We start from the raw sequence: 118,464 nt of genomic DNA, 5'->3' as shown, positions 1-118,464 counted from the left end.
CTTTAAATGGGCGAGAAGTGGAAATTATACGATCTAACCGAAAGTTTGTTGTATTTCGTTGTCAGATTAAACCACCTTATTTTATTTATGTATGTAAGCAAGCCGAAAACTGTCCTGAAACTACCTAACAGAAAAGCCAAGCATTTCAAAACTTTACAAAATCCTTCGGGGCATGACGGAAAATGCCTACTAAAACGACCCGTGCACTAACCGAATTCCAAGAAAAATTATGTCTCATTTGACTCCCTGAAGTCAAATTCAAAGTAAAAATCCGTGCCCCAAATTATGCTGGATCTCAACTATCAATTGGATTTTTATTTGAGTACTCCACAAAGTTTTATTAGCACGATTAAAAATACTAATGTACTTTTATGAGTTACGAGGACCAAATTAGTTCATTAGCGTCTCAATTCCCTTAAAGCTTTTGCAGACATTCTGTCAGAACCTTTATTTGTACTGTTTAATGAAATTACCTCTACTGGTAAGTTCCCTTTATGTTGGAAATTAAGTTTTATTACTCCCACAAAAAAGAAGGGTAGCAAACAAGATTTTTCTGGTGTCAGGCCCATTACTCTTACTCTATTTTTTTCCAAGTTATATGAAAGCTTTTTAAGTGATTGGTTGAAAGTAAAAATAATACTGAATGTTGACCAAAGGCAATTCGGAAATATAAGCTCTACTTCTACCACACACTATTTTGTTCATCTTTTAGGCACTATATGTAACAACTTGAAAAATCCTATACCTGGCTCAATGTTATCGCAGTTGACTTACAAAAAGCTTTTGATTTAATTAACCGTAATACATTAGTAAAAAAAAAACAACTAATCAATGACTTTCTAGTTGACCCCTATTGAATAAGAAAAATTTCACCTTTCCTTTCTAATCCAGTGCAAGTCGTCAAATACCTGAATGTATATTCTGATCCCCTCCCAATTTATAATGGTGTGCCCAAGGGAACCTTCTTAGGCCCAATTTTATTTCTTACCATGATAAACAGTCTTGGTGTCAATTTCCCGGATAGATGGAAATTTGTTGACAATCTGTCTTAGAAACATATTTCAAAAATCTAAAAAGTAGCCTAATGATATTGCTAGTGATATGAGAGTCAGCCCTTTAAAGTTAACAGTTTTAACAATTATTTTCCTTAAAACTCCACCTTCTTCCTCCTGTCCAATCCCCCCTGAAATGTCTGTTAAACCTATGAAATTACTGGTTGTTACCATTTCAAGCGACTTAAAATGGGATTACTGGGTTAATGATTTCTTTAAACATACAAATACTACATTTTCCCTCCTCAAACCTCTTAATAAATTTAAATGTCCTAAATCGCATTGTTTGAAGATTTTCTCTCTTTTTTACGTCCTACCTTCGAATACACTTGTCCTGTTTGGTATCCTGGCATCTCCAATGAATTGTCGGACAGAATAGAGGCAGTTGAAAAAACGTGCCCAAGAATTATCTTCAAACATGGTAAAATTCCCTTCTTCGGAGAGCAAATCTATTCACCCTTAAGGAAATGAAAGCATCAATTTCCTTGCATTTTGCCAACTATGCCAGGCATAACCCTTGTACTACTTCTCTTTTCCCTAGTGAATATTTACCCACCCCCACGTAAGGGGCAGATCCAGGATTTTTTTTTTTGGGGGGGGGGGGGCATGATAGGTTACTCTGATAAACTCGTGAACAAAGAAATACCAGTAATTCAAAGGATACCGCAAACATTTTAAGTCGTAGGTAGGTAGCGGACATGGACTTTAATTTAACTAAATAAAAAAAACAAGTTTTTTTAAAAGAAAGTAAGGAGCGACATTAAAACTTAAAACGAACAGAAATTACTCCGTACATGAAAGGGGCTTTTCCTCCTCAACGCCTCGCTCTTTACGCTAAAGTTTGACTCCTTCTCTTAACTCTATTTTTAAAACAGTAAGAAACTTTAGCGTAAAGAGCGGGGCGTTGAGGAGGAAAAGCCCCTTTCATATACGGAGTAATTTCTGTTCGCTTTAAGTTTAAATATTGCTCCTTACTTTCATTTAAAAAAACTAGTTTTTTTTATTTAATTTCTGGACATTTTTGAATTAATGCATGTTTTGATCTTGGCTCTCCGCACATAAATAATTAAAACGAAATTTGCATATTAATTAATTGCAATTAATCGGAACATTTTGAGAAAAATGAGTGAGGAAGGAGGCCTAGTTGCCCTCCAATTTTTGATTACTTAAAAAAGCAACTAGAACTTTTAATTTTTTACAAACTTTTTCATTGGTAAAAAATATACGTAACTTACGAATTAACTTACGTAACGAACTTCTATATTCGTATATTTTTATTGCGTATATGAGGGGGTTCAACCCTCGTCGATACCTCGCTCTTTACGCTAAAGCTTAAATTTTGCCCCAATTCCTTAAGAATGACCTCTGAATCACAAATGCCGTAGAATAAATAATTGAAATTACTAAAAATACTTTACCGTAAAGAGTGAGGTATAATGAGGAGGTAAACCTCTCATATGCGTAATAATTTATGTTTGTTTTAAGTTTTAATGCTACTTAGAAAAAACTTTTCATATTCATTTTTTCATTGTTTTTTCAAATAATGCTAGAAAACCCAGCGCCCCCTTCATTGAAATTCTCTTCCCCCGTGAGAAGTTTCTCCATGGGAATATCCTCCCACGTAGCCCCTCCCCTTAACTCTCCCCCTAAACCAAAAAAATCCCTCTGAAAACGTCTGTACACTTCCCAGTAACCATTACTACGTGTAAACACAGGTCAAAGTTTGTAACTTGCAGCCCCTCCCACGGGAAATGCGGAGGAGTAAGTCGTCCCTAAAGACATAGTTATTAGGTTTTTCGATTATGATGAATAAAATGGCTATCTCAGAATTTTGATTTGGTGACCTTTGGGAAAAAATGAGCGTGGGGGGGCCTAGGTGCCCTCCAATTTTTTGGTCACTTAAAAAGAGCACTTGAACTTTTAATTTCCGTTATAATGAGCCTTCTTGTGATATTCTAGGACCACCCAGTCGATCCGATCACTCCTGGGAAAAAAAAAAAAACTAATTAACCCGCATCCGTGATCTGTCTTCTGGCAAAAAATGCGAAATTCCACATTTTTGTACATAGGAGCTTGAAACTTCTACAGTAGGGTTCTCTAATACGCTGAATCTGATGGTGCGATTTTCGTTAAGATTGTATGACCTTTAGGGTGTATTTCTCCCCTATTTTCTAAAATGGGGCAAATTATCTCAGGCTCGTAACTTTTGACGGGTATAACTGATCTTGATGAAACTTATATATTTAAAATCATCATTTAAATGCAATTCTTTTGATGTAACTATTGGTATCAAAATTTCATTCTTTTAGAGTTACTATTGAGCCGGGTCGCTCCTTGCTGCAGTTCGTTACCACAAACTGTTTGATATAAAATCTAACGAGTTTTAATGAATTTAAAGTAAAGTAAAATATTGATACAAAAAAAAGCTTATTCGAACCACCTTGCCATAAAAACAATTAAAAAGCTGTTCACCCTCTACAAAGAAATTGTATATTTAATATGTTTTGCATAATTTGTAGCCTTTGCACTTCTGGTGACTATAGCGAGTTAGTTAAACTTTGTATTGTGAAAAAGAAAGTTAGTCTTGAACCACTTTTTGGTATCATACATTCTTAGCACCTAATTGTTGATTAAACATTAAATAATACTTCGTGTGATGGTCTAACAGGAAAAATAGAACAAAGAAATAGAAATAGAATGCTTTCTTAATGTCGCTATTAGCAGCGGATCAAGTTAGGATTTTATATTTCCCCTTCTTTTTATTACGAAATGATGATTTTTGCCTCCCAGTTGGCATTTGTGGTAACACGGACAGTTTCCCTTGATAAGCCTAAATTTAACTAAATACTTTTTGGAGATATGTGTCATTAATAAAATCTAACAGAGAATGCAAAAAGTAACTGAAACCTTGTTTCAAACTTGTTTGAAACAGCTTGAAATTCTTTTCATTTCCCTAAATTCTGAAACAGTCATTTTTGACTTAATTGAAAATCTTCTTTGTCTTCTTAACTCAGTTTCCTGCCTTTCACCAGATTTGTTAAGTATAGGATAATTTATTTGGTATGAACTGAGTTTTAGAGAGAGAGAGGAAATTATGCTACGTATTTATTACTTATAATTGATTAGAAACAGACAAAACGAAACCGGACTGCGCATCAATACATAATTAGTTAATAAAACAATACTTCAGAAAACAATAGTTAAATTGGATAACACTTACTATACCAATCATACACAATCAGAAAAATCCAATTAATAAAAAGTCTCAAATGTTATAACCCTTATCTCCCCCAAGCAGGGTATATAAAGGGTGCGTCTTGACCATAATTCCTGCCTTAAGAAGGAAATTCGTTATTTCAAAATTATGGTCAGCCTCACTGCAGCAAGGGACGTCTCCTAATTAGTTTTGGCTTCCTCACCATTACAAGGCTACCTATAGTTTTTAACTCAATAACCACTGGAGTAGGCTACAGTCAATCTAAATTTAATTTTTGGGGTTACCTCGGATAAATTGCAATGATTTAGATTTTGGCATCATTCGAGTCAGAAAAAAATTTTCTACCAGAAATAAGAAAAAGGTTGAGGCAAAATTGACGCTTTTTGTCTTTTTTTCTAAAATAAACTTTTTAAGAAAAAGTAAACTAGCACTTTCAAATAGCCGGTGAAAGAAAAATCTGGTATATACATCACGAATATGGATAGTTCGGTGTTTTGACAATCCCAGAGTGTACCCCCCCCCAAAAAAAAACAGACACAAATACACACACATGTGCGCAAGACAAACCTTGCATTAATATACCTTGGATGTTGTACAAAGCCAGACCCACGGAGAGAAAATTTAGACTTCCTATGCCGAAATACCAGGAACAAAATCAGTAGTGACACCATAATGACTTTAAGTACGCCCATAGGGGCACACCTTCAGTTTCTACCCCGTCAAAGCGCCATATTATTGATCATTGATCTATTGTGCACGCTTGTTTGATGCGTAATACTATAGGGAATGTTATTGTTTACCTATGCAAATATATTGAGGATGACGTATTTTCTCGTGCCAACGACACTTCTTTAAATAGAGCTTACGCGAGATTTGGTCCACTTATCTCAGTATCGAAAAAGAGTTCAGAATTTTGACTGAAAATGGAATAGTTGTGGGCATCAAATCATGCTTAATTATAGAAAAGCCAAGACAGGTAGTCCAATTGAGTGAGAAAAAAAACCTGGCATTAATTCCTCCCTTATTTGGATTGTATAAAAGGAATTTAAAATGGTCAAATGGTCTTAATTTCAAATGGTCCCAACAACTCCTTTGATTCTGCTCTAGGTTGGCATATATTTAATAATCCGTCCTACATGATACTTTTTGAAAACTCTTCACTCATTAGTAATGATTTGGGAATAAAACAGGTGGTTCGAGAATCAATTGAAATTAATCTCAAAATAAATAAAAATATTTCTTTGAACAGGGACTTGGTGGAATACTCACTAAATTCTTTATACTCAAATTTAATTAAAAATGATCTAACAAAATATTTTACTAAACCAATTTATAATAGCACTGAATCAACTACGAAAAGGCCTTTGAAACAGGCTGCTAAACAAGCAAGATTAGCTTTAAGAAATTGCATCTAATCATTTTATTCTCTTTAGTTTGAATGAGTTTATATTTCTTCATTTCATTCTTTTCGCCAGTCCTGGTTGAACTTCGCTGAAGTAAGGATGCTAGGGCTATATTTTTTTTTTTAAATGTTTTAATAAGTGTTTTTAACTAATCAGTTTTAATTCTCACAATTTGATGTAAGCTCTTTTATATAAATATATAGTATTGTATTGTGGTGAAGACGGCCCTTGGACATAGGGTCGAAATATCTACATAAATAATTTCCATTGTCTTGAAAAAATTGTCCCTATTGTTTCTACGTTGTATTTGTTTGTTATGGAAAGGCAGTGTGGTCTTCGTCGCTATTTTCGTCTAGCTTATGGGGAGCAGTTGACCTATGATATCTTTTATTTTATTAGTCTAGGTAAAAAACATGCTAATATTATCAATCAACAAAAATTTTTAGAATCCTGTAGAAAGGAAAACCTTATTCCCAAGTCTTTAAGATATAAATTACATTTAAATACTCGAAAAGAAGCGCAATTTGCCCATACACTACAGTTAAAAACCCTAGTCCATATTATTAAGGAAAAAAACAGAAACGACATTTTATTTCTTCAGAGAGAAAATCGTTGGAAACTTCTTTTACAAGAATGTCTTTTTATTCTACGGCTAATTATTTTATTTACAAAAGGAATGGGGTATCCATTACCAAAAAGAATATCTCTGATAAAATTTATTTCTGCATTTATATATGAATGGGAGCAAATATTTAGGACACGATCAATGAGGGAAATTACAACTGCTCTTTTAACTTGTGGGGGGTGATTTGAATTAAGGTGAAGATATCTATTGTTTTGTGTTGGCTTTTGATATATAGTAAAATCCAGTTCATCAGCATTACGAATAATTAATACATCTAAAAACGGTAATTTATTTTCAAATTCAACTTCAAGGGTGAACTGCAAATTTCGGTCATAAGTGACAAGATGATCTAAGAAGCCCCGAAGTTCAGCTTCCCCATAATTCCAAAGTGAAATTACGTCATCCATATAACAACCCCAATAGACATGTTTTAGAAAATAAGAATTCAATGCCCAATTCTCAAGATTCTCGACGTAGATATTTGCTAGTAGCCCGGATAAAGGTGCCCCCATGGGTAACCCATTTTTTTGCTGATAAAAAGAATCGCGAAATCGAAAATACATAGAAAACTTATTACAAATTTTAACAAGAGTCATTAAAACTTCACAATCAATTCCTGTCTCTGAAGTCTGGATTAAGTGGTAATTTTCTTTTATTTTGTTTTTTAATAATTCCTCTAAAATAGTTACATCTATATTTGTATTCATGGAAACAATGTTGAAACTACTAACTATTGTGTTTTCTGAAATACTTGTGTTGCTAAGTTTTTTAACCAAATCTGCCGAGTTATGAATATAGGAATTTTGAGAATACAATAAAGGTTTGAAAGCTACACAAAGCCATTTTCCAATATTGGCAGCGAGAGCTTTAGTACAAGCTACAATAGGTCTTAAGGGAATACCCTGTTTATGTATTTTTGGTAAACCGTAGAGTTTAGGACAGAAACTACCACGGGGAAAAAATTTATTGTATAGTTGTGGGGTGATTTTACCATTTTGTTTTAGCTGCTTTAATTCATTTATAATATTATTAGTGAACTGATCAGTAGGATTATTAGTTATTGTTTGATATGTAATTGTGTCATTTAAATGCGAAAGAATTTTGTTGTCATAGTCTGTTGTATTCATGACAACATGTGAATTGCTTTTGTCTGCTTTAGTTATTATAATAGAAGGATCTTTTCGGAGATTAGATAGTATTTTTATGTCATGCAAATTTTCCGGTGTGGAATTGGTAGGAGGCTTAAACTTTTTTTGGCTATTATAGAGGATATTTACACTAAATTCTTTATACTCAAATTTAATTAAAAATGATCTAACAAAATATTTTACTAAACCAATTCATAATAGCACTGAATCAACTACGAAAAGGCCTTTGAAACAGGCTGCTAAACAAGCAAGATTAGCTTTAAGAAATTGCATCTAATCATTTTATTCTCTTTAGTTTGAATGAGTTTATATTTCTTCATTTCATTCTTTTCGCCAGTCCTGGTTGAACTTCGCTGAAGTAAGGATGCTAGGGCTATATTTTTTTAAAAAAATGTTTTAATAAGTGTTTTTAACTAATCAGTTTTAATTCTCACAATTTGATGTAAGCTCTTTTATATATATATATAGTGTTGTATTGTGCTGAAAACGGCCCTTGGACATAGGGCCGAAATATATACATAAATAATTTCCACTGTCTTGAAAAAATTGTCCCTATTGTCTCTACGGTGTATTTGTTTGTTATGGAAAGGCAGTGTGGTCTTCGTCGTTATTTTCGTCTAGCTTATGGGGAGCAGTTGACCTATGATATCTTTTATTTTATTAGTCTAAGTAAAAAACATGCTAATATTATCAATCAACAAAAATTTTTAGAATCCTGTAGAAAGGAAAACCTTATTCCCAAGTCTTTAAGATATAAATTACATTTAAATACCCAAAAAGAAGCGCAATTTGCCCATACACTACAGTTAAAAACCCTAGTCCATATTATTAAGGACAAAAAACAGAAACGACATTTTATTTCTTCAGAGAGAAAATCGTTGGAAACTTTTTTGCTGGAAAACCTGTCCACCGCTGATTTTGCTCAAGTTGTTAGATTAGAAAGGAATTTGTTTAGCCACGATTTTCGCTTGTCCAAGGAACGCCTCTATAAAAAATTAGAAGGCTTACGAAATGAATCTTCGATGAGAAACCGTATTTATTCTCCAAGATTCACTCCTGGGCCTGCTATCGTTAACCTCTCTTCTAAAACATTGGAACCCCAGGAAATCGAAACACTAGAAAAAGGTCCACAATTTTCTTTTCTACCGAAACAGGTTCCTGTGGCAGATATAGTTTCCTCTCTAGAGTCCACTTTGCATAAACACTATCCTTCTGTCTCTAACCCGGATGAAGTTAGACCTGGTCTAATAAATATCCTCTATAATAGCCAAAAAAAGTTTAAGCCTCCTACCAATTCCACACCAGAAAATTTGCATGACATAAAAATATTATCTAATCTCCGAAAAGATCCTTCTATTATAATAACTAAAGCAGACAAAAGCAATTCACTTGTTGTCATGAATACAACAGACTATGACAACAAAATTCTTTCGCATTTAAATGACACAATTACATATCAAACAATAACTAATAATCCTACTGATCAGTTCACTAATAATATTATAAATGAATTAAAGCAGCTAAAACAAAATGGTAAAATCACCCCACAACTATACAATAAATTTTTTCCCCGTGGTAGTTTCTGTCCTAAACTCTACGGTATACCAAAAATACATAAACAGGGTATTCCCTTAAGACCTATTGTAGCTTGTACTAAAGCTCTCGCTGCCAATATTGGAAAATGGCTTTGTGTAGCTTTCAAACCTTTATTGTATTCTCAAAATTCCTATATTCATAACTCGGCAGATTTGGTTAAAAAACTTAGCAACACAAGTATTTCAGAAAACACAATAGTTAGTAGTTTCGACATTGTTTCCATGTATACAAATATAGATGTAACTATTTTAGAGGAATTATTAAAAAACAAAATAAAAGAAAATTACCACTTAATCCAGACTTCAGAGACAGGAATTGATTGTGAAGTTTTAATGACTCTTGTTAAAATTTGTAATAAGTTTTCTATGTATTTTCGATTTCGCGATTCTTTTTATCAGCAAAAAAATGGGTTACCCATGGGGGCACCTTTATCCGGGCTACTAGCAAATATTTACGTCGAGAATCTTGAGAATTGGGCATTGAATTCTTATTTTCTAAAACATGTCTATTGGGGTTGTTATATGGATGACGTAATTTCACTTTGGAATTATGGGGAAGCTGAACTTCGGGGCTTCTTAGATCATCTTGTCACTTATGACCGAAAATTGCAGTTCACCCTTGAAGTTGAATTTGAAAATAAATTACCGTTTTTAGATGTATTAATTATTCGTAATGCTGATGAACTGGATTTTACTATATATCAAAAGCCAACACAAAACAATAGATATCTTCACCTTAATTCAAATCACCCCCCACAAGTTAAAAGAGCAGTTGTAATTTCCCTCATTGATCGTGTCCTAAATATTTGCTCCCATTCATATATAAATGCAGAAATAAATTTTATCAGAGATATTCTTTTTGGTAATGGATACCCCATTCCTTTTGTAAATAAAATAATTAGCCGTAGAATAAAAAGACATTCTTGTAAAAGAAGTTTCCAACGATTTTCTCTCTGAAGAAATAAAATGTCGTTTCTGTTTTTTTCCTTAATAATATGGACTAGGGATTTTAACTGTAGTGTATGGACAAATTGCGCTTCTTTTCGGGTATTTAAATGTAATTTATATCTTAAAGACTTGGGAATAAGGTTTTCCTTTCTACAGGATTCTAAAAATTTTTGTTGATTGATAATATTAGCATGTTTTTTACCTAGACTAATAAAATGAAAGATATCATAGGTCAACGGCTCCCCATAAGCTAGACGAAAATAGCGACGAAGACCACACTGCCTTTCCATAACAAACAAATACAACGTAGAAACAATAGGGACAATTTTTTCAAGACAATGGAAATTATTTATGTAGATATTTCGACCCTATGTCCAAGAGCCGTCTTCACCACAATACAATACTATATATTTATATAAAAGAGCTTACATCAAATTGTGAGAATTAAAACTGATTAGTTAAAAACACTTATTAAAACATTTTAAAAAAAAATATAGCCCTAGCATCCTTACTTCAACGAAGTTCAACCAGGACTGGCGAAAAGAATGAAATGAAGAAATATAAACTCATTCAAACTAAAGAGAATAAAATGATTAGATGCAATTTCTTAAAGCTAACCTTGCTTGTTTAGCAGCCTGTTTCAAAGGCCTTTTCGTAGTTGATTCAGTGCTATTATAAATTGGTTTAGTAAAATATTTTGTTAGATCATTTTTAATTAAATTTGAGTATAAAGAATTTAGTGAGTATTCCACCAAGTCCCTGTTCAAAGAAATATTTTTATTTATTTTGAGATTAATTTCAATTGATTCTCGAACCACCTGTTTTATTCCCAAATCATTACTAATGAGTGAAGAGTTTTCAAAAAGTATCATGTAGGACGGATTATTAAATATATGCCAACCTAGAGCAGAATCAAAGGAGTTGTTGGGACCATTTGAAATTAAGACCATTTGACCATTTTAAATTCCTTTTATACAATCCAAATAAGGGAGGAATTAATGCCAGGTTTTTTTTCTCACTCAATTGGACTACCTGTCTTGGCTTTTCTATAATTAAGCATGATTTGATGCCCACAACTATTCCATTTTCAGTCAAAATTCTGAACTCTTTTTCGATACTGAGATAAGTGGACCAAATCTCGCGTAAGCTCTATTTAAAGAAGTGTCGTTGGCACGAGAAAATACGTCATCCTCAATATATTTGCATAGGTAAACAATAACATTCCCTATAGTATTACGCATCAAACAAGCGTGCACAATAGATCAATGATCAATAATATGGCGCTTTGACGGGGTAGAAACTGAAGGTGTGCCCCTATGGGCGTACTTAAAGTCATTATGGTGTCACTACTGATTTTGTTCCTGGTATTTCGGCATAGGAAGTCTAAATTTTCTCTCCGTGGGTCTGGCTTTGTACAACATCCAAGGTATATTAATGCAAGGTTTGTCTTGCGCACATGTGTGTGTATTTGTGTCTGTTTTTTTTTTGGGGGGGGGGGTACACTCTGGGATTGTCAAAACACCGAACTATCCATATTCGTGATGTATATACCAGATTTTTCTTTCACCGGCTATTTGAAAGTGCTAGTTTACTTTTTCTTAAAAAGTTTATTTTAGAAAAAAAGACAAAAAGCGTCAATTTTGCCTCAACCTTTTTCTTATTTCTGGTAGAAAATTTTTTTCTGACTCGAATGATGCCAAAATCTAAATCATTGCAATTTATCCGAGGTAACCCCAAAAATTAAATTTAGATTGACTGTAGCCTACTCCAGTGGTTATTGAGTTAAAAACTATAGGTAGCCTCGTAATGGTGAGGAAGCCAAAACTAATTAGGAGACGTCCCTTGCTGCAGTGAGGCTGACCATAATTTTGAAATAACCAATTTCCTTCTTAAGGCAGGAATTATAGTCAAGACGCACCCTTTATATACCCTGCTTGGGGGAGATAAGGGTTATAACATTTGAGACCTTTTATTAATTGGATTTTTCTGATAGTGTATGATTGGTATAGTAAGTGTTATCCAATTTAACTATTGTTTTCTGAAGTATTGTTTTATTAACTAATTATGTATTGATGCGCAGTCCGGTTTCGTTTTGTCTGTTTCTAATCAATTATGAGTAATAAATACGTAGCATAATTTCCTCTCTCTCTCTAAAACTCAGTTCATACCAAATAAATTATCCTATACTTAACAAATCTGGTGAAAGGCAGGAAACTGAGTTAAGAAGACAAAGAAGATTTTCAATTAAGTCAAAAATGACTTTTTCAGAATTTAGGGAAATGAAAAGAATTTCAAGCTGTTTCAAACAAGTTTGAAACAAGGTTTCAGTTACTTTTTGCATTCTCTGTTAGATTTTATTAATGACACATATCACCAAAAAGTATTTAGTTAAATTTAGGCTTATCAAGGGAAACTGTCAGTATTACCACAAATGCCAACTGGGAGGCAAAAATCATCATTTCGTAATAACAAAGAGGGGAAATTTAAAATCCTAACTTGATCCACTACTATTAGCAACATTAAGAAAGCATTCTATTTCTATTTATTTGTTCTATTTTTCCTGTTACACCATCACACGAAGTATTATTTAATGTTTAATCAACAATTAGGTGCTAAGAATGTATGATACCAAAAAGTGGTTCAAGACTAACTTTCTTTTTCACAATACAAAGTTTAACTAACTCGCTATAGTCACCAGAAGTGCAAAGGCTACAAATTATGCAAAACATATTAAATATACAATTTCTTTGTAGAGGGTGAACAGCTTTTTAATTGTTTTTATGGCAAGGTGGTTCGAATAAGCTTTTTTTTGTATCAATATTTTACTTTACTTTAAATTCATTAAAACTCGTTAGATTTTATATCAAACAGTTTGTGGTAACGAACTGCAGCAAGGAGCGACCCGGCTCAATAGTAACTCTAAAAAAATGAAATTTTGATACCAATAGTTACATCAAAAGAATTGCATTTAAATGATGATTTTAAATATATAAGTTTCATCAAGATCAGTTATACCCGTCAAAAGTTACGAGCCTGAGATAATTTGCCCCATTTTAGAAAATAGGGGAGAAATACACCCTAAAGGTCATACAATCTTAACGAAAATCGCACCATCAGATTCAGCGTATTAGAGAACCCTACTGTAGAAGTTTCAAGCTCCTATGTACAAAAATGTGGAATTTCGCATTTTTTGCCAGAAGACAGATCACGGATGCGGGTTAATTAGTTTTTTTTTTTTTCCCAGGAGTGATCGTATCGACTGGGTGGTCCTAGAATATCACAAGAAGGCTCATTATAACGGAAATTAAAAGTTCAAGTGCTCTTTTTAAGTGACCAAAAAATTGGAGGGCACCTAGGCCCCCCCACGCTCATTTTTTCCCAAAGGTCACCAAATCAAAATTCTGAGATAGCCATTTTATTCATCATAATCGAAAAACCTAATAACTATGTCTTTAGGGACGACTTAATCCTCCGTATTTCCCGTGGGAGGGGCTGCAAGTTACAAACTTTGACCTGTGTTTACACGTAGTAATGGTTACTGGGAAGTGTACAGACGTTTTCAGCGGGATTTTTTTGGTTTAGGGGGAGAGTTAAGGGGAGGGGCTACGTGGGAGGATATTCCCATGGAGAAACTTCTCACGGGGGAAGAGAATTTCAATGAAGGGGGCGCTGGGTTTTCTAGCATTATTTGAAAAAACAATGAAAAAATGAATATGAAAAGTTTTTTCTAAGTAGCATTAAAACTTAAAACAAACATAAATTATTACGCATATGAGAGGTTTACCTCCTCATTATACCTCACTCTTTACGGTAAAGTATTTTTAGTAATTTCAATTATTTATTTTACGGCCTTTGTGATTCAGAGGTCATTCTTAAGGAATTGGGGCAAAATTTAAGCTTTAGCGTAAAGAGCGAGGTATCGACGAGGGTTAAACCCCCTCATATACGCAATAAAAATATACGAATATAGAAGTTCATTACGTAAGTTAATTCGTAAGTTACGTATATTTTTTATCAATGAAAAAGTTTGTAAAAAATTAAAAGTTCTAGTTGCTTTTTTAAGTAATCAAAAATTGGAGGGCAACTAGGCCTCCTTCCTCACTCATTTTTCTCAAAATGTTCCGATTAATTGCAATTAATTAATATGCAAATTTCGTTTTAATTATTTATGTGCGGAGAGCCAAGATCAAAACATGCATTAATTCAAAAATGTCCAGAAATTAAATAAAAACAACTAGTTTTTTTAAATGGAAGTAAGGAGCAATATTTAAACTTAAAGCGAACAGAAATTACTCCGTATATGAAAGGGGCTTTTCCTCCTCAACGCCCCGCTCTTTACGCTAAAGTTTCTTACTGTTTTAAAAATAGAGTTAAGAGAAAGAGTCAAACTTTAGCGTAAAGAGCGAGGCGTTGAGGAGGAAAAGCCCCTTTCATGTACGGAGTAATTTCTGTTCGTTTTAAGTTTTAATGTCGCTCCTTACTTTCATTTAAAAAAACTTGTTTTTTTTATTTAGTTAAATTAAATTCCATGTCCGCTACCTACCTACGACTTAAAATGTTTGCGGTATCCTTTAAATTACTGGTATTTCTTTGTTCACGAGTTTATCAGAGTAACCTATCATGCCCCCCCCCAAAAAAAAATCCTGGATCTGCCCCTTACGTGGGGGGTGGGTAAATATTCACTAGGGAAAAGAGAAGTAGTACAAGGGTTATGCCTGGCATAGTTGGCAAAATGCAAGGAAATTGATGCTTTCATTTCCTTAAGGGTGAATAGATTTGCTCTCCGAAGAAGGGAATTTTACCATGTTTGAAGATAATTCTTGGGCACGTTTTTTCAACTGCCTCTATTCTGTCCGACAATTCATTGGAGATGCCAGGATACCAAACAGGACAAGTGTATTCGAAGGTAGGACGTAAAAAAGAGAGAAAATCTTCAAACAATGCGATTTAGGACATTTAAATTTATTAAGAGGTTTGAGGAGGGAAAATGTAGTATTTGTATGCTTAAAGAAATCATTAACCCAGTAATCCCATTTTAAGTCGCTTGAAATGGTAACAACCAGTAATTTCATAGGTTTAACAGACATTTCAGGGGGGATTGGACAGGAGGAAGAAGGTGGAGTTTTAAGGAAAATAATTGTTAAAACTGTTAACTTTAAAGGGCTGACTCTCATATCACTAGCAATATCATTAGGCTACTTTTTAGATTTTTGAAATATGTTTCTAAGACAGATTGTCAACAAATTTCCATCTATCCGGGAAATTGACACCAAGACTGTTTATCATGGTAAGAAATAAAATTGGGCCTAAGAAGGTTCCCTTGGGCACACCATTATAAATTGGGAGGGGATCAGAATATACATTCAGGTATTTGACGACTTGCACTGGATTAGAAAGGAAAGGTGAAATTTTTCTTATTCAATAGGGGTCAACTAGAAAGTCATTGATTAGTTGTTTTTTTTTTACTAATGTATTACGGTTAATTAAATCAAAAGCTTTTTGTAAGTCAACTGCGATAACATTGAGCCAGGTATAGGATTTTTCAAGTTGTTACATATAGTGCCTAAAAGATGAACAAAATAGTGTGTGGTAGAAGTAGAGCTTATATTTCCGAATTGCCTTTGGTCAACATTCAGTATTATTTTTACTTTCAACCAATCACTTAAAAAGCTTTCATATAACTTGGAAAAAAATAGAGTAAGAGTAATGGGCCTGACACCAGAAAAATCTTGTTTGCTACCCTTCTTTTTTTTGGGAGTAATAAAACTTAATTTCCAACATAAAGGGAACTTACCAGTAGAGGTAATTTCATTAAACAGTACAAATAAAGGTTCTGACAGAATGTCTGCAAAAGCTTTAAGGGAATTGAGACGCTAATGAACTAATTTGGTCCTCGTAACTCATAAAAGCACATTAGTATTTTTAATCGTGCTAATAAAACTTTGTGGAGTACTCAAATAAAAATCCAATTGATAGTTGAGATCCAGCATAATTTGGGGCACGGATTTTTACTTTGAATTTGACTTCAGGGAGTCAAATGAGACATAATTTTTCTTGGAATTCGGTTAGTGCACGGGTCGTTTTAGTAGGCATTTTCCGTCATGCCCCGAAGGATTTTGTAAAGTTTTGAAATGCTTGGCTTTTCTGTTAGGTAGTTTCAGGACAGTTTTCGGCTTGCTTACATACATAAATAAAATAAGGTGGTTTAATCTGACAACGAAATAACACAAACTTTCGGTTAGGTCGTATAATTTCCACTTCTCGCCCATTTAAAGTTTGCCTTGTTGGCACCTATACGATGTTTTTAGCCAATTTGAGCCCAATTTTCATTTGATGAATCAGCCCAATTTGGAGGAGTTCCTAGTCTACGTTGAATTACTCATATTTCAATTATTCTGCATCGCTCACTTTACTATTTTTCTTCCTCACAACCAATTAGCTTTTTATTTACAGGTGCCATGACATCAATTAGGTTTCGAATATGATATTTCTGAAGAACATAGAGCTATATTGCGCTCAAGACTCATCTTCAAATGCGAATCATGTCATGAGGAAGCCACAATTCACACAGAAAAGCCCCTTTCACATCAAAGACTTAAAAAAAGATAGACTCAATAGAAACCAAAGTAAAAAAAACAGAAAAGGACTGATTTTGATAGTGTGACTACTATCAGAAGGAAACACGGATCGAAAACAGGAACAGTAAGTGTCAACAAAGAGGTAGTGATTGGTGCAATAAATGGTGGAATGACTCACGCCCAGGTTCAAGAATTTTTTTCTACGATTGGAACAAATACTCCGTCTCAAAAGGCCTATACGAGACTTGAAAAAGAAATTTGGGTAGAATTGGAAAAAGTTCTCTATTACTATCTTATCAAAATGGAAAAACCGAGCGAAGAATGGCACTGGAAGCGGGTGAAAAAATTCACCCAAATGGAGTTGTAGAGATATGTGTTATAGTTGATGGAATGTTGTGTAGACGAAGTTATGGGAATAGGTATCGTACACTCTCTGACTGTGAAGTGGTCATATGCATCTATTCCAAGAAACTCCTAAATCTAGGAATTAGAAACAAATATTCCAGTACTTGCGTGAAATACAGTTATAAAGTAAATAGATTTGTTCCTGACCATACATGTTTTATGAACTGGCAGGGGCCTAGTACAAATATGGAGTTACATATATTAGTTGACACATTCCGAATAGCAACAACCATGCACCATCTAAGATATGTTCGATTTGTTGCCGACGGCGATTTGAGAACCCATTCTGAAACTATAGCAAGAGTAGCATATGGTAGAAATTCAGAAAAAATTGAGTGTGCTAATCATGCGCGCAAATGCTTGAAAAACAGACTATATAAGAATCCGAATGTCGAATGCAGAAGATTTACTAGTGCCGCAATAATAAAGAAAATGTATGATTTTGCCAACAATACAATTGCATGTGCCACCACAGAGAAAAAAGTGTAAAGGATCTCGTCAGTGCGCTGAAGGCAATTCCTCTGGATTTTTTCCGTGGCGACTATAGATTTTCTCCCACACGCTGCTCGTTCTCCGGGAAAGCTCTACAGGTTAATCCTGAAGACGCCCCGAGCAACATCTTTCTCAGCCATGTGTATTCATCCTTTGATACTTTGACCAGAAGGGCTCGTCTACTTATAGGAAATAACACGAGCAGCCTGGCAGAATATTTTATGAGGATAGTTGCCATAGGTTGTAGCTATGTAGGCTTATAGGTGGCAAAAACATTAGGGTCAGCCAAATTGCTTGATATACCACTCGTGCTAAAGTGGCAGGAATCCAATTTATGAAAGATCACTCAGCTCGCCTTGATATATTTCGAAGAACTGTAGGATCTACACCAAGTAGGCTGTTCAAAAAACTTGCACAGCAGCGGGCCATCACTGATGCTCGACGTAAAAAACTGTCGGCTAGAAAGCGCTTCTTCACTAATGCTTCCAAAAAACTCCCTTCGAAAAGAATTAGGAAGCCAACCAGAGCAGACAAAAACTACGTCTCGAACGCAAGCACTCCAGATCTTGATTGCAATGCACTCGAAATTGCAAAAATAGATTTTTCGTCCGTCTTCAATGTACTGCAATGGAAATCCACAGTATCGAAAAAGCGACCAGGCTTCAGGGAAATTCTATCGAGAATAACTAGATAGAATACAGAAAAAACAGAATTACCGCTTCTGTAGCTGGTGCTGTTTTTAAAAGGCGGGTGAAGACTGTAGGTTCATTAGTTCGGCAGCTGCTGTATCCCAGAAACCACCAGACAAAGGCAATGGAGCATGGTCATGTGTATGAGCCTGCAGCTATTGCAGCTTTTGCAAGAAAACAGGTTGCATTATGAACTCTGCTGGGCTTTTCATTCACAAGGAATATGGGTTTCTAGGAGCCAGTCCGGACGGGATAGCAATTTTTCCATCGGGTGAGAAAGCTCTTTTGGAAATAAAGTGCCCTTTGGGCACTATCGGCTTTTTTGGATAAAGGGCTTACAATGGAAGAGTGGATAACGCTTAAAAACAATACATGTCTTGAAAAGAAAGTTAATAGTGAAATAAAGCTGAAAAGAACATGACTATTATTACCAAATTCAAATGCAATTGGAATGTTGTGACATTGATTTTACATACTTTGCAATATTTTTAGGAGAAGGGGAATTATATTATGAAAAGATTGGTCGTGATTGAGAATTCTGGTCTAACAAAATATTGCCAAATCTACAAAAATTTATTTTGAGGCGTTGTTACCAGAAATTGTCGACGAAAGGTTGCCAAGAAGTATGGAGATATGGTAACCGTTTATATGAATCTGATTATGCTAGGTGTAGGTAGTCGTCATGTGTACTTGCTGTCTTAGCCGAATACAAATTCAGATATACAAATACACAAGCAGCACTCAAGCTTTAGAATTTTCTTATGGACCCGTATAAATAAATAAAATAAAGTAAATTGGTCACTTCGCTACAAGCAATGATTTTGATTTTATTTACGTAAATAGGTCCGCATGATGTAAAAACCCGAAAACATGTACTTTTATTTGTAATTTCCACAAGTTTATACTGGACCCTTGCAAATAATGGTGACCAGACCACAGGTACGTACATAGGGGAGGGATTTGCCTCCCCCAAACTTTGCAAAATACTTAATTTTCCCTGCGAAATGTTTAATCTTCCCATGTCTTCCTGGAATTTCTTGGGTAAGAGTTGAACCCCCCTCCCCCCATAAAAATTTCTCCTCGAATAATAATGTCTGTAATTTTTTTCACGAATAATAGTTGTTTTGCAAATAAAACGTCCTATTTACTTGCCAAATTACGAAGAATGACAATATAACAATCGTAATTTTGAGTGAGAAACCCTTAAGTTCAACCTTCTCATATCTGTTTAGTTGAAGCGACGAAGAAAACTGAGAACTTTATCTTTGACCAAGTTGCCGTATCTGAAAAATAATTGACTAGGGAGTAAAATGTTTGGACTTCCCCTAGGCCTTAAGATAGTGCCTCTTATGCAGACTCTTTGCATACGGTGTCCTCTCAAACCTCCCAAAGGGTGCCTGAAGAAGCAACCCCACCACCTACAAAGTACTTGTCATTTTGAAACCGGAGTACAAATTCCACATCAACAAACCGAGCATCATCAGAAGTAGATTGAAGTGTGGCTGAATACTTCAAAAATAGAAAAGTTAAACTCAGCCCAAACGAGACAGAGACTACGTCCGGGAAAATTGACAAGCATTAGAGTCTCAAAATGTTTTTTCTTAGCTTAATACCAGATTTAGAACACCTCAATGACACTCAAATTAAGGTGTTCAACGACGAGTTTTGTCACTTATTGACGAGATAGCAACCACACCACTGTGCCAACCACCATTGTCTACATACCACACAATAGTCTCACCGCAGTCTAATTCATCTCATTTGTCACAAATGTCATCACCTTCGCAGGCAACCATGTTTTATCAACGTTTTTCTCAAAATATGCTAAATCCAGACAATTTTTATGATCAAAATAATGAAATTTCTGGTCGACAATTTTTTTTTATTCGATAAAATTAGATTTACTTTAACTTAGTTAGAAACAAATGTTTGTAAAATCAAAAATATAATAAAAATCTGCTTACCTCAAAGTGATCAATATTCTGTCTGCTGCAGGTAAACATTCCCTCATATTTGTACCCAATTTTTTGAAGAACTGACGTACAATCCTTGTCAACTCCAGGTAAGATTGCTTCGACATTCTGTAAGATGTGATAAATTTTCTATCTGTTTGAGAGAGTTCTTTCGCTAATTTGAACAAGTGAGCCTTTGCATTCTTTTCCAAAAAGGGATGGACCCAATAGTCCCTCTGAACCCTACGAAATCTGCGATGCTCATAGTAATCAATTAAGTATTTTTCGTCAGAACTTAACATAGTTAACCACACTGCACCGCTCAAACATATAAACACAACTGATCCACAGCCACTAACGTCCTTGGGCGGAGCCAGTTTCATTTTGGTTGTAAACTGGTCGCAAACCAGTTGCAGATAAGACTAATTTCCAGCTGTTGTTTTGAAACAGATGCCCCGTAGCCACTGGGCCTTGCAATTAATAAAGACACTTTAACCCACACCTTTGTGCGCTATGCTCTGGACCTCTGATTGAATGGCAGAGTCGAAATTCAATTTACCCAGCATTCTTTGCAGATGTATGAATCATAGCCTTCTACACTTTTTGGCTTGAATTAATTAGCGGATTCTTTCAGGATATTACGTGGTAATAGACCGGTCCAAAATTTAAACATTGAAGATAAAATAAGTTATATAACACAAAAAAGGGTATTATTCTGACTAATGGACCAAAGACTCCAATAGACTGTTGTTTGAAATGCCATACTGTTAGAGCCGGTATAGTCAAGATGGCGTTCATTATACAGCAACTTCTATTCAATAAGAAATTTTCTTTGTCCAACCGACTGAAAAAATAAATGCTATGATAATACAGAAGGAATATGTTTATCACCAATAGTTGCACCATCTTAGATAGGCTATGACATGTTTTCAAAAGGTTTCGTTGCTTGTTATCTTTTCCTATGTGACAACGGAATCGCAGTTTGTAATTAATGGATGACAATGTCATGGAATATTCCTAAAGAGACTTGGAAATTTTTTAAAATGAATCAATCTAATCAACAATTGATAAGAAAGGACTGCATTCACTAAAAATATAAAAATCAGATGTCCGCTATTAGTTTGTTTTTCTAGTTCAAAATGCTGCAAATCATTTTACACTCTTTTCTCATAGCATCAGTTCTGTCCGATGAACTCACGATATGCGATACCTTTGAAAACATTGATGAATCCAAAAATAACTGGGATGACAATGGTGACTGGTATCTTACAGATGACGGATTTCCAGAAGGACTTGAAGGAAAATCGCAGGGTTTAAAATTTCTCGATACAATACCCAACAATGTTTCTCGGTACTTGTGTACTCAACAAACATTTAGTGGATCTGTTGAATTATCGTTGAATTTAGTGTTTTATATACAAGGCAGCTTCGGAGCATATGATGACAGACTCGGCTTGGAGGTTTATGACACAGTGACTGGAGAGAGGGAAAATCTATATTATTTTAATGCAAAAATAGAATGGCAAAATGAAAGTATTAGGACAACATCGCAAAATGGCATCACTTCTACGTTATCTGTAAGTTTTGCTTTTATTAAAGGAAAATATTGTCTGGTGCAAACTTACGTAAAACTAATTTAGTCTTAATAGGAGATTTTGTCACAGTGCAGATTTTAAATTTTAGTCTCAGATAAACAATCTATATTTTCTGAGGTTACAGGAAAAGAATCCTAGTTCTATCTTAACAGTATTTCTGAAATAAATTATTAATTTTGAAGATTGAGATAGAATTCTATGGAGAAAATTGATTCTGGACTTACAATTAATCATTTCTAACCTTCAGTTGCAAACTTCCAATCCTTTGGTAGTCCTCTTCTTTTTCCTTTTTTTCTTCTTTTTTATGATTGATAGCGGGCTTATTAAAGAAAATACACAACAAAATACATTAAGAAAATACTAAAAAAACAACAACAACACAATAAAACAATTAGCCCTTCGTAAGCTCTCGCTTGCTTGGAGTAACCTCTTAAAAATAGAAATTAAATTTAGAAAATAGAAAAAGAGAAAAGAAATAAAAAAAAGAAGGAGAAGAAAAATCTGCATTTGCCCTACTCCAGGTCGCACAACCCTTCCAAACAAAAATTTATTCGACCAACCAACACACTTAAAAACCATTGTTTCCATCCAACAATTAAACAAAATAATTGCATTAAATATTGTTTCTTTTTTGGTTGAGTTTGGCAGAGAAAATATTTTTTTTAAGTTATAGATTAATTTTAGAATGCAAAGGCTAGTTTAAGGTTTTTTATGAATTTTGGGCTAGGCTATCTATAAAATGATTGAATACATACTAAGGTCTAAGAGTAAAGTATGTCACGGTGAGGTATTTTTTGCCCAAGTCAAGTGGTTTTTGCAAAATTTGTAGTTGAAATCACAACAACAATTTAGAGTATATTTTGTCCAACAACTATTCAAAAAAAGGCTTTGTCGAAAAAAAGTAAAATGCAGCACTAAACCACAAAACAAACTTAAAGTAATTTGAGAAATACAGCATCTCTAAAACCAAAGCTCTTAACAACAAAGTCTTAATAGTACTCTGCTGAAAATATTTAGCACAGCCAGCTGGTATTGAATATTTTATTCCCTGATTACATTCAAAACCTTGATTTTGAAAATTAAACTTTCAAAAGAAAATGTATATAAGCAATTCGCCCAGTTATCAATGCATGGAGAACCGAACTTATGCACTTTTTATCACATTAATTTTGGGTTTGACCATTCATTACTGAAGTATTAGAGAGAAAAGATAACACTCTAGAGTAAAAATTAGAACTTTGATGGGGTAGAAAACTCCCTTCCTACAAACTTAATTTATGTTCGATTTAAGTTATCTATCAAAATTTGATTCCCCCTCATTATATTTCAGTTTGTCTGCTAATTTTAGTAACATATTCAAAGGATGACTGGTGTTTAACCCTAGAACTCTCAATTTCTGATCTAATGAGCAAACTCCAAAGTTTATGGGACCCTTAGTTGGAGATATGGATGAGGAAGGGGCAGTCCCCCCCCTATGCAGAATAAATTCTGCTCATTTTGTGGTTTAATGTTGCTTTTTAATTTCATAATAACAGCATTGACTAGAAATATTCCCAGAAACAATAAGGGAGTAGATATCGATTTCGAATTTTTATATGTATTTTTCAAAGTTTCTTTTTTTGATCCCCTCCCCCAAATAAAGGAATAAAAATTGCTTGAAAATATCCTTTATCGGACTTTTTGCTGCTAAGCTTTTCCACGGAGAAGGGGATTACTGGTATGATTTTAAAAACATTCAGAAATTAGACTGTTTTTCATTTGAAAGTGCGCTATGAAAAAAATATACCCAACTCAATCCGCGAGAAATTTCCTGGTTGGAATTTTCAGCTATAATGAAATTGTCTGGTGGTAATTTTCCCAATGGAGGAGGAGGGGAGGGGGTATTTTACGTGCAAAGAACTTTCCACGCGGGAATTTTCTTTAGGGGAAGGAATTTTTCATCGAGGGGAGCTGTATTTTCTGGTATTATTTAAAAACGATCAGACCTTTTTTCCACTGAAAGAAGCACCATCAAAATTTAAAACGAATATAAATTATTAAGTATATAAAAGAAGCTACCCCCTCTCCAGGACTCTATGGCTATTTTAAAAATGGATAAATGGTCCTTTTTTGTGCACACACTAAATATAATATAAAAATGCACCGAAACGCCAGTGAAGCCTCTGAAATGAAAACCTATTCAAATAGTATTCCATATTTTTCAAACCAACTTACTGTTTCATTTTTTTTTTTGATAGATGATGTTTTAGCCCTGTATTTTTATCCGAACAAATCTGTTCTTGATAGTTTACCACAATTGAATTAGTAAGATATGACGGATGAAGAACTTACGCAGTTGTTCGAGATTCAGATGGTTTGAAACTGCAGTGGGTTTTAAGTAGTAATGGTAGTAGTAATATTAAATGTGAAATTTAAAATCCACTTTATCTCAATTCCCCACTCAGCATCCTCTTAAAGTTTTGACTGAATCTCTTAAGCCATTTATTATTATGAAAAAAAAATAGCAGATACAGATACATGTCTATTCAAAAACCAGTAGCCATGTACACAGAAAAAGGAATAACACTAACACGTTAGGTTGCTGCCCTCTGAGCATTGATGCATTCTCTACAATATATCCTAAGACCGGCGGTATATCCGCTTAAAATAATTTGTTCATCAGTCATGTTTATTAAGCTTTTCGACGGCATTGATACAAAATACCAATCTTAGAATTCTAACTAGATGTCTTTAGGGCTATAGGAAAGGTTTTAGGAAAAAGACACTGGAAAGGGGCTGGCGCCACTAGCTAACTGCTGACTACTACAAACAGCCCTGGAGCATTAAGTTTCCCATTTTGATAGCTCATTTCCGTTTCCAGGGTATTTCGGCAAAAAAATCCGCCTTTAATGATGTACAAGTCTGTAACGTCAAAATCAGTGAGCAATCCATTCACACCTTGAAGAGTTCGGGGAAGTAAAACCTTAATTGAAAATAGTTCAAATGGTAATTCTTCCTCACTTGACAATTTTTTTTAAAAGCAATTTTAAATTTTAGTTATTATGGGCTAGATTTCGTTACTTGCTGGACAACAAGTCCTATGTTCATAAACACTATGTTGCGTTATCAATAAAAATTTAGTACAATTGCTAATAAGACATGTCAATGAAATTATTCGTTTAACACAATCAATATTAAGTGAACTAAAAATTTAAACGCTACAAGAAACTATAACTTCATTAAAATAAAAACTAGAATTTTAAATTTCAACCGATTATAAATTAGCTTACAAAAGACATTCAACTTAAATTGAATAGAACCTAAATTATATTATGAAATTAGATACAAAGAGAACTTAAATACTCCCCCCTCCCTTGAAAAAATAGAAATGACTGTCCTAATAAGTTTCTCTTTTAAGTTACATTAATGACTGCTAATCCAAAGTAATTAGCACGGTAGAAAGTTGTACTGGTGCTTTTTTTGTAGATTTCGTGACGGGTTGATATTCAACTCTTTTTTTCCCTTGACTATTAAAATGTCCTTACGACAATAACTAGGTTATAAAATAAATTCACGTATTAAATTTTTAGTTGTGCTTGTCAGCAGATTATGTGGATAGTTCAAACAACAAAGCCGGTATTTATCTCGCACGATTTGAGGCTATAATTTACACTGAAGGTACATTAGCCACAGAGCAGACATCAACGAAAACGACTACAATGAATATTACTGATGAGTCTACGTCAATGGCAACAAAAGATGAAATGACATCAACAAATACAACTGATGAAGCTACAACTCTCTCTTCAACACAAAGCACATCGTCATCGTCAATGGCAACAAAAGATGAAATGACACCAACAACGACAACTGATGAGTCTATAACACAAAGGACGTCCAATACTCAAAGTACGACAATAGAACAAACAACAGAAATAGGACCTTCCGGAACAACAAGTTCATCGACTGAAATAACAGGTAAGCTGCCTTTTTGTAAAACTAAATAAAAAGTTTTTCAACTGAGAGCAGGGAGTAACATTAAAATTTAAAACGAACAGAAATCATTACGTATTTGATAGGGGGCTGTCCACTCCTCAATACCTCGCTCTTTCCGCTAAAGTTTTTTAGTACCTTTAAAAAGGTATCTTGTGGTTCTAATTAAACGACCCTTGTGTTTCAACAATCGTTCTTAAAGAATTGAGACAGATTTCTTAGATATCCCGGAAATTAAAACACTCAGAAAAAAGCCCCAGGATAATCTACACATGATAGCTGGATAATCAGACATCTACACATGAAGAATTTGGCAAAGAGAATATAAGCCAATTAAAAAAAATTTTGTGTAGTAATTCTGTCAAATCCCTCCAATGTAACCCTTGTGTTTCAAGAATCGTTTTTAAAGAATTGAGACAGATTTCTTTGATATCCCGGAAATTAAAACACTCCGAAAAAAGCCCCAGGATAATCTACACATGATAACTGGATAATCGGACATCTACACATGAAGAATTTGGGAAAGGGAATGTAAGATAATTATAAAGAATTTTGTATAGTAATTCTGTCAAATCCCTCCAATGTAAGATTTTCTCTGGATTATTCACCCCCAGAAATTTCTCTCCCCAAGGAAGGTTCTCCCTAGAGAAATCCACCGCAAGCACAACACCTCCCCCCAAAATCCAATGGAATAATTTTATAACTTATAGGCCTATCCCCGCTGACTGTGGAGGGGGGGGGGGGGTCATTTTACACCTAAAGACATAATCATTTGATCTTTCAACTATACTGAAAAAAAACCCTATTTCAAAGTTTGACAAGATAATTTTGGGGGAAAATATTCATTGTGGGGGGCCCAGTTGCCCTCCGATCTTTTCACATACATTCGATCAAATGCATTCGTGATCTGTCTTCTGGCAAAAATAGAAAAACATTCACATTTTTGCACACATGAGCTTGAAACTTCTACAGTAGGGTTTTCTTGTACGCTGAAGCTGATGATTTGATTTTCATTAAGATTCATCTAATTTCAGATGTTTTTTCTTCCCTGTTTCAAAAATCCGGCAAATTCTCTCAGGCTCGTAATTTTTGATGGGTAACACTAATCTTGATGAATGTTACATATTTGAAATCAGCACAAAATGTTGACTCTTTCACCCAAATGTTGATATTAAAATCCTGTTTTAGAGTTTTGGTAGCTATTGAGCCGAGTGTCTCCTTACTTACAGTTTGTTACCACGAACTGTTTATTACTTAAATACAAACTAACAGTGCAAAAATCTAGATTACGGCAGAAAAGAAAATTTTGTTTTCAAAATTCCTATTGATCTTTTTACTCATATCCAGAACGAACAGGCCATAGATTTGAGGAGGAAGGAGGGGAAAATTCAAATTGGTAGAGTCCTTTGTGAATAGAAATCGATCGGTTTCAACATTCGCAACTTTGTCTTTATATAAGTGGAAAACTTTGACTTACAACTTATAAGCAAAAAACACATCCTTTTCAGATATACTCCTCAGTTTACAGTTTTCAAACAATTCGTGGTAATGAACTGTAAGTAAGGAGCGACCCGGCTCAGTAACAACCGAAACTATAAAAAACCGAACTTTGATACCAACTGTTACATCATATGAATAGGCTTATTATGTTGATTTCAAACATATAAGTTTCATTAATTTTAGTCTTGCCTATTAACGACTATGAACCTGAGAAAGTTTACCTGATTTTCGGAAAAAGGGAGAATCCCCCCTTAACAGTCATAAAATCTTAATGAATATTACGCCCACAAATTCAGCGTATCAGAAAACTCTACTGTAGAGGTTTCAAGCTCCTATCTGCAAAAATGTGGAATTTTTGTATTTTTCTTTTTGCCAAAAAAAGATACGGATGTTTTTTTCCTTTTTTTTCCAGGGGTGATTCTGTCAACCCAGTGGTCCTGGAATATCTTGAGAGGGCTTACTTCAAAGCTCATTCGCGCTAATTCGAGCTCTAGTGCCAAAAAGACCACTTCTTAAGTGACCAAAAAACTACACCCCTCCCCTGCCCCTTCCCCCGAAAAATCATTCTCAAGCTCCCTTAAAGAAAGGTTATCGATCCTTATTAAAATTAATAAAAATTTATGATCATTGTATCAAAATTTGGTAGTGCATTGGTTTTTTGGACGCTAACGGCGTATTTTACGTTAGATCAACGTCGAACACCATTCAATTACTTGCAGAGACTCCATTACCCATCAATTATCTCTGCTGAAAACACTCAAGGTTGGGGCGTCATGCATTACGGGACAGATAACTCAGTCCTACTTTCTTTACTTTGCTTGAATTTTTTTTTATTGAATATGAGGTTAACTTACATTTTTTTCGCAATGTTTCGATATTAAAGAACCATCACCTTTGATTCAGTATGCATATTCATTTCTTAGTCCAGATTTATTCACCAAAATAATAGGAGGTCAGACAGGTACGATTCCACAGTCAAGCTTTTATAGGATGGAAACAAGTGTACGAATTTGGGTGACTACTGTCCCTTCCCCTAGACTTTGAAAGGTACCTACCTCTCATAGCTATTTTCTATTTTATTTTAGCTGTGCGCTATGTTAAAGTAGCGAGACTGGTTAACTGGTTGTTTTTATTTGTCACCCCTGTCCTTTATTTTTTCAAAGCTATTAAACAGAATATTACTCCTAAGACTCCCTAAAAGAGTGTCGGATCGAAACACAAAGTGTGCCATTAGAACCACCTAGTTTGAAAACCCTATAGAGAAAATATATTATCCCTTGACTTGAACAACAAGGAAAAATTCGATGTCCAGGAATCGAAATCCCCACAATCTAAAACCGTGATCGAAGCAAAAGAAGTTAAGACATCTCTATTCGTCTCAGAAACTTTCCTTCAACCTCAAAAAGTGGTAAACAACAGTTGGTCAGCCAGTTCAATCAGACTCCGGTAAACTTCTGTACTTCGAGGTTATAGATTGTTTTATGAGTGAGATGGACCGACGTCCGATGCAAAATATGCCTCTGCTCGACGCTTTATCTGCTTTTGACCCCCCTCAAGTTCCGATTTTCTCGAATTCTCGAAAGTGGGCCTGATGTCGGTGACTATACCGTAGAATCCCAGCTTTCTCTTGCAAAACTGCATCTTTCAAAAAGTAATGTTTAAAAAATTGATTTTTTGCGAGCCATCTAAATTTTATCCGACCTCCCAATAGCCTATTCTGCAGTTCTAAAACTGATAAGGCTTGTTACTTCTTTGCCTGTGACCAGTGCCAGCAATGAACAATTCCTCTCGGCATTATGGCATGTGAAGGATTATCCGCGATCGACGATGTGAAATGACAGACTCAGTAACGTGACCTTTGGAAAAGTGGAGGTAAAGAAACTGAATTTGGATAGTTTAGTCGACGAATTTTCTTAACAGTGAAGTCACCGCTACCCCCCGTTTTAAGTATATTTGCTCAATGTTGTTCTGTTGTTTTGTTTTTTTCTTCATTAAATAAAACTTGAAAAATATCCTTACCGCTTTTCCTCCGCCTTAAATTTTTGTGAATCGCTGCCACTGTATCGAACCTTCCTCAAGGATAACCTTTTTATGGCCAGGCAGTTCAAGTATTCCTATTCGTATTAAACATAAGGAATTTACACCTATAAATGTATGTTTTGAGGCCTTACGTACCCAGCCCCTTCAGGTTTCTGTTTGTAACTACAGCCTACTCTATTTAGACATTAACTTTTTGCTAATGTTACTTCTTTTTAAGGTTGCTACATTATGATGCTTGCGATTGCGTTTCTAACGTTCAGAAATGTAATGGATTTTGAGATACTCAAGATCAATGGTTTCCACCAGTATCTTTAAATTGGTTTTATAATTTAAATGAGTGGATCCACCAGGATGGAATTCTTTATTTTTGTTAATTATGTAATGTTCCATTTGTGTGTGTGTGTGTCTGTGTTTAACATTTTTCAAGTATAAGTACATATTTCTTGCAATCCGAATAAATTTTGCAATATCAAAACAATACGTGCAGGCTTTTATTAAAAAATATAATTCTATAATTTTATGTATAATTTTATGTATAATTCTTTAATTTTTATGTATGTATAATTCTACAATCCTATGTAATTTAGTCCCTTCAAACCCTCCCTTTCGATGAATACCAAAACTAAAAACAGGATTCCACTCTTCCAAATTACACCAGTTGTGATCGTATAGTTTTTGCCACCTTGGTCACAAAATAGGGTAAAAAGTACACTAGACAGATCAAAGAAAAGACACTCTTGTATTCTGGTCGCGATATGTTACAAAACTAACGCATAACATCACCATTTGTTTTTCAACTAAGGCAGGGGTCTCCAAACTTTTCAATGTAAGGGCCATGTTATATATTTCCCATATTTATGCGGGCCGAAGGGATAAAAACTGAGAGAAAAAAACAAAACAAATCAGTGCCAGTAAATAAATAATTTTATTCCTCACCTCTCAATACAAAATCTCCACATAACTGATACCTTATTAAAAGAAAAATGTTATGGCAGGGTGAAGAGCGGATCGACTGCGGCACGATTGCCATTTAAAGTCGTCCTACGTTGAAAGTCTCGAGATATGGTATGTTTATGTTTACGCTATTGGAGAAGGCTTCCAGTGATTTAATCGTTTCGACTGGGAATGGTAGTTTGTTCCAGATCCTGATGACCCTGGGTATGAACGAATAATGGTAAGAATTAGATCTTGCAATCTTCATCTTCACAGGCTCCAATTGCAGTCTGTGCGATCTTGTGTTGCTTTGGGGAGTTACTTGAACAAGCTTGTCTTTTACATTCCCAAAATTCTCATAAACTATCTTGAAGAGGGTTTTTAAGTCTTAGACCGTTCTTCTTGTCTCAAGTTTATGGAGAGTGAGCCTTCTTAGAGCTTCGTCATACGGAAGGTTTCTGAATCCTTGAAGTCCTTTTACAAAGCGTTTCTGGACTCTTTCTACTCTGTCAATATCCGTTTTGAGATATGGTGACCAGATGACAGTGGTGTATTCAAGCTGTGGCCTGACGTAGCTTGTGTATGCTAAGATCTTTGAGTGAATGTCAAGGTATCGTAGGGAGTGAGTGAGTAGCCAGAGAGAATTGATGCTTTACGCACAACCAGGCCGATATGCTTTTCTAGTTTGAGGTCCTAGCTCAGAATTACACCTAGGTCCTTTTCACTGGCAGATTTTGGCAGGTCGATACCTTTCATTTTACATGAGTACTTCTTATTTTGGCGGCCAAGATGGACGACAGAGCATTTTGCTACATTTGGTGAAAGTTGCCATTTTTCGAGCTTCTCTGTCAGGGATTTGTGAAGATGCACTAGCTTCTCCTAGGATCTTCGTATCGTCTGCAAACAGGCCGAAGCCGGTTTGGGAAATGGCATTTATGCAAATGTCTATGTACATGACGAACAAGACTGGGCCGAGAACACTACCTTGTGGGACGCCACTGGTTGCATCTGTCCATGTGGATAATGTGTGCAACCTTGCCTGCTTTTTTTCTATCATTCAAGTATGCTGAGAGTCAATTTTTTAGCAGTCCCTTTGATTCCATAGACTTCTAGGCAGTAGATGAGTTTTCGCAAGGATATTCGGTCGAAGGCCTTAAGCAGATCGATTAGGATAATATCTATTGGAATCCCATGGTCCAGGGCAGACTGGATGTAGTCGTGTATCACTACTAGTTGGGAAACAGTAGAACGATTTTTACGGAAGCCATGCTGATGATCTGAGATCAGGTTGTTCAATTTGAGGGGCGAGTTTAACTTTTCCACTATGACCATTTTCATGATTTTCAGGAAAGGTGAAGTAAGGCTGATCGGGCGATAATTCTCGGGGTCACTCCGTTTCCCTTTTCCTTTGAAAATAGATGTTACATAGGATAGCTTCCGGAAAGTAGGAAACTTGCATTGCTCGAATGAGATTTGGAAAAGTATTGCCAGAGGTTTACATAGCTCGTCTCTCACTTCATTCAGGATAAAGGACGGATGCCATGAGGCAGTAATTTAATTTCTTCAAAAATTAGAGTATAAACATAAAAAATTAAAACATATCTTGTTGGAAAAAATCAGGGAAAACTAAATAGACTCCTGCCTTCAGTTTTATGCAACAAAATTAGTGTGACGAATAATGCTGTCGTTTTGACTTTACAATTTAATTAAAATCAGGTTCCAGATTAGATGAGCCAATTGTAAGAATAGACTTCAAATGATCATCAGACAAATTTGCTCGATAGTTAGATTTCACATACTTCATTTTGGAAAATGTTTGTTCACACAAGTATGTTTTACCAAAAATGGACATAAAACTACAAGCAAACTATCAAATTTGGAAACTGATCAGGCTGCAGACATTTATAAAACTCAGTCAGATTTCCTTCTCTATACTTACTTATCTTTCAGTTTGTCATCTGCCTGGAGATCAATAATTTCCATTTGAAATAGAGTTGGAAGATTTTCAGCATTGCAGTCAAATGGATTATAAAAGAGCCTGATTTTATTTTCTTTGGCATCAAGGTCAGCAACTCGCTCCTGAAACTGCTTTTTCAAATCTGAAATTATTTCATTTGCAAATGAAGAAGGAAATTCAACTTTAATTTCTGCATGAAATTTTTCACAACATGGAAAATGAACAAAATTCTTAACTTTCACCAGGCCTTCAAGTAGCGCAAATTTTGCTCTGAATGCCATGACTTGAACAAAGTAGTCAGTGATGAAATTTGTTTTGCCATGAAATTTCAGATTCAAGTAATTCACATGACCTGTTATATCTGTAAAAAATGTCAATTTCCAAATCCATTCACAGTGTGATAATAATGGCTGAGGTTTATTTTTCTCTGTGAGAAATAAATCAATTTGTGATCTGAGCTAAAAAAAATGCAGCAAAACCTTTCCACAACTAAGCCATCTAACTGCTGTATAATAAGGCAAGTCAACAAACTCCTAATCAATTTCTTTCAAGAAATCACGGAACTGGCGATGGTTGAGTGCATGAGATCTAATGAAATTAATCACAGAAATAACAGGTGTCATGACACAAGACATATCAACATAATTTAGGCACAAAGCTTGTTGATGGATAATGCAATGCAGAAAAATGGGTTTTGAGAATCCTCCAACCTCGTAAGCAGTTATAATTTGCCCAACCAAACCCTGTTTTGTCCCATACATATTCTTTCCTTCATCAATTGTCACACACTGCACTTGTTTCCATTTCAGGTTATATTCTGTTATAGTTTTACTTACTTCATTGAAAATGTCTTTTCCAGTTGTTGTGCCGTGCATGCTGTGAGCTGATGCTAATTCTTAGGGTAACATTAAATTCACTATCAATAACGCAATGAATACAAAGAGCTGAGAGGTGTCACAACATCAGTTGATTCATCGAAAGCAAGAGAATACCAGCAAAAGCGTTTTGTTTTTTCCTTTATTTGCCGAATTATGTGGCCTCCTAAATCTTCGATTCTACGAGTAACAGTATTTGACCCAAGACTTATCATTTTGAAGAGGTTTACTTTTTCTGGACATACCTCTCCTGCTACTTCCACCATGCACTCTTTTATGATACTACCATCAGTGAAAGGTTTTCCTTTTTTCGCCAACACATAGGCAACTTTGTAACTGGCTCTAGTTGAAGTTTCATTTTCAGATTATTTCTTATTGAAAACAGCTTGTTGAGAATGCAGACTGTGCTGAAATGATTCAAACTTTTTAGTGCGTTCTGCTCCTGCGATGTGAGAATAACTTGAGCCCTGTTTAGATTCATAGTACCGACGAATATTGTATTCCTTCAGAACAGCAACACTGTCTCTACATATGAGGCATAAAGCTTTATCATTTGCTTTCACGAAAAAATACTTTATTTTCCATTGGTCATTGAACTGACGACACTTTGTATTATCCATACATTTTTCTTTGTATTATCCATATCTGAAAACATAAGGGTAAAATAAATAAAATAATTTCTACAGGAAAAACAGCTTGTATGTGGTGTTAAAAAGCACACGAAATCCTCCATAGCGAATGGTTCGTTGTGAAGGCCGCCACTCTGCTTACATGTGGATGCCCAACCGCACCACGGAGCTCCATTCTGCTCGGATATAATCGTAGTGCGAAAGCACCCTAACCACACACCACGCAGCCGATGATAACACTGCTCGCAACACGTCATCAGCGATCAAACCCTATCAACACCTCAGTTCACTCACCCCCACGCTCTATCTCATATAACCGCACAGAATACAACGAAGCCCCACTCGCCCCCCATCCCTAAAATATACAGTTATAAACAACTGATTGGTTGTAATGCACAACACATACCTACCAGTACTAGTATCTGTGATTCACACAATCGAGAGAGGGAAACTGACTCAGGCTGAGCCGCCTGAGTGCCACCAGTCAACAGCCCCAGCTTTGAATAATTCTGCGATGCCAGTCGTACGATAATTTTTTTTTCAAGGCCACCACACGGGGATTTGTTTGGTGGTGTCGGATGAAATTATGTGGCGGGCCAGATATAGCCCGCGGGCCATAGTTTGGAGACCCCTGAACTAGGGCGATAGGCTCCTTAAGGGATAATACTATCTTGTCCATTATAACCTTTTCTAGCCTGTGTGGCCTGTTTGTTTAGAATTGATTGGTGGTGTTGCCACAACTTGTAGAACTTGTACCAGAGATCAGAACTAATGGCAGAAAACCAAAAGCTGACATCTATTTTCTCGGATATCTTATAAAAACCATTTAACTTCTCGCATTTTGTGCCGGGGATGGAGGTATTCAGTTTTAATGAAGCTTGCATCATCAGAAAATGTGAATTTTGTTTTACGGATTAAACAGAAATGAAATGGAACTTTCAGAGGTAGTCCTCAAGTTTATAAAATATTCCAAGGGGTAGTCCTTGGACTAAATAGCAAAAAAATACATTTTCACCTACTTTCCATATGAAAGTGTCCAGATTCACTTGAAATTTAGAATATGAGTTTCTTTTAAATTTATCTATTCTTGTTAGAAAATTTATCAATTTTTTTTCTTTTTATACAACTTTCTGTTATTTTTTTTCTTGTTTGAAAATTCAGTTAAACATTTTTTCTTGTTTTCTAAGTTTCTGTTAAAGTTTTTTCTTGTTTGAAAATTCTCTTCATGAGTTTCTCTCTTTTTTCAAGTTTCTGTTCAAGTGTTTGGTCACATGCTTCCTTGAAAGTCTTTCTCGCACTTTAAATGAGCAGTTAACCGAGGTATATCAAACAATGTTATAGTACACAAAAAAGGTAATATATGTTCACTAAAGTCGAATCAAACTAAAAAAGTGTTTTCCTGGGGGTTTATACTAGATTATTTTTCTTATTCGAAATTGTTTCAGCATGACGCCTTAATTGTTTGCATAATTTAAATTTCTGTGAAAATTATTTAGTACAGATTTTGCTGGTACAAGCCTTTTCTCCAGTGTTAAGTCTCAGATGGGTGTATAAATTAGAAATTTGAAAATTATTGTTTGGCCTATTTTGCTAATTTGTTTCGTTTCATGGTTTTTCCTTTTATCGATTTTTCTGTGTTGAGGCAAAAGGTTCAGTTTCCGAATAATGAGTTTTAATGATTTCTGAGTGATAAATGAAAGTTATTGTTTGGCATCCGTGCCAGGTTTGTTGGTGTTTCCCTTGTCTAAATTAAAGGCGCCTTCTTTGAAACTTATATTTTCCACAATTTACTTGTGGAAAATTTTCGTTTCATGGTCTGAGCTGTCTGTGCTAAGTTGACTTGTGTTTGCTAATTATGTTTGTGTTTCTCTTGAGGTCTTGTTTGAAACTTATGGTTTGCCACGATTAGTTATGGCGTTTTGTTTCTTGGCTTACGCTAGGTTGCCTTGTCAGTGCTTGGTTTGTTTGTGTTTCTTAGTCTGTTTCAAAGAAAATTGCTCAAAACTTATGGTTTACCATGTTTAGTTAGGCTGTTTCGTGGTTTGTCCTGTCTGTGCTAGGTTTGTTTGTGATTCCCTAGTATATTTTGAAGGGGTGCCATTCGCAACTTATAGTTCTCCATATTTCCCTTGTCTATTTCGAAGGGGTCTTGTTTGAAAATTATGGTTTGCCATGTTTAGTTATAGGCTTACTTTTTGGCTTCATGCGTTAATCTTGGTTGACTTGTCTGTACAGGGTTTGTTTTTGTTTCCCTTGTCTAGTTTAAGTGATCTTGCTTGAAGCTTATGTTTTGCCATGTTATGGTTTGCCACATTTAGTTATGCTGTTTCACGGTTTGACTTCACTGGGCTAGGTTTGTTTGTGTTTCCCGTGTCTATTTCTTAGGGTTCTTGTTTGAAAATTATAGTTTACAACTTTTAGTTATGCTGTTTCATGATTTGAATTGTGTTTGCTGCGTTTTTTTGTGGTTCCCTTGTCTATTTCAAGGGGGGGGGGGGGGTTGTTTGAAGCTTAATGAATTTTCTGAGCTAGATTTTTTTTTCTCCTTGTCTCTTTCGAAGGTGTATTGTTTGAAACTCAGGGTTTTCAAAATTTAAGAATGCTGTTCCATTGTTTAACTTATCTTACTAGGTTTTGGGTTTCCCATGTCTATTTCAAAGGGATCTTGTTTGAAAATTATGGTTTACAATCCTTAGTTATTCTGCTTCATCGTGTTACTTGTTTCTGCTAGGTTTGTTTGTGTTTCCGTTGTCTGTTTCGAAGGGGGTCTTGTTTAAAACTTATGGTTTACCTTGTTATGCTTTTTCATGGTTTAACTTGTCTGTACTAGGCTTGTCTGTGTTTCCCTTACGTATTTCATAGGGTTCTTGATTGAAAACTATGGTTTACAACATTCAGTTATGCCCTTTCATGATTTGACTTATGTGGGCTAGGTTTTTTGTGGTTCCCTTGTCTATTTCAAATGGGGTCATAATTTTCACCAGCTTCCTTTCATTTCTTCCCGCTTCATTTAGTCCTTTCTGACTCTCTTTTTCCCTTCCAAGTTCTTTTAGATGTTCTGAGCTTTGTTTAGCCCCTGCCAATTTAATACTCCTTTTGAATTCCTTGAGTCTCTAGAAATTTTATTTAGAGCTTTCGGACCCAACAAAACTTGTTTGGTCCATCCAAATTCTAATATTCCCATATTCTAACACCTGAGTCCCTAAATTTTAGAACTGAAGGCAAGACCCGGCAGGGCCATGAGACTTTCCCGAAACTAAAACTTATTTTTTCTAGGACCCCTAAGTTTTACAATTGCATAAACACTACCTGCTAATATACCACTCTCTTTCAGATATATAATAATTAAATAAGGATAACAGAAATATGAAAGTCCATGTTGGCAAATAAAATAGTTCAAAAGGGCGCAGCCTCTGTAGGAGCTGTTTAGGTATCAAGCTATTTAAGTATCAAGAAACACCATATTTACATAAGCTGAAACTTTAAATAATATGTTGAAGGGAAAAAACCTATGTCACAAAAGAAAATTCTCATATAGAAGGCACTGAAGAGATTTGGTATTAAAGTTACGCATCAAAAAGTAATTTAATAAAAAGCTCAGAACAAAAATTGGTCAAATGGTATGTAAATTAAACTAAAACTTATTTTTCTTGGAGCTCTAAATTTTCCAATAGCATAAACACAACCTGCTAAAATCCCACTCCTATTCATATAAATTATAATTAAGTAAGCGTAAAAGAAATATGAAAGTTCTTGCTGGCACATAAAATAGTTTGAAACGGCTCAGCCTTCGTAGGTGCTGTATAGGTATCAAACTCAATAGGTATCAATATATACCCCTATTTAAACAAGTTGAAACTTCAAATAACAGGTTACAGCGACAAACCTATGTCACAAAAGAAAAGTCTTATATATAAGGCCGCGAAGAGATTTGATATTAAAACAAAGCATTAGAAATTAGTTTAATACGAATCTTAGAAGAAATAATTGACGAAACGGTAAGTATTTAAATTAAGACTTATTTTTTCTAATACTCCTATATTTTTAATTGAATAAACACAACCTGCTAATATCCCAATCCCATTCACATAAATTATAATTATATTAAGATAAAAGAAATTAAAAAGTCCATGCTGGCACATAAAATAGCTCGAAAGGGCGCAGCCTCCGTAAGAGCTGTTTAGTTATCAAGTTATTTGTGTATCAAGATAGACTTCTATCTAGACAAGCTGAAACGTTAAATAATATGTTAAAAGGACAAACCTATGTCACAAAAAGAAAAGTCTTATATGGAAGAAGGGGTGTAATTTGTTATGGAGCAGGGGATAGCTGCCCATTTCAGACCTCTGTTTGCTGCCCACCCCCCAGACCTCAGTTTACCCCTCCAGTGGAAAAATCTTCCAAAATTATTCTTCTTAAATATTGTAAAAACTAAGATATACCTACGTAATCCAAGCATCAAAAGAAATAGATTAGTTTTTTTTAGTGCATATTTACCTTAATAGTACTACAAAGTACCTTTCTAGCACTTTTGTAGTACTAAATAATACCTTTATGGTATCAAACGGCTTTTATTTAGTTTTTACTGTACTTTTAACTTGATTTTGGAGAATTTCCTTCAACTTTACCACCCCTCCCCATGATTTTGACGAAATTACGCCGCTGTATAGAAGGCCCCAAAGAGATTTGTTATTAAAATTACGTATTAGAAATTAACTTAAAATAAATCTTAGAACAAATAATTGGTGAAATGGTATGTAGTTAGCGAAATCATTTGAACTAATTGGAAACAGTGATACGAAACGTCTCCCGTGAGAAATATATCACATTCTATAGACAGGTGTAAAATATATTTGCAGTACAAAACCACAAAAAATGTCACATAAATGTGACCGCAATTCAAAACCGCGAAAAAATGTCTTCAAGATTGATACCTAGGTCCCTACTGATGATTAAGAAGCAATACTCTCTTGTTGTTCAAACAATTGAAACGTGAGTTGGATTCCTAGGCTCCTGGTATAATGTTAACCCACATCGATAACAGGTTCTTGCAAATAAACTAAAATCTCGTGCTGAGTTCTTTACAATCAAACCACGATAGGTGCTTTCCCATTTTCCAGACTTATCGCAGTGACAAGTGGAGATTGAAAATGCTCATACACATGATTAACTAAAATGTCCATTACAGGTTAAAGTCCTAAACTTGAGTTGCAAAGTCTCCGTATAAGCTACATGAGTTACTTTTTCAGCATTTACTATCATATCCATTTGTAATAAACACGGAGGCAACGTATAAAACATCTTATGAAGTAGTTTTGAAAAAAAAATACTACTGACAATATATGGAAAAAATCTCCTATAGTAAGTCATCATTCAGAAGATATCAATTCCTATAGGTTATTTTATAAGAAAGAAGTAATTTTATTACGGCAGGTCTCCCTATGCCCTCAAGTGTTATGAAAATCCAATCAGTTATTGCCAATTAATATAAATGTAGATTAAGTACGATTTTTAAAGAAACTTTGAATGCATCTTACTCTTCAGAGAACCTTGAAAAGACGCCAAAAAGACTGTCCCCTTCTTTCTTAGACTACGATGTCTACTGAGTTGTACCTTAGAAGGCTGACAAAAGCAAATTTTCTGCGAAATGCTAGTCCCTTTTTTAAGACCATTACTGTTTTTCTTTAAAGGGTTCAAATTACTAATTTGTTCCAATAGCCCACCTAATACTACAATCACGATTATGGGTATTTATTTGTAAAATAAAACAACGTGGCTTTATATAATAAACTATGGTTTACTTTGTTTATCTAATGGATTTTCTCGTCAAGTGTTGTGCCTACCAAAATCCTTCTGTAATTTGCACTTTTTTCCCCTTTTTTAAATTGAATCTTAAATTTAGATTACTAAAGAAGTTTGTCCTCATGTATGAGTCAAAAAAGAAAAACCCTTTTAACCTGATGAAAAAACATGCCCTTCGAACACCAGAGTAGCATATAGCCTATTGTTGCAGATACGTAGTATTTTTACTAGTTTTTTTTTAACTTACAGTGGTCAACTGGCTGGACCCCGGGGAAAATAGTAAAAGACACGTATATTAATTAACGACATTCCCAATTTCCAAAAACAAGTTTTTAACATTGAAATAACACATCTATACCTTGCAGACTGACAAAAACGTCTTGAACATTAAGTATGAGATCAAAATACAAAGAGCAAATACTAACAAAATTAATTTTTAAGAAATTATAAAGCGAAATTGAATCTTAAACAAACAAAAAACATTGCTTTTAAACTTATTCAATTTATCTTTATGTAATTATCTCGAAAAAAATACTGCTGATACTTCCCTATATTTGTAGGATTATACAAGTCTAGTACTTTAGCAAAAAGAAGGAACACCCGCAAAGACATCAAGAATGTTCCTTTACGAGCCGAATATCTCATGGCTAAGAATTGGCTTATCTTTATTTATCACATATACATTACTCAGTACCATTTTAAAATCGACGAAAAACACTGACGATCCCATATATAGATATAATGAATCCTAAATTACAAAATAATTTTTCCAAAACACGCGTCAATAGACTCCTACACTAAGAAAATATTTTTATGATTCGTTTATAGAATTCGTCTTAGAATATAATTTATCAATTAATAAGCTTGACTGATATAGAGTCTGATAAAAAAGAATGGCTGGCGTTTAAACTTTGTACCAAAATTTAGGTCTTTAGACGCTGCAGCGTCAGCAATAAACTTAACATGAATTTTTCCACAGGTCAACCCACCTCAGAAACAACAACTGCAACAACCACAGAGACCACAAAAACGACGAGCAGCTCACTTATCTCATCGACAACGTCAAAAACAACTACAAAGGTTACAACGCCGACAGAAACATCCGTTTATTCCACATCAGATTATACTTCACCTAATCACTCGACGACAACAGTCGCAACAACCACACAATTTCATAAGGACAGTGATTTATCTTCGATTACAGCAATCCTGATTCCCGTTTTGGTCTTTAATATTTTAACTTTCATTATTCTTATTGTTTTGATATTGTTCTTAGTTTCGCGTCAGAAAAGAAAAAAATCCAAAAATTCGGTTGAAAAGAAAAAAGTTAGATTAAATGAAATGGAAGAGCCTCAAGATAATAGTTCTGAAGGAAAGTTTGATACATTTGCTAGAAATTACTGGGCAAAGGCTACATGGCCTTTAACACATAGAATGAAAGAACTAGATAGATGTTCAGCTCCAAATTTAAATATTGTTAACTCTACTAACACAATCACAAAAGATTCATTAAGTGAATGTTAACCAAAATTTGTAGTTTTGTCACTGTTACGTCTGAAGATAGTATCTGATATTTTCACACTTCTGAGGTAATTCAATTTAATAATTCAAATTGATAAACTATTTTTGGCAATAATTTTACAAGTTTGAAATGACAGATATGACTCTTGGATGCAATAACGAGCACTAATTTAATATAGATTTCAGTGTATTTTTGTATATATCTCAATCCTGATCACTCCGTATTCAGTATCATCTTAACCTATTCTTTATATTGTATTGCAAGATGGGTCTTTAATATATTGACATTCATTGTTCTTATCCCTTTGTTAGTATTCTAATCTTTGTGTTGAAAAAGGTGAAAAACCAAACTAAAAGAGGATAAAAAGACAAAATGTGAATTGAACGAAAGCAAACAATGAAAATGTAATGTGTCTGAAGGAAAACTTTATAGAGCTAGATAATGCGCTGTTCCTGGAGAGATATCTTTAAACCCCCTATACTACTAAGCTCTAATTGGTAGTAGATTTAGACTCAAAAACTGTACCCGATTTAATACCCACGGTATCCTCGGCTAATGGAGTACTCCGAAGACTTCAAAGGAATGCAGAAAGTCTCTAAATCAAAGATCAGCTGAAAAGAGAAAAGGCTTGAATAATTTATCATTGTATCTTCTGCAAATTTTGTTTTAATTATGTGTGCTCTATATTGTTTTTAGTGTTTTCCAGAATGATCTATTACTGCTCTGGCCCATTTTATTTTGGTACAATACCATGCAACATAATGTTACTTCGGCGCAAAGAGGGGGGCTGGGGCAGTGTCACTTTTCCTTATTTATAAGATATGTTTCTCTTCGTTGGAAGCTTTGATATCTAGTTTAATTTGAAAATCGGATATCGGATAATTTTTTAATCGGAATCAGATAGTTTTTTCATGTTACACCATACTCAGGATAGGGTTATACTAGAAATGAGGGGACGAATTTCAGCTTTTCATCAAAGTTTAACTGTTTTAAGCGCTACTCAGAGACAGAAATAGCTTAAAGTGTGCTTTAATGAAAACTGAAAGGCTTGAAGAGTCAAACCTAAATCTGAGAAAAAATTACAGATTTCAGAATGTAGGAATGTAGGCATTACAGCCCTACATTCCTAGCCATAGAGCCTTGCGGGAGTCATATGATGACTCATTTGTTTTTGTAGTTTAAATTTATTGTTGAGTTAATTGTTGATAAATCTATCCAACTATTTATCTGCTTTTAGCTATTTTTCTAGAGATTCTAAAGTTCCCCGGATGTTCAAACTCTGTAGGTTCAAAACTTTTTTTGGAATACCTAAATTGAATTTTCAGCTCATAATTTCACATTTTTAATGATATTTTTCAGACCAAGTTTATTCTTAGCGCTTGTCCTCTCACTTCGACGCAGGTGGGTACATAAATCATCCAATCTTTTATCTTACAATCAAAAAGGACCTACAATGACAAAGAAGCTACAACCATTTGGACAACCATTTTATACGTTTAGTCCGAATACTTTTCTTTTGATAAAGTGAGACTTGCGAGTAAATCTCCTGCTGATATTTTTCCAAGGAGCGTCTAACAGACATTTGGTAATTTTTTGTGTTACAGCATGCTTTTTGAAACACCTGAGGTCCCTCTTCCTCTTCTATTATACGATAATCTAACTTTCCTCCACAATATGGTGCACGATTGTACAAAATTAAACATTATTCAGTCAGGTCTCTAAGAAATCAACTTGGTGACACAAACCTTAGAATTTATGTCCTTAATTACCGCTTTTAGAGTAGAAATATGTTTATGGGTGAATATGTCACATGCAAAGGTAAGGGTTCTGAAACTGGGGTTTTGCATGAATGGCTTTCAGTGATGGGCTACCTCAGACTTTTCTTGACAGTATTTTTGTCCTATTCAGGCAACAAATGTCATCTTGTAAATAGGAGAAATAGACAATAGCTGCAGTGCACTATCTCTTGATACTTAAAATAGGTAGTCAACGGTAGTCATCATCAAACTCCTTTTAAAGGGTATTTTGCCTTTTTTTATAAATATTCTACAGGTTTTCTTGCTACAATAACTTTTGACGGGTAACTTTGAATCTGGTAAATTTTACAAATTACGAACCATAACGAAAAACAGATTCTTTAAATAGTTGAGTTGTTTTCGTTTTGTAAAATTTAGATTAACATTGCAAGTGTTGCTCTCTACTGATCGTTCATCATCAAGGACAATTTGATTGATGAGTTACATAATTAGGTACTTCTTCGGCTCAGGACGAATGGCATGGTTGATATAGTGATGATGTAAAAGGTAGCCAAGACGCAGAATTTTTCCATTCCACAGTTTTTAAAAATTGAGAGAGAAATCAGAAGAAAGAATCTAAAGGATATCTGAAATTCATGGGGGGGGGGGGCAAACAGCAAAGACTTCACCAGATGGAACTTCAGCCAACTACGTAAACTATATAATACGCAAATTATGAATTTTGAAAACCACTTGCCAATGAAAAGGTGCATAAGAGGTTTTTTTCAAAATATTACTTGTGTTCTTTTAGATGTTTCTCACTACCAAAATACGACTTTCTGTCGATTTCTTTAATATTTTTATTATTATAGGCATACTATATATTTTGTTGTCCGAACACTTATTTAAAATTGATAAATAAGAACAAAAGTTGCTTTTTGAGATTACAAAAACGATCTCAAAAGATTGCGACATATTGAATCAGCTTTGAAGTAACAAAAAGCCAAAATGATTAATGTTTCAAATTTTATCTTTTCATCTGTCTAGTTTGTACTTATAAGAAAAACATTGTTAAGCTGATAAACAGTAAATCTATTATTCCTTTTGTTGGCTATAACAGGTAAAGTCCTGTTTACTAGCTAAAACTATCAACATAAATTTATAACAGGAAATATTCTAACTAGTAAACTTCAAGCTTTTGCATCTTATGCACCTATTATTTGCATATTTATGTTATCGTGAATATCCGAAATTGGTGAATGTCGACATTCACCGGTGAATTTCCGAAATACCATTTTTTCTATTTGGATTTAGTTAGCGTTGTCAGTCAACTTTTTCAGTTTTTTGCAAGGTTTGATGATGAGACCTTAGGTTAGGTTGGGTTATGTTAGTTTAGGTTTTTAACAATTTCTAAAATTTATAACCTAATTTAACCCAACCTGACCTAACTTTAACTTTAACCATTAAAGCTTGCATAAGACTGAAAAAGTTGTTTCGCAGAGCTAATTGAATCTAAGCAGAGAAAAAAGAATTTCTGATATTCACCGGTGGATGTTGACATTAACCAGATTTCGGACATTCACAGTAACATATACACAAGTAAATATATACCTGCGTGTAGGTATATATTATATACCAGGAGCCAAGTGGCTACGTTATGGCGTTGCCATAGGCTCGATACAAACACCCAGCACCAAATACAAATTCTTCCTTAAAGTTGTGATCTATTTAGATCGCATGTGGCCAGAAATGTCAATATGCCGGTTTTAAGAAAAAATTACAACTATGTAGCTGATTTCGAGGCCGGACTCCGGAACGGCAACGCGGTAGGCTAGTATATATTGATTCTTGGTGTCCCTTGCCTCCTAATCGCAGACATTGTGAGCCTTTTCTTGATGTCATGGTTCGGACCCCTGCACGCCTACGAGGTAGGCTATATATATTGATTCTTATTGACGCTTGTCTTCTAATTGCAGACAATGTCATCCTCTTCTTGATGCCATGGCGTCACCATAGGTTCGATACAACCACCCTGGAAAAAATACAAACTCTTCCTTAAGGTTAAGACCTATTTAGATCTTTTTTTGGCAAGAAATTAATATGCAAGTTAAAAAAAACAACAAAAAAACTATGCAACTGATTCCAAAGCCGGATCCCAGCACTCAGGATGCAGCAGGCTTGTATGTATTGATTCTCGCTGTAATTAGCCACCTGCAAATCAATCACCTTTGTTTGGTACCTTTCCTTGGGGAAATGGAGGGCCCAACAGGGAATGCATATAACATTGAAGGGTCCCAATGACTTGTCATTTTCATTTTTAACACGTTCTGATTCTCGCTGTCGCTTGTAATTCTTGCTGCCGCGTATTTCCTAACAGCATATTTCTTTGTTCTCGATGTCGCATATCTTTTAACCGCATATTTCATTGTTATTCTTTGAGATAACCAATAGCTGCTCCATGCCTGCTCAGCCTCAAGCTTCGAGTTATTAGCATCTAGGAGGTCAAGGAATTTACCTACCTTGGCAGCTTACTCAGCTCTGACAAGAGCCACTTCAAATACACCAAGCTATCCAAAGTTCAAGCTTGAACTGGATTTTATTACTGCCAGATGACTGACACTCGCAAATTTCAGTTTTAAAGCTTTGAAGTCAGCCTATTCAACTCACTCATCATACCTATCGTCATTTAATCCTGTGAATTCTTGGACTGTTAAAAAAGAAGACCTGTACCACCTCACTGCCTTTGAAACAAAATCACTACGACATAAGCTGTTGCTGTTATCACTTAGCTTGAGAGAATCTCCAACACTAAGCTTTCCCAAAGTCTCAAAGGTCAAATATACCGCACTCGACAGTATAAAACTATACAACAAATAGACTCATCAAATTGCCCCATTTATATGGATCACTGTGATGGACTTTGTCTTAAGGAATACAGCAAAGGCAATGAGAGAACAGAATCATTGGGAGAGTAAAACTCACCTAGACTTAGATTGTACTGATCATATGAGCATCCTAGATGAAATTGTTAGAATAATGAATGAATTTTTGAAGGTATTGAGAATTCAAGGTGCAAGAATAGGTTTGAAAATTAATGATAAGAAGACTAGGTCACAAAGAATGGGAATAAGTAAAGATGAAGAGGTGATGTTAGGAAGCGAGAAGATCGATCGAGTGGACATTTTCATATACCTAGGTAATATTATTAGTAAAGACGGTGGGTGTACTGAAGATGTTAAAAGTAGAATGACCAAGACCCAGGGTGTTTTTTTCAAAGTTGAAAAAGTTTGTAAGAGTGGGAAGGCTAGTCTGCAAACCAAAATTAGAATATTGGAGGATACAGTGATGACAGTGGTAAAGTATGATTTTAAAGTGTGGGCTCTTCGAAATACGGAGTAGTATTTGCTAGATATTTTGCAGAGAAATTGCCTTCGTACCGCATCTCATACAGGAATCACTACAAAAAATATGGTTCAATCCCGTTTTTTCAGGAAAATAGTCAAAGTGGCCAGGACAAGTTCTACAAATCAATGGTGACAGATTGCTCAGACCATCCCTGTCGTCGAACCATCTAGGGCCCACCCCACTGAAAAGCAGGTCACCCCTGAAAGGGTAGACGAATTTCCAAAGAAAGACTTAAGGAAAAAGGGAACTTGTTGGTAGGGTCTAATGAGAGTGTCTTCGAATAGTTTGGAATAGAGGAGGGGCATATTTAGCTTTGTTGGTCACAGGCGGCTTAATGTTGAGTTGTGAGTTGTCAGGAGTAGTAGTAGCAGCCTCCACTGAGAGCTATTGAAACTCTGGGGTTTGACTAGGAAATTTGATTGAAAAGACCGCGAAATTTTACGCCCCCTGCGTCGGGAAGGTTCTCAATCAAAGCGGGTAGTACCACAGAGAACTCTCAAAGCCTCTGAACCGCTTTAATGATATTTCCTTTAAGCTGATTTCTAGCGTTTTCCTAGCAGGTATGCTCGAACATTTTTAGAGACTGCCCTTTCCTGAATTTTAAATAAAATCCTGCTTCGTTTAATCGAAAAAAAATGCTTTCTGATGCCGTACTACTACTACAAATACTACCAACTACTCACCACAGCGCCAAGCCACCTGAGGCCAACACAGCTACGCACGCTTCTTCTTCATCCCAATCTATTAAAAGCCTCCCTCTTTACAAACTCCCAGGAAGTACCCACTTCCTTTAAATCTTTCTATGACATCCTCCCACCCCAACCACGGACAACCTGCTTTCCGTTTAACTCTTGACGGTTGGCCAGAAAGGACAATCTTCGGCAAACTAGTACCCTGAACTCGCAAAACCTCTTAAAGTTCATTTATTTTGCTCACACTTTCTTCTTTGACGCTTAAATCATCTTCCGTGGAGATTCCGTGATCTCCCATTGCCTATCCTGTCCTCCTTAATACAAAGTCCATCGAAATGATCCAAATAAAGAGGGATAGAACACAACCCTGTTTAATGATGTACGTTTTATTAAAAATCAGCACCTCTATCTCTGGCACGAAACGGGAGAAGTTAAATGGCTTTTCTAGGATTTCTTGAAAAACCAGTCTACAAGTACCTCTACAGGTTATGACAAGACCGCCCACTCAATTATGAATAGTTTGGCCAAACAAACTAAAAAGATTTGTGTGATGGACGAGATAGAATGAGCCTTTAAGGTATCAAACCCCCTCCAAACTGTCATGAGAATCCCTCGTAGCCGTGCCAGGCCCCGGCACGACTACGCGGCCAACTTGTATATATTTATTCTCGTTGTCGGTTATCTTGCAACCGCATACAATGTGAACTTAATCACGTGTTTTAATCGCAGACAATGTGAACTTTTTCTTGATGTAATAGTCTCACTATAAGTTTGGTGCAACCAATCTGGGAAAACCACGAATTTTTCCTCGAAGTTGTGACCTACTTAGATCGTTTTTGTGGCCAGAAATGGAAACATCCCAGTTTCAAGAAAAAAAATAGAACAAAAACAACTATATAGCCGATTTCGAGGCTGGGCCTACTTGCTCGAACGCAGAAGGCTTGTATATATTGATTTTCCTTGTCACTTGTCTTCTAACTGCAGACAATGTGAACCTCTTCTGGATGTCATGGCGTCATATTACGTTCGATGCAACCAACCTGAGAAAATACTAAAAAGGTATATAATTCTAACAAAATGATGTTTTAAATAAATACACATTTTCTCGTTTAAAGGGTATATATTCGTTATTCTTGTGTTTTAAGTCATAAGGTTTCAAATAAGAAATAACTATTAAGTTAAGAAAGTCTGGCGTAAATTCAACTCCTTCTTCCAGTTAATTCACCAGAAAAAACGGGTCAAAGTGATAATGCCAAAAAGAAAGCATGCCGAGGAATCACAAGAACAACGTGAAAACAGGATTGCGGCTCAAAGAGATAATGCCAAAGGAAAGCGTGCCGAGGAATCACAAGAGCAACGTCAATATTATCGCCTGGCATTCAGGTACAACCCAGTCGATGATTATAGCTTGAGTACAAGTGTTCAAATCGGGACTTGCTAAAATTTGTCCCTATTGCAAGGCCTTGAAATTTAATGGTGAAACAATGGGAATGTGTTGCGCCTCAGGAAAAGTTAAATTTCCTCATCTGGCTGCACCACCAGAGCCATTGAAGACTTTGTGACGTTACAGACCGGGGCACCAGGACACAAGGAATATAAATGACGACCGGGACACTGAAGGAGAAATTACAGACCGGGACACCGGGACACAAATGACGACCGGGACACAGGGAATATAAATGACGACCGGGACACAGGGACATAACTACAACGGGGACGCCGGAAGGGCACAGGGGAGATATATAAATGACGACGGGGACACAGGAAATATTTGATTAGCAATCACCATCAACAAAGCTCAAGGGCAATCATTAGAAAAATGGGGTATAGATCTGAATATGGATAGTTCCATGGACAATTATATGTTGCATGTTGAAGAGTCAGTAAAACTGACAATCTATTTATATACACAGACAATAGGACAGCGAAGAATGTTGTATATTCGCAAATTTTACGTAGTTAAAAACATATATATATATATCTATATTCACAGGTGGGACACAGGGGCACAACTACAATGGCACGTAACTAATATGGCGCGTAACGACTTACGCGCGGGGGGGGGGGGTGGTTGGAGGCGCGAAACGCCCCCACCGACCAAGTGTTGGTGTGGCGCAAAGCGCCACACCAACAGCTAGTAAACTATAAATATGCGTGTCCGATTGCAAAACGATGACAGTGGTGAAATATTTTCAGATCAATTGCTGGCAATTGGAAACGGAAAGCTCCCAGTAGACTCAATTTCAGAAAGTATACAACTGCTTGCTGAATTCTGTAATTTAGTGACGTCCAAAAATGAATTGGTTGAAAAGGTATTTCCGAATATTCTAACCAATTATAAAAATCATAAATGGCTCAGTGAACGAGCGATTTTGGCAGCCAAGAATAAAGACGTCCACGAAATCAACAATATTATTTTGACCAAGATTCGAGACCAGGAAGTATTTTACAAGTCAGTCGACACGGTTCTGGAACCAAATGAAGCGGTTAATTATCCATCTGAATTTTTAAATTTCCTGGATCTGCCAGGGTTTCCACCACACGTGCTACAACTAAAAATAGGCGTACCAATAATACTGTTACGAAATATTAACCCACCAAAGCTTTGCAATGGCATGCAACTTGCCGTAAAAAAAAACAATGGAAAACGTAATAGAGGCATCAATCTTGACAGGGCCTTTTGAGGATGAGGCTGTTCTTATTCCTCGAATATAAATCACGATCGAGACGCAGGGGCACAACTACAACGGGGGCACCGGGAGGGGGGCACAGGGGGGATATATAAATGACGACGGGGACACAGGGAATATTCGATTAGCAATCACCATCAAAAAAGCTCAAGGGCAATCATTAGAAAAATGCGGTATAGATCTGAATACGGATGGTTTTCCCCATGGACAATTGTATGTTGCATGTTCAAGAGTTGGTAAACCTGACAATCTATTTATATGCACACACAATGGGAGAGTGAAGAATGTTGTATATTCAAAATTTTTTGTAGTTAAAAACATATATATATCTATCTATATTCACATTTGGGACACAGGGACACAACTACAATGGCGCGTAACTAATTTGGCACGTAACGACTTACGCGCGCGGGGGGCTTGGGGGGGGGGGGGGGCGAAGAGCCCCCACCAACTAGGTGTTGGTGTGGCACGAAGCGCCACACCAACAGCTAGTATATATATATATATATATATATATATATATATATATATATATATATATATATATATATATATATATTTAGTAGACATATTCGATTCAGTTTCTGAACAGCGCATAAATAAATCTACAAAGTAAGTGCCTAACTTTTTTGTTGCGTAAATTTTATATACTTAAGAAAAGAGTTAGCGAAAAGTTTAGAACAAAGTTAAACTTTAACATTTGCGAGAAGAAATTCATGAATCTTGTCTGCATCTCTTCTCAGCAAGTTGCTGTTCAGCTTTATAGATTCCACTGCTTGCTTTACTTTCATGTCAACACCTGGAATCACAGAATAATAAGACCTCTTAATGACAATTTGACCAGGTCCATTTTTTCTAACTTTTCTGACCCCACGTCCAATATAAATTATTGGAATTAATTGCAACAGTCATCCCTCAAAGCTAATAGAGCCATTTTCTTTTCAAAGAGAATGCTGTTTATTGGGCGTCAGTAATGAAAATCAATTACACTCGAGCCCTGGATTCACTTTTAACCCTCTAAAGCTGTGTGGATATTCCTAAAATTAAGGATTAATAACAAGAAATAGAAAAAAAACATGTTGGCTATCAAAAACTAAACACAGATTTCTGGACATGAAATCATATCTTTTAGGTTTTTTTAAGGAAATATATTTTGTGAAAGCTCTGAAGTTCAAACTAACATGTTCTTAAACATCTTCTCAATGCTTAAAACAAATTTGTCTCCGCTTGATAAGAACCAGTACTTTTTCCCCCGGATCGGTAATAAATTAAAACCAAAATCAGCAATTGATCTTATTTTCAAATTTCTTTGTTTTATGGACAGTAACAATTTAGTCTCTAAACAACTAACATAAAAAATAATTAAAATAGAAAAAGAAGTTTAAAAGAAGTTTTAAAAAGAAGAGGACAAATTTGAATGCAAGAAACTTAGTCAAATTTGTTTTATACCAAGGGGGGAGGGTGAATCTAATACACCATTCCCTGCTTCATACGTGTCTGTCTGCTTCTTATTTGCACAAAATAAATACATACAATACTATTTGCTTTACATTTAAAGCACCAAGATATCGAGTTTCACTTTATCAAGAAAGAGACAGCTTGTTTTAATTGCTTTCAACTTTAACTCCACCTTATTTTATTCGCCGTAGAAAATAAAACCATTAGGGTTTTGGACACCTGGGTATTCATGATGTTATTCACCTGAATATTCTTTTTTCCAAAATTAATAAAGGCCCTAATATTTCACACCGGAAAATGAACACCTATCTTATAATGAATATTCTTGTAAAGACGAACAACAACCATCGAGCGAAGCTCAGTTCCCTGGTATGCAAATAATTATTGTAAGTTTTCTGCCGCAATACGTATCAGTTAAGAATCCGGGACTCACTTCAACAAATATCCAACGGGAAAGTCTTTCTCTAAGAGCTCAGAACCAACGAATTTGTCAACAAACAAATATTGTTTTTAAACTCTTCCTACTTGTGCTCAAGGTTTTCAGCCTTCAGGGATATCTAGTTTCAGTTAGCAGACGATTTATGAAAAATATTAAGAGGGCTGGGAGAGGAGAACAAACTTCCTGTCATGACAGATCTAGATAGGTTTTCACACCGGAAAATAGTAATATCCCAGTTTCAAGAAACGAAAAATTTTAGAGCCATTTTTGGAAAAAAGTTTAAATATATACACATATACAAATATTGCTCGTTTAATCAAACAGTTCGTGGTAACGAACTGTAGTAAGGAGCGACCCGACTCAATAGTAACCAAAACTCTAAAAAATTGAATTTTGATATCAATAGCTACATCAAAAGAATCGCATTTTAATGCTGATTTTAAATATATAAGTTTCATTAAGATTAGTATTACCCATCAAAAGTTACGAGCCTGAGAAAATTTGCCTTATTTAGGAAAATAGGGGGAAACACCCCCTAAAAGTCGTAGGATCTTAACGAAAATGACACCATCAGATTCAGGGTATCAGAAAACCATACTGTAGAAGTTTCAAGCTCCTATCTACAAAAATGTGGAATTTTGTATTTTTTGCCAGAAGACAAATCACGGGTGCGTGTTTATTTGTTTTTTTTTTCCCAGGGGTCATCGTATCGACCAAGTGGTCCTATAATGTCGCAAGAGGGCTCATTCTAACGGAAATGAAAAGTTCTAGTGCCCTTTTTAAGTGACCAAAAAAATTGGAGGGCATCTAGGCCCCCTCCCACGCTCATTTTTTTCCCAAAGTCAACGGATCAAAATTTTGAGATAGCCATTTTGTTCAGCATAGTCGAAAACCATAATAACTATGTCTTTGGGGATGACTTACTCCCCCACAATCCCTGGGGGAGGGGCTGCAAGTTACAAACTTTGACCATTGTTTGCATATAGTAGTGGTTATTGGGAAGTGTAGAGACGTTTTCAGGGGGATTTTATTTTGTTTGGGGGTGGGGCTGAGGAGAGGGGGCTATGTTGGAGGATCTTTCCTTGGAGGAATCTGTCATAGGGAAAGAAAAATTCAATGACAAGGGCGCAGGATTCTCTAGCATTACTATAAGAAAACAATGAAAAATAAACATGAAAACGTTTTTTCAAATGAAAGGAAGAAGTAGCATTGAAACTTAAAACGAACAGAGATTATTACGCATATGAGGGGTTCTAAAAATACTTTAGCATAAAGAGCGAGGTATTTAGGAGGAGATAAATACCTTGCTCTTTATGCTAAAGTATTTTTAGTAATTTCAACTATTTATTCTAGGCCTTTCTGATTCAGGGGTCATTCTTAAAGAATTGGGACAAAACTTACGATTTAGTGTAAAGAGCGAGGTATTAACGAGGGTACAAACCCCCTCGTATACATAATAAAAATATAAGGTTATGAAAGTCTGTTACGTAAGTTAATTCTTAAGTTACGTATATTTTTTACTAATAAAAACGTTCGTTAAAAATTAAAAGTTCTAGTTGCCTTTTTAAGTAACCGAAAAATTGGAGGGCAACTAGGCTTCCTTCTCCACCCCTTATTTCTCAAAATCGTCTCATCAAAACTAAGAGAAAGCCATTTAGCCAAAAAAAGAATTAATATACAATTTTCATTTTAATAGTTTATGTGCGGAGAGCCAAAACCAAACATGCATTAATTCAAAAACGTTCAGAAATTAAATAAAAAAACTAATTTTTTTAGCTGAAAGTAAGGAGCGACATTAAAACTTAAAACGAACAGAAATTACTCCGTATATGAAATGAGTTGTCCCCGCCGCAATCCCTCGCTCTTTACGCTAAAGCTTGACTCTGCCACAATTCTACTTTTTAAAACAATTTAAAGCTTTAGCGTAAAGAGCGAGGGATTGCGGCGGGGACAACTCATTTCATATACGGAGTAATTTCCGTTCGTTTTAAGTTTTAATGTCGCTCCTTACTTTCAGCTAAAAAAATTAGTTTTTTTTATTTAATAAAATAGATAAAGACATCAAGCTTTTACATAAATGTACTTTGAGTAGCATTTTTGTGGGTATGATACTTTCCAAAAAAAAAAAAAAATTGGTTAAATTCTGGGTGGCGGAACATAATAAGTAAACATAAAAAGTAAAGCACATAAAAGTTTACCTTTCATTTACAAATGTTCAACGGTTCAATCGCTTCATTGACGAAACAAGAATAAATAAGTCAGACGTTATCAAAACAACTCAATCCCATCCTGGATGCCAAGAACCGCAATATTGATATTTTTAGACATAAATACGCAGAGTGGTCACCACTCCTACTCCGGGAAACGATCTTACCTCTCATCAATCATAATAATTAACCAAAGACTTTTCTTTTCCCCACCCAGGGGAAACAACCCCATCACACAAATTAAAAAAACTATTCTTTTGTAATTTTAACACTAATAAATAATTTTTTAACTCTTTTTTTTAAACGACGCAAGGGAACTACTACCTCTCAGCTCTTCTGAGGTCAGATTCTATATGATGGCACGTGCTATATTCGGAGCACGACAGGTATGTGCAGATTGGATGATAACCGAGTATGCTAGACTCACAAGATAAAAATTTAATCACAAAAGTCAAGCAGGATAGTTGATGCAGTGACTTCATTGATAAGTACTCCTCATTTTTTTACAATCAATATTAGACATCGTTGGTGGATCGAGTTCAGATTCCGCAAGTGAGATTGAAAAGTCAATGGCCAGATCATTGCTCAATAAAGTAAATGGGTCATTATAACAGTGTTGTACAGCAGGACAAGTGTTTTCTGCAATAAGGTGTTCCTAAGTTTTTCTATAACTCCAAGATTCCGGGATAGCCTTGGCTCTACTGCTTGAAAATGATGCAGGAATGGCAAGTTTTCATCAAGAGGGGCCCCAAAGTACCTTGCAAAGTTTTTTTCTGGCAGACTGCTCAGACTTCTAGACCAGAAATACCACGTATTTCTGGATGAACACCCCCCAACCCGGGGAAAAATAAAAGACAAGATTTGTCAACAATAATAACAAGTTGATTAGAATCCATCCATAGATACGTCTCCTCCAGAACGTCCCTCAGTTTGGACATGAGCATTGTCTTATCCGTTTCACAGTAGCCAAGTGTAGTTTCATTGGTGAAAGCCACGAGCTCCCATTGTCATCTTCGGACTGTAAAGAATCTTCATTGTGACATACGAGGCGTGTTTTTTAATTAAGGTTCGTTTGATCATAAGTACACAACAAATGATTTTTTTTTCAAGTAAATTTATTTTCAAAAACTACACACTTTACTCTATTTAACAGCATAGTTGCCATGTTTGTTGTAACACTTATCATGCCTCTAAAATAATTTTAAAGTAACCTTTGTATAGAAACTTGCTGCCTGTTCCGCTAACCAGGAATTCACTTCCGTTTTTACGTTGTCACCATTATTATAGCGTTTGCCAACAAAGCGTTGCTTGAGGTGGAGAAACGGAAGGTAATCACTCGGCACAAGATCAGAACTGTATTGTGGGTGATCTAAAACCTCCAGCCAAAACTGTCCAACAAATTACAGGTCTAACCAGCAGTCTGAGGTCTAGCATTGTCATGAAGAAGTACAATTTCCTTTGTCAGCATGCCAAGTTTTTTTTTTCTTTTTATTTCTTAATTGCTCTGCGGAGCGTTCTGAGGATTAGACAGTATGCTTCTGGATTGATAGTGGTTCTTCTGTTGTTTGAAGTCAACCAAAAAAAAAGCCATGCCTATTCCCAAACCGACGCCACTATTTTGCGCTGGGAGAGAAGATGTTCGGCCTTCAAATTTTCAGGGGATTGTGTGTGTTTCTATTCCATATTCTGTTGCCTCGATTTGGGCGTGATATGCGAAAACCATGTTTCGTCTCCAGTAAGCCGGTTGCCACCTCAGTAGCAACCGTTAAAAAGGTGACGACGACGTAAAAACAGCAGTGAACTCTTGATTATTGGAGCCGGCGGCAAGTTCTAATAAAGACTTTACTTTAAAATTAACTGAGTGGTATGATAAGTGTTTCAAAAAACTTAGTAATTATGTCAAAAAGTAGAGAAAAGCACGAACTTTCTGAAAATAAAGTCCCTTTTTTGAAATAATCTTTCGTTGTGTACTTATGTTCCAACGGACCTTAATTAAAAAATACGCCTCGTAGATTACAGCAGCGAAGATTTGTCCCTGCTGGGTTCAAATTCTTATCTAATATCAAGGAAAACCACTACAGGTAGTAGACCAGAATCCAAAGATTTCTCCAACAATAAGCTCAACGCCATTAATGCATCTTGGGCGGAGTACCCTGGTCTGAACCCCAGCAGGCTATTATTGAGAATTTCTTCAACAAAACTGGAGTAGCTATTGCTGCCAAGGTTCCTGAAAAAATGGAACTGAAAACTGAAAAAGACTGAAAAAAGGGATATAGGTCTGCGATTAGCCAGATCAACACGAGAAGATTCTAGCTAATTTTTTTTTAGCAGTTTTGAGAAAACACCATTTTTCAAGGACAAATTTATCAAGTAAGTGAGAGCCTTTATATTTGACAGGGCAGCTACTTTTAACACTTTACTGTGTACTTGATTGAACCTAGAAGCCGAATTAGCCTGTTAGATTTGGGATAATTTGCAGATTTTCAGATAGGAGAGATAGGTGCAAGTGCCCTTGACTTAGTGCATACCGGACCAAGATAATCTTAAACTCTTAACGGCATTTCCAATAGAATCTGCATTCTTATTGCCCACCTCCGCAAAAAAAGCTCCCAATGGATTTGCAACATCAAAAAAATATTATAAAATAACAACTATGCTTCCAACTCATTACCTTTATACGCCAGAATATTTCAACACAACTACTTTCAATTTAAGTGCGTTTATTTTGCACTAAACGTGACAAGTAGGAGATCAAAAGACAGGCTAAATATTTCTTGACTTCAGCTACACCTTCGTTATTCAGGGAAAAAAAAATTGAAAGATTGAATGGAGGGAGGAGGTTGAAAAATAGCAGAAAGAGAGAAAAGGTCTAAAAATTGTGCTCAAAATAGTTATTAATCCCTCATAAAATATACAAGATATCTTAACAACGATTTTAAAGAAGAAATGGCCATAAGAATAATGAAATTCGTCAGGGGTGAAATTTAACTCTTTTTAAGAGTTAAATACTATGGAGGTATGAGACTGAAGTTCGATAAAAACGTACGAAGGAAATTTTAATTGATAAGAAATATGCTGAAGGCAAGATGTTCCCCAAATAGCAGCAGAATATTTAAATTCACTATTGTTCATAAATCGCCATAACTAAAATAAACTATGAAACTTGAATAATGAACAAAAATTCTAATATTTTGTGTTGACATTACCAATTCACTTTTTGCATGTGTATTGAAACATTCTATATAATGCAGTTTTACTTTCACATATTTACATAGCCCATTTTATTTATAGCCAAATTTTTTATTAGAGCTCAAGAAATCTTTCGTAAGAATCAATACTATCCATCTGAGAAAAAGATTGTCATTCTTTTCAACCGAATAACGATTTCTTGGGTCTCCGACTGGTGCCATTGACAAGTGATATGCGGTCTAAACACTGGTCTCATATATGCTTCTTTTCAGATGTTTTTTTCCTAACTGGCTCAGTTGTGTAGAATCATTATGTCTGTTAAACTTGCTGTATGCAATTAGGGTTGTTTACTGCCGTTGGAGATTCTTAAAAAAAAAAAAATCCTATTTTCGTTTCATTGGCTTTAGCCTACTGTATACGCAAAAATCTTTAATCTCGCTCCAGCTTCCTTATAGTTATTACTGGAAGTATAGGAAACAGGATATTTCAGATTCTGTGGACCAGGATATCTACAATTCCAGCTGGTTTACACCTTCCGTCATAGAAGCATTCATTCTAATCCAGTTCTGAATTTGAAATATGGGAAAAATAATTTGAGCAGTGGAGGGGTTCCCACGGGGATCTAGAACAAAATCTTGGGGAGAGCCCAATGTGACAAGGGCACCGATGAGCAAAATCTTGGGGGGGATGTGAGAAAGGTGCCAATAATTGACCATATTGACGAATTTATTCTATAAAAAAAAGAGTGAAAAAAAGAAGAAAAAACAGGGAAAGAGGGCGCCAGAAAAACTCTTGGGGACACGCCCCCTGGATCCACCAGTCGAGGTTCCAGCTCCAATCACTGTGCCCTAGCAAAGAGTTCCAGCCCCTAGCAACAACCAGGTGTTATTGATTTTCTTCAAGATGCAGATGTTTGTTACGTAAAAGGAGTTTTTTGTTACGTAATAGCAAAAGTTTTTTCTTTGATTGTTATGCTAATTACTTTAAGAAACGTAGGGATGTAGGGAAAAAACCTCCAGGGCCCACCAGTGGGGGGCCTTCACGATGCTGGTATTATCATGCAGGCGTAGGCGTAGAGCCTGCTAGTCAAGTGGAGAACCTCCGGTTGTAACTGAGGACGGCGCACACGAGAATGTTACATAATGCTGTAGAAGATGTTTTTGTTCTTCAATATCTTTTTTTATTTTTTATTTCTTCAAGATATTTTTTTCTTCAGGATTTCTTTTTCTGATTTTCACTTATTTCCAGCCTTCTTCTTATTTCCACTGATTTTGTAAAAAATTGGGTGTATGGTCTCTCACACTGTGCCTGTGTGTTTAAGCGTCTGTTTGTCTGTCTCTATCTCTGCCGTTCACATCGGATTAAAAAGGTTCTCAAACAAAATTGGAAAGCGAGTACAAGATTTATTGATAAAAAAGCAATGGTTTTCATGCAGTATTATAGTTTTGATGTTGTGGGGTATACTTACGGCAAATTTCTCAGTACTTAAGTAGACAGTCCTCGACTGAGGGAGTTTATAGAGAGGAAAATAACTCTTTCTTAGCTGCATAATATTGATTTCAGTGCCATAAAGAGAATCAAAGCCATTAGAGAATCAAAATAAAATTTTACCTAGCTCACGTCAGAAAATTAATAACAATGTAACAGCCAGGTGTGTCTAATGAATCAATAGTCAATAACATCATTGGATTCTAGCGCGCTCTTGGAGAAAAGTGATATAAAACACGCAATTTATAGCTTATCGATTCAAAAACCGTGCAGAGAATTCTCCGCGCGGACAAAAACCTTTCATGACGGACTATAAAGATTTTTTGAGGGGAAAAATCTTGAAGAAAATGAAACCTTTAAGAAAAAAAACGCCTTGAAAGAAAAAAACGCCTTGAAAAAAACATCTCGAAGAAAATGCCTAGAAAAAAATATTTTGAAGAAAAAAGAAATCTTGAAGAAAAAAACATCTCTTAAAGCATTACGGAACACCCACGTGTGCACCGTCCTCAGTTACAACCAAGGGTTCTCCACTTGCTAGTGGGTCTCTACAAAATCATGCCAGATTACGTCACAATCAAAGAAAAAACTAATTTTTAACGCCTATGTCTGTATGATAATACCAGCAGCGTGAAGGCCCCCTCCCCCATTGGCGGGTCCTGAAGGTTTTTTCCTACATCCCTTGGTTTCTTTCAGTAATTTCAGTATTGGTTTCATAACAACCAAAAGCAAATCATTCCCTATTAGGTAACAAACAACTCCTATTACGTAACTAACACCTGCATCTTGAAGAAAATCAATAACACCTGGTGGTTGCTAGGGACTCGGAACTCCTTGCTAGGGCGCAGTGATCGGAGCTGGATCCCCTCCCCTACTAATTTGAACTGATCCTTTCGTAGCACTATAAGTTAAAACATAAAACAAGATCTTACCATGTTCATTGTTAACGGTCAAAAAATTTTCAACTTCTTCTGCTTGCTCGATAGTTGCGAAATTGCATGTAACACTTTGAATAAGTTCACCAATGTGGAAAACTCCCTAAAACATACATATTATAGCATAAAATATTCTGTAAAAGTGAAAAAACATAACCCTTATGCTTTGGATTTAGGACAATTTCTTTCTTAGATATTGGATCATAGAAATATATATTTGTAATGTTATTGTTTGTTGCTGTTTATGTAGTGAGATTTAATCAAAATTGAATTTTCCATTTTGTATTGCCACGGCCCTATGGCCCTAGGGCTTTTGGATAAATAAAAGTTATTATTATCATCATCATTATTAGTTGTTGTATGTTGTCAGTTTTTTTAGTTTTAAAATGTACGAATCGTAGTTCAATTTTTATTTAATTTTTCTTTGAACAAAAAATTTTCACAATCCAAATTGTTTTGTTCCTTTAAAAAAAAAAAAAAAAAAGCGAGCTAACTAAAATCAGCGGGATTATAAATGATCTAGTAAGTCAGAAAAGAAAACTCAAGGACATAAGGACAAAATCTCAGTTTGTGCAACACGGATATAAAAGTCACAATTTCTTTTTGCACAACAAAGTTAAACTAAATCTTTTAACTCTTAAGAAAACCTTAAAGCTTCTCCCTCAAACTTGGTTTTAGGTCATTTTTTTCATCAACAATCCTTATTTTATCTTTTCCGGTGTTTGGCTTTGAAATGTATAAATGGTGTTCGTTAAACATTTGATCCGTAAAACGGAAAGATCCGTTTAACATTTGACACGTTTACGAGTCAAATCGTTTCACTTTTTCGAACTATTCCAAAACAAATTAGCTGTTCCCACTTGACACATGGAAATTTCTAAAAGGCTATCGCTTAGCAACACAACTAAGATTGTATCTTTATATTTCCTCTTTGTCGTAGAGTTTTTCTAAATTGACGGCTCATTTTAGATCATTCTTTTTTTTAGTTCTGCTCAATTGTCAATCGTTTCATATTTAGGATATTTGAGTTTTTCTGACTTGCCAGTCATTTCGATCACAATTATTTTATTTATTACTTACGATATATACCATTCTAGGTCCTCATTCTTTAGTGTTATTAGCCTCTAGTATATTTTTTTAGCTTTCATTGCTGTTTTGCTAATTAAACAAATATAGTCTGGAATTTGACTATATCCAATTTACAGATAAAAATGACACTCATCATTGCAAAACAAACTCATTTTGAAAGAAAAAAGATCAAAGAGTACTAGGATTATTAGACTGAAGACTAAAGAGCGCAAAAGTACAAATCAAAGATGACACACCAATGAAAATAGCCTAAGAGTGTAATGGATTTCAAAATTTCCCGTGACGGTAAACAGCAATGTTAAAACTTATTACAAACAGAAATCATTCAGCATTAGAGAAGGCTGCCAAACCCTCAACCTTCAGCCTGTCAGATAAAATTTAACTTATACTAACTAGGATTATATACATTTTCAAACATGGGCATTTTATATGGACGAATAGTGAATTTCTAAAAAGGCAACAAGGTAACTAACATATGTTCGTAATCACCAACCAACAGAATCTAATACCTATCTAATTAATATTTAATAAAGTGACAGCTTTTCCATGGAAATCAAAAGCTTTATCGTATAAGAGAGGCAGTTTGAGTGGAGAGGGGATTGGCGGAGTGGAAGAGGGGAATCCCCTCGCACACAAAGTAAGTTCTGTATATTTTAGGTTCAGGTACATGGCAAATACCATGAAGAGGATAGGCTGGGTTTCAATTGTTTGGGCTGTTCTGGTGTTGTGGGGATTAACTGCGTCAAAAACACCTTCCTCAAGCCCTATCACTAGTAAGACAACCCTGCTTACGTGGCCTCATGGTATACTTTAAACAGACTTGTTATCAGTTTCAGAAGCTCATCTCCCAGGAATAGAAAATACAATTTTAGGTCACACAAAATTTATGAACTCGGGTGGGAAATGAAGAAATGAGATTAAAAGCTATTTTCGCATTGTTACAGGATCTAAGCAAGGTTGTGTTCTATCCTCCTTTGTATGGACGTTTTGATGGACACTTTATCCTAAGGAACATGGCAAAGGCTATTGGAGATCATGGAATCAAACGAGAATGTTAACTTCTCGTAGACTTAGATTAAGCTGCTGATTTGAGTGTCCTAAATGAAGATATTAGCAAAATGAACAATGCTTTGGAGGTTTTAAGAGTTCAGGGTGGAAGAATAGGCTTAAAACTAAATTAGGAACCTCGTTTTTTGTGTCTCTAGGGATGAAATTTCAAATGCAAACTGATAATTTCATTTTTGTAATACAGAAAAGTACACAGAGATTTAAAGATTTGAAAAAAAAATTATTATTAATTCAACACTAATTATTCTGCAAGAAATAAGAATATTGCATAAGGCCTAATACACCAAAGAGGAGATGAATCACCCATTTTCTAATTTCTCATTTTTAAACCTAGAAACTTTGCAATAATTAAAAATTTTTCAGGATAACATTTATTTGAGAACTAAATTGAAGTCAATGTTTCTAATTATGGTAAGAAGTATTTATCTGTGGGTCTAACTCTTCAAAATTGACTGTGTAGCCCCTGAAAAGCTCCTCTAGGCCAAGCCCTGCTTACAACCAATCTGATCTCTGCTGTAGAATTAAGACTAGAAATGCTAGTCTATGGAGATTCAAAGAGATGATTTCCTCAGAATAACTATGTTGAAGTGAATTATAGAGGGGGGGGGGGTAAATCCAAACCTTCATCCCTTACCAAAACAAACCAGAGTCTAACAAGTTCCTCTTCCCCCAGCCACACTAAAAAACGAAAATTGTCTTAGTTTCCCTCTCCCATCTAGACAGTCCTGTTGTAAAAGCAGATCTAGAGCATAATCTCAGGATGGGGGGGGGGAATTTGGTAAGGGCACCAATAATCGACCAAATGCACAAGTTTATTAAAAGGGTGTTAAAAAAAAATGAGGACATGAGAAAAATCTTTGGGGGGAAAAGGATCAGCGCTTCCCATGGATCTGCTGCTGTCCTGTTATATTTTTTCAGAAGTCTGTATCTGCCCTTTGAAACATATTTATTTTTCGATTTTAACATTTTCAGTAGAAATTTTTTCTATGCTCTCTTACATACTTAGCTAGAAATAACACATAGCAGGTTGGAGGCTGTTTGTCTTATCAAGGCCAGAAAATAGCGACTAAAACGCTACTCAGCTCCGGGTAGTAGCTCAGTCAACCCGTAGGCTGTCATTAGTCTTTCATTTCTAGCCCGTAGGGATGGGTATGCAAAAGAGAAATTTCACAAAACGGAAATAAGCTGGTCTAATAGTCTTTTTATTAGTAGCCGGAAAAATATTCCCAAATGGAGTCAATGCGAGGACATGAGGCATTGCAAATACGTTGTACACACTGTCAGGAATACAGCTTCTGTAGCAAGCTTTACAGCAAACTAGCATACAAAACGCTTTTCTAAGTTTCTCGCTTAGATGAGAGATAAGGAAAGTCCTTGTCGTTTTTACACTATTCCCTATCGGGAGACCGAGATACTTAATACAAGCAGATAACTGATCACTTTGATTTTCTAAATGTGAGCATCCAACATCACTGACAGAGTTGCCAAAAGCACCTTGCTTTTGGCAAATTTTGGAGTTTGCTCTTCGAACCATTAAAATTTTGGCATCTTCCCAACTAAGCAAAGAAAAAGTATTCTCAACCGGTACAGTTATACTTAAGCTCAGGATATCATCAGCGTAATGTACAATGGAAGGGTTCAAAACTCTAAAACTAATTCTAGCCTTTTTGTGGGGTGCAACCACATTATTATTATACAATGGTGGCGAAGTAACCCTTGCATAAGTCTTGTATCAAACTAACTTCCAGGTAAAAAGATAACAATCAAATCTGAAAAAATTCTTTCAAAGACATTTAGATTTACTATAATTTGCATTACCAGATAAAGCAAACATAATATCGATTATTAAGGAAATTTTTTCAACTATATTTATTTGCTGTATATATTGTTTTTACAATTTCATAGTTCCCTTTATTTGACGGAAATACTTTTAAAAAATTGCCACTAAACTCTTAAAATAATGGTTCAATTTCTATATCGATAAATTTATGCCAGGAGCTGTACATTTTTTCTATTCCTCCTTAAGTAATCCAATGAGGCTCAAAAACATCTTTCAAATTTCCCAAGTCTTCATTGCTTAGATGGCTAAATATTTTTTCAATACATAGATACGGCAACTCTGTTAAGTTCTTAAAGATATAATTAAAACTTCTATTGGCTGGTTCAAATTAGTCATTCCTGTTCATACCCTTTCTGAAATGGCTTCTTAGTATGCTAGCATATAATGGAAATTCCGTTTCATAGTTTGCTGTTTTCAAAAACTCCATTACATTCTTATTTCTCAAACATTTTGCAAACGAGCTTTCTCCTTTTACTAAAATTTCATAAAATGATGTGTTGGAATCAGGAATTTTCTTCTTCCTCATACTATCTAGCTCTCTCATGCATTTAAACTGAAAATCACTTTCATCAGCAGGCTCTCTCCAATATTCAAGTTCCGGCTGATTTTCTTCGTATACATATAAATTTGCCACTTTCATTTTAATTATGTGGTGAATAATAAATCTATGATATCTACGATTATTAGACATAACAGAGGAAGAAAACCAATCAGCAACCTTAAGAAAAGGATTAAAACCACTTTGAATGATAATATTTATGTCAGATCCAAACTCCAGAAGCGTTTCAACAGCTTCTAAACACATTTTTGAACAAGCGTAATGAAGCGCTGTTTTTGTATTTTTGTCTCTAGAGTTAACTCTCGCACCAAATTTGAGCAATAATTTCATACTTTGTGTGGATCCTGTTAAAGCAGCTTCATGAAGTGGACTTGCACCAGTATTTTTTCTTACATTAGCAGCAGCCCCATTGTTCAAAAGACGATCAACAATTTGTGTGTGCCCTCTAGAAATTGCTAAATGGAGTGGATTTGTACCATCATTTGTTTTTACATCAATATTAGCCCCGTACTTCAAAAATCAATCAACAATTTGTGTGTTCCCTCTAGAAATTGCTAAATGGAGTGGACTTGTACCATCATTTCTTTTACATCAATATCAGCCCCATGCTTCAAAAGGCAATCAACAATTTGTTTGTGTCCTACAGAAACTGCTAAATGAAGTGGATTTATATCACCTTTTTGTATGTTTTTTTGCATTAATTGTAGCACCTTTATCTAAAATCATCTTAACAACTTCTATTTCACCATAAACAACTGCCAAATTAAGTGGTGTATCACAACACGCTCCATATTCAATGTTAACTTTACAGTCGTGATGTAAAAGTAATTTAATAATACCTATATGATTGTTGATCAAAGCTTCACGAAGTAATGCGTATCCATCTGACCATTCTTTTGAGTAAGACAGCCCAAAAGTTGTGATTAGCCCCTTTGCTCTTTTTAGGTCTCCCCTACGTACTGAATCAATTAAACTTATGTTTACCATCTGCCTTTCTGCGTCTTCTTCTTTCTTCTCTTTCAATGAGACATTCTTCAAGCTGGATGAACGTAAAAATCTATCAACTGGTATTTTTTTGTTCATTATCTTCTGTAACTCAAACGCATATAAAACACTTTTTACCTATCTGTGATATTTGTAAGAAACATGACGTCATGAATTTTGTGCACCTATGATGTTTTTCCCTTTTAAATTGTTTTGATTCGAAATGACGTCATTTCATCTGCAAGTAACAGATTACAGCATTATACTACATCATTCCTAATGTACTGACCAACAGACTATTATTTCTTTATGGAGCCATATTTTCACAGATTAGGGTGCTCATTGGAGCTTCAATTAGTTTTTCAGAATCTCTGCTAATAGAGTAAATTTTCCACATGCATATAATTTTTAGAGAAAATTTAAATAAGGTGGTTTGAGACATTGCTTTTAAATTCCACTACTCTGACCATAGAGAATTTGAAGACATTCAAATTCTGAATTTGAAGACATTGCATCGGAGTTATGACATTGGGGTAGCAGGGCATTATAAATCTATTAGTTCCAAATATTTGTTTAAAGATGGAATCCAATCTGAGTATGGAGATGCGAGAGGCCTCAATGTTTTCCACCTTAATTGCCAAGGGCTAACTTCTTCGTTTAATTTTTTAAATGAAGTATATGATCTTTAGGTTTTTCAGGTTATCGGTCTTACTGAAACCTGGCTGAATGACCACAACTCCGCTCTCTTAAATATACCAGGATATAAATTCTACAATAGGAATCGGCAGTTTAGGCAACATGGAGGAAACGGTGCATATATTCGAAGTGATATTGAGGTTTTGGTAAGAAATGACTTAGTAGTATACCAGGAAATGGTTTTTGAACCATTTATTCTTCAGCTTAAGCTGAAACCTAAAGATGCATTTGTTATTATATTGCATAGGCCGCCATCTGGCTCCATACCAATCCTTATGGATCTTTTGGATAAGCAGCAGGAGAAACTAGCAACTAGTTCACATCCATTTATGATGCTCGGGGATTTTAATATTGACCTTAATGAGCTTGATGCGAGTGTTTCTATGGATTTTTTGCAGCTTTTTATGTCCTATGGTTTGTTTCCAACTATAAATATATGCACACGAGTAACCATCTCATCATCAAAGCTAATTGACAATATTTTCCCAAATTTGTTTTTTTCAGCTCCAAGAGTTATCATTACAGATGTCATTTTGGGATCATCCGATCATTTTGGGATTTCAACAAGATTTGATCTCTGTATTCCCCAAAAGCCAGCACCAATAATTCCTAAGAGTCCAATGCATGTGTTTAGCCAGAGTAACCTTCAAAAATTTAAGCAGGCAATTGCAGAAGTTGATTGAAATAATTTAATAGACCTTACGGATGATATAAATACGAGTTTTAAAAGATTTTACGATAAACTAATTTTGTTAGTGACAAAACATGTATAATGATTTGTTGGCCATCAAGGAAAAATAATCCTAAGAAACCATGGATGTCGCCTAGCTTGTTGCGCTTTATTAATAAAAGAGATAAACTATATAAGAATTCCATAAATAATGGAAATGATCCAATTTGCTTAAGAATTTATAAAAATTATAGAAATGCCCTGAACAAATTACTGAGAAATGTAAAAAAGAAAAAAATATTTCGTAACTAAATTCACTGAGACTTGTGGTAACCCTGCAAAAACATGGAAAATAATTAAAAGTGTAATATCGAAAGAGGACTCTATTATTCCCGATGAAGTAGTAATGCAGAATGGCTTACCAACGAAGAGACCCGAAGAGATATGTAATGCTGTTTCCAAACATTTTGCTAATATTGGTGTAGATTTATCTTCCCGTATAGTATCTTCTGATGATGATCCTCCCTTGGAGTTTTTTTTATGAAGACTCCAATTGATATTTCTATGTATATGAGACCCTTCTCTCGTGATGAAGTAGAGAAAATTATCTTTGGGATGAAAAACACATCGGCAGGTAGTGATTCACTCAATCTTCTGGTGTTGAAAATAGCGTTTCCTTATGTTGCTGATATTCTTACTTCCCTCATTAATTTGTGCTTGAAACGGGGAACGTTTCCTGATTGTTTGAAAATTGCTAAGATTACCCCTGTTTTTAAAGGCGGCAATAAGAATGATCTTGGAAATTATCGGCCTATCTCAGTCTTACCTGTTATTTCTTGTGTGCTAGAAAAGTATATTAACACTAGAGTTTATGATCATTTGGAACTGCAGAATCTGTTAAATCCAATTCAATTTGGCTGCAGAAGGGGAGAACCACAGAGATGGCATTATCATATATAACTTCGGTAATCAATGGAGCTCTTGATAATAAGCTTAGAGTAGCTGGTCTGTTTCTTGATTTGGTTAAGGCATTTGACACTGTTGACCACCAATTACTACTTTGAAAATGTGAATTTTATGGACTAGGAGGGGCCACTTTAGATTTACTTTGTGATTATCTCCAAAACATTATTATGTTCACATTAATGGATTTTCTTCAAGTAAGAGTCTTGTTAAATTTGGTATCCCCCAGGGTTCTGTGTTAGGTCCTACTCTTTTTTTTATTTTTATCAATGATCTGCCAAATGCTGTTGCAGCTGCTTCTAGAATAGGGGATGTAGTGGATCCCACACCTTCGGGAACCAGGATCACTACACCCCTATTTGCTGATGATGCTGATTATGTAGACACTGATATACTAAAATACCAATCTGCATGTCTCTGATTTTTCCAACATATAAAATATCAAACTTCTTATATATAGACATAGTGCTAGCGCTTCCATGATCATAATTTCCTAGAATCCTAATTGCCTTAGTCTAATGCACTTGAACTCTCCTATAATTACACTGAAAGTTACTAGCCCAGATTAAACAACCATAATTTATATACGATTTTATTAAAGTATGGCACAGTGACATTAAAGCTTTCAAAGGAAGCACATTTTTTAGACGCCGCAGCATTCCAACTCGAAACTAGGTCACTGTGCGCCTTCCAACTCAGTTTGTAGTCAAGAAGAAACCCGAGGTAACGCGTTTCTCGGACTTGTTTTAAAGAAATACCATTGAACTTAATATCTGAAGGTAAATCTTGGGGCTTACCAGTCCTTCTAAAAACCATGTAATTTGTTTTTGAAGCATTAACAGCAGGTTTACTGAGTGTAACAAACGTATGAAGTCCCTTTAAAGCACTTTTTGCTCGGTATATCAAGTCCGGCAACGATTTGGCAAAAACAGTTATAGCTGCGTCGTCGGAAAAGGCGTGAAGTAACCAGGGATAAAAAATCTCACACTATCTACATAAACTAAAAATAAAAGAGTACTTAATACAGAACCTTGTGGTACTCCGCAATTAAATGGGTAAGCCTGTGAAACTTCATTATTTATTGCAACTTTTACACTTCTACCTTGCAAATACGACTCAAACCTACTCAAACACTTATTCCTAATACCTAACTTCAACAATCTATCCAACAAAATTCTAAAATCAACAGTACCAAAAGCTATATTAAAATCAATGAAAATTGTCATGCAAAGATATTTTTTTTCTAGAGCACCGTTTAACTTATCAATTGAGTTTAAGGCGGCAAGCACAGTTGAATGTCTTTTTCTAAAACCAAAATGAGTTTCTGACAGAAATCCGAAATTCGTTAGATGCTCATATAGTCATATAGTCTTAGTGCATTCTATTTTCATATAGCTTTGAAATGATGGGTAGTATTGATATAGGTCTCCAATTTGAAAGGGCACTTATAGTCCCAGACTTTGGAAGCGGGATGACTTTGGCCATTTTTAGCGAATGGGGAAATTAACCCTATGCCATTGAAAGATTTCACAAAAATACTAGTACTGAAAAAATACTCGGAAGCAGTTCGTAGGTTGAGGCCAACGGTTCCAGCACGACCTGGCCTAAAACTTTAAGTAGACTGCTCTGCCACAAGCTCAGATAATAAATATTTGTCAATATCAAATGGGTCCTTTTCATATCGTTTAAGCTGCAAACTTAGTAGATCAGTAGCTACCTATTAAAGCGAAAAATAGTAAATATTGGTGTTAGTATCGAACATTAAAAATCAAAAGCAAAAATATATATGCAAAAAAAAATTAATAAAATCACAAGCAATCAACACGCCTTGATATTTTCGATATTTTCGTCAACACGACAACAATAGGGAACTTGAAAAGCCATTATACTTAACTTTCCAATTCAAATAGGAAAGATCTTCCTAGGGAAGTCATCTCTAAGAGTTTCCTTGTCTAGTCCTTCAAAAAAAGATTCACCGTCATCTAAATCCATGTAATAGGACAAAATAAAATAATAATGGCAAATCAGACATTTAAAGGAGCTAGTTTTTCAAATTTAGGAAGAAAAAGGTTACTTAAAATACAAAAAAAACTGTATGCTCAAAACTTAAAGGATAAAAATCTGAAGAAAAGTAAAGCGTGACAACTGAAAACTGTTTTTGTCATCTTGGAAAGGAGTTACGTTTTGAAAATATAGCAGATCTCAAGGATACTTTAGATGTTCCTGTCGATCCTACTTGTGGTCTTATGTTGTGGATCCGGCATATAATCTTAAGACAAGGATTTCCTGTCGGTCTATAGAATAATTTGCTGTTCCACAAAACCGAAATATGGAATAAACATTCAATTAGCACCTATATATATATTACCTATTGATATAAAAACTTAAAAATTTAACTGTATCATTCCTCATGCAATTCCATTCAACGGCCTGGTTGAAACTTTTATCTAAAACTAAAACTAAAACGAACTTAAAATATGTATTTGAATTTATAATCCAGTATTAGTGCACTGGAAATAATCTTTTAAAACAGTTATAAAATCTTTGTCCTTCAAATTATCAGCAATTCTCGCATTTTTTGTGTGCTTAAAATACTTAGTGGCCTTTGCCTTTTAAGCCTTCTCTTCTGCTTAAATATAACTTCCTTAGTACCTTCCACAAAAAAAAACTGCTCAGTGAAAAGTAAAGAGCTATGCTTGACCAAAGAAGATCAGGAGTAAATACAAGTCATTCAAGCTAAAAACAAACAGAAACAACCGTCAATGAATAAATGAAACTCGTAACGAACATTAATTTGCAAAAAACAAACCTCAAACAAACAGTAATTAAAGGATAAGGATTAATGGTCAATAGCCCGTTAAAACAAGAAAAAAAATGAAACGAGATTGAAACACCAAACACATCTGCTGAGTAGAACTAAGAAATTTATGTTATATGTTAATTAAAAAGTATAATTAGTCATGCAAATTTATATAAAGTTCAATAGTATTCCCACAGAAAATGCTTGGAATGATGGGTAAGTAGGATATTAATCAAATACATTGATTGGAAAATCGTCCAATTGTGGCCTTCTTTTGAGCTATAGCCGTCTTGACCTTCATCATGTTACAAACTTGAGCATAGATGACTATTGATCGACCCTTTCATTATCAAATTTTTATTGTGCTAGATCATTTAACTGTACATTTGTATAAATATATTTTGGTTGAGCTTAAACTGTTTAAAACAGGTCGGATTTGTTGTTTAAAATTCAAAATAAAATAAGATGTAAAGAATCAATGCAACCAGATTTGCTTCTATAAGTTTTGAAACTTTAATTGAGCTGTCTTCATGGTCTTAGATTTTAAAAGGATCAAAATCTAAAACAAAACATTTAAAACTAATAAATACAGTGACTTAAATTTTCATGCCCTTTTTTGTCATTTTTTCCGAATTAACCGACCCTCACCCCCCTCCAGATGGTTAAATTGTGAAAACGACTGTTTGTAATTAATTTGGTTCGGTCCCTGATACGCCCGCCAAATTTCATCGTCTTAGCTTACCTGGAACTGCCTAAAGTAGCGAAACCGGGACAGACAGACCGACAGACCGACAGAATTTTTGATTGCTATGTGTCACTTGGTTAATACCAAGCACCATAAAAAACAACAATATTGATCTATTAGTTAAAATGAATGCGTAGCCTTTCAAAAACAAACTAATCTACAAAGCTTTTCATAGTAACTTACAGTATATATCAGTAACTTTCATTATAAAATTAAAATCATCTTCAAAACCCAAGCATAAAAACACATACTTTTTTAATACCTGCAAAGTCATTGAACAGCATACAGAAATATTCGATTGACTCATCGGGTAAAAATTTGGTCACACCAGTTATAATACCAATAGTGAGTGACAAACAATCTTAAATTGTAGGAAATGAGCTTTAGTATTACTCAAAAAGAAGATCAAATAAGCCATAATATGAATTCAGGATATCCCTTAATTTCTCTCTATACATCAGGGAATTTTAGGTTAATTTAAGAGAATTTCAAATGTACCGAATTAAACGATAAGAAAAATCAAGCAACAATCCTAAAATGCTTTATTTTCAATAAAAAGTGTCCTTAATTGGTTTACTTTATCAGTACCAAAAATCCTATATTGTTTTATGTTTTCAGAAAAGCACTAGTTTTCTATAATCCTACAAACAAATGGAAATTTATAATAACAGAAATTTAAATTTCTAATTTAAATTTAAATTTGACTTAAATTAGAAATAATAACAGAAATGTTAGAAATTTATCTAATATATTAGATAGACTGTTTTATTTAGATAGCAAAAAAAAAACTTAGTTTCAAGTTTCAACTTTCCCTCTTTATTTCCCTAATTTTTTTTTTAAAATTAATATTTACAGATTTTTAATCTAAATTTAATATAGAAGCAACAAATTAATGATCTTTTTCTTTTTCGGGGTGGGGGAAGCAGCCCCTTCCCAAATAATTTCTGCTCGTTTTAGTTTTAATATCACTTCTCACTTTCAGCTGAAAAAACTTTGGTACATCCTGGTTATATAAAACACACGCGAGAAATTGCATCGTGAAAATGTAACGTATGTGGAATGTATGTGAAATGTATGTGGCCTTTATACCAGATGATTATCTTCGGCTTGGTATAGCCTCAATATATAGCCTCAATTCCCGCGTGTGTTCTATATAACAAAGAAGTACCAAAACTGTTTTTGGTTAATTTTTAATCGTTTTTCAAATAATGCCTAGAAATTAATTTTACACAAAATTGTGTACACGATTTATGGAGCTGGTCTACCTATACAGTTCGGATAGAGTTACTACTTTTTTAAGGCATTCTAAATGTTTTCAAAACCAAAGGAAAATGTTGGTATGTTTAAACTATTTTACTAATCATCTCCCCTGATAAATACCAAAATACTTTAGACATACAGGTATGGAATAGCAATACACATAAAAAGTTTGAAAGTAACCTGACAACTAGAAAAATTTCACAAAAAAATTCAAAAAGGTTTTTAGTGCTATGTTCTCTCTATATACATTACAAATAGTTTTATTATGTCTATCAAATAGTATAAAAAGTAAATAATATAAATAAATAGATTTTCTACTATGCTGATTTCAACGGTAAACTTTTCATTTTGATATGACACCGTTGTCGAGTAATTACAGGCTTTTTTCGAAATAGCTATAAATTTCTTTTCACAATAAACTTATACTTTTAAGACGAATCAAAATAAGAGTTGCCATTCATGAACCATTCTCAGGTGTTAATTCTTTTCACTAGGTAGTTTTTTCTAAATGTATTTTTTTACTTTTGGTTACTACGAACTGTTGTTCGTTCTTTACTAGGTTGCAGCTACCGCTGCAACTGTGATTTGTAATTTAGGCTATATATCTATGCATAAGGGGGAGGGGAGTTAAAGTATTTGGACCGTTCGAAGTAAGATAAAAATTCTTTCTTCATATATGTAGAATATTTTTACCTAACACATTTTGAATGCAAATACGCTCTTTTTACCCTCCCCCCTAATTTACAATTCTGTAGCACAAAATTTGTTCCTAAATAACGAATAAGCTGACAAAAAAAGGGCTTGTTCTAGAATTTTACGCAGTATAAACTTGAATTAGTGGTGCATAATACACAAACACCAAAATTCCATCCCTCCACGGAAATAAAAAAAAAACTCAAATAAAATTCTCAAATTTGGAAAGCCTTATTTACCAAGGAGAAAAGGGGGTATTCTCCCGGTAGATATTTTCCGCCAGCGGGGTATTTTCCACGGGTTGGTATGTTCCATGGGGGTATTTTCCGTGGGGGTGTTTTCCTCTGGGCAAGGGTATTTTTGGGGGGTTATTTTCCACGGAAGGGTATTTTATAGGGGGTGTTTTCCGCATATCCAGGGGGTTAATCGTGGGGGGTATGGTATAAACACCAGCCACCGATATAAACATGGCCCCAGACTGAAGCCTGGTTGGATTTCTTTGACTAAAGATTCTTAGATTTTTTCTGAGTCTTAAGAGCTTTGAAAAACCCCCGCATGCCCCATCCAGGGTAGCCCGCCCGTTCTTAAGCCCGAACGTCCTTCAGCTAAATATAAGTTGCCAAATATACTTGTGTGTAACTCTAGATCTTTGAACAACAAAACTGATGGACTTGAAGTTATTGCCAGGCAGAACAACGCCTCAATAATAATAAAAAGCGAATGTTGGGACACTTCTGACGAATCGGCGCGCATCAAAGGTTATGCAAGCTACTTTAATACGCGTCGCGATCGTGGCTTGAATCGTCGAGGAGGAGGTGTTGGACTTTATGTTCGTAGTTACCTACCCTCAAAGCTGTTAATTGAGCCTATTGACTCCGACCACGAAATATTATGGACCGAATGCAAACCTGCACGCTTATCAAAAAGAATTTCATGTTTAATTGTTGCTTTGGTCTATTATCCTGAAAGCACTAAAAACTAATAGGCAATGGGTTTCAAATATTTTAGATTTGAAGCAAGCCATTACAATACCTACCCATCAAAGTGACAGCACACTCGACTGGATTTTTACTAACTTTTTTTGTTATTAATTCAAATCAAAAATATACAAAAAAAATATTATGCCCCAACAGAGAGCAGAGCTCGTAACTTGACAGACTTTAATTACGCATCGAGATCCCTAGGACCCCTTCTGAATTCTGATCACTTTACATCTTCTGGGAAGCTAGTTCGGCAATTCCGAAGCCAAAACGAGTCAAATATACAGTGCAACCACTTAATGAGGACTCGATATCTAAATTCGCTCGCTGCATCGGTAATTATCAGTTTGAGGACATTTGCTCTGAACAGGATGTTAATATCAAAGTCAATAAGCTGAATATTCAGCTTCAGGAGCAGTTTTAGACTTGTTTCCCCGTAAAAGATTACTGTGAGTGACACTGAAATACCGTGGATAACCAATGATCTTTTTGTCAAATGACATTTTGTCAAACTTGTTTCTTGTTTCTAAGTTTATGTTAAAGTTCTTTCTTGTTTGAAAATTCTGTACGTGTGTTTCTGATTTCTTTCAAGTTTCTGTTAAAGTTCTTCGGTCATGTTTCCTTGACAGTGTTTCTCACACTTTAATTGAGCAGTTAACCTGTGTGTATTAGATAATTAAAACAGAAAAAAGAAATATATTGTAACATTATAGCTCAAAAACGATAATGAGTATTCACTCTTGCAGAGTCAAGTTGAAAAATTAATTTTCTCGAGCTATATACTTGCTCCTATTGCTTGTTCCCTGGGGATTCTGCATGACACTTTACATGCTCGTTTAGGGTGAATTTATGACGTACTGATTTCCACACAGGACTACTGCCAGTAGAAGGAAAAGACAAAACGAAAGCAACGCTTATGTGCAAAAAGGCATCTTCTATGCTAAGAAAGCAAAAACCGAGAACTAAAGTAAACTATAATCAAATAAAATCCAAAATCAAGAAATAAAGCAACAAATTGTTGCTACTGTGATTAAGCGCCCGAGAAGCTTAATAGATTTTTCTCAATGAAAAAACTAAAGCAACTGGACAAAATAAAATGAACATAGGATTATCTTTTAAGTTACGAAATAATCATATTGTTTGATACTATTGCAGCAATTCTTCTAGGTCTTGTATTTAATCTAGTCCTCTGGTGATTTTGTAAAACTTTATTACCCTCATTAGCTATTGGTTAACTTGCAAGGAGAATGCCATATATCGGGTCAGTATTTAAATTACCCGTATCTCTAATTACTGAAACATTAGCAGGAATATATTTTTTTCTTTATTTCAATTGCCTCCCTAACCCAGTGTATAAATCCTCTATCGCTAGTATTGGCCATGTCATCGTCGAAATGTATACAATAATCAGGGTGATAAAAGTTTTTTCTGTCGGGGTTGAAAAAAGAAATTTTTAGGAGGTTTGTTAAATTTTAGAGCTTCATTTATTGAGATAAGATGCTCCATAGATCGCTCAACTAACTGTTGGTGATTTTGCCAATGTAAAACTTTCAACAGGAGCAAAGAATACTATATGCTCTACTACCCAAATTACCACGATTGAAATCGTTCCCTAAGTTTAAAAACTGCTTAATGGTCTAATTGATTAAAAGCATGCATCAATATTGTATTTGCGTAAAATCGGTTTCAGTTTTTCACTTAGACCAGGTACATACAGTAAAGAAATATGACATTCTGCCAAATTTAATTCAAAAGACTGAGAAACCGCACTTATTGTATTATTATTTTTAATATATCTATTTTCTATGACTTCACTTGTGAATTAAATGAGATAACCATTTCAAAATAATATTTCTTTTAAATACAAGGATCGTAGATGACGATATTCCACGTTCAATTTTACTTTTCGTTTTTTGGTTTGTTGTCTTTGCAATTTTGTTTTGTTTCCCTTGTCTATTTTTAACGGTTCTTGTCTAAAAATTATGGTTTGTATGGTTTAATTATGCTCAAGAATTGGAGAAACAGCATAAATATTAAAAAGTTGTGATAATTTGGTTTAGAAGCCGGACACATCACATCGTGCGAAAAACGGAAGTTTACCTTTGTGTCATAGCAGTACTTTCAGTTGCTATCATAGCATAAATATCATGGGAGGTGGAGTCAAAAAGAAAGGTGTGTAACTGATGTGTCCCAAAAATCTTTAGTAGTAAAGATATTTTCGCTATTCATTGATATTCATGGTGTGGTTTAATAACTAAAAATTAGGTCACAAAGGAGAATCGAAAGAAAGTAAATTGATTCTTTAGCTTTGAAACAAAGCTACAGCTTCCTTATCGATAGTCTGAAATTCAGGTGTATCATAGGTTCATTTTGTTTTATTCAATTGTTACCTCTTATAGACAGTAATATGCTTTGGAACTACTTGAAAAATCTCGAAGCTAAGTTAAAAGCGGTACTACATAGAATTTTCACATACTTGAATTTTAGAAATTTAAACTATAGCCTAGCTGTATTTAGTTCTCCTTGATGCTGGAAATGCACCATAGAGTCTAAGCATTTTTCATTTCTAATTTCAAAGACAATTTAAGGCTGAGATAACGATCTCTGACCACTAGAACACAGGCAGTTACTCTGAAATAATCTTAAAATACCTTGGTGAAATCTTGACATAAACAGCTTGATTATTACTTCATGTTATGTTTAATGTCCTGGTAGAAGTCTAATTAAACTCAAGCATTCCCTTCTCCCCAAATGGAATTTAAAAATACTGACTCTATCCACCTTGGGAATATACCTTCTCTCCCAATGGAATTTGAAATAATCACTCTATCCACCTTGGGAATCTCAAGTAGAGTTGGGTCTAAGGATGTTATCTATTTTTAATTATTCAAAAATCATTTTTCTGAAATTTTTTCATATCTTATGCTGAAAATCGGTCTCAATAAAAAGGAAAAATGATAAATTGCAAAAATAAAATCCATACGAGTATGCAAAAAGTGAATTTGAAACGATTTTAAACGCCAAAGAAATTAGAAAATTGATACGTCCTTTGTGCAATTTACTGTAAAACCCTATTTTGCTTGTGTGCATTTCAATGTGGGTTGCTGGGTTGTAAGTTGTAGTTCTTTCGCTTTTACTTGATTTGTATTATAAGACTAAACTAGAAAGGAGAATATATTTAAATATAACTTATTTAAGTCTAGTTGGAAAGATGTTCAGAGATCAGGGATTTTAAACTAAACCAAGTTTATTCATAATTTGCAATGCCGATATTTGCTTGAAACTGAACAATATTCTGACAAACACACTGAAAGTACTGAACTTAACAACATAGTTTTTATTTTTTTTTTTCATTTTTATGGTATAATCTTATGGAAAGATTCGGAAATAAAATCCATAGAGGTTGCAGTTTTTTTCAATAGTAGCTGTTCTATCTTGAATTTTTGTGAAGGTTAGTGTTTGTGTAATGATGCTATTATAATTGGCATCTCACATAATATTGGACGCAGCTCAGAACATGGACTGTCTTGCCATCTGAAGAGTGCTGTAAATCCTTCATCTTCAAACCCAACAAAATAAACACAATCCTTGGTAGGGGTGTTGTATGGAGGTGAGCCATCATTCCAGCTTGTGAAGTCTAACATGCTTCCGTCAATCCATTCAAACGTGATGTTTTTCCTCTTAAGGCCAATCCAATCACCATGGCTTAAGTCATCTTGAAACACATAGATAAAATTGTTTTTGTCTTCTGAATGGAAGGAAGGGAGGCTTCCTCCGAGAGCATCACAAAATTCTACAGCAACATCGAAAGGTGAATAACTAACTAAGCATCGAAAACAGCTACAGTCACTTTCACTGCTGCAAACTAGGCTCCATCCGTCTATACAGTGGTTGTAACTTGGCGAAGTTCAAATTTCAGGCTCTGTAAAATAATTTTCGTCTTAAGAATTGAAAAAAAAAGACTGTATAGTAATCAATTGAACAATTTTCTTTCATCAATTCATCCTTTCACTATTTCGATTTTCATATCCATTAAAGAGCCTCTTAAATCAGACAAAAGACAACAGGTCCTTTGTACCAATGACACTTTAGCTGGCAATTGCTTTGGCATAACATAAGCAATACTTGTTTAGTGGTGGGTATTTTTGCATCTGACTAGATTTAAATTTTACACTAAACCAGGAGAAAATAACACTGCGTTTCAGTCATGACAAATAATACTGTCTAGTACCATCAGTAACAAAAATATTACTTTTATAGTGATCTTCTGACTAGCTTGCTTTTAATTTCATTTAGTTTTTTTTTTCGTTCTTAATTCTGGGTATTTATAAATATCAGTATTTGCAATAGTAATGATTGAAGTGATTGATCATTTTCACTCCTGCTTGTTTAAAGCGTCTCTTGATTCAGTCATAGCAATTTACATTCGTTTTATGTTTGATGTATCATGTGACTTTTTTTTAGCTCATTTTAGGTTTTAAGATGGGTCTACTTTTCTTTGAAATATTTCTTTTGTGGAAAAAAGTATTTTAGTCTTCCAGCTTGTTTTTTCATTGAAATAGGGTTTATTATTCGGAACGGAAATCGTGTATATTTTTCAACTTTTCTATTTAAGAGCAAAAACTGTGGAATGTCGAAGCTTGGAATGACACCAAAATTATAATATTCAGCAATATTTGTTGTTTTTCTGCAGATATGAACAATATTCTTTTGATAAAAATTTTTGAACTAGTGTATTGGTTGATTTATCATAAGATTAATTAAAATCGGATTGAAAATCAGCGTAATTTTTGGCGGTCTAGAGGACTGAAGTCACCCTGTAGACGTATTTGAATATCTAAATCTTAATCCCTCATTTTTTAAAATGGTTATTTTTGTATTTTATTTAGGAAAAATGTTTTGATAAGCTCGCAGGAACGGCGTTTATAAGAAAAATCTTTTTAGTTAGGGGAAAAACAATCTTTTCCTTAGTAATTTCTTCCCAATGATGGTTCTTATGGCCCTTTGTACTTACTCATGAAGTGTTTTTTTTTTATCAAATTATTAAAAATGACAAATCTTGAACCTAAGAAACGGTAAGATAAATTTTTTCTAAGATCAATTGTTCTCATTAAGTTTATTTTTCGAACTACCCCAAAAGGGTAAAGCGGTCGAAGAAATATTTTATAACAATTCAAAGCGGCAAAACTTTTCCTTTGTGTATTTCAAATAAGCCATAAACCAGTCAGATATAATGAAATTTAGGCCTCTTCTGAGTGCTATAAGTTCCCTTCATAATTACAAAAGTTTTCTCTCTGTTTGTACAATTGCCTCTGTCTATACCCCATCCAATTGGACAAAACATATTCCGCGGAAATTAAAAACCCAAAATACTTAATTTATGCCTTCAACATTTGAAAATTTTGGAATCTTTTTATTTAGAATGGCTCAAAATGATATATAGGAGGAAGAAAAGATTAAAGTAGATAAAGCATATTCGTAAAGAAAGGTATTGAGGAAACATGGCGTTCCACGAGGTTCTCTATTGAGGCCAGAATATCAAAATATAAGCGAATTTGATATAGGCCTACGAGTGGATACCGAATAGTTCAGAACTGGAATTGTTGGTGATGATAGTGGAATTTCGATAGTATGTGATAGCTCTGAGGAGGGGCAACAAGCGGTCCAGATGAAAATAAAGTTATTTGAAACATGGACCAAGGAAAATTGTGTGCAGTTTTTGGTCCAGAAAACAAAAGCAATTGCAATCAGGTGATGAAAAAAGTACTCTGCTCTTTGCCTTTTTTTAAATGGTGAACAAATTGTTTGATGGAATTTTACGTAAAATATATAAGTATAAAATTGGAATACGGAGGAACAATCTATAAGGCGGCGTCTAAGTCGTCGTTAGAGGAGCTAGAAACCATTCAATATATTGCTATAAAGACAGCTTTTGGAACTAGAAAGACAACTCCGCAGAATTTTTTCGAATCAGAAAGTGGAATTAGAAAGCTAGGCAGCGGGGGAGACATAGCATATTTAAAGTTTTTACTAAACACATGCAAAGGTGACCTGTCGAATCCAGTTAAATCAGAAACGCTAAAAGAGGGAAGATAATAGTTTGAAAGGAAATAAAAAAAGGTATAGTGAGGAAAAAGAAGATAATGGAACAGCTTCAAATGGAATGCCAGTTGACAACAATGCTAAGGATACCTAATATGTAGGCTACATATTGCTCATTGGGAATCCATTCTTTACCATTGCAATACTGAATTTGAAAAGTGGGATAATTTAGATTATGATCAGTAATTTAAGATGACAAAAGAAAGGTATTATTTGGACAGTGTAGATAGATCCATAGATGCATCCGAAGAAGATAATAAAGTGGGAGCTGATTTTTTAATTTCCTATAAGAATATAGTTAGCTTGATTAGACTAAGTGTTTCAAGCAGAAGTAGTGGCTATAGCAAAAGCAGTGATATATCTAATAGGCTCTACACAGGGGTGGATCTAGAGCAGAATCTTGGGGGGGGGGGTGGCACTAGACCAAGGGAACCAATTGATTCGAGTGTAATGACAGGAGATAGGAGGTGTACATAACGCTTTCGTGTTCCCAACTGGTAAATTGGGGAGTTTCGCAGACCTAAAAATTTCCCACGTGCTTTGCAGCAGGCGATAACTTCTGTTTTGCAGATGGATTCCAAGAAATGTGCTTCTATCAAAGAAACTATAACTATGGTACACAAAATAACCTACGATGAGATAGACATTGATATGGTCGTTATCTATTTATCCCCCATAATTTCGGGGTAATAATAAACAAAACATGGGGTAATATCGGGTAGTCAATGAAGAAAGGGAGGGAGACAGAGGCAATAAAAAATTCAATAGTCTTCCAAGTTGTCTTGAAGGGACAATACATCTTGAAATAATTAATACTTGTGAATCAGCCAGCCTACGTCGATCTTATCAATCTGGGTAGTTTCTAACTTCTGCATTATGCAACAGACGATATTCAACTAGGACTTCGTCCTAGGAAGATATTATTCTACCCTGCATCTTACTCCAGTCAGGCAGCTCAATAAGATAGAGCATGTGAGTTAGCTCTCCCAAATCCCACTTGGCAAACTCAAATGTCGAAAACATTTCCCGAAACCACCATTATAATGTGTTTCCCCTCCTGTGACCCATCCTTATCATACCCCTATCAATGACTCCCATAAACCGTACCCTAAATCGATGGACTCTTAAGAAAGAGATTAAAAAAATCTGCCAAAAATTACTCCTGAACATAAATTAATATAATGAAAAAAGAAATCACCAATGCAACTGCACAAACGCATAAAAAAAGACAGAAGGAGAAAAGGAAGACTGTTTTCCTACATTAGTAATTAATATAGATCAGCACTTGAATGGGGCCTTAACCCTACTCATCCATACAATCACATATGTCAAACAGCATAGCCATACACAATCAACCATTAAGCATATTCCAAGGACAGGCAGTCGTGTTGTAAGTAATTATAAGTCGTCATTTACCAAATCTCTCTCTCTCTATATATATATATATATATATATATATATATATATATATATATATATATATATATATATATATATATATATATATACAAATAAGTTGTTTGTTTGTGTGTGTGTGTGTTGACTGACGTCATGTTTGTGTGTCGACTGACGTCATTATAAGGATTGAGCTGTATGTCGTCATGAATTTGTTTGTAGACTGACGAAATTACAGACCGGGACACTGGGACACAAATGAAGACCTGGACACAGGGAATATAAATGATGACCGGGACACTCAAAGAGAAATTAAAGACTGGGACACCGAGAAACAAATAACAACCGGGACACAGGGAATATAAATGACGACCGGGACACAGGGAATGTTCGGTTAGCAATCACCATCAACAAAGCTCAAGGGCAATTATTAGAATAATGAGCTATAGATCTGAATACGGATTGTTTTTCCCATGGACAATTATTAGAACCAAAATGTCATCTAAATATTTTTTATTATTCTACAAATCATGTTTTAAATTGTTTGGATTATTCTTATCCATCATATATTTATATTCGAGTTGACTTAAAAACAAGTCAGCTATAAATGGGCTGGCATTCCCCTCCCCCATGGGAATTCCCACGATTTGCTTGTACAGAGCACCATTAAATCTTTAAGTATTATATAAAACAAATTCTAATAAATCAAAAATCATACCTAAGCTGTAACATATCGAGCTAACTGTAGTCTTAAAGCAGTTTGTCCATATAGCTCTTTTAATACAAGTGTTTATTTTTAAGAACCTCTTACTAGATAAGAGGAAAGATTTCTTGATAACCGTTTTTAAATTTTCTAACACTACATTAAGTGATAAATCAGCATACATTGGCGCAAAATCGAAAGACTAAATTCTTTTAGCTGAAACCATTGTTAAAGAGTCTATCACCTGCAGTGAATTATTAACACTCGAGCATAGGTTAAAATTTGAAAGTTTTTTAATACCAGAACAATAAGTTTTAAGTTTGTTTATAATTTCCTTTAAAATTAAAGAGAGGTCAGTAGCAGCAATGCGGGTTGGACTTCTAGCTGGTCCAGCAATAAACAGTGGTTTAGGGGGATTTTTATGAAATTTTTCAGTCCAATATAGGAAAGGGAACTTTTTATTATTGTCATTAATTCTAATATTAAATTTTTTTAAGTATTTTCTCAGTTTTTTCAATTAAATTTTCATCCTCTAAATTCACCTTTTCGTAAACATAAGTCGTGCATAGCTCCCTTACTAAGATATCACAATATAGCTTCTGACAAATTATGGCAAAATTGTGATTAGCTTTATCCACAGGCACAATTACAAATTCATTATGTAGATTACCAATTGCTTGTTTTATTCTGGCATTATAAAATAATGGTTTAGTGTTACTATTTTTTAAATTAGAATATATTTTCTTTTGTATTCTATTGATAATTAAATTCTTCCAACTTTGAAAACTCTCTTTATTTTTATTCTCTTTCTTACACCACTCATTCTTACATTCTCTTTCTTACATCAAGGAGGCACACTCGTGCTGCTTTAAAGAGGCGAACCACGGCAATGTTAAGCGATCTTCGGTTCCAGTGGTCGCAGAGGGATGCATTTCGTAGCCCAAGCTCCAACTGAGAAACCTGCCAAATTTCATCCCCCTCCGACTTTTCCTTCATGGGGAAAATCTGGCCGAAAGTTTCGACCACCAAACCCAACCCCCCTTTAACGTTGTCTGATCGGGCTGAAATTCACAAGTTAAGGTCCCCTAGGGCCCAGGAGCTTATCCACGAAATTGCAGCTCGATCCGATAAATCCTTCCCTGTTTTCCAGATACCACACATAGCCACTTTATGTTCATGTTCTTTTTTTCGCCACGCCTACAGGTCACAGCCGACATCGGATCTGGGTGTACAAAGACTCATTCGACGCGGAATTCTCCGAGTAATTTTCCTGAAAAGTTTCGTGGGAAAATCTTAACCCCCCGATTTTCTAGCTTAGAAAAACCCATTTCCCCATAAGAGCCCATGTTAATTTTTGAAATTCTTAAAAGTTATATTTATACACATGCAGGTATTTCGACTTCAAACATGCACGGTTAGCTCAGTCGGTAGAGCGTGGGACTTTTAATCCTAAGGTCAAGGGTTCAAGTCCCTTATCGGGCGGTTTTTTTTCACAAAATATGAAAAAAACTTCGTTTTCTTAAAGAGTTAAAGAGGCTGCATCCCAAAGTCGAATCTTAAAACGTACAGGAATTAGGAGAGGCAGTCCTAATTCCTGTACGAGGAGTACAGGAATTATTAAATTCCATCCACCATGAATTGTAGAAAAACGTACAGAAATAATATGAAAAAAACTTAGTTTTCTTAAAGAGTTAAAGAGGCTGCGTCCCAAAGTCGAACCTTAAAACGTACATGAATTAGGAGAGGCAGTAGGGGGGCTGCCACCCCCTAAACCCCCCGCTTGTAAAGACTCTTTTGTACAGGTTTTTTGTTTTGTTAATTGAAAGAGGGCCTTCCCGAAGCCAAGAGCGGGGGGTTAGGGGGGCGGCAGCCCCCCACAACAAAAAACCTGTACAAAAGAGTCTTTAAAAGCGGGAGGTTTGGGGGGCGGCAGCCCCCCTACTGCCTCTCCTAATTTCTGTACGTTTTAAGGTTCGACTTTGGGACGCAGCCTCATTAACTCTTTAAGAAAACGAAGTTTTTTTCATATTATCAATAAATAAATCAAAATCATTTTCCAAGCTATCAAGAATGCTCGATGGTTTCAAAAGATGAGCAAGGTGAAAATTAACCTCTTTCTTCATTATAATTTGAAGATCATCTTGTTTTATTATTTACAAGTCCCCTGTTATAAAATGTTGGTAAGTGGGATTTACAAATGGACCTAGATGGTTACAATTACAAACAGGTTTCCAATTTATTTCACTGTCAAATCTTTTAAGTATTAAATTATAATTAAAAATCATTTGCCCAATAGTTTTTGAAAATTTATAGATTAAAACTGGACTATTATTATAATTCAAATTACTAGGAAAGGCCTGTTTCACATCCCGCTGATTTAAAATTTCTCGTAGATTAATATCTTCAATCTGCTTACAAGTAAAATTAATAGGTAAATATAATATGTTGTCCTTATTACCAACCTTATCAGACTTATTCTTTTTTTAAATGATTTTCGTTTTAGTTAGAATGCAAACTGTATCACATGTTACTTTAAAATTATATTCAAGAGATGTATTATTCTTAACAATCCAGAAAAGTCTGATTAAATTCCTCTTGGAAAATTTTTATAGAAATTTTATTACAGAAGTCATACCCTTAGATTTAAGTAGCTGGCATAGATCCGTTGAAAACATATGTAAATCTAATTCATTTTTCTATTATATTTCCTACGTCCTCTCGATCGTCTTTTACGTTTAGTAGGACAAGTAAAAGAAGGAGGATCCATAAAACCATCAATACGTTTAACAACAACATGAGAGATGTCTCCATATTTTGCTACACGATCATTTCGCCCAAAAGGATAAGCTGTACCAAGAGTATGGATCCAGAAATTCTCTTGTTTGCGTAGTCTATTATTCTTCTCTTCTTTACTTAAATTTTCTAAATCTAAATTAACTAAAATTGTGAAAGTTACCTTGTCATGTTCCCATCATTGAAGCCCAGACACCATACCCTAAATCGACGGGCTTACAAGAAAGAAAATAAAATAAATCTGCAAAAAAAGGAAAAAGGGAACACATTCTGAAGATGAAGATCTAGAAAGTAAGTTTAATTATATGATTAGTTTTTATAAAAACGAGATTTATCTCATAATTTTATGACAAAATGATTCGTAAACTGATCGTGCGAGCAGTTTTATGTCTGAATCACTAACAGATCAAGAGCAAAATCTTGGGTAAGGGGGCTCCTGAACCAAGGGTACCAATGTGATTCGTGCTGGGCACCAAATTAAAAAGTTTATTATAAGAAAGTTTAAAAAAAGAAAAAAGGAAGGTATAAGTGTGCCAGAAGTTTCCTAGGGGGAGGGTTGCCACCTCCAACCTCATGTATCTGTTCCTGGCCTAAATTGTCTTGAATTCTTTCATTCATCTAAATTCAACCAAATTAGCTATATAGTTAAAATAAATAGATAGATAGATTTATTCACATGAAAGCCCTATTGGGGCATTCACTATTTAATTAGTCACAAAACTAAAATTAAGGATTTTTTTAGGGTGGAGAGGGTTTATTATTAGTCAAAACTTACCCTTCGATTTCCTGGTATTTTCGAATATTTTACCAAAATATCCGGAAATATCCCTCGATCCCCTTGCACATTCAACCATCAGTCTTCGTCTCTTATCCATTCTATGCTCGTGTCCAGATTTTTTAGTTTTATCCATTTTAAACTTTTAGCTACAAGGCTACTTTTCAATATTTCATTCTGAATAGAAAAATAGCTATAACTATGGTACCACGTTTGTGAAACGTGTTGTAGATACCCTTTTATCCTCAACAGGTGTTTCCATTTTCATGAAATAGGGGAAAGTTCCATGTTCGTAGAAAATTTTTCGCAGCAATCAAAGATTTTGATGCCAATTTTTCAGATACATACTGAACTGGCTGAAGATAAATAATTTTTGTTCGTTTTAAGTTTGAACTTTGCTCTTTACATTTATAGGAAAGCTTTGCTTTTTGTTGTAAATTGGGTAAATCACAATTTAAGTGAACTATGAATTTAAGTGAATAATACTTTTAATAGCACTTTTAATTCAAAAACATTTTAAAGTGTACCAAGAATTTAGAGATTTAACAATAGTTGACCAATCCCCGTTCAAAGTGAAAATCATCAAGATTTACCAAGTCTAGATGAATTTTTAAGTGATCTTTCAGGATACGCAGAAATTGATTATTAAAAGTGTCATAATTTTATTTTGAGAAGTAACCCAGCCATTACTTTCCACTAGTAGTATACCATCTAGCAGAAGCCCGAAATAATCCGTAGAAAATTTTTCTGGATAAGATGTAGCAAATCTTCCTCCATTCTTTTGAGTACCCACGCTTCAGAATCGTTCTTGACCATTGTCATCAGTGTAGCTTTGAACAATTTAATCTTGGTTTGCAGATTTATTTTCATGACCTTACAAGGTTTTTAACAGTAAAAAAAAAAGAAAAAAAAAAGAGCTTGAACCTTAGCTATTCTACTTTTAACATCTTTACTACACCCGATGTCTTTAGTGCTGATACTGTTTAGGTAAGTGAAGCCGTTCTCTTGATCGATGTCCTCGTTACCCAGTATCACCTTCTTACCTTTAATTATTTCTGGCATTAGGGACTTGGTGTTCTTAACATTAATTTCACACCAATTCTTGCACCCAGAATCCAAGAGAGAGACCTTTAAAATTCACTCGTTTTGCTAATATTTCATCTAGGATGCTTACATCTTTAGCATTATCTAAGTCTAGGAGAGTTTAATTTCTCAAATTGATTCCATGTTCTCCAATTGCCTTTGTTGTTTTCCTTACGACAAGCCCGTCAAAATGACCCAGATAAATAGGGATATGACTATAGGTACCCATGAGCTCTTTTTTTGGGGGGGGGGGAGGGCATACCTGATCATATCATTCCTTCCAGTGCTGTATAATAGAAATCTCAAAACAATAACATTAAAATATAAAGCAGTGTGATTCAGCAAGGCTGACACCCCACCCCCTTAGGGTGTCAATGGATAGAACGCAAACTTTATTAACTCCTTATTGAAAATGGAATCAGCTACTAAACCCATGTTCTACCTTAACTGCAGAAATATCATTCTCGTAAATAGTACTAAAAATTTTATTGTATTTATCTGGTCTACCATACAAGGATAGCATATTGACTAAGGCTCTTCAATCAGCTGAATTAAACCCTTTCTTATGATCTCTAAAACTAAGGACTAGAAGGGGTTTAATGACTCAGACACCTGGAATCACATAGTCTTCTCTTAAAACCTTATATAGAGTATCTCTGATAATAAGAAGTGTCATCATACTCAGCAATTTGGTTAAATTTGCCTCTTTTGCTACCACACTCACTCCTATTATCTTTTTATAGAGGGTTCACTTAGGATTTTTCTTTAAATTGCTAGGTACTTATCCTCTCCGTAAGTCATATTCGTAATCTTCACTAACTTATGAACTATTATAATAATTTTGGGGCATAACATAAAACATTTGCCTCAGACTTTGGTGTGTTGTGTCAACCCTGGAGCTTTTGTTATAGGATTTTTCATCTATTTTTAACACAATGGTTGTCTTAAAATTTGATCGGATGTATTTGAGGAAAAGAGGGTGTTAAGGAGGGTGGGGGGCTATATGCTCTCTGGTCCCATTTGAATTTTAAAAAGAGAACTTTAAGTTATAGCGATTTAAATCGAAAGACGCAATGTTGTACCAGGTTACAAAAATGACCTACGGCTTATCTGCCATTTGTTATAAAAAAGGGTGTATCTAAAAGACACCGGAAATCTGTTATGGTATCAATTTAAAACTTTTGTTTAATATAAGGAGGGAGGGAAGCTACAGTTTTGAGGTACACCAAAATCAGATCTCGCTGAAGTGGCTATTTCTGCTACTCATTATCCTATAGACTGTGATAGCCTACTATATCAAAATTTTGTTATTGTAATTTTCCTTGGAAAGTTAAAAAGGTCTAATAAGTATATTTTGGTGGTTATCATCAACCCCATTGCCTCGGGCGGGATGACCTTTTATTGTATATACCAACCATTGACAACAGAGAGGTGTTAATAATGTTTGGTATTGGTTGTCCGATTTATCCCTTGGTTTCCTAAGGTATCTCTTGTCAGTCTGTTCTTTTATATAATCTAGCAGACTTACCAGTGGTTTCAGCTGAAGAATATGTTGTTCTAGAACTTCCTGTTCCTATTGTTGTCCTCAGTGCCGTACTCTCAATACTAGGTGTCATTCCTGTTGAAAACAATGACGTTGTTTCATTAGATTCCGTTACCAATGGCTTTTCTGTTGTCGGCTGTTCTGTGGGTTGAGTAACTATACCGAGAAGGGTTGCCTTAAATTGTGAAAGGTATATGCCTTTTCTTCGTGGACTGTCTACATATCTTGCTGCTAGGCATAACTAAAATTAAAAAATGAATGAATTTTTAGAGGTTTTACGAGTTCAGGGTGCTAAAATAGGCTTGAAAATTAATGTTAAGAAGACTAATTCACTAAGGCTAGGAATAAGTGAAGATGAACAGGTGACATTAGGTAACGAAAAGATTGATAAGGTTGGGATTATCAGTTACCTTGGTAGTATTATTAGTAAAGATGGAGGGAGCAGTGAAGATGTTAAAAATAGAATAGCTAAAGTTCAGGGTGTTTTTTCACATTTAAAAAAGTTTGGAAGAATAGAAAGACAAGTCTACATACCAAGATTAGAATATTGGAAGCTACAGTGATGACAGTGGTCAAATATGGCTCTGAAGCATGGGCACTCCGAAAAGCAGATGAAAATTTACTAGATGTTTTCCAGAGAAATTGCCTACGGATTGTTCTGGATACCCGGCTGACTGACCGTATTTCAAACAGTATGCTGCACGAAAAATGTGGTTCAATCCCGCTTTCTGGGGCTATAATGAAAGAAAGGTTGAGATGGCTAGGCCACGTTCTACGGATGAAGGATGACAGATTACCGAAGATTGTCCTTTTTGGCCAACCGTCTGGGGCTACACGGAAAGCAGGTCGTCCTTGTCTGGGTTGGGAGGATGTCATAAATAAAGATTTAAAGGAAATGGGAACTTCCTGGGAGGGTGTAAAGAGGGAGGGTTTAAATAGATTAGGTTGGAGGAGGAGCGTGCGTGGCTGTGTTGGCTTCAGGCGGCTTGGTGCTGCAGTGAGTTATTAGTAAAAGTAGTAGTATATATGTAAGCAACAAAACATACGCATAATATCGTAACTATGCGTCTTATATGTTTTTATCATTGATTTATAATATCATAATATAGAGTTTATAGATTTACTCGTAATCAGTGGCCAACACAGGTTAGTAGACTCGAATTGTTGATGGATATACAACCCAAGTAACTAACAGCCCCACCAAGATCATCAGAGACAGTGCTTTGGTTCTTTTTAATTGCTCTTTTTAGTGCTAGTGCTCTTTTTAAGAGTACAGTGACTGTAAGGCCTCCAACATCCTTCTTTCGATTTTCGCAACCATAATCTCTACAACCATAACCATAATCCGCTTCCATAATCTCCAGCATACATGATAAACATCTTGATACAGTAATTCTGTTCAGCATAGTCAAAAGATGCAATGAATATACAACCAGGGATAGAATTTCTTTATAAACTCTGGAAAAAGAGTCGCACAAAACGCAAACTTACCATCGGTTATAAATAGGGCTTATAGTGTAAAATGAGGACTTTTTCGTATGGGCGTGCTTTCGGCTCAAAACTTTTAGGCATTGTTCTCTACATCAAAAGGATCAAACAATCAGCTTTGGCAGGGGGGGGGGCAGAAATAGGCAAACACTATTTTACTGGTCACTTTGTATGCTTAGGAAATTTATTGTAACAGACAAGAGGCCAAATTAAATTATAAATTGAAAGATCTAGCATCCCTTTCTTAGGGCTAAAACAATTTGGAAGGTACCAAGCCTGTCTTCCATGCCCTTTTTTGCTACCTAATACACCTATAAAACCAGAATATTGAATCACAATTTTGAGGTAGTCATTTTGCTGGGTATTGTCAAAAGGCCTAATACGTTTCTGGGGTTGAAACTACCTCTAAATCAACCAAATTTTGTTAAAAGGTGGGTAATGTTTGAACTTGTGCATTAAAAGAGATAGGCACTTCCAATGATTGTGCCCTGGGGCATGGATTTTTAATTTGTTGGGGGAGAAATTTATGGGACCAAAAAAAGATCTGAGTTGTCAGTTGCCAAGCATGGATCAACAATAGACTAACTACTTTTTTCCAATCTGTTTGGACTTTTATCCTTAACTTTTGGAATAAAGGAACCCATTGGATAACAAACAGAGGACCCTCAAAAATTAGGTCTAAAAAGGGCCAAAAAACAATTTTTATTTTCGACTGCTCGAGACATACATCCTAAGTTTCTAAGTCAAGAAGATCCCAATGCACACAAATTTCTATTCTGGGTAACCGTTCCCCTACGGCTTGAAGTTTACAACTGAAAGTCTTCGTGCACTGGAAACCCAAAAGTAAGCAAAAAAAAAACAAAAAACTATTGGTTCAACTGAAAATGGAGCCCAAAAACGGATTGAAAACATTTTGTTGGACTGACTAATGTACAAAAATAGTTTAAATTCGGCCAAAAACAGCCAAAGCTTTCTTTTCATCTCTAAAGTTTCATCTGTAAGTCTAGGGTGCGTTTGTTTACTTGTCCAATGGGATTTTTACTAATCGAGGTTTAACCCCTAAAAGATAGCAACAAATACTTGTCTGGCCACGTGTCACTTAAAACAGCAAGATTAATTGCGAATAATAACAACATTGGTCGAAAAAGATTAGCTAGTAAATAACTTGGAATACACTTAAACTTGAAGAAAAAGAAATAAGTTTGTTTGGCAAAATGGGGCGAACTGTGTTCAGGAAAAATTGCTGAAGGAAATTGAAGAAAGGAGAAGAAGAAGACAAAAAAGAGTGGAAGATTCAAGTTAATTAAAAATCAAGCGAATTGAGCAGCTTATTTGGTGTTAATTTTAAATGTTCATAAAGATATTGAAAGAAACAGAAGAAAGTAATTTAAGAATTACACAGGAATATAAAAGTCATAATAAAGTTCTCTAGTCTATTGGAATTGGTAGCCTATAAGAACATGGTTGAATAAAACATTTTGTGGTTAAACTGCAATTATTCAACTTGGGATTAGTGATACAAGTTCAAAATAATCAATTTAAGTGCTGTTAAAACGCTGCTTGGCAACAATTCAAGTTGTAGAAAATAGTAATACCTGAAGATTTTGATGGTTGAAAAAAAAAATAACAAATTAATGTGAAGGTGAAAAAGTGTTTATTGAATTTTGGTAAATGCAAAACAGTGAAGGGACTGTATGGTTGATATTCAGACCACCTTTTAGGCTCTTTTATCTCCTTGAGATCTTGTGCCATATGAAATATTGCTTACTTGTATGTATGTGTTGTATATAGTGCCCTTATTTGCTTGTATTTTTGCCTCTCTTTTTACTTTATTGAGGTCTGTTTAATCGTATTTGTGCATTCACTTTTTTTTTTTTTTTTTTTTTTTTTTTTTTTTTTTTTTTTTTTTTTTTTTTTTTTTTTTTTTTTTTTTTTTTTTTTTTTTTTTTTCTGCAAAGTAAGCTTGTCACGTGAAAGAAGTAATGGTTCCTGGTAGTCCTGGGAAGGGTGGAGGTTGTGGGGGAGTTAGAGGTGGACCCACTGTACCAAATTTGTTGGCTAAAGGTCATGATATGACAAAAATTACTGACACTAATGACAAGGGTATGCTAGTCCCTCTATCAAAGACTTCTGCTGGATATCTAGGGCGTAGATTGGCTGTAGCTCTAGGAAATGATTATGGGAAAATACTCCCACGAATAGGTCCTAGAGGCTCTCTTGAAGTTGTTCCAAAAAATCTAGACATTGCTAATAAGATCTTAGGCATAAGGGATCTCACATTGAATAATATAGTGATCAAATTTGAAATGAAGCCAGAAAATATGCTATACTCAAGCAGAAAAGGAGTACTATACGTTCCCAGGGACTTAGCTACTCCTGAAGAACTCTGTAAGGAGATTCAGCAAGTAGAACAGGTTACAAAGGCAACTGTACTAAACCCTCATCCCACATCTAGAGATGGTAAACCATACACTAGCTACACTATACATGTTGACTTCTCTCAAGAAATGGATTTTCCTACAATAATTCCTATATGGAGTGCCCTCACTGTGGTGAAACAGTTCATACCAAAACCGTTGAGATGTTTCAAGTGCCAGAAATTTGGCCATAACTCTCTAAACTGTTGGGGTAAAGATACTTGTGGTATTTGTGGAGATAATCACCCCATGACAGCTTGCCCTGAGTTAAACAAAAACAGAAATGAACAAAAAGTAAGATGTGCAAACTGTAATGGACAGCACACTGCCCTCAGTAAAGAGTGCCAGGATTACAAGTTTAGAGCTGCAATTCTGAAAACGTCAGTCACAAAAGGTATATCATTCAAAGATGCAGTTCAAGCTTTCACTGACACCAAAGGGAAGACTCTGCACACACCACCACCAGCTTTAAACTTTGAACATTTTCCAGTCCTTGTTCACCCTTCAATCCCACCAGAAGCAAAAATACAGGAACCAATTAACAAGGAAGTTGTCTTACTGAGAGAAAAAATAGACCAACTAACCACAGTAGTGTCATCATTGTGCTCACTGATTGCTTCCAGTGTAAAGTTAAGCAAAAGCTCGAAGTCAGAGGTACAGAAGATCCTGTCTTCACTGAAGAAATCTGAATCCTTTGTTTCTGGAAATGAAACAGACTCAGAGGATGGTATGGATGAAGATAACTTTGTTCCAAAGAAAATTTTGTCCTCTCCAGAGAAAAAGACATTAAATAAGCGTGTTCATAAACAAAAAATCAAAGAATGACTACAAGGGTAATCCAACTAAACATTAGGGGAATGGGAAAATCAAAGGTAGTAGAATTGAAAAACCTTCTAGTGAGGAGTAAGCCAGATATTGTACTAATTCAGGAAACTTTATTGAATGAACAGAAAACTTCCCCAAATTTTAAAGGCTATAGCATGGCTAGATGGGATAGGAAGACAGGACCAGGGGGAGGACTTATGACTTTAGTTAAGGATAATATCCCGTTTAAAATAGTAGATGTTTTTACCCCAGGAAAAAATGAAATTGGGATTATATCTGTCAAAGAGGATGGAACGGATAACTGGATATCCGTTATCAACTATTATAACAGGACTGCAACTGACTTTGATTTTAAACAGTTCAAAGATGCTTTTCAGAAATGTAAAGAGAGGAAAATAATTGCTGGTGACTTCAACCTTCATAACCCAATGTGGGACTCAACATCTTCTCCAAATAATAATTCTAATTTACTGGCAGATTTTATTACTGATCCTCAAAATATGGTTTGTCTTATCACTCCAATAGATCTAGGTACTAGGCTAAACCCCTTAAATGGGAAGACTTCTACTATAGATTTAACAATTGCTTCTTTAGACCTTTCAGTTGACTTTGAGGTTATTATACCGTCACCCTTTGACTCTGATCATTTCCCAGTAATGTCAGTGCTTAATTTTTCTGCTTATAGACTTCAGTTAATGAAGTCGGTGAGTTGGAAGTTCCGCAGGGAGTCCTGGCCTGAATGGCAGAGAGAGGTAGACTCGGATCTGACGGATGTTGAACTACCTACCTCTGTTGAGGAGCTTAATGAGAAGTTAACTCAAGTTATGGTGAATGCTAGTGAAAGGGTATTTGGGTATGTAAAACTTAAAAGAAAATCTAGAAACTCCACACCAGGGTGGAATGCTGCATGCCAAAAAGCTTATAAGGATCGAAACACGGCAAGAAACAAGTTTAGAAGAAATCCTACAGTTACAAACAAAATTGAAATGAATGCAAAACAAGCCATCTTTAGGAAAATTGTTCCCCAAGAAATCAAGAATGGATGGAAGACTCTAATTGAGACAAAGTTTACGAAGACTACATCAATCAAAGAGTTGTGGAGGAGCTGGAAAGTCTACACTGGACAAAGGTCTTCCCCAATATCTGGCATCATGATACACAACGGAACCACTGCCGCCACAACACCCGAGAAAATAAAACTTCTGAAAGAGTATCTAATTGCAAACATTCCTCCACAACTTTCTACTCAAAACCGACCCACTATGCAACCTACACAGGTCTTCCCTAAGAATGATATTGAACTTGTAGAACAGGATATTGATACGATTATTAAAAAATTAAAACCAGGGGCTATGGGCCCAGACAGGATTCACAATGAGATGCTGTCCAACATGTCCCCCCTGCTTAAGGCTTCTGTCTTAACTTTGTTTAATAGGTCCATCAAGGAAGGTTATGTCCCATCGCTTTGGAAAAAAGCTGCAATAATACCAATCCTGAAACCCCAAAAGGACCCTACATCCCCAAAATCATATCGCCCAATTGCCTTGACTTCATGCCTCTGCAAGCTAATGGAGAGACTGATAAAAAAGAAAGTTCTACCAGAAATTGAGAAAGTAGTTCAGCCAGAACAACTAGGCTTTCTGCCCCAACGCAGTACAATAGACTGTCTTGTGAGGCTTGAAAATCAAATAAAACAGGGATTCCGCCTAGGAAAAGAAACTCTAGCTGTTTTCCTTGATATGACTTCAGCATTTGACAGAGTGAATATCCCTACTCTAATGGCAAAACTAAAGAAGCTAAATATTAGCCCTCAAATCGTGGAATGGATTGGTAATTTCTTGACTGAGAGGAAAATAGAAATAACTTTAGAAAATCATTCGTCTGGCTTTTTTAGTGCTCCAAATAATGTGGGTCTCCCCCAAGGAGGGGTACTAAGTGCTTTATTGTTTTTAGTATATTGTCACGATATAAACTTAGATACGATACTGGGTTGTAAACTATATTTATATGCTGATGACATTGCAGTAGCTGCCTCCTCTCGAGATAGGGGATGCCTTAAGGCTTCAGTCCAAAAAGCCCTGTATTACTTAGAAAATTGGACAATGGAAAACTACATGTCATTTTCAACAGAGAAGTCAGTAAGTGTTCTTTTCTCAAGGAAAAATCGAACAAATGCTCAACCCCCCATTGTGTCTTTAGCAGGAGTGGACATCCAACATGCAGAGAAATTTTGCTATCTAGGAGTCTTACTGGATTCAAAGTTGCTATGGACTAACCACATCGACTATCTTGTTGGTAACCTGAGAAGTAGGGCAAACTTTGTCAATGCAATCTGCCTCTCTAAAAGAGGAGCCCCATATTCTTGTGTTTCAAAACTAATTGGAGCAACAATCACCAGCAAACTAGACTATGGTAGCATGTTCTATAGGGAAGCAACTAAGCACAACCTCCAGAAACTTGATTCAGCTTTTAATCAAGTTCTCCGACGAGCTCTAGGCTGCTTAAAAACCACCCCCATCCCAGCCCTCTACTGTGAGCTTGGCGTCACATCACTTCAGAGGAGAAGAAATAATCTTCAAGCCCGTTACTTTCTAAAAAAATGGGATCAACAAATCATATTGTTTATAAAGAATGCATTGCTACATGGAATCAAGATCTCCAGTTTAGACCAAGGTTTTCCCCTACAGTCTATAAATATTCTTGTCTGATGAGTAATGCTGGCCTTCCAGGCCTAGTTCCAACCCCAAATATAGATGACCTTTCCTCACGCTTCAACGGAATAGGTAATGTAATTAATTTAGCTCTAGATAATAGAATTAATGATTCAGGAACAATAATTTTAAAATTAGAGTGGTATAGGCTGACTCTGCAATGGACTGACTTTACTCACATATATACTGACGGATCTAAGTCGGAAATGGGTGTAGGCTGCGCTTTTGTAGTCCCGTCAACTGGTACTTCTTGCGGATTTAAGCTACCTGACAAGCTTACTGTTTTTTCTGCAGAAATGATTGCTATTTATCAAGCACTTCTTTATATTAAGTCAAACGGTATAGTTGGTAGCTTTTTGATTTGTTCTGATTCTCTATCTGTATTAAATTACTTAGCTATGAAACGAAATGATGCCAAAGAAACTGCTGCACAAATTGAAAAAATAGTTGATGACCTTCTAATACATGGTTATGATCTACAACTTACATGGGTCCCAGCACATGCAGGTATTCCTGGGAACGAGTCAGCTGACAAAATGGCAAAATGGGCTTGCAGAAATGGTGAATTGTTGGATGTAAACTTGTCCCTGAGTGAATATATTCAGGGTTATGAGGCCAAATCCGCAATTGATGAGAAAGCTGATTTCACAAGAAAGTCCACTAATACAATCTTGGATCTATATGATTTTAAGCCTCCTCCATTGGACCTAATTCACAGTGAGAGGAAAATTGCCACAACAATATTTCGAATCAGATCTGGCCATGCTAAAGTGAATTCTGTTCTCTTTAAATGGAATTTGGTTGACTCCCCAAATTGCATTGTATGTAATGTATATGAAGATGTCCGCCATGTTATAATGTCGTGTAAAAAGTATTATATCCAGCGTGAAATATTAAAAAGAAAAGTTCTAAAGCTCTTTGGTGCCTTTACTTTCCGTGCGGTGGTGGGTCATTCATCCGCCCCTCCGTGGGCTCGTAGGGTGTCTGTTTCTGCACTGGGTTGTTTTATTAGAACTTCAAGTTTATTCGATGTGCTTTAACAGTCTTGGGTCATGTTGTATCAAGTCAAATGTTTATTAATGTATTCAATATATTGTATAAGTTTAATGTGTTTCCCACGAAATTTAATGTAAATTGTAATTTACGGCTGTAAATACTATAGAATTAATTAGGGTGGTCTGACGTAGGTGGCTATACTAGTGGAAAAAATGGTTTGCCACCAATAAAGAATCTGCAAATAACGATTCTAAGTGATTCACTAATCTGAAAGTAGTCATCGTTTCTTAAAAATTCTCCATACACATTGTCTGGACAAGATTGATACGTACGTGACGGAGCTGATTCATGCTCCAAAAACGTTGGAATCAACAACAACAACAACAACAACATTGGTCACGTGTAATTATTGTTTTAATGCTATGTGAAGTTTTGACAAGGAAGAGGCTAGGACTTTGGGCCTGTTTCAAATTTTACAGGCAAATACAGCTTCAGCAATTATTTCAAAGCTGGTACAAACAGTATTACTGGCTTTCATATAAAGTGAATATACCACTTGATGCCTTTTGTAATGCTGTTTACAAATATAATAATCGCTTCTACCGCAAGTTTAGAAAAATGACCTATATATGGGGTCATTACAAATCTGTAATAGTTTAGAAACAAATTTGGGCTATATATTTGCATATCAGGGGGTGGGGGTAAAGTGTAGCATATATTAAATATGTAAACTAACCATTGCTTGATTTTTTTTATGTGTGTGCTGTTGCACTGGTGATTTCTCTTTTCATTAAAATTTGATGTGCACAAACACATTAAAAAAAAAAAACAGCAATGGTTAGTTTACGTATATAATATATGCTATGCTTTACCCCCACCCCCCTGATGTGCAAATATATAGCCCATATTTTTCCTAAACTATTACAGATTTGTAATGACTCCATTTATAGGTCATAAGAGGTCAAGAGGTGAAAAAGTGCTTAAATCTGAATTTGCAGTAGAAGAAATTATTATATTTGTAAAGAGCATATAAGAAGGCATCAAGCAGTATATTCACTTTATATGAAAGCCAGTAATACTGTTTGCACCAGTTTTACCCTTGTTTCTTGTTAATATTACTAAGGGGTCATAGTTAAGCACTAGAGAAGTCATTGTCAAATAACATGTGCTTATGTATATATAGCTTTTTGCTACTTATTCTTCTTTGGTTATATAATGCTTGATGTGGTATAAGCCAAGAGAAGGACCTGTAGACCTATAGAAGAAAACCTGTTAAAAAAAGATGATTCTTTGTAATTTACATAATAATTATAGCTTTCTACATGCAGCCCTGCTCTACTTTAGCCCCAACCCTCCTAATATGGAAATCTATAGCTGAAATTACATATTTTCTATTGATTCTGCCAATCTATCCCTCAACCCTTATACCTGTTAATTGAGGCAACTGTGGCAAAACAAGAACTGGAAAAACAAGTAACAGGTGGCAGAAAACATTGGAAATATATAATTTGGGCTATATGTTTGCAAATTAGGCATGTTAGAGGTGAACTTCTTGTTGTTCATATTTTGATTTACAAATAAAGTGAATATACCACTTGATGCCTTTTTGTATGTTCTTTACAAATATAATAATTGCTTATTTTGCTAGTTCGAGTTTAAGCACTTTTTGACCTTACTTAACCTAACAAATTTTGGCAGTGAAAAACATACATTATTTTGTCAAAAATGACCAAAAACACGTACCTTAATTGAAAATTTGGCATCAAAGAAGAAGAAATACAGCATAATATTGTAAAATTTATTAATCCAACTTAATTGTGGAAAATCAGTGCTCATAGATTATACAAAATGTAAAAAATGGATTAATAATGAAACAGTAAGTTTGAGACCAATGTTTTAAGCTTTTTTATACCCAAAAACTATTTGAGTATACTTTGGTCATTTTCAAGAGCTCAAAAACTTGTACTTGAAGCACTTATTATGTTTGTAAAAAATAAAAAAGGGCATCAAGGAGTATGTTCACTTTATTTGTAAATCAAACATATGAACAACAAAAAATTTACCAATTATTAGTATAGCTGCACAATTTTCCCCTGGGTATGTAGGCTTAGTGGAAGGTCACTTATACCTGATCATGTCCCTACTGTTTTTACTTGGTTGAAAAAAAATCCAAAGAAAGTTCCTATTGAAAAGGAAAGAGATCAAGAGTGAGATTGAATTTGTCATAGCTTGGAGGTTTGTCCCTTCAGTCTGTTTAAAGAAAACAGATTCATAATTGAAGCTTTGTTCATTTCAATCTTAGGGATAATCTACATTTGTTACACTTAATTAAATGGTTGTAAAGGGATACTTTTATTTATTTGTCTTGTTTGTTTTCTACATAATTTTTTAATCTTTAAATTGATATACATTTCTTACAAATTAATTAGTCATATCATAGTTCCACTTGCAAGTTTTGACCTACTTTGTAACCCTGGTCTCAAAATTGCATATAAATTTATTGAAGCTAGGAAACATAGAACTCCTCTCTGTTTAAAAGAAAATGGATGGACATAGGTAGGTTTTAATACACTAAAGTCCTAGGGCCATGGAAATTAAAAAAAAAAACAATGAAGATTAACTTTAAAATTCTGGACATGACATAAATATAACATTCACAAAGAAAAGCCATTCACAAAATTTTACTTTTGTGCTCAGTTGCCAACCTGAGCAATTGCCCTAAATTTTTAAACCTTGCAAAACATTCACCAGCCAATTCTTATGACCTACACTGTTGTCTGTACATCAAAAATTCATTGAAAAGGAAGGACCACCTTACTGACATTTCTTCCTTTGTACTTATATTTAATGGGTTTAAAAGAAAGCTCCTATGGCTAAGTCAGAAGCCTAGTAAAGGACCAGGTAATCCTTTAGACAGGAAGTGCAATAGGAAGCTAGGGACCAGTCATCCTATGCTTTTGCATGTCCTTCCTGCTTACTGACCCCAGATTTCTCTAGGTAACCTGTTAAGTTTGGGCCAATTCTGGCCCAAAGTTACATCACTGACCTTTGTCCCAAACCAAATAAACTGCTAATGCCAGAAATTAAACCTGTGCCCTTTGGATAAAGGATTCTCAACCTAGAGTGCCAGCCACTTAGGAAGGAACACAAATGTCACCAGAGAACAAAAATTTTTTGGAAAAAAGAAAATATTGAAAAAAAAAAATAACAAGTCATAGTTGCTCATTGCTGTCCCACAAACAATATGTATTTCACTAAGACAAATAAATTTTTAAACAGGTATCAACAAAACTCCATCAGGGATTGTATTTACTTAAGGTACAATCAGCAATATTAATGCTTAGTTTTGTGATATTCTGGTTTTGAAATAATAAAAAAAGAGAAATTATATGTTCTACTTGTTTTCCACAAGCCCATTTGAGAAAAATCATTTGTAACAACAATATACCCATGGTTGGCTCAGAATCTCTATAAAATTCTTTAAACAGAAGGAATCTAAAAAAAAATTATACTCATCAGCAAGAAAAATATTGACATAACTCTCTAAACTTGACACTTTTTAAGACAATTTTTAGCAAAGCAAATGCAAAACTTTAATGGTGTCCTATGTCATCTAAAAAAAAAAAACATTAAAATGTGTCAAATGAATTTTGATGTAAGATGCCTCAAATACTTCCAGTTGAATCTGTGAAATGAAGGGCCAGGTATTCCTTTACATTTTATACAATATATAAAAAGAAAAACAGTTCAAATTTTTTCACAAAAGAAGAAGCTTGATGTAAAAAAATAAATGTATTTTTAACAGAAAGCAACTGACATCAATGAAATCAAATAAAACAAAAATTCATGGAGAATAAATAATATAAGCCATATATTTAACCTATAATGAGGTGGCATAAAAGATTATTTATAGAATTAGAAAAAAACAGTGTTATGGCTTAAAGTTCTGCTCAATCAACAGGAGTTGTCTAAGGCCAGAATAATTAAGAACTAAGGCCAGAGAAAAAGAAACTGATAACCAAAAAATAAGGCACCCAAAAATTTCAGGACCCTTTAGAGGGAAAACAAGTAGAAGTAGGTACTTCAAAATACCTTCCTGGGACATACTTTAGCCTGTAGACATATCCCTGAAAGTTTCATTTTCCTAGCCTAACCTCTTTCAAAGATAGCCAAAAGTAGCTAAAGTAAAATTTTACCCCTACTGTATCTTAAAAATCCAGTTTAAATAGCAATCTCAACAAATATAGACTATATAAAAGGCTATAGGTATTGGCCTAATCATACTAAATTTTTTCCAACTAATAATTATAGGATGGTTTAGAAACTAGGCCTGTTTGATATAATAACATTTGACTAACTCACCAATGTGATAGCTGCCTCCCTAAGAATGAACCTTTTTAATAACAAAAAAACTTTTCTTCTGACTCCTTATGAAGCTTAGCCTATGCAAGACAGGCTTAGAACACCAAAAACCCTTTAGATACTAAGGAATATGCATAATATTACTTACAGGTCACTGAAAAGCTAAGATTATTTCTATTATTTACAGTTTCCTTGTCTTTTCTCTAGACTTAACGATTTCACATGTTTATCCATTTAAAAAAATATATAGCATTGACGTCACAATCCTCAAATAATCATTTTATTTGGGGGTTATAAAGTGCCAGCCCACGGACAAGTAATCCTGAGCGTTTGTGGGGATAATCCGACTAGCCTCTGACGTCATATGTGTCTCAAAAAACGCTTGGATTAATCAGATTAGTAATCGGACAAGTAAACAAACACACCCTATGGCACTCTAACACAAAAGAAAAATGAGCACAGGCTCCTTTTCCAAAAATGGGTTCGTAAAATCCGTACGTTTAATCTATTTGCACTAATTGGGATGTTTTTTTTTATGGAGGGGGAGAGGTTGTTTGTAACTTATATCGTGAAGTCCCTTTAACCCCAAAGAGCAAAAAAAAAATATTTGTTTACCAGAAAATAGGTAAAAAAAACCCTTGAAACTTGGTTAATTTGAGAAGAGAGCCCTAATGTATAGACTGCTTTAGCATAGGAGGACGCCTTAGCGGACACTCAAAATTTGGCTTAAAAATGAGTCAAATCTTTTTCTTATGAGCTTTAAGGTTAAATTTGTAAATCTTAAGGACCCTATTGGATAGAAAAAAAAGATCAAAACAAATTTAAAGTTCTCCAAAAGTGTTACCTGATAAAAGAGCCAAAAATTCTTTTCTTGAACCGATCCAAATTAAGCTCGTAAACTCCTGGGCGAAGGTAAACCCTAAATTTTGGCTTATGGAACTACACTTGGTTCTCTTTCCTAATACAAATATTAACAAAATCAATCGCCGCAAACACTAGAACAGTTAATTTTCGGATTAGTTTGCAACCTACGAGTTTTTGAAGCTCGGAGGGATCATAGGCATCATAAAAGTGCTACTTAAGTAAAGAGTGAAGTGGTCTCGACGTATTATTTTTTTTTTACCTATGCGCTCCGTATGAAATGCATCAAAATGTATGGGATGTATCCATAACCTTAGATACTCATGGTGGATAAAGTTTACCCCTGTAAAATTGAATCTATCTTTTCTCTTGCCCTGAGGGTTATAGAAAAGAGGTGTAATTCCTTTTATTTTGTTTGTGACCGTAAGGGAGGTAATCGATCAGTCAGTATTGAATCTTGTATCAGACATCAACAGAGAAAGAGATAAAGGAGGTGAGTGGATAAATTTTACCCTTCTTAAGTATTTATGTAACTATTTCTTTGCTTCCAGTCAGTAATTGGATTTTTCAATATTTGAGGCTTAATTTTTAAGCCTCAATTAAGTTTGTTCTTAATTTAAAAAAAAAATAGTTTTCTTTTAGTTGCCTTGTGTTGTTGACTAGGCTGTGCCAATGTTAGGTCATATTTACGCTATTACATCATATATCTCACCGATATTTAGCATTTTTACAGTGGTCTGTTCAGGGCATTTTTTCGGTGACAGGCCCGGTGTCCAGTTTCCGACAAAGAAAAAACCAAACTTTTAGAGGAAGACGTAGAAGATAAAGATGCACAAGCAGGCAGCAGTGATGGCAAAGACAATTCAGTTCAAGCAAAGGACCTAGAACTGTCTGACGGAAACGAGAAAGATCCGACCTAATTCCATTGTGACAATTGAGAAGAATTGATGCCACAGGATAGATTGTACTGCTCAAAGCAGGGCAAAGTAGTCCTTATGCTAATTACTTGTCACAAAGGATATTCTCTATCAAAATTTTTCAAAAAGCTCGTCTCAATTGAGTTTTGTAGTGAAACTAAGGAGGGAGTTGACTCCTTTGATCAAATATGTTTTAGCATGAGCACGAGTTGAAAGACAAATTGGTTGCCGACGTGTCGGGTGTATACTACAACTACTACTACTACTAATAACTCACTGCAGCAGCAAGCCGCCTGAGGCCAACACAGCTATGCACGCTCCTCCTCCAACCTAATCTATTTAAAGCCTCCCTCCTTACACCCTCTCAGGAAGTTCCCATTTTCTTTAAATCTTTATTTATGACATCGCATGATGAATACAGCTTTCATCAACTCGTTTATCTTTTACGCACACAATGCACACCCTTTTAGACAAAACCTTTCATGTGACGTGGCCTTATGATGACTTTGTATAAAATGCTGGCAAAGTAACAAGTACTACAACATAAATAAAACGCCTGGTTTGCCACTTCGACTCTGAAAAACTATGGGAAACATCCTTAAGGTGAACCATGTTCATCAAATAACAGCCTCAAGGATGGGTAAGAGGATAAATCACTGGTTCTGTCCACTCAATAAGTGCCACAAAAATACTCACCGCTACATCTCCTGCTGGAAACCATTTTGTAGTAAATACCGATCGTCATTATGCCAAGAGTGTAGAACAGAATAGCCCAAAGATGTAGGAAAATCAGTGACTCAGAATAGTATTGTCTAATTTTTTGTCTGATTTCTTTCCCAATCTTTTTGAATAAACATTGCAGAGATCATCAATGACAAAGTAGAAGAAATATTATTTATCCATCTTTAGTATTAATGTTTCTTGATGTACCTCTGTTTAGTATTTTAGGGTTAACGATCAAATGCTTTAAACCCGAAAGACAAGCTGGTCTAGGTGGTTAAGGAGTTAAAAATTTCTGCAAAACTAGCTTACCAAGTTTACCAAGCATTAAAAGCATCTTTTGGTAGCTTATATCTCAAGAAGTGTTTGGTCATAATGAATTGTACGGGAGATATAGAAAAGCTGATCTAGATATCACCGTTACGGAGTTGAACTGCTTGTTTGTGTGTTTCGAATTATGTCTTTTCACGCCTTGCGTAAGACATACCTGTTTTGCATACTAACAGTGGACACGATTTAAAATTGTACTTTTAAAATATTATAAAGTAATTTAACACTTGAAATAAAAGGGTTAACAAGTTTAAAAACTGTAGTTAATCCAGCAGTTATAATAACTTATAAATGAAAGATTTAGTTAATATAAGCTAAAATTTTGATAATGACAGAAAAGCTTTTGATGATAACAAACAAGATTTGTATAATATTTGGCTATGTTTTGAAATGACAAGGCAATACTATGGGAATGCCATGCAGTATTGTAATAATATCACGCAGATATTTGTAACATCAGATAAGATTTTGATAGTAGCCAGCATGTTTTGATACTGCTTGACAAAATTTGATAAAATCAAGAAACATTTTCATAATAACAAATAGGATTTGTAAAACAAACCATGAATACCATAATACCATAATATCAGGCAAGATTTTAGTAATAGAGACAAGGGCATGTATTGGGTTAGACTTTGAAAATAAGAAAAAAGACTTTGATAATACTAGGCAAGATTTCTTAACGCTAGGAAAGATTTCGATTTTACCAGATAACATTTTGCCAAAACTATTTAAGATTTTTACGTGAACGGTAATTTTTTGACAATTAAAGGAACACACCGTGTAATATATTGTAGGGTTTTGATAAATCTCGGGACATTGTCAATATTACAAGGTAAAATTTTGGTAGTACCAGGCAAGATTAAAAAAATATCATACTAAATTTTGACCGTACCATGAATGATGTTGATAATAACAAACAAGATTTTTATAATACCAGGCGGGATTCTAAAAATAGATGGCAATTTTTTGATTTTATCTTCCAAGATTTTGATAATACCACGCAAGACATATGAAATACGAGCGATATTTTGATAATGAAAAGTATGATTTTGATAATTCCAGACGACATACTAATTTTTAAAAAGAACAAAATCTGTGTTTTATTTGGTAGGATTTAGATGATACTGGGTAAAATTTAGATTATACAAGGGAAGATTTTGATGATACCAGGCAAGATTTAGATAATTCTAGGCAAGATTTTGGTAATACTAATCAACACTTTGATAATACCATGCGTAATTTTGATAGTACCAGGCAAAATTTTGGTAATACCTTTCATGATCAATCTACGTTAATAGCATTTAAAATAATGAACTTAGAATGAATCAATATTTGAAAGAATCACTAAGCTTTCAGCAGTTTCATAATACTTTTTTTTTCATTTTTTGATGAAATAGAATAGAGGATCAAAATAAACCTTGTTCTCAATAAAGCTCAAATGAAAACTATAGATTTAGTAGTTCATAGAGACAGAAGCCCCACGCTTATTTTTGATAATGTCTACTCGTCCAAGTTTAAAGTTGTTAAACTTAAACGTCCGCCTGTTAAAGGTGTTAAACGTTCGCCTGTTAAAGGTGTTAAACGTCCGCCTGTTTTAACATTCATTGATTTGTTGCTACGAATATATGTTATTTCTTAGTTTGACATATTACAATGACTTTTTTTCTGCTTGTTATTGTTTTCAAATGCACTTTTAACTTTCTTTGAAAAGCTTTTTGCGGAGAAGAATTTTCTATTTAACATAAGTAAAAGCTTGAAGAAAACTCCAAAGCAGAAATATTTTCCACCAAATCCACTGTCAGGTTTTTCCAAGTAATTAATGTGTTTTCAAAGAAATAAAGTGTTTCTAAGCCTCCATTTAGATTGTTCTTAGCCTCAACAGACAGTCTATCCACAGGGTCCAATGCACTACTTTGCAAATAAGCTTCTATCGACAAAGATATTTCAAAATTTCCTTCGAAAATTTCATTTGTGCACAGATATTGCGTTATATTTTCGGATCCTGTATCACTGAAGGCTAAAACCCTAGTATTTCCTTCAGGAAGAATGGGGGGATTTTCAGTAAGATACCAGTCACCATTTTCATCCCATATCCTTTTATTCTAATGATTGCCCTTGAGCTTTGCTGATGGTGATTACTAATCGAACGTTCCCTGTGTCCCCGTCGTCATTTATATATCCCCCTGTGCCCCCGGTGTCCCCGTTGTAGTTGTGTCCCTGTGTTTTTTTCCTTTTAGTTCTTTTTTTGGTTTTTACCTTTTCTTTTAGTTTTTTTAATTTTTTTCTCGTTTCTTTTTAGTTTTTTTGTAGTTTTTACCTTTTTAGGTTTTTTATTTTTATTTTTATTTTTTTTTAGTTTTGTTTTTCTCCTTTATTTCTCAGTTTTTCTCAGTTTATTTCAGTTTATTTCTCAGTTTCATCAACTCGTTTATCTTTTACGCACACAATGCACACCCTTTTAGACAAAACCTTTCATGTGACGTGGCCTTATGATGACTTTGTATAAAATGCTGGCAAAGTAACAAGTACTACAACATAAATAAAACGCCTGGTTTGCCACTTCGACTCTGAAAAACTATGGGAAACATCCTTAAGGTGAACCATGTTCATCAAATAACAGCCTCAAGGATGGGTAAGAGGATAAATCACTGGTTCTGTCCACTCAATAAGTGCCACAAAAATACTCACCGCTACATCTCCTGCTGGAAACCATTTTGTAGTAAATACCGATCGTCATTATGCCAAGAGTGTAGAACAGAATAGCCCAAAGATGTAGGAAAATCAGTGACTCAGAATAGTATTGTCTAATTTTTTGTCTGATTTCTTTCCCAATCTTTTTGAATAAACATTGCAGAGATCATCAATGACAAAGTAGAAGAAATATTATTTATCCATCTTTAGTATTAATGTTTCTTGATGTACCTCTGTTTAGTATTTTAGGGTTAACGATCAAATGCTTTAAACCCGAAAGACAAGCTGGTCTAGGTGGTTAAGGAGTTAAAAATTTCTGCAAAACTAGCTTACCAAGTTTACCAAGCATTAAAAGCATCTTTTGGTAGCTTATATCTCAAGAAGTGTTTGGTCATAATGAATTGTACGGGAGATATAGAAAAGCTGATCTAGATATCACCGTTACGGAGTTGAACTGCTTGTTTGTGTGTTTCGAATTATGTCTTTTCACGCCTTGCGTAAGACATACCTGTTTTGCATACTAACAGTGGACACGATTTAAAATTGTACTTTTAAAATATTATAAAGTAATTTAACACTTGAAATAAAAGGGTTAACAAGTTTAAAAACTGTAGTTAATCCAGCAGTTATAATAACTTATAAATGAAAGATTTAGTTAATATAAGCTAAAATTTTGATAATGACAGAAAAGCTTTTGATGATAACAAACAAGATTTGTATAATATTTGGCTATGTTTTGAAATGACAAGGCAATACTATGGGAATGCCATGCAGTATTGTAATAATATCACGCAGATATTTGTAACATCAGATAAGATTTTGATAGTAGCCAGCATGTTTTGATACTGCTTGACAAAATTTGATAAAATCAAGAAACATTTTCATAATAACAAATAGGATTTGTAAAACAAACCATGAATACCATAATACCATAATATCAGGCAAGATTTTAGTAATAGAGACAAGGGCATGTATTGGGTTAGACTTTGAAAATAAGAAAAAAGACTTTGATAATACTAGGCAAGATTTCTTAACGCTAGGAAAGATTTCGATTTTACCAGATAACATTTTGCCAAAACTATTTAAGATTTTTACGTGAACGGTAATTTTTTGACAATTAAAGGAACACACCGTGTAATATATTGTAGGGTTTTGATAAATCTCGGGACATTGTCAATATTACAAGGTAAAATTTTGGTAGTACCAGGCAAGATTAAAAAAATATCATACTAAATTTTGACCGTACCATGAATGATGTTGATAATAACAAACAAGATTTTTATAATACCAGGCGGGATTCTAAAAATAGATGGCAATTTTTTGATTTTATCTTCCAAGATTTTGATAATACCACGCAAGACATATGAAATACGAGCGATATTTTGATAATGAAAAGTATGATTTTGATAATTCCAGACGACATACTAATTTTTAAAAAGAACAAAATCTGTGTTTTATTTGGTAGGATTTAGATGATACTGGGTAAAATTTAGATTATACAAGGGAAGATTTTGATGATACCAGGCAAGATTTAGATAATTCTAGGCAAGATTTTGGTAATACTAATCAACACTTTGATAATACCATGCGTAATTTTGATAGTACCAGGCAAAATTTTGGTAATACCTTTCATGATCAATCTACGTTAATAGCATTTAAAATAATGAACTTAGAATGAATCAATATTTGAAAGAATCACTAAGCTTTCAGCAGTTTCATAATACTTTTTTTTTCATTTTTTGATGAAATAGAATAGAGGATCAAAATAAACCTTGTTCTCAATAAAGCTCAAATGAAAACTATAGATTTAGTAGTTCATAGAGACAGAAGCCCCACGCTTATTTTTGATAATGTCTACTCGTCCAAGTTTAAAGTTGTTAAACTTAAACGTCCGCCTGTTAAAGGTGTTAAACGTTCGCCTGTTAAAGGTGTTAAACGTCCGCCTGTTTTAACATTCATTGATTTGTTGCTACGAATATATGTTATTTCTTAGTTTGACATATTACAATGACTTTTTTTCTGCTTGTTATTGTTTTCAAATGCACTTTTAACTTTCTTTGAAAAGCTTTTTGCGGAGAAGAATTTTCTATTTAACATAAGTAAAAGCTTGAAGAAAACTCCAAAGCAGAAATATTTTCCACCAAATCCACTGTCAGGTTTTTCCAAGTAATTAATGTGTTTTCAAAGAAATAAAGTGTTTCTAAGCCTCCATTTAGATTGTTCTTAGCCTCAACAGACAGTCTATCCACAGGGTCCAATGCACTACTTTGCAAATAAGCTTCTATCGACAAAGATATTTCAAAATTTCCTTCGAAAATTTCATTTGTGCACAGATATTGCGTTATATTTTCGGATCCTGTATCACTGAAGGCTAAAACCCTAGTATTTCCTTCAGGAAGAATGGGGGGATTTTCAGTAAGATACCAGTCACCATTTTCATCCCATATCCTTTTATTCTAATGATTGCCCTTGAGCTTTGCTGATGGTGATTACTAATCGAACGTTCCCTGTGTCCCCGTCGTCATTTATATATCCCCCTGTGCCCCCGGTGTCCCCGTTGTAGTTGTGTCCCTGTGTTTTTTTCCTTTTAGTTCTTTTTTTGGTTTTTACCTTTTCTTTTAGTTTTTTTAATTTTTTTCTCGTTTCTTTTTAGTTTTTTTGTAGTTTTTACCTTTTTAGGTTTTTTATTTTTATTTTTATTTTTTTTTAGTTTTGTTTTTCTCCTTTATTTCTCAGTTTTTTTCCTTTTTCTTTTTTTTTCTTTTTTAGTTTATTTAGTTTTTTAGCTTTTTTAGTTTTTTTATTAGTTTTTAGTTTTTTATTTTTATTTTTTTGTTATTTTTACCTTTTTTTAGTTTTTTTAGTTTTTTCTTTAGTTTTTAGTTTTTTCTTTTTAGTTTTTTTTGAACCTGCAACCTCTCGGACCTGGAACATAACGCGTTACCAACTCAGCTACTTCGGGCTTGAACACATTCATTTTTGAATTGGTATATGATGAAAGTCTTCAATGGCTCTGGGGGTGCAGCCAGTTGAGGAAGTTTAACTTTTCCTTAGGCGCAACACATTCCCATTGTTTCACCATTAAATTTCAAGGCCTTGCAGCAGAGACCAATTTTAGACATAGTCCCGATTTGAACACATCTACTATAATCATCGACTGGGCTGTACCTAAATGCCATGCAATAATTTTAACGTGGCTCTTGTGATTCCTCGGCACGCTTTCCTTTGGCATTATCTCTTGAAGCCGCAAGCCTGTTTTCACGATTCTCTTGTGATTCCTCGACACGCCTTCTTTTTTCACTTTCTCTTTTAGCAGCAAGTCTGGTTTCGCGTTGTTCTGGTAGCTGCTCAACACGCCTTCGTTGACGGAAATTGCATATTCCTAATCTGGCAGTATCTCTTGAAGCTGCAAGCCTGTTTTCACGTTGCTCTTGTGATTGCTCGGCACGCTTTCTGTTCTTACTTTCTCTATCAGCCGCAAGCCTGTTTTCTTGCTGTACTTGTGATTCCTCGGCACGCTTTCTTTTCTTACTTTCTCTATCAGCCGCAAGTTTTTTGGCATAGACTCTTTGAGCTGCTTCCTCAGCTGTTGCCGTTGTAGGTTCTTCAGTAATTTTACAATTAAACATTTTTCCGTCCACGATCTTCTTACAATTAAAATTTGTCTTTGAACGATTTTCTTAAATACTTTTAATGACGTCATCGTCATAACAAACATGACGACAACTAACTTCATGACGACATGATCACATGACGTCACTCGACAGACATAACACACATACAACTTATTTTTATATATATACTAGCTGTTGGGGTGGCGCTTCCTGCCACCCCAACACCTAGTTGGCGGGGGCGCTTCGCGCCCCCCCCCAAGCCCCCCCGCGCGCGCAAGTCGTTACGCGCCATTGTAGTTGCGTCCCTGTGTCCCACCTGTGAATATAGATATATATATATATATATATATATATATTTTTAACTACGTAAAACTTGCGAATGTACAACATTCTTGGCTGTCCCATTGTCTGTGCATATAAATAGATTGTCAGGTTTACCGACTCTTGAACTTGCAACATATAATTGTCCATGGGAAAAACAATCTGAGTTCAGATCTATACCTCATTATTCTTATGATTGCCCTTAAGCTTTGTTGATGGTGATTGCTAATCGAACATTCCCTGTGTCCCTGTCGTCATTTATATATCCCCCTGTGTCCCCCGGCGTCCCCGTTGTTGTTGTTTCCCTGTGTCCCGGTCGTCATTTGTGCCCCGGTGACCCAGTTTGTAATTTCTCTTTGAGTGTCGCGGTCGTAATTTATATTCCCTGTGTCGCGGTGTCCCGGTCGTCATTTTTGTCTCGGTCGTCATTTGTGTTCCGGTGTCCCGGTCTGTAATTTCTCTTTGAGTGTCCTGGTTGTCATTTATATTCCCTGTGTCCCGGTCGTCATTTGTGTCCCGGTCTGTATATACATTCGTTTTTGAATTGGTCTTTTTTTAGGTTTTAGTTTTTTACCTTTTTTAGTTTTTTTTTTCTTTTTTTTTAGTTTTGTTTTTCTCCTTTATTTTTTATTTTTTTTTCCGTTTTCATTCTATTTTCTTTTTTAGTTTTTTTTTAGCTTTTTAGCTTTTTTAGTTTTTTATTAGTTTTTAGTTTTTTTTTCTTTTTAGTTTTTTTGTAGTTTTTACCTTTTTTTTAGTTTTTAATTTTTTTTACTTATGTCCTGGTCATCATTTATACTCCCTGTGTCCCGATCGTCATTTGTGTCCCGGTGCTTTGTTGATGGTGATTGCTAATCGAACATTCCTTGTGTCCCGGTCGTCATTTATATTCCCTTTGTGCCGGTGTCCCGGTCGTCATTTGTGTCCGATGTCCCGGTCTGTAATTTCGTCAGTTTAAAACATGACGTCAGCCGACACAGAAACATGACGTCACCTGATCCACAGACAGACAGACAGACAACTTATTTTTATATATATACATAGGTTTTTGTTTAAAGGTTAAATATATTTGTCCATAAAATTGTTCAAACTGCTATATACACCTCTGAGGATTTTTATACTTACTTTGACATATTCCATCCAATCTTATTCCGACGATTAGTTGTTTATAAACCAAATTTTTACAGGACAATTCTTTTACTTAATGCTAAATCTGAGTCAAATTTCAAATTCTCATATTTGTGTTTAACAGAAGTATCGAGATTTAAACGTTTGAATTGAATATCTAAAAATCTCAAGACTAAAAAAAAAATAATTAGAAATCTACCACAGCTTGAAACCCTGAGAATTTAAATCACAGATCTATACCTATCAAAAAGAGAAATAACAAACACATAATAATTTTTTTTATGTAGCATTTCGACTCATATACTTAGTTTGAAGCAAACACCTACATGCATCTTCATTAGAATTCATATTTTTCTGACGATTTTGGTCTTATTAAAATGTTTTTGGATGAATAGAAGAGGAAATACTAACGAAGGGCTCTAAACTAACATGACTCTAGACTGACAGGAATAGTCATTACAAAAATTCACGTAAATATTAGGGTAGACATCGACCTTGTAATAAATAAAAATGGCGGGAGTGGAAATTGAGAAATATACTTTTCCTTATAAAAGTGTGAATTCTGTAATTTAAGTGAAGTATATCGAACTTTAAAACATGGAAAGATACGCTACGTTGTTATGAAAAGTAGAATTTTGATTAGTAAAATTTTTGAGATTTCGTCAGGTTTACACTGTTTACTAAAACACTATTTTTAAAAAGAAACAATGATTAGTTAATGCTATATTCCCTGTACTTAAAACCCTCGTTTTAAATGTGTTCCATGCATATCTATCTGTTACACTAAAACAAAAATAAACCTGCTTTTCTTGTTACATTCCTAAAAAAAACACTATTATTTAATGTTTAAAATATCTTTAGATATTTTACATCTTCTTGAAAGAAGATGCCCCCATTGAAAACACTGAAAGTCAGTTCATGTCACTATGTGCTGTGAAATTTCCTGGCATACCAATTACCCAGTCTGATGTTGTATCAGCCAAAAGAATTGGCAAACCATCTGCCAAACCCAGACCCATAGTTGTAGAATTTTGTAATTTACGAATTCGCCAACTGCTTCTCAGACAAAAGAAGGATTTGAAAGGATCTGGGACACTATTTTCTGAGATGCTTACAAAACCACGCTTACAGCTTCTTTCATATGCCAAGTCAAAGCTTGGTTTACGTAATGTTTGGTCCAGTAAAGGTGATATCCTGTATAAAACTCAGTCTGGAAGAGTAGTTAAGTTCAGTGATCAGGATGAAATTGATTTGTGTGCTGCAAATGCAGAGAATTGAAGTGATGGATTTTAGTTCACTTTGTTATAATATGTTGAATTGTTTTTGTATGAATTTATTTTATGTTCTTACATTTTTCCTTTTTCACTCTTCACTGTCTTCACATAATTCTGACTTGTGCTATATTATGCTTTGGGGCAATACCTTGGATGATATGTCCCTTCCCACTAATATTGCTCTATGTTTGTTTGTGATTCTACCACCTTCATGTAGTTTGCTTTCTGTTTTACTCTTGTCATGTCAGCATACTTATAGCTCACATAATTTTAACTGGTTACACATTATATTTTGTGCCACTCCTTTAATTAATATGTGCCTTTCCACTGATTTTTCATTATGTTTGTTTGTGATCCTATCACCATCATGTTGCATGGCTTCTAGAACGTTCTTGTTGTGTCTGCACACTTGCAGCTCATCGAGTTTTGACTGTTCCCATATTATATCTTGGGCCAATATTATGATTAATATATGCCATCCTACTGAATTTTTTTTATTTTTGTTTTTGACTTTCTCACCTTCATGTAGGCCAATTTCTATCATATTTTTGTCATGTCAGCATAATTGCAGCTCTTATAATCTTGACTGGCTCCACATTATACTTTTGGCCAGTACTTTGACAAATTTATTTTGCCTTAATTCTACCATATCTTTGTTCTGTGTGTTCACATGCAGATCACATAATTTTGATTGCTCAAATCTATTTTGGTCTTATACTTTGAATATTGTGTGTCTTACCATTGATATTTATTTGTATTTGTTTGTGTTCCTATCACCTTCATGTATGCTATTTTCTATCACACTTTTGTCATGTCAGCACACTTACAGCTCACATAAATTTTACTGGTCCCATATTGTAAATTTAGCCTATTCTTCAAATATTATGAGCCATCCTACTAATGTCTCTTTATATTTGTTTGAGATCCTATTGCCTTTATGTAGCCTAATTTCTGTCATTGTTTGTCATGCCTTAACACTCACAGCTCATCTTTTCCTGATTGGTGCCACATTATTTGACCCCTTTCTTTGGTTAATATCTGCCATCCCACTGATATTTCTTTTTCTTTGTTTATGATTCCATTACCTTCAAGTGTACTATGGATAGTGTGTCATTTGTGAAGGTTTTATATGTCTGAGATAAATATGGGTGATTTCTCTTTCCTTATGAATTCTTCTATTCTTAATTCAGTTATATTTGATCAACCAAGTAGTGCTGGTAAACAAGAGGCACACACTTCTGACCCTCTCCTTGAATCTATGGTTAGTTCTAGCTGTAATTATCACACCACCATTGATTATTGTGATAATATTATGCCCTCACTCTCTTCAAACAGTTGCTTTAATGTTTTTTGTTTGAATGTGCGTGGGATAAGAGATAAGTGGGACACTCTTAAATCGTATCTGTGGTCTGATAATTCTTGCCCTTTTGATGTCATAGGCTTGACGGAAACATGGTTATCTGACAGTGATAATTTTACAGCTTATGACATGCATGGTTATATTGCTATTCATGTCCCTAGAATGGTAACAAAGTGTTCTGGGGGTATTTCTTTGTTCATAAAATCTAGTATTGAATTTTGTAGAAGATCTGATCTTGAATCCTTGTTTACATCGGTGGTGTCTAATAGTAGGACAGTTTATTCTCTTGTTATTGATCTGAAAAGCCAGGTTGCATGTGATACTGTTTGTTTGTTTTATAAGCCCCCTCCTTTTCCAACACATCTGTTCTGTGATTTGCTTGATCAGCTTTCTGGTGTGGGGACTTTCTCTAAAAAACGGATTTGTGTTTTGGGAGACTTTAATTGTAATATGTTAAATGTTGGATCAAATGATGAATGTGACCATCTTTTTGATGTATTTTCTTCTTCTGGGCTACTTCCTTCAATTTTTTTTCCTTCACGCGTTGACCCTTCAAGAAATTCTGCCACTTTAATAGATAATATTTTCACTTCTCTTTCTCCTAATTTGAAGTTCTCGTCTGGTCTTGTTTTCACTGATCTTTCTGATCACTTCCCTATTTATCTATCACTATCTGTGCCTAAAACAGAGATTACTGTGGATGAGAAAGGCAAGTCTTCTTTTAGAACTTTTACAGATAGAGAAATTTCTAATTTAATACATAGTCTTCAGAGTAATGATTGGTCTAGTGTTCTTGAAGCTAATGATGCTGATTGTGCAACTAGATTATTTTTGTGTCGTATGGGCACTCTGTTGGATAAGCATTTTCCTCTTAGAAAGAGGCCAAGGAATTTTACACCTAAATGCCCATGGATGTCTAGAGGTCTGATCAATGCAACCCATATGAAGGCGTCTTTGTTCAAGGCTGCATGTAAAAGTAAGACACAGGAAGATCTTCTGAAGTATAAACATTACAAAAATGTGCTCACTTCTTCAGTTCGCTTAGCAAAAAAGCTGTATTTTTCACGTCGAATTAATGAGTGTAAAGGGAATTTGCGCAAGGTTTGGACTGTAATTAATGAAGCTCTCTCCCGTAAGAAACTCAAACAATCTTCCCCATCTCTTTATAGGAAAGCTGATGGATCTGTTGTGGATAAAAAATCCTTAGCAAGTGCCTTCAATTCGTATTTCACCACACTTCCCTCAGTTCTCATTCCACCCCTGAGTAGAGTAAGTTGTTTTCCTATGACAGAGAAGTCTTTTTTCCTTTCCCCATGTAGTACTACTGAGATTTCTATTATTATTTCTCAACTTCCAAGTAGTTGTTCAGTTGATAGTTTTGGTTTGAGTAATAATGTCCTTAAAAAAATCAGTCAGTTTGTTTCTCATCCCATCTCACATATAACTAACCTCTCTCTTTCTTCTGGTATTTTTCCTCATTTATTTAAAGTTGCTACCGTTGTACCCTTGCATAAAAAAGGTGATTCTTCTCTAATTTCAAATTACAGACCTATTTTTCTTCTTCCCGTCATCTCAAAGGTTGTTGAAAAAGTAGTGTATCGTCGACTCTCTTCATTTGTATTTAGTACTAATTCGACTGCTGGAAATCCTCTCATCACTAACCATCAGTATGGTTTTCGTCCCTCATTCTCTACCTTGCACGCACTTTCTGATGCAACTGAGATTGTGCGTGTTATTCTGGACAAGGGCTTGTGTGTTTTGGGTCTATTTCTCGGCTTTTCTAAGGCCTTTGACATGGTCGACCACAATGTTCTTCTGTCTAAACTATCTTTATTCGGAGTGCATGGAGTCCCACTAGAATGGTTTAGGTCCTACCTCTCAGAGAGATCTCAGTATGTTTTGGTTAACTGTACTTCTTCCTCTACTTTGCCTGTATTGAAAGGTGTCCCACAAGGCTCTGTGCTTGGTCCACTTTTATTTCTAATTTACATCAATGATCTTGTTGATGGTCTTCATCCCCATGTTCACCCTGTTCTTTTTGCTGATGACAGTAACTTTTTCATTGCTGCGGTGGACCTGCCATCTGCCACTTCTATGGCTCAAGGTCTTCTTGATAAAATAAAGGATTGGTGCTGGTCAAATGGTATGGCTCTTAACAGCCGAAAGAGTGCCATTGTCAACTTCAGGACCCCTTACCGTATGCGAGACGTACAGGAGCCAATCAACCTGACTTTTGGGAATGATATTATACCACAAGCTACTGTGGTGAAATTTCTTGGTGTGTATCTTGACTGTTTTCTTTCTTTCAAACCGCATATAACTCACACCCGTTCCTTAATCCTCCGCCAGTCTTCAATGTTGCACCGGATTAACTCATTTCTTCCTCCTGATATTATGGTTTCTCTTTATTATGCTTTTATTTATCCTTACCTTTCTTATTGCTGCTCTGTCTGGGGTAATAATAATAAATCTCTTCTCTGCTCACTTCAAAGAGCCCAAAATAGGGCAGTGAAGGCTACTTTTCTTCTCCCTCGGCTTTACCCTTCCTCTGATCTTTATAATGATACTGGAATAGCTCCGCTGGATCATATTATAGGTAAAAGTACCCTTTATCTTGCGCATTCTGCTTTTCTAGGTACTCTCCCACCGCCCCTACAGCAGTTTTTCTCACGGACAGGCTCAGGTAGGTACTTTTCTTCTTTACGTAATTCTTCTCGACGATTTATTTTACCAAAACGATCTTCTACGGCAAGCCAGAGGTCTCCAGTATATCAATCAATTCTATTATGGAACTCCATCCCTTCGGATGTCCCTCTTTTTCTTTCTGCAAAGGCATTATTTCGTCGGGTATTTCCAATTCAATAATTTTTCTCTCTTTATTAATCCTTTCCTAATTTGTATGTCTCTTCTCTTCTTTTAAAATCATTTTCAGCTATATGTTAATCTCCTTCTAAATCTTCTATCTGTTAAATATCCTATCTATTCAATGTCCTTGTCTTGTTCCAGTGTTTTTTTTCTTTTTTTTTTTTTTTTTTTTTTTTTTTTTTTTTTTGTATATATTTTATAGTAGTGTTTTATTCTTGTTCTCTGTGGTCCATTACAAGCAAAGCTTCTTGGGCCTAGTAACCACTTTACTTTTGTAATAGTTTTTTCTTTTAGTATCAATAAATTGATTGATTGATTGATTGAAAATACAAGTTGTATCTTTATCCTTATTTCCTAATCTTTAATACTACCATAGTCACTAAGCGATGCCACAAAGTTAGGCGACATCTAAATGGTTTGACCTGTATAAATTGCCACAAACAGTGCATGACTCAAAAACATTGCTCAAGATCTTTTTTTTTACAATAAAAAATTTAACTCACTCGCTATAGTGGTCGGAAGTGTTAAGGCAAAAAATTATGCAGAAAATATTAAATATCATTTTTTTTAATAGATAGTGAACAGCTTTCTATTTTTTTCTTATGGTGGAATGGTTTTTATAACTTACTATTTTTATATCAGTATTTTTTTTACCATTTCAATTTCAACAGATTTATTAGAACTTTAACCCTCACCTGGTTTCGGATTAGATTACGACCATATCCACTACTTATGACGCATAGCGGTCGAGGTTCCCTTTAATGTGCAGGTATTTCTTTGTTCTCAAGTTTATCCGAGCAACCTATTATACGCCCCCCCCCCTGAAGAAGATCCTGGATCCGGTCCTCCTCAATAGTAACTGATACTTAAAAAAACAAACAAACATATCAAAAGGATTGGCTTATTATGCTGATACCAAATATATAAGATACTTTAATTCCAGTATTACTCTTCAAAGACTACGAGCCTGAGAAAATATGCTTAATTTTAGAAAAAAAAGCGAAAAACACTCCGTAAAAATCTCAAAGAATCTTAACGAAAATAACACCATCAGATTCAGCGTTCAGAGAACGCAACTTTATAGGGTTGAAACTCCTATCGACAAATATACGGACTTTTCCAGAAGATGTATGTTTCCATGAGGCTGGTAACTATGCCCCTTCCGTACCCTTTCCCCCCAAAATTGTTTAATAAAAATCAAAGTTACCGTAGCCATTTCGTTCAGCATAGTTGAGAGACCCAATAACTTTGCCTTTGGAGCTTATTTAACTTCCCACAGCCCCTAGGGAAAGGTCTTGGAAATATACAATTTGCCCATTGTTTACGTATAATATCTGCTATTTGGAAGCATGGATTCTTTTCTCGGGTAAATTATTGAATTTTCTGCTGGAGGATTTTCCGCAAGGAGAACTTTCCATTGGCAAGCATGTTTCCGGATGGTGAAATTTTGAGGCGAAGTTTTTTACACTGGGGGGATTGGCCGGAATTCCTAAGAAAATTCCTTTTATTTATTTAAGTTTTTCTTTGTAAACCCAATTTTACGCGTGGAGATGTTAAGGGTGTCTGGGATAAATTTTTAACGGTTTTTTCCGGGAAAGGAATAATTTTTCCGCGGATATGGTGCGGGATTTCCTGGCATTAAATAAAAAAATCATTTGAAATAAAATAAAAGTTT

General features: G+C 34.9%; 1 protein-coding gene and 1 long non-coding RNA gene across 3 annotated transcripts; one reads left to right on the top strand and one right to left on the bottom strand.

The window, feature by feature from the left end:
• Nucleotides 1–21,107: 21,107 nt before the first annotated feature.
• On the top strand, nucleotides 21,108–41,228 carry LOC136024792 (uncharacterized). 2 transcript variants are annotated; one of them, XM_065700255.1, is made up of 3 exons: nucleotides 21,108–21,681; nucleotides 25,269–25,656; nucleotides 40,387–41,228. In XM_065700255.1, the coding sequence occupies exons 1-3, from the start codon at nucleotides 21,244–21,246 to the stop codon at nucleotides 40,929–40,931; spliced, it is 1,371 nt and encodes a 456-aa protein (XP_065556327.1). In that variant the 5' UTR covers nucleotides 21,108–21,243; the 3' UTR covers nucleotides 40,932–41,228. The 2 variants fall into 2 exon arrangements, with proteins under 2 accessions (XP_065556327.1, XP_065556328.1); XM_065700256.1 differs by lacking the exon at nucleotides 40,387–41,228 and adding an exon at nucleotides 29,429–29,660.
• A 35,606-nt stretch (nucleotides 41,229–76,834) lies between these two features.
• LOC136024607 (uncharacterized) lies at nucleotides 76,835–88,254 on the bottom strand. The gene is made up of 2 exons (XR_010616856.1): nucleotides 87,892–88,254; nucleotides 76,835–77,434 (listed from the first exon to the last, which is right to left on the bottom strand). It is a non-coding gene; the product is annotated as an uncharacterized LOC136024607 (long non-coding RNA).
• Nucleotides 88,255–118,464: the final 30,210 nt, after the last annotated feature.

This window comes from Artemia franciscana, chromosome 3 (genome assembly GCF_032884065.1).
Source record: "Artemia franciscana chromosome 3, ASM3288406v1, whole genome shotgun sequence".
NCBI lineage: Eukaryota > Metazoa > Arthropoda > Branchiopoda > Anostraca > Artemiidae > Artemia > Artemia franciscana.
Note: the sequence above shows the minus strand (reverse complement) of the source record. Positions and strands in the feature narration are given on the sequence as shown.

Excerpts from the sequence above, each read along its gene's own strand:
- LOC136024792 (XM_065700255.1), top strand. The coding sequence starts at position 21,244 with ATGCTGCAAATCATTTTACACTCTTTTCTCATAGCATCAGTTCTGTCC. Across the intron at positions 21,682-25,268 it reads GCATCACTTCTACGTTATCT|TTGTGCTTGTCAGCAGATTA; the intron begins GTAAGTTTTGCT and ends TTAAATTTTTAG. Across the intron at positions 25,657-40,386 it reads TTCATCGACTGAAATAACAG|GTCAACCCACCTCAGAAACA; the intron begins GTAAGCTGCCTT and ends ATTTTTCCACAG.